The following is a 143,492-nucleotide window of genomic DNA, read 5'->3' as shown; positions in this document are numbered from 1 at the left end:
TTGTATTTACATATTTGAACTAACACTTAGAAACTATTAAGACAACAACAACAACAACCTCTGGCCCTTGTAATTTGAAACGAAACTGTGAAAGTTATGTTAAATTGCAGCTTTTCGACTTAATTTTCAGCTCATTTGTGAGTGTCAGCAAATTCCACATCAAATTACCAGAGTATGAACACCTTTTTATACACAGTGCCCAAATTTTAGCACAATGCAGCAGGACAGTCAGGAAACATGCAAACAAGATATTTATTTATAGGATCAAAGGTGGAATAGTGTCAACTGGACCTGATCTCCATCCAACCAATCCAGCAAAAAGGCACCAAAACAACAAGGAAGTGGAGATGGCTGCAGTGCAGGCCGAGCAGAGCATCATCATCCACAGTGTCTGTCGATGTCAGCTTTAATTAAAATTATGTTAACTTGTCTGATTACTTTTTGTCCTATCAAACTGGGGGTTATGTATGAAATGGCCAGGGCCTGTTCATCTGATGTGAGCTGAAAGTAGTGCTGAATTATAGCAATCAGTTGAGGAGCAGCATGCTAACGCCACAATCATTGCTTTATTTCAACATACCTGCAGCATCGGGCCAGAACATAAGAAAATGTAGTTACTAGTATCTGTTCTACATCAGTCGTGCAGTAATCCAGTCTTACAAAGTCTGTTAGATATTTGAGTTTGAGCTGGTAAATCAAACACCTGCTGATAGAGGCGTGACAGCAGCCACACGGTTTGAAACATCTGTGGGTCTCAGTGTGAGGTGGCAGCTAACCGGCGGCCGCTGCGGCTCTCTTCAACCCGGATGCGGACCATCAGCTGGTCCATTTACCCCGTTGAAACTCTGTGAGGCATGATGACCGTCGGGATGGTGAGGGTCTTTGGTCACACAGACCTCAGTAATGTGGTCTGACTGACTTTCCACACAGCAGACCCCCTCAGGTCTGAGTCCTGCAGCAGTCAAAGTCCTGCATCTCAAAGTCACATCCAGCCATTTGGAGCCGTTGGCCTGTGCTGGCTCTCAGTCCCAGTGTGGCCTGTAATTCATTCCATCGTTGCATTATGGGGGATCTAATAGACCCTAGGTGAGGTGACCTCTGTTCCACCAGGTCTTTAACTCCCCCCTTCTGCTTGTCAGTTCTCCAAACCATCACCCGTCTGTCCCTTTCAGCATCTCCTGCAGTCCATTTCCCCCTTTCTTCTTCTTCACGCCTCCTCTCTCCTCAGGTTTAGCCGCCATGTTGAGCTCAGAGCCGTTTCAGCTTAATGAGCGAGAAATGATGTTTATCCAGATCAGAGACGGAGGAGAACTTTCATGTTTTGTTTTTTTTCTGCAGCTATCAGCTGAGTGAACAAAGAGACATCAGGATTGCGATTGGCCTTTCACGCTGAACTCGTGACCAGGATGTGGGGTTAAGCCAGTCCACCAGAAACAACATGGAGGAGCAACAGCATTCAGAAACTTTGAAGAAGACCACTGAAGTCTGGAAATCTTGCTCTGAATCTTCAACTTTTCCATTCCCCTTCGTTCATCGCTGCATTGGGGTTTATCTCGGGGTACTTCTGTATTGTCTTAGCTGGAGAGTCTTCCTCGAGAACTCTTGTACAAAAGCCGAATGGAGCAGGCGGGGGGAAGGGTCACCTATTGCAGAGTGACCTCTGCTCCGCAGGGCCAAATGATAAGACACTTAAGGTCAAGGAGAGCACAAAGGCCCGAGAGAGTGTCCACTCCAAAGACAACAAGCCGCCGAGCAGGAATTTGAAACTTTCACTTGCCTTCAGAGAATCACTTGAGGTAAATCTTCGAGAAGAGACGTCATCCTTTCATTTGGAAAATATGAGCCGGGCTTAGGCTCAGCCTGCTCCTAAATGTTGCCTTCTGTTCAGGGAATATGGAGGATGCACAAACTTTGAGAGCGACCCATTGTTTGCTCTGCCACACACGTAGACAGAGCTTTTGGTTCCAGTTGTTTTACTTTCTAGTTGTCATGAGACGGTGCGATTCCAGCTATTATCCATGGCCACGGTTCCCCTTTAGCGTTTTCCCATCGTCCTGCCTTTGTGTCTACGGTTTGATGGATCTTTACAGTCTTTTCTCTGAAGCAGATACAGCGGGACAAGCGGAGACTAATTGATGAAGGGAGAGGCAAATCTCAGTGTCACAGTCTGGGAGTCCAACCCTATTAGCTTTACGACGTGTGTCCAACCAGTGCGGCCTGGCCAGATCTCCGACAATCTCCAAGATCCCAGCAGATGGATGGGAAATTGTAGCTACCATTTGTTGTCAGAGGCAGAGGCATATTTGTACTCATGCATTTTATTGAAGTAAATCAGCAGCCACCAGTCATGCAATTTGAGAAACGGAAGTTTCTGCACGTTTGCTGGAAAATATGACATTATTCGCAATTACTGATGCTTTCAGCTTGTGAGGAATGGTCCGTGAAAGGAGGCTGGGATGAGACGACAAACAGGCGATCACGTATAATGAAAGACTTACAGAATAATGACACATATGTTCCAATTTTACACCATTCATTGAACTGGGACAATATTTCGAGGATTAGAGATGACAGGCCATGATAGGCCGTCTCCTGAGTCCAGGGATCACGGTCGCATTCGCATGCAAAGAGACTACACACACAAGCACACGCACTTAAACAGACACAAACACTTTGAAGTTGATGTTTTCACTCCTCTTTCATATGAAAATTCATTTTTAATGACCGGCAAGCACAAAAATGTCAATCACCGTCAGTCCTCTCCCTCCAAAAATTCACAAGTTAGTGACAATAACGGCATTGACGGCGCGCAAGAAACTAATTAATAAAAGCACTATCAATTCATTCGCTATTGCAACATCTGACAAAGAGAGCAGAATGATGAGTGCATGAGAGCAAGGGACAGTTGGCGAGGGTTGCCAGTTGAGAAAGCTCTATTCAGTCCCCCCGAGGTCCTTCACACTCACAGAGGAGATGACAAAGAGCACCAGTTAATTAGCAAGAAGTAGCATCTCAAGGAGGACTGCGAAGAAAACCTCCATTCACTCCCTCTGCTCACCTCTCGCTTATGAGAAAGACTGAAGGGTTGGAAAGAAGAGGGGGGCTAGCAGAGAGCAGGCTAAGCTCAGACTGAGAGCCCGGCTGCCTGCATGGGGCTGCCTTGCTTGATTTAATTTGGACAGTCACTCCTTTAATTTGCCAGGTCATTGTATCTAACGGGGAGTTTCTATTGAGGCCGGCAAACAAGTGAAGGCCTTGGAGTGCAAGTCAACGATGTCTCCCTTCTGTCTGCTGGATGAGACGCGGCTGTGGAGGAGGAAAGAGGATGAGAAGAGACGGATAAAGAAAGAGGAGAGGGGGATTTGGACAGAGGATGAAGTTTTAATTAAGGCACTTCTCCGTTTCTAAGCAGACTAATTTAGCCATAGTTCCTCACGAGTGCATGAGACGATTGAAACAGAGGTGAGGGAGCGGGCTGGAGGGCAGCCTATATTAGATCTATTGTTGAAGAAGATTTTGAAGTGCCTGAATGTGTCATTAAGAAGAAAATAACAGTTGGAGAGAAAAAGACAAGCGATCAGTTGGCCTACTTTCCCTCAACGAAACAGAACTGAGCAAAACTTCACCTTCTATTTAGAAAATCCACCTGGACACCACACAGGGTTTGACAGAAAACCGCTGCAAAGCAGGTAAACTAGGAAATAATGTAAAGAGTAATTAGCATTTGCCATCGGACCAGGAGCAGAAGGCCAACAGCTTGCAAAGAAGTCTCCGATGGAGGGAACCTGGTTGGTTTAAATGCCGTTTTTGTTTCACTTGTTTAAATGGAGGCCTGATCAGAGCAAAGAAGTCCCCGAGGTCCACAGGCTGAGGTGCAGACAAAGGTGGGCCTGCCCGTGCTGAGGTCCCAGAGGACTGCGGAATATGCAAAGCCCTGCACCTCCGCACTGAAGCCGAATGTGAATGGCTTAAACCAGGCTGCACCATAAGGAGGCAACATTCAGCTCCTCTGGCCGCTTGCAGCTTTACATATAAAGGTTAGCAAATGTAAATGTATGACAGTGACTGGGAAGTCTGGGGTTTAACAATGGAAATGCATGTTTGTATAGTGGCACTGTTGGGAAAGAGGAACTCTAATTAACAGTCAAACACATAAAAAATGATGAATTACTGGAAAACTTTGTCGTAAATGTCCCTCACACTTCGCTCTTGAGCGACAGGAGGGTAAAACTGAAGAGGGAGAGTGGAGTTCATTGCCTGTGACAGACAGTGTCAATCAAGCTGCTGTGTGGAAAGCCTCACCGCCCAGGTCTTTGAGGGCGCATTGACTCTGTTCATCTTCACTGCACAGTTCTACACTGTTGAGAGACGACTACACGGGAGCTGAGCTGCATTCAGAGCATCCCTTTGGCTTTTTCCTCGGGTGTAGTCTGCAGAACACATCAGGCGACAGAATGAAAACTTTTGATTGTTCTTTGGTTCGTTTTCTTCATTTTCCCTGGAAGCTGTTTGGCTTTATTGGTCAGCTGCAGGGGCGAAAACTGTGCAGCCACTATGGAAATACACTACATTACAAGTTACTGAGCTGAATTTAAAAATATTGTGTAATAAAAATATATATGTATATATTTGGAATTTTCCCTCACGGGACTAATAAAGGAATATTGAATTGAATTGAATTGTGTATTCTGTGACGCTGTGTTTTATTTCTCATATCTTACTCATGTGCAGCTCAAATGTTCCTGTCATTCTTCACAATGCATTTTTTTGTTTTTTTTTTTTGGACATAATTTAGTTGGTTATATTTTGTATCCCTTTTATTGCCTATTTGTTCCTTTTCTACCTCTCTTTTTTATTCTTGCTGTCTGTAACAGGTAAATTTCCCCGGTGTGGGATCAATTACTTTGAGATTTACTCATTTTAAGAGCTAATCAGAATCAAAATCAGCTTCAGCTAACACGTGTACACATACAAGGAATATAACTCCAGTTTTTCACTGCTCTCAATGCACGAGCACAGCGAGAGACATCCAGCTAAGAAAAAGGACAACAAATAAATAATGCTAGAGAATAAAGATGCACACTAGAAAAAAATCACCAATGACAAAATAACATCAAGTCAAAGGTTGCAAATATAAAGACAATACAAACAGAGCAAAGACATACTGAATGAATATGCGTTCATGGAGGGGATGATTATGTACAGTACGGCTTAAACCATGCTGAGTGGAAAGTCTGAATCTGCAAAGTAACTTCCAACTGAAGCATCAAGTAAAGTAAAGGCTCAAAATGGAGGAAAAGGAGACGTCAAAAAACCTGTCCCTGCAGCACTTGGTAACTTAGTAAATGTATTGACTGGTTTCCCACCTCTGATCAGTCAGGATGAACTGGGCAGCTCATCCTGCTGCGTCAATAAGTATCAGAGGGATTCAGGAAACTGCTGACAGGAGCCACAACAGCGCTAACTAGCTCCTTTAGAGACGCAGGCTAATGGTTAGCTTACCGGGATAACGCTGCCATTTCAGCATCTGTCTCTTTCATGTGTCAACAGGAAGGAAGACGAGTGACAGAGGTCAGCACTTCTGTTTCCTGCTGCCGCTTAACCTGATCAGCTGTCCAGCGCTGAAGGGTTCCAGGAGCGCAGGTGGGATTATTTCGTGTTTTATGAGATTGTGTTTCAGCAGCTAGTAACACATACAGGAGGAATATGGACATCTAATACCTCACTGGAGACCTCCTGATCCTTCCTGTGAAGCTGAGGTAAATTAACGCTAATGGTGCTTCGATACATCATGAATAATCAGTGTTGCGCCTGAATTGATCAATATGGAAATGTTGACTGGCCATATTTGTGAGTCATGAACGTTTGTGAGCATGAAAAGGTGGAGAGAAAAGCCACTTTTTTTTCTGAGAAGTGTGGAGACTCCTGCGAGGGAGGAGGGTGTTGAGGGGTTGTGCTCAAATCCCCAGAAAATTCAAAGTGAGAGAGTGGAGGGGGTGGGTGGAGGGGGTGGATCTGCCAGAGGAGGAGGGTGGAGGGTGATGTATGGAAGCGTAAGAGTAAGAGTTTATTCACTGGTGTCTGAGGGAGCCTTTCAGAGCCGCTGAGTGAGTGTCTATAGCGGGGCAATCAACCATAGGACTAGGAGGCTTTATCTCTAAAATACAACCCCACCTCCACCACCCCGCTGCACCCTTCACACACACACACACACACACACACACACACACACACACACACACACACACACACACACACTCCCTCTGGTACCTGTGAGAGCCTCTCATGTGAGGCTAAGGGTGCCATTGAGGGAGACAGGAGGGAGAAAGGGCCGTGAGGGACAAACAATCATGAGGAGTCTATCATTCTGTGTGGTGTTGTCTTAGGCCCTGAATAGAGCCAGTGTGACCTGCCCACCACCACCACCACCAACACCTCCTCCTCCTCCTCTCTTCTCCATCTACCCCTCCTATCTGCTGCCAACCACTACCACCACCCAGCATCTCCAACCGTCCTGCCAGTAAGCGCCTCATCGTCAGCTTCATTCTTACAAACAAGCGTCTCTTCCAGCAGAGTTTCTCATTTTCGTGCAGCCAAATCATCCGATCTCTTTAATATTGAGTATCTGCTAATGCCAGTCCAATCCAACACTTAATGTTAAGATAAACTCATTGATTTAAAGGTGTAAGCTTCCAAATTTGGCACAGCTTGTTTTTCGTGACCGAAAATACGCTTCAGCATCACACTCTGACCTGCATCACCTGAAGCATCTGCATCTCAGATGGTCACTCAGACATTTGGGAGCTCACGGTCTATGTTGCCAAACTGCTTCAGAGACAGTATCTGCATTTAAAAGCTCACTAGAAACCCTTTTTTTTCCATTCATTCAACTTCTTTTTCCACTTCGAAGCTGCCAACATGGAAGGATAATAAGATTTTATGCTCCTAATATCCAGAAATTTCAATGTTAATGTCAATGTTAATCATTTGCTTCATAATTGAATGAAAATAGACAGAATATTCTGACTGATAAAGGACGCTTACATGTATGCAAATGACCATCTTGCCATGATAAATAGTCAGGGCCATCATTGAAACCTCATAAGGAACTCACATGAAAATTATTTCTGGAGTTCACACTTGTAGTTACATGAAAAGGGACTTTCAGATGGGTGCATTAAGTCTTCATTGCTTTTTCTATGCTGCACCAGCAAAAACTAAGAGGTCACAATTACAATCAACTAAGTTCAAATCAAACTGCATCAGAAACAGCAGAATCCTGATACTGGACGAGTCTGCAAAACCTCCACTTACAAGAAAAAATGAGCAGCGTTCAATGTGAAAGTTTAAGTTATTTTTTCGGCACAATGTGCACATGAAAACTCCAGTGTGCTTAAGCTTTGGAAGGACTGTGGTTATGGGTTAAATGCAGCTATTTACTTCACAGACTCGGTGTATCAAAAGTCCCGATTTCGTCGTGCAGAGACGTTTCCACTGAGCTCCGCTGTGTGGGAAAGGCAGGGGGACCATGTCTCATCCAAACATATGGTCCTGATTCCCTCTGCCTGATCTGTCTGCAGCATCTGTTGCCAAGTGCTGCACACAGACAGACACTGTGACCAACAGCATTGTGTAGATGTGTGTGTTAGTGTAGATGACACTAGGAGAGGAGGACAGTGGGGTGCCCGGGGTTGGCTGCAGGGGTACGGGGAGGGAACGGGGCTGGTGGCCGCTGGGGTAAGGTGGGGGGTACGAGGGCACCAGAAGGGCGTAAAGAGAAAGGCAGAGAATACAGTCATTACCCACCCAGGGCTATTCCTCTCTGGCCCATTAGCTGCTGGCGGCCGTGACCAATTGGGTTTTGTCGCTGCTAGCAGGGTCATCCAGTGGTGGTCTGGGCCTTTTTTATAATGGACGCTCACTCAGCCGTCCTCACACAAAACCTTTAAGAGGGAAAGAAATTCTCTCCCTGACTCTCTCTCCTCTCCCTCTCAGTTTAAAAAGACCCAGTCAGGCAAGAAAGAGAAAAGAGTGAAAAGTGATCATGAAAAGAGATTTGTTGCGATGTGAAGCGCGCAGGGAAGTGATCGTTTAGCCACACGTGGGGTGAAGGGACTCCATGGCGGTGGGTCTTGTTAACCCTCTTGACTCGTATGCCAGAAACCAAATCAAATTGTTCCGTGCCTCAAAGTCTGAGGACGTGGTTCCTTGTGGGAAAAGCTCACAACTTCACAACTGGCGGCGTGTGTAATTCTCAAAGTGGAAAGGAGGAATTTGAATAGGCCATGGCAGATTATCCAGTGTGTATGAACACTGATCCTTGAACTCAGATGGTTAAAACCGTGCCGCCGAAACGGCAAAGATGCTTCTCCGCATTTCGAGTTTGATTCCATGTGGTGGCTCAACGGAAACAGGTGTGAGAGAGGTGATGGAGGATGGAGCTTAATCTCTAAAGAAGCTCAAGTATTCGTTTCATTTATCAGATTCCCTGAATGAAATGAAGCTCTCTCGTCCATGTAGCTTTCCCTCAACCATTACATTTAATCATCTAAATCATATTCACTGGTGAAACCTCAGATATCTAGATCCATCTAATGATGCTCCTCTTCTGCCTCAAAACACCTACGAGAAGCTCAAAAACACTCTATCGTCAAAAACCTTGTTTCTCTCAGAAGATCAAATCTTGGAGATCTGAGGTTTCCATGCACAAATAACTGCATGCACATAAATGCATATTCCATCCAGTATGAGCTGCGCATGTCTGTCTGTGTGTGGGTGTGTTTTTGTCCAGTCCGAGGCTGAATAAAAGGCCAGTTAGCCACCTAGCGGGCTACTAATTCTCCATGTCAAATACAATGGCTGCAATTATATGGTAATCAGTGTTGGTGGCTCATACCTTTCTGCTGCTTTCTGTGAGTGTGTGTCTGGCCGAGCTGCTCCTCAGGGAGACGGTTAGTCACGGCTTATTATTGACCCATTAGACACCCGTCCCACTGCCAGAAAGAAACCAGTCGGCTCGCAGGCCGCGCTGCATTCACTGAACAACAATAACGAGAGGCAGACTGAAGATGAAGTTAATCATTTTGTTATCTATGGGCCAAATGAACTCATCTATGCCAAACTGTGATTCAGACTGTTATCTTTAAAGGACCATACCAGCCGTTTTGCACGTTTTACATCATAACTAATCACTTTACAAACCATCTTATTGTGTTTCAGACAATTGGGCGCATTTTTTAACCACTGCAGGCGTCCAAACTCATGAAAGTGAACATTACATATGCATTGATTTAAAATAAAAAATAACCTCACTGCCTCAAGCCTGTTTTAAGAGGCTGCTCATTTATTTCCACTCAAAACTAAATGCAAACCAATGGCTGCCTGGAAATGTAGAAAAAATACATCAGAAATATCAAAGTGCACATCCTCTCACTCTGTTGCTGCAGATCAGTTGGTGCCACATTTTATTTAACTGCCTTAAAGTACTTTTTTGTTTCCGCTCACGCTTGAGGATGAACTGCAAAGCATGTTCAGAAGCCGCGAGGACGCTCTTTGAAAACACGTCCTCTTTTTGTCGCTCCTTCTCGTCGTCATATAATCGACAAACGTGTTGTTTTGATATAATCCCCCAGATCTGTCAACTCTGAAGCTTGCCCTCTGCGCCCCCGTCCCTCCACCCCACAACACACCCACACAGACCCCTCTGCCACCTCCTCTCCAGTCCCCACCCCTGCAAAGCAAAGCTCTCTTTGTTAACCTAATGTGCTTTTACCAGTTGCTTTCTGCCAGCGAGACATCTGCTGTGTGCAACCAGTCAATATTGTGAGGACAGTTCAAAGCGGCCAGTTCATTATCTGTGTCAGCTTAACAACCCAAAGGTAGCGGTCTAAGGGACACAAGGAGGAGGAGGAGGAGGAGGAGGAGGAGGAGGAGGCGGGGGGGAGGAGAGGAGGGGGACACAATGTGTGAGGACACAATGGAGTCCTCATTAACCAGTGATTTATCATGATAGGATGCCCAGTTCAACCTTTGCCCCCCCACTGCACACTCACACACACACATTCACACACACACACACACACACACACACACACACCTCTAGAAAAGGATCCTATTGTTGGAAAAAGAAGGAGAGGACTGTGAAAGTGGAGCTGAAAGTCAAATGATACAGTTAAAAAGTCAAATGAAAAGTAAAAGTGAAAGAAAACCGGCCGCTGCCGGAGTGTGTCCTTTCCGAGAGTGTGTGAGAGCGAAGGCGGACGAGGGCCGACGCACTCAAACTTCTGGGCTTTTCAGCTTTCTAACAGTGAAACTAATAAAAAAGAAGCTGGTAGCTTCTCTTAAATGCTTACTTTGATTTCATTATGCTTCTCTAAGATTTGGATGCAGTCTTTGGCTCCTCAGGACGCTGAAGTTTCCAACTTGTGAGAAAAGCCCCAAAAGTCAACTTTATTAAACATTACGCACAATCTGATTCACACCGTAAAAATTAGCCTTGCAGCAGACACACCCTCCCTTTCCTGAGTCGGGCTTTATGAAAGTCAAATCTCTCGGTCATGATGATATCATACATGTCAGAAAGCCTCTAAAGATGCTCCATGCATGCATATGCAGGGAGATCATAGTCCGTCCTCGGCCGCCCTGCCCTCACAGAGGCGGCGCCTCCTCTCGCACATAAAGGCTGTATAATGAGCGTTTAATGTATGGCTTCTCAAAATGCAGAGAAAAGGGAATATTCAACGTGGCCCATGTGGTGGTTTTGTAAAGCTGCTGCACTGAGGAACACACCCCTTTTCGCTTTCTCCTTTTCCATCCTTTCCATGCAAGCCCCCCTCCTCTCCATCGCTCCCTCCCTTTCTGAATCCATTTGCTTAAATCAATCTCACAGGAGGCGGTCGTGGATAATGTACCAGCCAGGGTTTGTAAACCGTTTTGTTAACAATGCATTTTGAAAAGAAAAGAAAAGAGGAGGAGAGGAGGAGAGAGATAAAGCGAGACGGAGAGAGTGAGAGAAGGAGAGAGGGAGAAACGGGCAGAAGGGTGCTGAAAGAGGAACAGTTGGGTGGGTGTGGTGTGCGCCGCTGTTTCGGACAGGCCCTGTCGACTGGTGACACCCCTGTCCCATCTCCTCCTCCCTCGGCTAAAGCCTGCATCCGCCCAATTCGGTCCAGTCCTCGCTTTAGTCACACCACCTGCCTTCACCCATTCTTCACCACACACCCACCCGTCCGCTGACAGGACGAACAGACGGCATAAACCCCTGTAATTCAGCCTAAATGCCCCTCTGATACGCACACACACACAAGCATACACACTGACAGGGCCAGTGTTTCCTTTATGGGATTATTATGATCAATAATCAGCAATGAGAGGTGATCATGCTCACTTTCTCTATCATGTTCTGCTCTGTGGCAACAGGGCGACACATGGGACTACTCTGAAGGTTCACAGCGATCAAACGGACAATTTCTTTTTCTCCACTGAATGAATGAAGGCAGAACTTAATGAATGAACGAACAGGATAAACAATAGGATGAATACGCTTGCAAAGCCGCAGCCTTGGAATCAGTTTGTCTTTGTCGTTTGTTTTGCCTGTGCGACAAAATGCAACGTGAATGCAGTGCTGGCAGCAAGCGTGAGTCCCAGATGTTTGGATGAATTTCACATCAGTACCTAAATCAAACAAGCTGATGATTAGATTGTCTCGTAAACAAACTGGCAGAGAGGGAAAATGCTGCAGAGTTGAGTGCATCTCCAGCGTTGCACCAGTTATCTGCTGTTGGCGACTGAGTGGCAGCGTCACAGGCTGTGGTACCTCGGTGATGGGAACTGACTTAGCAGCTCGTCTGTTCAGGCTGTAAAAGCAAGGGAGTCAACTGCTCCTGTGCAAGTTAGTAGTGACACATCCCATCAGCAGGGACCTGTTCCTCCATGTTCTCTATGCCGGGCTACTTTGCCTATCAAAGCCCCTTTTAGCCTGAGGAAGCCTGGGCCGGTTTGACACCATATTCCCAAGGGGCCCTCTCAGATCTCCACCAAAGCACCCATTACTGGATCATAAGCTCCAGAATCAGGCTGCACTGGACAGGAATCCCCTGTAGAGTCCCGTGGATCGGGGCTGATTTGCAACATAAGCCCCCCTGTGATTGCCCATTAGCCCCTGTCCCCACTGACAGCGGCTAGCAGGGTAGCATGTGTAGCTCTAACTAGCAACTGTGCGTTGCCATTGAAGGTTTGCTACCATTACTTCCCCTAATTGGCAGTGAGGGGTATTAGGAGAGGTCGTGGCTTCAGGGAATTGATAGTGACATCTGATCTGATGTCCACTTAACATGAAGACGATGTTGAGCCATTGCGAGCTGACAGAAGAATATCCCCCTGGGACGCGGCTTAGGATCCGATGATTGATGGGTTATTATAATACGAGCCCCGTGAGTCAAACTGACTGAATTTCTTATGTTTGTTCTGACAGATTAAAACTGAGCCAGGGCCTGTAAACACATTTGGATGGATTCAGAGTTAACCTGTTTATTTGACAGCAGCTGATATCCTGTCACAACAGAGACATCGGAAAGACAAACATTAGTCCTGACAATAATGAAACCATGAGTTTTTGTTTATGCTCCGAATATTCTGAATACAAAACATCCACCCACACTGTGTGACATTTCATGCTGGCATGCCGTCTTGAAATGTTACAGCTTTTTGTACGTATAGAAATACAGGACATAAGCCGTGTTTCCATCCATGCATTTTATGCACATTGTGAGGTCAGAAAAGGTTGATGGAAATGACAAAAATGAAAAAACATCCTTAATTTTGCAGAAAACCTTTTAGGCTTACTTGAGGCAGTTTTTGCCTTTTTTTTGAAAAAGAGTTAATGAACTCAGTGGGAGATGGAAACAGCTTTGATGAATAAGTTCTTCCTGTGAGTGCGGAAGCAAACGTTTAACTCAAATCAGTGATCAGGAGAAGAAGGAGGAGGAAGAGAAGAAGGAAAGGAAGAAGAACGAGCAGAAGAAGACTAGCGACTGGCTTTGCGTAGCCTAGTTTATTTGCTCTTAATCAGTTAATGGAAACTTGCCTAATTCACGATCTTTTTTGTGCAATATTTCAAAAGTTCGCTCCAAATTCGCTCGACACTTAGATGGAAGGACGCCTATAGACTTTAGAGAGGGAAGCATTGCTGTGACAACTGTGTCAGGGATGAATGAAAGATGATTACATGTAGCATCCAGGGACTCAAAATCAGTTAGCTGAACTTGATTTATACACAGATTTTATAGTATTCAGGTTACCACTGACCTAAAATTGATTTCAGCTATCAAGTACGTTGCAGTTTTCTACAGCCTCTATGGGAAAGACTCCACGTGAGAAAAGCCGCACGTAAACTCATTATTACTATTACGTTATGACTGGCACTATTTGAGCAGCAAGAAACACCCGATTTATCCGTCCAGCATTTTATAGATCCACCGGAGACCACAACAGATTCACTCTGAGCCTCTTTACAATGAGTGCGAGCAGAGCGACGCATGAACCGAGCTGCATGTGGTCTGCAGATCAGAGCGCACAGACTCTGAGTGTGGTCCATCAACAGCTCTTCCTAATCAACCCCGGAGACCCCGGCCTTTTAGCCGCCAGCCCTCAACATGTCTCGCTGTGTTTACACACGCTGATTAGTTTGGTAAGTGTACAGAATGTCCCAAGGACGGTGATCTCTGAATCAATGTGCCCCTCAGTCTCATCCTTTATCTCCCCATCCCTCCGTCACAAAAGCCAGAGATCCTCTTGGAATCGGTGAGAGAAATTAGGGGATCAGAGTCGGCCAACTCCTGAGCAAACAGACTGAGCTAATGGACCGGCCGCTTTCTCCTCCCCTCAAATTATTAGCGGAGCGAGGGAATGTAGCCAGTCCAGTCATGATGTTAATGCTAAAGCTCGCTAATCCCTTACACACACACACTGGCCTCGCACTTGCCTTGATACACGCACGGCTGCTGGGTAATCACTCCACCACCCAGGCAGTGGGAGAGGATGGGAGAGCGCAAGAGCAAAGGAATGAGACTGAAAGTGAACACATACACATGGGGGGGTTCCCAGGGGCCTGGAAATGGATGTTTGAGAGATGTGAGAAGATCCAGGACGTGGTCCAGAGCTTGAACCGTGTTTGTCACAGATGTCTCGATTTGACATGACTGTCATCCTGTGAAATAGGTTTAAACTCTGAAGGGTGTGCAGCATTTCCTTTGTTGGTCCTATTTTATGGCTTCTTTTCCATCGCACCTGTTCTCTGAGCTTTTTCTGGAAGCGCGCTGTCATGATGTGTTACTTCCAAAAGCTTTGATCCCATGAATTTCACAAAACAAGAGCTTGGAAGCAGCTGAAAAACTCTTTGCCCTCTAAGTCGATGCACGTGGGAACGCACAGGTAACCCAACACAAACTCATGAAAGTCTTCCTCCTCCTCTCCATCAACACGTCACCGTGGAAGCCTGTCTGCACAGGGTTTAGGTTGACAACAGCTGGCTGAAGCAGAATATGCTAATGCCAGTTCTTGGGAGGAGTACTTTGGGCTTATGAGGGATTAGCACTTGTTGGCCAGCCCTGACTCCCTGCTGAGCGAGCACGCTAATACAGGTGTTAGTAAACTGGCATTAGGCTCCAGCTAATTAGCTTCCATTCACAGAGTGATTGTCCAGCCAGCTCTGCCATTTGTAGCGGTGTTTGCTCATCGGCAGGGAGGTCTCTGTGCTGTGGTGGGTCCGGTATGATCCGACATGATCTCAGTGGACAGCAGGGTCCTTCCAGGAGACAAACTCAACTGGTTTCATAAGAGCCACAAGCCAAGACAGAGGACAGCCAGCAGCGTCACACTGAGACAATGTTTTTCTCAGGCTGGCCTTCCAAACACAGCAAGCTAATATTTCCCACCATTCAAAACAATCTAGTATCTGCTTATCATGTGATAAACCTTTCAGAAGCCAACTTTCAGTCCCCCAGACTCCCTCCATGATGATCCCTTTTTTGTTGCATCTTAATTTCATGGTTTATTTGTACTCACATCACTACAACATCCAGCAGTGCAAGAACCAGAATCGCTAAGACAATCAGACAGGCTGTAAAGAAGCTAACAGTGGTGTCAGGTTATCATAGTAAATATATTTGGGGGTAAATGTGAAAGTGAGCACACCTGAAACGTCAGTATTCATCTCTCATTACGCAGGAAAACTGCGAATGTGGACAATTACAGTAAGTTAAACCAGGAGCCAGGAAGCTGGTCAGTGAACTGTGATGAGGTTTTCAGAACACAACGAAAAGTTTGCTTCATCATTTCACTGTTTGCTTTTCTTTTCTTTTCCAGATAAGTTTGGCCGCCACGTTTGCAGAGCTCAGCAGTTAACGCAGTGAGGACAAAGTTTTTACTTCTGACAGGGATGAGGACCAAAACTATGAAAATGAGAGCCAAGCTGGAATAAACATAATTAATTCGCATATGAGACTCGATGTAACAGCCAGGATTCATCGTTAGCTTTGGTTAGCTGGTAGCATTTATGGCTCTTGTGCAGAAGTCTCATTCTGTCAAACATCAATAACATTACTGAAACACAAAAAGTGACCAGAAAGAGAGTGTAACATGGCAGAGCTTTCCCCTGATGAGTAAGTAAAAACAAAGCATGTGATAAAGATAGATGGCAAAACATGGCAAAATGTATGAAATATTATCTACAATAACCTAAATTATGATTTAAAAAGCTGTCAAATTTGTGTTCAGTGCAGCTGTTTTCCATGTTTGAAATCAGACAAAACTCCAAACAAGAAATAAAAACCTGAAGAACTGATGACGGTAGGCTTGACGTTATTCATTTGAATGACAGAAATTTCTGTAATATTATTAATGAAACAATCATTATCGTGATGATTCCACCAAAACATACGATAATATTGAATTATTATCACCCTCCGTTTAACTTTACTAGACGGCATCTGAGACGAACACCTGAGGTTTTGATGTAGAACAAAGAGATTTGAGCCACTTTCCTTTATTCTTGGCAGTCGTAGAAGCTAATTTATCCAACGACAATTTAAGAAAATCTATTTTTTAGATTTTCTTGCAAATATAGTGCCTTAAATCCACAGCTGACTTCGGGTCTTTGACGCTCTCTCTCCCTAATTCACTAAGTCAGGTCTCCAAAATGTCACAACTCTGGGAAATAAGACAAAGAAACATGTTTAAAGTTTGATCATTGTGCATTTTAAGCCATTTCAAAAGGTGCGACGGGGTTCAAAAGCCTAGAAGGTCGTTAAATCGTACATATGAAAGCATCCTGTCTGCAGTTATTTTGAGGTTTTCTGTGTTTCTTCCAGAGAAACAAAGTTGTCGCTTTGGTTTGATCCCTGTAAAACTGTGGTCGGTGTGTGTTCTGCGGGTATTATACGATGCTCTTCATCACGATAATGGCCTCATGTTTGCGTGTGTGATGGACAACACGATGCACTGATTATGACGTCGTGGTGGACAGGAATTGAAAGATGGGTATTACATGCCCTTCACTGTCGCTGGATGTGGGAAAGAGACTAAAGGTTAGTTGGTTGACATTCCCGAAGCCATTCCGCCGGGGATGGCGGCAGTTCAAAGGAGTCATTAAGCTTCACCCGTCCTGCCACAAAGGGGAGATTTAAGAGAGCAAATAGATCTGATAGTGAAAACTCAAAGCCAAACATAAATATCCACTAAGAGGCTTTGGAGTATTATGCCATTATTATACCCCCATACGAGACCGCGCAGATTTAAGTGTTTCAAGTTTAATTTTGTCCTGGGAAAGTTTCATCATTCTGTCCTTTTCACGCACTGAGAGACACGATGAGAGAAAATGAAAACTGATAATCAGAAATATTGACATTTCATCGGCCCTTAAACTCAAGTCAAAGAGCATTTAGACCAGCGACACCTCTGAAATTTATCTGATATCGAAAAAGGGTTAGCAAACCTTGACGAATGTTCACAAAACCTCCAACAACAACAACAAAAAAATTAGTCAACTAGTCCACTGACTTAAACAAAGCCACACTGATGAAAAGGACTCGCAGGCCAATACACATCCATTCAGAACAGGGTTTGCAGCTCAGCAGCAGAACAAAAGCTGTGACACACTGTTGATCCAATTACACGATAGCATTCGGTGTGTGATAAGTTTCATCAGACGTTAACAGACACGAGGACGCATTTAGAAGAAAAGCAAGCAAAGGTTTTTGTCAGTGTTTTTTGAATGTTTGTATTTCTGCTCTCTTTAAGTTTAGGTTTCTCCTTTAATCTTCAGTATCAGTAAGTGGCGCTTTAAGTAAGACAGAGTTTGTTTCTAGTTTATTTCAGGTAACCTGCGCTTTGAGTCTGACTACAGATGTGTGCTGCTGCAGGAAGCCTCCCATTGGATAACTATTCTTTTTCTCTGCTTCCCTCGTCTCCTGCTTCCTATTTTTCATCTCCGTCACAATCACATCACTCATGCCACCATGTGTCTGCACACACTGACATTCGCTGAACATGTGCACATTTGTAAAGTCCACCTGATCTTAGTGCCATTACAGCACAGATATCCCCTAAAACGGACGTGGTGGGTGTTAATACTTCGCTGGGTGTCCACACACAGTCCAGCGTTCACATGTCTGCAGGCATTGAGAAACTTGTTTTTCACTTACCTCCAAATGAAGGTCACGTCTGTCAGACGTTTTCCAGTGTTGGCACAGTCGCTTCCACTCTTCACGTGCTCTAGTTGCAGATAATGCATCAAGGCATCAATTCATCCTATAAAAAAGAATAAAAAAACATTTGTTGTCATGCCTCATGAACAATGGCTTAATCACAGTAAACATAAAGCTTTTATTTGACTGGTCACCAGACGTCTCCACAAGAAAATAATCCATCAAATCTGTCACGTTCCCTTTCTTCTTATATAGCATTTTATTAATCTTATAAAGCAGTTTATTTAATACTGTGAAGTCTGTGTTTGCTGAATTAGGATAACATCGTATTTATGTGCACAAATGAGAGGAAAAAAAACTAAATGCAGACAAATTTAAAGCAGTAATTGACATGATTACAGGCTAAAACAGGCAGATAAATGGAGGAGCAGCAGTTAGCAGCAGGCAGGCCAGATGTGCAAGTGAAGTCTTATCTCTACCTGCTGGGAGCTGCCGGGTCCCCCAGACTCTTTTTAGGACCATCTATTGAAAAACAGTCATAATCTGTTTGCTCCTTTAATGAGCTCATTGTTCCTCAGAGGAGGAAAAGCAGGTCTCATCGCTGCTTAGCGGCGGCTCTTTGAGCAGGAAAGCTCCTCTCATCACCGCTGATACTCTGCTTCGCTTCAAACATATTGTGGAGGTCTGAGCCTCAGGTCTGAGCCCGTGACAAAGCCGAGGCCGAGGAAGACCCTGAGCTCCGTCCTACTGTGGACTCGCTTTATTGTGCCGCTTTTTTCACAGCTGATCGGAGGATCTGGCAGCTGGTGTGGCCTTTTTAACCCCTCAAACTTTTGATTTCCCCTTTAAATTTTATCTGAGGCTCCTTAAAAATTGAGAAAAATCTGTCACAATATATTACAACTTAAGCTAATTCTATATATGGGGCAATCATTTTTATTTAATATTTAGAAAATCACTGGGATTTGTTTTTGCTGTGTATAATTGCGTAACAAAAAGTACATTTTAACAAATAGAGTATTAAAAATGGATGAAATGTGGGTGAAAATCTACTGATAAAAATAGATTACAATTACAGGAGCACTCTAGTTTACACAATGATTACTTTTTTAATGCTTATTTATGTGAATTTATTTACTGTAAACTTCAGCAACCAGCATGTTTTTGCAGGTGTAAACAAAGATTTTTTTCTGTGCATACGAACGTGCTAAATTAGATTGAACTGATCTAAAACTCAGCTTTTACTGATAAAACATGTTGACTGGAAGCACACTGAAATATTCATGGATCTGTCATCATTGGGACGATAAAACTCATTGGAGATTAATTACCATTGAAACGTATGACAATAAATGGATATCTGAGCAGAGGGTCACGGGAAAGCAAAAGGCATCATCTTGACGATTGTTCTCACCAGCTGCATCAGCTGACGCAGCAACAAATAATGGCAACAGTCGGCTCTGATAATGCAGGCTTCTCTCACAGCGCACAGGCACCGTAGGTACCATCGAGGCCTGCATCTTGATCAGACAGTGCCTCTCTAATTGAGCTAATCCCCACTTCAGGATCAGCGCTGTCCCCTGAGATCCGGCCCTCCACCCTGCCTGTCTCCTGCCCTCACTGCCTCCGCTCTCGGCGTCCCCTCTGTGGCTCATGTGGACTGTAAAGCTGTTTATTGGGAGACAATGGGCAGCAGATTGTGCTGTCAGGCTCCATTAATTTCCATCATTAGCATCACACTCCAGAGTCTGTGGAAGCTTGGTCCTAAGCCTTAAGCTGTGTTTGTGTACAGCGTGTGTGTGTGGGTGTGTGTGTGTGTGTGTGTGTGGGTGTGAGAAATGTGTGTATATGTAGGCATGCACGTATGAGGTTTTTCATTTGGAAATGTGCTTAAAATTAAAGTGATAAGTGTCTTAAAGGGACAGTTCAACCCAAAATCTTTTTTCCCCTCTGACCTGCAGTGCTGCTGTTTCAGTGAGAGACATCAGCCATCTCTTGAATTTAATAGAAATAGATAGCACTCGGCTTGTGTTGCTCAAAGTGTAAAAAAACTACAAAAGACAATGTTTATTTCCAGAAATCATGATTCAGTTTACTTGCTGTGAGCGGTTTCACACAGGAACTATTTTAAGGACGCCTGCGAATGAAATCACTGCACAAAAAGAAGAGTATTTGTGATTTTGGGGTGAACTGTCCCTTTATTTTCACTTTTTTGATTCTTTTTTGTTATTCTGTTCTGTCATATCAATGATTTTTGTAGAAATTCCACATGTGCTTTAGTTCAATAAACAAATCAATATCATCATATAGCAAAACATCATAAGGTAAAATCTGTCCATACAGATCATGGAGCTGAAAAAAATAGGTAACCAAATCTAATTATATTTTATTGATATAGCACCAAATCTTGACTTTCCATATGGAGCAGGTGTAGAGCATGTTCTTTCGTTCAAAGACCCAACAGTTGGCCCATGACCAAGCACCTGGCGACAGCGGTGAGGAAAAACTTGTGTTGTGACTCTTGTGTGACTCTGGATGGACGTCCGCCTGCCTCTGCCTTGGGTCACAGTTGTAGTCCTGAATCTCTTTTTTGTTTAGAAAGTGGATTTAAATGTCATCATTTAACACTTTGGACTGCCAGAGGTCTCCAATGTTTCCTGAAAATGCTGACAAATCTAAAGTCAGTTTGTTTAAAGATGTTTAAAATTAGAGTTTGTGGCCAAATACAGAGTTTGGAAGCTCCATTGATGGCCAAGTCGTTTTAAGTAAAAGCTGCTTTAGCATCAGTGTTTTGCACTAAAAACACAAAGAACAGCGATCGAAAACAATTTAAAAAATGTGAAAATGTTGGAACTTTAAGCAGTTGTATCCACATTTAAGGATGAATAATTAAGTTTTGTGGAGTCATAATTTGTTCTATGACTCCAGTTTTGTTCTAAATATCGTGAATGTGTCAATCTCTAAATCCTGTATCGTATATTGAAGTGTGAGCTGAATATCGCTTCACAACTGTTTTTAGTCCCAGTCATCACAGTAAATCTTTGGTCATTTTCATGTGACTAAAAACAGGATTTTCGGATTAAACTCAACATCCGTCTGGTTCAGCTGTTACTTTCCAGGTTGGAGTTTTAGTTTTGTGGTGCAAAACAGCAGTTACAGAGCCATCAAACATTTTATGCAACGCTGAGGAAATGCAGGAGGGACTGTGACTGAGGTGTAAAGAATACGAACAAGCCAATGAAAACCAGCTCTTTATGATCCATATGTCCTTTAGTGCAACTTAATCAATGGACAAACGCAATTGACCACTGACCACCATTGGTATTTCCACCTCCAGCGGCGGAGCTCTAAAAGGAAATTGAACCACGTTTCTGCCACGCACCCACTGAGGCATAAGCCTTCTTACTCCAACTTCCTGTCTGATCAATGTGAGAGACAATGACTCAACAGGTGCGACAGACAGGAGCCCAGCGGCAGCTTTCCTCCCCACGGCTAGGCCCAATTAGCACCCGCGGCTAAGGAACAAAGAGGCGACATTTCATTTCAGCAGAGTGCCAGTTTAAGGCCTCTTCTCTCAACCTCAGCCTCTTTTCTTTCTGTCTTTTACTGCTGACATCTTTAAAGGATCATCCCTGGCTCCATCATATTCTATTAAATTGGGTCGATGCCTTGTGTTCGAAGTGGCAGGGGTGTTAAAAACATGGGGTGTTGATGAATTCATTGCATGTGACTGGACTTGCTTTCTTTGTGCGGAGCTTTTGCCTAATGAAACCCCCTGAAGGTCTGACAAAAGGCAAAGACATTTTTCAGGGTTTGCTTTGCACTCCGGGTTCAGGCTGAATTTCCTGACCAAACTGCGCACAAGTGCTGCCATCCCAGACAACTTTGCAACTTATTCGGACAGAAATGATCCATTGTGTCCTAAAGAGAGTCAAAAAGCTTTTCATGATGAGCGTTTTCTACGGTGCCTGTTGTGTAAATAGCTTTCATTAACGCAGAGAAAGGCTCCGTCAGCACCAGGACCAGCACGCCCCTGAACAGCTTTCTCCCTCTAAGGACAATTTCCATGTACTTGTACTTCCATCTCCTGCTAGGCAGATACTTTACTTTACTCCACTACGTTTATTTGATAACTTTAGTTACTTGCTTTGCACATTCAGATTAATAATACAAAGTACAACCAACAAATGAATTCATGTATCATTATACATGAGGATAAGACTTTATTAAGACATCTGGCATCATAAAAAGTAAGTGAAATTAAACTCCATCTTTACCAGCTGCAAAACTGTGGAAATGTGCAAAAGCAGTGGACACATTAATGCATCAACAATTACAATCCAGAACTATCATATACATTATTCTGCATTATAAGAACCTTTACTTTTGGTACTTTTGGTACATTTTGATGCCAGTACTTTACCTTAAATATAATTTGGAATGTAAGAGTATTTCTACACTGTAGTATTGTTACTATTACTTGACTACTTGTACCACTGGGTAACAGAAACAAGCGTATCCGTCTTAATGATTGTCTGTATGGAGATGTGTAGAGTTCATTTGGTCTGTGTAAGGAGGGGATTGGGCTTCAATTCTGTACTTTTCCAGTATAAAACAGATTGTCCTGAAAGTAAAAAAATGGTGTGAATCAGTCTTTTGTCCCCAGTGAAGACTGTGGTAACAGTTTAACACATACGACTACAAAATGTTTATGAATGCACAAAGTTTTTATGTCCTATCACATTACTGTTGGACTGTTAATGAAAGATTAAATGTGAATTATTAGTTGAATTTTGGGAGGTGGAAGTGGTGAACGGGATGAGGTGTACTTTGATTTTTAGGAACCAGAGTCGGTGAAAGGTGAGTATGGACAATAGCAGTGGTTCATATTTCAGTGCGCATGCGCAGTGTCTGCTGGTGAATGAGGATGAGAAGGGGGCTCGTTGAAGTTCAAAGTCTCTTCCCTACTCTTGGGTTTATTACCATGATACGAGATAAATAAATGATACAATTAACAGCCTTGCAGTCCAGTCACGGCGTCTATTAGACGACATAATGACGACATTTGTGATGTTTGGCTCAGCCTATCAGCGAAGCAGGAAGAGCGCGGAGATGGAACCAGGAAGTGTCTCAGCGCTTTCACCGTTGCAGTGGTTGATGGCTGTTATGAAACTGCTGGGCATTAATCTAGCAAAAGCGACCGGGATCTTGACTGTCGTGGTTGTTCTCATTGCAGCGGTTTTGAATTATTTCGACGACCCTGATCCGGTTCAATACAGCAGGTAACGAACATCGGAGGTGTGTGTTGGCTTATCTGCCGGCCGGACCTGACTTAACGTTACTCAGGTTAACTTAGCTGCTACACCAGATGCATGCAAGTGAGCAAAATGCGAATATAGTTAATGTTTAATGTCAGCTGTAAATGTCCCAGACCCGCGGACCACCAGTGTAAACGTCCTCCGTGCGTCCTCTTGCGTAAGTTAATGAAGGGCGAACAGTCCAACCAAACCCCTTTACGAAATCTGTCAATTTAACGATACGTTTTTTTTTATGGAAAACGTAACGTTACTCACCATTAATTATGCATGTGAAAACATGCCAAAAACCAGTGCTTGCGCCGCATGTTTGAACTCTTGCACACATTGCCTACCTGGAACACACCTTCGTTTGATTGTACGTTACCTGAACTGTTTGTGGCTCACAGCATGGCCGACTGCATGAAGGCTCTGGAGGAAAACTTCCGGCAACAGAATAAAAGCTGTTTCATCCTCGGTGCTTCCGGAGAAACGGGCAAGGTGCTGCTTCAAGAGCTGCTGGAGCGCAACATCTTCTCCAAGATCACTCTCATCGGACGGAGACAGCTCACCTTCGAGGACAAAGCATATGAAAACCTGGTTAGTGGGCCGGTTCTCTTGTCTGCTGACTCACCTGAGATCCGCCATGTGGAGACTGACATTTTGTTTGACTGTTTTCTGCGTGTCCAGGTACAAGAGGTGGTGGACTTTGAGAAGCTTGACGATCACGCTGCTGCCTTTCAGGGCCGTGATGTTGGCTACTGCTGCCTGGGAACGACCCGGGCCAAAGCAGGGACTGTAAGCTAAACTTAATAAATCCAATGTGGGTGAATTAATGAAGATTTTACATAATTTTCTTGATTGCTTTTCTAATGCTAATTGCTGTCATCCCTCTCTTTTATTTCAGGAAGGATTCATCCGTGTTGATCATGACTATGTCCTGAAATCAGCAGAGCTCGCCAAGTCAGGAGGCTGCACACAGTTCCACCTGGAGTCCTCCAGAGGAGCCGATAAAAACAGCAACTTCCTCTACCTGAAAGTCAAGGTGGTTTATTTCCTCTCTCTAATGCACATCACAAGCTGGAGTCTTCCCTGCATGTGTCATCAGTCACTGAAGGATCAACATGACACTGATTTTCTTCCAGGGACAAGTGGAAGCAGATGTTGAGGCGCTGGGTTTCGACAGATATGCCATTTACAGGCCGGGGTGAGTGATCTTATGTACTACAGTCATGAATGCATCATGCACAGAGGTATCGTGTAACAGCTGAGAATGACATCCTGTCAGCTGGGCCAACACCAAATGTGAACATTATCTCAACCCGCCACAGGAAATGCCCCAAAACACACTGGATTGTGGGAATGTGGAGATGGATTATGGCATCTGATAGCTGCTGTTAGTGTACACTGCAGAGGAAAGCCGAGCAGAACAAAACGTAATACTTCACTAATCATTCAGGGACTGTGATCGAGCTTGTGATGGACTCCTCTCCTGCTAATAATTTGCCAGTTTGACAGGTTACCAAAACTCCATCCGGTGTGACACCATGTACCTTTTTACAGGTTCGATATGAAGCATTCAGTGCCACTAGATGTTACACCAGCGGCAACATTTCAGACCAGAACAACCAGAAACAGCCGTTATATCTCCACCAGACTCCATTGACAGAAACGCTAATTTTACCTCACAGGTCATCATAAAACACACTTGATTCAAACTGGACAGAAACAAAGTAAAACTCCCCCAAACCATCTTGGTTTATCTTTCCACTGTTCCAACAATCACCAGCTCAAGTTTGGTCGAATTAAAAACTTGATTCACCAGTTAGACGTAGAAATATTCTGTGGCTTTGCTCAGTGTTATGCGAGGGCGACGAGGTGGAGCAGGGGGAGTCTTTGCTTGCCCACAGATGCCTGCTGAGCTCCGGGGAGCTCTGGAGGAGGGAGCTGGGATTGGAGCCACAGCTTCTGGAGGAGTAAAGCCCCAAGTAACACAAGATTCTGCTCCGATTCTGACCCGTTTACTGGCTGCAAGAGAGCTCAGATTGTGTTTTTAAACTTTTGGGATTAAAAAGTGGATTTATCTTCACGCTTTTCTGCAGCCGCGAGCCCCGCAGAGCAGACCTCCACCGTCGGCTGTTATAGTGTCCTGTAATTAGTCTCTCTTTGTCCATGTTTTGGACTGGAGGGGAAAGGAGAGCGAAGAAAAGAGGGAAATAACAGGAAGAGATCAGAGGCTGAACACAAACAACACTTGCTAGCTTGCAGCTAATGTTCAGTTTGTCTCTTTATAAACACAGGGAGGACCAACGACATCTTTACATCGCCATTAGCTGTTTCCTGCTACGTTAACGTAATGGAAAATGAAAAGTCATGGATGGATCATAAAGGTGTAATGAGAAATTTCAACATACCAAATAGAAAATTATGAAATTAAAGTCAGCTATGTCACTGCAGTGCAGACCAAAGAAAACATGATCCTTTCACATGATAGAAAACCTTGATTGCATTTAATCGTTGACCTACAGAAGTATTTCATATTGAGAATCGGTGGAGAAAGAGAAGTCATGTCCCGTCTCTTACAGGAAGCGGTTGTTCACTGAATAACCTGATCCAGCCTGGTACAGTCACTAAGCCATCAGCACCTTTGTGTTTTCCCCTGCAGGGTTTTGTTGGTCGATCGGCAGGAGAGTCGGACAGGCGAGTGGATTGCCAGGAAGTTCTTCAGGGCCTTGTCTGCTGTGACTTCTACGTCCATGGCCATCGAAATCCAAGCGGTGGGAAAAGCGATGGTGTTAAACACGCTGCTCCAACCCAAGCAGAAGACCGAGATCCTGGAGAACAAAGCCATCAACAGCCTGGGAAGCAGTGCAGGGAAGTGAGAGAGAGCAGGAAATACGCCGAGGTGAGAAAAATGTCTCATCTAGTTTCCATAACAAAGCTGTTCTTCAGATTGCAGGTTGGTCAGCGTTTTAAAATTCTTGCCATAAACTCAGATTAAAGTATGTTAAAATAACCACTTGTGATCCAGATTCATGTGTTCTCGTGACTGTGGCGAAGATCATGAATTTCACCGTGGCCTTCTGCGTGACCATTTCCTTTTCTCCCTTCAGGTGATTCTTGCAGCTACAGAGACGACGCCACTCTGCAAATACTCATCACGCCATCATCTTTCTTGCTTATGTGAGAGTCCTTCTGTTGAGGGTCTGCTGGATTATTCATGGAGAAAAATCACGTGACGCAATCAGAATGTTTCATCTCCAAGTTGTGTTTGGCTTTACTTTCTTTGGTCTTGAATCGTGTGTGTGTGTAATGAATGTAACGTCTTCATCAGGGAGCTCTCGCCAGCCTTTTTAATGTTCACCATTTGTGCCCTGAGGCGCTGCACTGAATAACTGCCTTAACGTCATTTTAAAGGTTATTCTACACAAAATGAAATATTGGATGTTTTCAACCTATTTTCATTAAATTATTATAAATATTTAAATGTGTGTGTTTGGTTTAGGGAAATGTTTCCATAATTACTACTGCATCAAAATTAATATCTGCTCTATATATCTGTGCCATATAGTACATCTGTGTCGTATATATTGCATGTACTGTATATATACATGATATCTATGCTCTGCTATATTACAGGTAACATTACAGGTAACATACATAATTTAATAAAGTTTCATCTTATTTGCTCATTTTTGATTTAACATCGTCTGTAACATGCAGATACAGTGCCATCGACTGATGATATGAATTTCTATTTTGACATTAATTCTAGCAATAGAACAATTTTGAATAATCTTTATTGATCTTTAATTTTGTCGACATGTTTCTGAAGCTCAATGGTAGTCGTACAAGTTACCAGTTGAAGGTCTTAAAATATGTGAAAAATATGTCCTCAGGTCATGATATGTAAAACTGTTATTTTGTGTTGTTACCACAAGAGGGCGCAAAGAGCCCAATCAATGTTCAAATGTGCGACTGTACAATGATATTATTTTTGGTACACCCCAGTTGCCATAGGCAGGTTTTTCGTATACACGATTTTTATATCGCTGTTGTGTTGTGCCGTGACAGTCCACCTGGCAAGCAGCCACATTATGTTATGTTGAATAAATATGCCAGATCAAAAATGGCTAAAGAAGAAACTCGTCTCCTCCTCTCATGAATGAATCGCAGGAAGCATTCTGCTGTTAAACCTGACAGGTTATGGGCCCAGGAGTCGTTCAGAGGAGAAAAGTCGACGGTTTCCAGAAAAGTTGCGACGGACCTGAGGAAGCTAACCTAGCAAGCTAACATGGCGGAGCAGCAACGGAGGACGAGTAGCAGCAGGCTACATCAACTGACCTTTGATGGAGACGAGACTAAGTATGAAATGTGGGAAACAAAACTGTTGGGACATTTTCATTTGTTGGGACTAAAGGACACTGTGTTAAAGGAACCGCGAACAGACGCTGAAATAGCGGCAGACCCAGAGAAAAATGAAGACGCGTATGCTGAGTTGATACTGCTGCTAGATGACAAATGTCTGTCTTTAGTAATGCGAGATGCTGAAAATGATGGAAGAAAAGCGTTAGAGATTTTGAGACAGTATTATGCAGGGACGGGAAAGCCCCGTATAATTAACTTGTACACCACACTGACATCACTTCAAAAGTCCAACGACGAAAGTGTGATGGACTACATCATAAGAGCAGAGACCGCCATAACTGCGCTGAGAAAGGCGGGAGAAACACTCGGTGACGGTCTGCTAGTGGCTATGGCACTGAAGGGATTGCCAGAGAGCTTTAAACCATTTGCAGTTCATGTGGCGCATTCGTGTGACAATATCACGTTTGCAGACTTTAAGACGAAATTACGGAGTTTCGAAGAGACTGAGAAAATACGAGCAACCGAGAGCGACGACAGCGTAATGAAGACACAAGGGAGCACCGGACGGCGACCTCCCAAGGCAAGCGCACGTGCACCAGCGGGCAAAGACGACAGCGAGATGGTGTGTTTCAAATGCGGCACCAAGGGGCACCGAGCGAGAGCGTGTCGACAAAGGACATGGTGCAGTGTTTGCAAAAATGACACGCACAAGGACGCTACATGCAGGCGAAAGGAGAGAGACAAAAGAGACGGTGTGAGCAAAGTTTCAGAGAATGCTGAGGTCGAGGACTACGCGTTCAAGATGGCGGCGAACGGAGGGGCCAATGTTCAGCGGCAGCCGGCGCGCAACGTGCGGGAGAGGGGCCTGATGGTGGACACCGGAGCCACATCCCACGTCATCAAAGACATCGCCGTGTTCACCAGCTTCGACAGCACCTTCAGGCCAGAGACCCACAGCGTCGAGTTGGCTGATGGCACCAGATGCAGCGGTGTCGCACAGCGGAGAGGCACTGCAGTGGTTACCCTCATCGGCAGCAGTGGACGGCGGTGCAACGCAAAACTGAGAGACGCTCTGTATGTACCGTCGTACCCGCAGAACATTTTCTCGGTGAAGACAGCAACCGGGACTGGGTCAACGGTCGACTTCAAAGAGGACAAAGACGTCCTGATAGCCAGAGATGGTACCAGGTTTGACATTCATGTGTATGGCAGGTTGTACTACCTGCACACTGAAATTGAGTGTAATGATGACAAATGTAATGCAACCCACGACATCCAAGCATGGCATGAGATTCTAGGCCACTGTAACTATGAAGATGTGCTTAGGTTACAGGATGTTGTTCATGGTATGCAGATCAAAGGCAAAATGAGTAGGCCTGAACAAGAGTGTGAGGTGTGTATTCAGGGGAAGTTTACACAAACCAGAAATAGGAACCCCGATGCCAGAGCAAAGGCTCCCTTACATATGGTGCACACAGACCTTGCAGGTCCAATAGCTACAGAGTCGCTAGATGGGTACAAATATGTGCAATCTTTCACTGATGACTACTCAAATGCAATGTTTGTGTACTTTCTAAAGAAAAAGAGTGACGCAGTGCAGGCAACTGAGAAGTTCCTCGCAGATGTATCCCCTTATGGGAAAGTGAGGTGCATCACATCTGATAATGGAACAGTGTTCAAATGTGATGGTTTCCAGGCGCTGCTGAGGAAAAACAAAATTGGGCATGAAACGACAGCTCCGTACTCCCCGCACCAAAATGGAACAGCGGAACGTGGGTGGCGTACTCTTTTTGAGATGGGCAGGTGCATGCTGGTTGAGAGTGAGTTACCAAAACACCTATGGCACTACGCAATACAAACAGCAGCAGTGGTACGCAACAGATGCTTCAATAAGCGCACAGGGCTGACTCCTTATGAGATGTTGACAAACAAAAAGCCCAATGTGTCCAGAATGCAACGATTCGGGTCTGTATGCTACACCTACAAACAGGAAAAGGGAAAACTTGACTCCAGATGCAAACAGGGGCGTTTTGTGGGGTACGACAAAAACAGTCCAGCTTATCTGGGGCCCGTTTCACAAAGCAGGTTTAGTGAAAACTCCGAGTTTGTTAAGCCTGAAATGAAGGAAACTCTGAGTTTTCCGTTTCACAAAGGGAGGTAACTCAAACCAGAGAAAGAGGGGTAACTCTAGCCTGTTTCACAGAGAGGGGTAACTTAAGCTCTCGTTCAGTTACCATAGTAACAGACTCTATGAACCTAACCTGGTCGGGACCAGGTTTTTCTCAATGAACCTCGAGTTTCTCTCTGTCTCCGCCCTCTCCGCACACGGTATTTGATTTCCTCATTCATTCGTCAGCAGGCGAGTTTTGGGATAACATAGTTCTGCCGTCTGTTATTTAAAAAAATCAGTCAGTAGGCACTTTTTTCACTAACATGGCATGTCCTTTTGACAACGATCCCGTGGATGAAGGTGCAGCATTACTGCGCAGGGAATTAAATATTCGTCGGGAGATGGTTATCAGACCGCGCATAGATGTTCTGGCATTTCCAGACAATTATCTTTTTGAACGGTACCGTTTCACGTCACAGTCCATCATCTACATACACAACCTAATCCGTCCTTACATTTGCAACATTGCCAGCCGGAGTCATGCTCTCACATCCCAGCAGATATTGTGTGTTGCGCTGCGTTTCTTTGCGCAGCATTATGTTGGTGATAAAACAACTGCACAGTCAAACAGCCACTTAATATTTACTTTATAATGTAACACATGATCAAAATGAGGTACCCCCATTAAATTATGCCGTGTCTTACCTGTTTGAACAATGTTTTTATGTTTCATCTTGAGCTGCTACCAAGTGCACTTCTCCCCCGCGGGATTGCACCTACATGAAATAAATTAATGAGCTACCATTCAAGCAGTTTTCCCCTGTAATATTACTGTGATTGCAAAGGACTGCGTTTAAACTTACGCACTGACCCGAGCAGCAATGTTCTCCCACGCCGCCTCCCTCTCTTTTGCAGCTGCAGCGGTGTTACACTTTTTTCTAAAAACATGCTCAAATTCGTCGTATGAGCGCATTAAGAGTTCGAGTTCCAGTGGGGTAAAAAACGCAGCCCTCCTCTTCCCCGTCGCCATGGTGACTCGTCGAATCGGGGCTCCATTGATGTTGGCTTTTTATAGTCGTGGTGCACGCGCTTAACCCTGAGTTAACCTACTCTGAGTTGACTGAACTAACTCAAATCACCTGTTCTGAAACCGGAAACTCGGAGTTTCCTATCTCAGGCTAGATCAACTCAAGGTTCAGGATTAGACTCGGAGTTTGTTGAACCTCCTTTGTGAAACGGGCCCCTGGTGTATCACCCAGATACAAACAAGGTGCAAAAACACAGGCTAGTGAAGTTTGTGAGCAAGACAGCTGCGGAAAAACAAACACAGACAGGTGAGCCAAATCTAAATGATGACAGTGTGGGGCTCAGAGTCAGGACTAGTGGGACGCAGGGGGTAAACAGGAGTGCAGAAAAGGCTCCAGAGCCAGATGAACCCAGTAGAAGTCCATGTCATGATAGTCCAAGGGCAGCAATTGAGTCTACTGAACAAAATGAAACGGAGAGTGTTACAAGTGTTGATCCTGAGAGTAAGCGGTATCCAGCTAGAGAAAGGAGGGCACCAAATTACCTAGCTGACTATGTAACCGAAAATGATGATAGTGATGGGATGCATGTCACAGTAGACTACTGCTGCAGAGCAGTCTGTGGCATTCCGCAAACTTATGAAGAAGCAATGCAGTCAGACGATTCAAAAGCGTGGAGAAAAGCGATGGATGAGGAAATACACTCCTTAAATGAAAACAAAACCTTTACCCCGACAACACTACCCGTGGGCAAGAAACCAGTGGGGGGTAGGTGGGTTTACGCAATCAAGTCTGGTGTGGATGGGAAAGACCAATACAAAGCTCGATTCGTCGCCAAGGGCTACAGCCAGAAAATGGGAATAGACTATGGGGAAACGTTTTCACCCACTGCAGATTTAAATAGCGTTAGAGTGGTGCTACAGAAGACAGTGCAGGAAAATTTACTAGTGCACCAAATGGATGTGAAAACCGCGTTCTTACACGCCCCCATTGACTATGAGATCTACATCAATCCACCAGAGGGTTATCAAGAAAAAGAGGGTGTAGTCTATAAGCTGGAGAAATCGCTTTATGGTCTTAAACAGTCTGGTCGAAATTGGAATAGGGTTTTGCATGATTGTTTAACTGAGAATGGATTCACACAAAACCAAGCTGACCACTGTGTATACTCCCAAGAGTCAAAAGAAGGGAAAGTGATCATTATCGTATGGGTCGATGACTTAATCATTGCTGCAAGCAATGAGGAAAAACTCAAAAGGGTAAAAGGGATGCTTGCAGAGCAATTCAAGATGAAGGATTTGGGGCAACTCAAACATTTTCTTGGTATTGACTTTGATTTTTCTGATGGATGTATTAAGATGTCACAAGAGAAGTACACTAACAAAATTCTACAGTGTTTCAACATGTCAGAATGTAGGGTTAGAGAAACTCCTTGTGAGCAGAAGCTTGAATACAATGATGATGCGGTTAAAATGACAGACATCAGGATGTACAGAGAGGCCATGGGCAGTCTGATATATCTGACAACCTGCACTAGGCCTGATCTGAGTTTTGTGGTGAGCAGGCTGTCACAGTACCTAGCTGAACCTACAGAGGAGCAATGGGTCACTGTGAAGCACGTCCTGCGATATCTGAAAGGTACAGCAGAAAAAGGGTTAACTTTCAGGAGAAACAACACTGAAAATCTTGGTATACAAGCCTACAGCGATGCTGACTGGGCGGCTGATACCAGTGATCGCCGCAGTACCACAGGATACTGTGTGACACTTTGTGAAAACAGTGCACTTGTTTCATGGAAAACTAGGAAGCAACCTACTGTTGCACTTTCCACATGCGAAGCAGAGTATATGACACTTGCTTCTACAATTCAAGAATGTCTTTACCTAGAACAATTACTAGGCAACATGGATAGTTACAAGTACGCACAAACGGTCATACATGAAGACAATCAGGGAACAATTGCTCTTGCCAGAAACCCTGTAAACAGAAAGCGTTGTAAACACATAGACATAAAGTAGCACTTTATTAGGTCTACTGTGAATGAGGGTAAGGTGAATTTGATGTATTGTCCCACTGATGAGATGGTCGCTGATGTGATGACGAAACCTGTAAATAAGTTTAAACTGAAGAAGTTTGCAGATCCTCTTTTTGGGGAATAATTTGTGTCAGCCAAGGGTACACATTGTTTTATTTTGTTTAATGTCTTTTTGTTTACCAACCTGAGTACAAGTGGGGGTGTTAAAATATGTGAAAAATATGTCCTCAGGTCATGATATGTAAAACTGTTATTTTGTGTTGTTACCACAAGGGGGCGCAAAGAGCCCAATCAATGTTCAAATGTGCGACTGTACAATGATATTATTTTTGGTACACCCGAGTTGCCATAGGCAGGTTTTTTGTATACGCGATTTTTATATCGCTGTTGTGTTGTGCCGTGACAGTCCACCTGGCAAGCAATATGCAATAAATATGCCAGATCAAAAATGGCTAAAGAAGAAACTCGTCTCCTCCTCTCATGAATGAATCGCAGGAAGCATTCTGCTGTTAAACCTGACAGAAGGTCTGTCAGACTGATTTATTTTGATGAACAGTGATGATGAATCTTATTGTATGTTGTTTTTTTTTCTGATTCATTTGTTTTCTTTTTAAAAGACAAAAATCATCTTGGAACCAAATAAAACTGCATGTGCTGGCGAAGTCAAATAGATGAAGGGAAGGTGCACGAACCAGAGCGTCACTACAGAATAACATACTATCAACTGGTACTAAATTATAAAAATTAAGGTTTTTGTCTGTTTCCATTCCTGCTTTTACTTCTGTGTCTTGATTGTCTTCTATTTGATTTTCATATTCTTGTGTTTGAAATATTCAAATAAACTTGCCTTTGCTCTCCTTGATGTAGCAGCGCCCCCCTGTGACTAAATGTGGTTACATTCATTTCACTCTGAAGGCCTGTGCGATGATCTGGACTTCAGAGAACCGTTTTAAGGTTTTATTTTACCCTCACAAAAACGAAATGCCTTTAACTGTCAGCAGGTCAGCTTCATGGTGACACTCTCTGTAGGATCTGCATCGGTGGCTCTGTGAAAACATGCTTTTTGTGGCGATATTTTGCATTTGAAACAGATGACGCTCATCTCTGATGGACCTCTTAGACGGCAGATATTTTGACATGTCACAGCAGGAAAAGTTCAGGCGTAATTAATGAATTAATGATGGCTGAATTCCATTTAGTGGTTTGCAGTTTCATGGTGCTGGTGTGGCGTTTGCCTCACTGCCACAGAGCTGTCGATGACATTAGGTAACGCCTTACTTATTTTTATGACAGAGCAAAATGCTGTGAAAAAGGCCTGACAGACAAAGATGTTCATACAGATTCTGCCAGAAGTCAGAGATTTCATTTGTTCCCTTAAAGGATGATGAGCTCAGGTACACACATGCAAATAAAGCCCTGTACTTTAGAAGTGAAGTCTAGTTTCATTGTCATTGTCCATTCAGTCACGTCGTCTATTAGACGACATAATGACGATATTTGTGATGTTTGGCTCAGCCTATCAGCGAAGCAGGAAGAGCGCGGAGATGGAACCAGGAAAAGTCTCAGTGCTTTAACCGTTGCTGTTTGTGATTATGACACTGCTGGGCATTAATCTAGCGAAAGCGACCGGGATCTTGACTGTCGTGGTTGTTCTCATTGCAGCGGTTTTGAATTATTTCGACGACCCTGATCCGGTTCAATACAGCAGGTAACGAACATCGGAGGTGTGTGTTGGCTTATCTGCCGGCCGGACCTGACTTAACGTTACTCAGGTTAACTTAGCTGCTACACCAGATGCATATAAGTGAGCAAAATGCGAATATAATTAATGTTTAATGTCAGCTGTAATGGTCCCAGACCCGCGGACCACCAGTGTAAACGTCCTCCGTGCGTCTTCTTGCGTAAGTTAATGAAGGGCGAACAGTCCAACCAAACCCCTTTACGAAATCTGTCAATTTAACGATACGTTTTTTTTTTGGTTTTTTTTTTTAATGGAAAACGTAACGTTATTCACCATTAATTATGCATGTGAAAACATGCCAAAAACCAGTGCTTGCGCCGCATGTTTGAACTCTTGCACATATTGCCTACCTGGAACACACCTTTGTTTGATTGTACGTTATCTGAACTGTTTGTGGCTCACAGCATGGCCGACAGCATGAAGGCTCTGGAGGAAAACTTCCGGCAGCAGAATAAAAGCTGTTTCATCCTCGGTGCTTCCGGAGAAACGGGCAAGGTGCTGCTTCAAGAGCTGCTGGAGCGCAACATCTTCTCCAAGATCACTCTCATCGGACGGAGACAGCTCACCTTCGAGGACAAAGCATATGAAAACCTGGTTAGTGGGCCGGTTCTCCTGTCTGCTGACTCACCTGAGATCCACCATGTGGAGACTGACATTTTGTTTGACTGTTTTCTGTGTGTCCAGGTACAAGAGGTGGTGGACTTTGAGAAGCTTGACGATCACGCCGCTGCCTTTCAGGGCCATGATGTTGGCTACTGCTGCCTGGGAACGACCCGGGCCAAAGCAGGGACTGTAAGCTAAACTTAATAAATCCAATGTGGGTGAATTAATGAAGATTTCACTGTTGCAAAACCACTAACATACAATATATCTAATGGGATTAGATAGTGTTGCTTGTTAGTAGCAATTTCTTCGCCGTGTGCCAACATTTCCAGTAAAGCCAAAGAGATAATAATCAATAATAAACATAATTTTCTTGATTGCCTTTCTAATGCTAATTGCTGTCATCCCTCTCTTTTATTTCAGCAAGGATTCATCCGTGTTGATCATGACTACGTCCTGAAATCAGCAGAGCTCGCCAAGTCAGGAGGCTGCACACAGTTCCACCTGGTCACCTCCAGAGGAGCCAATAAAAACAGCAACTTCCTCTACCTGAAAGTCAAGGTGGTTTATTTCCTCTCTCTAATGCACATCACAAGCTGAGTCTTCCCTGCGTGTGTCATCAGTCACTGAAGGATCAACATGACACTGATTTTCTTCCAGGGACAAGTGGAAGCAGATGTTGAGGCGCTGGGTTTCGACAGATATGCCATTTACAGGCCGGGGTGAGTGATCTTATGTACTACAGTCATGAATGCATCATGCACAGAGGTATCGTGTAACAGCTGAGAATGACATCCTGTCAGCTGGGCCAACACCAAATGTGAACATTATCTCAACCCGCCACAGGAAATGCCCCAAAACACACTGGATTGTGGGAATGTGGAGATGGATTATGGCATCTGATAGCTGCTGTTAGTGTACACTGCAGAGGAAAGCCGAGCAGAACAAAACGTAATACTTCACTAATCATTCAGGGACTGTGATCGAGCTTGTGATGGACTCCTCTCCTGCTAATAATTTGCCAGTTTGACAGGTTACCAAAACTCCATCCGGTGTGACACCATGTACCTTTTTACAGGTTCGATATGAAGCATTCAGTGCCACTAGATGTTACACCAGCGGCAACATTTCAGACCAGAACAACCAGAAACAGCCGTTATATCTCCACCAGACTCCATTGACAGAAAGGCTAATTTTACCTCGCAGGTCATCGTAAAACACACTTGATTCAAACTGGACAGAAACAAAGTAAAACTCCCCCAAACCATCTTGGTTTATCTTTCCACTGTTCCAACAATCACCAGCTCAAGTTTGGTGGAATTAAAAACTTGATTCACCAGTTAGACGTAGAAATATTCTGTGGCTTTGCTCAGTGTTATGCGAGGGCGACGAGGTGGAGCAGGGGGAGTCTTTGCTTGCCCACAGACGCCTGCTGAGCTCCGGGGAGCTCTGGAGGAGGGAGCTGGGATTGGAGCCACAGCTTCTGGAGGAGTAAAGCCCCAAGTAACACAAGATACTGCTCCGATTCTGACCTGTTTAGCGGCTGCAGGAGAGCTCAGAGTTTGTTTCTAAACTTTTGGGATTAAAAAGTGGATTTATCTTCACGCTTTTCTGCAGCCGCAAGCCCCGAAGAGCAGACCTCCACCGTCGGCTGTTATAGTGTCCTGTAATTAGTCTGTCTTTGTCCATGTTTTGGACTGGAGGGGAAAGGAGAGCGAAGAAAGGAGGGAAATAACAGGAAGAGATCAGAGGCTGAACACAAAGAACACTTGCTAGCTTGCAGCTAATGTTCAGTTTGTCTCTTTATAAACACAGGGAGGACCAACGACATCTTTACATCGCCATTAGCTGTTTCCTGCTACGTTAACGTAATGGAAAATGAAAAGTCATGGATGGGTCATAAAGGTGTAATGAGAAATTTCAACATACCAAATAGAAAATTATGACAAAGTCAGCTTTGTCACTGCAGTGCAGACCAAAGAAAACATGATCCTTTCACATGATACAGCAGGTAACGAACATCGGAGGTGTGTGTTGGCTTATCTGCCGGCCGGACCTGACTTAACGTTACTCAGGTTAACTTAGCTGCTACACCAGATGCATGTAAGTGAGCAAAATGCGAATATAATTAATATCAGCTGTAATGGTCCCAGACCCGCGGACCACCAGTGTAAATGTCTTCCGTGCGTCCTCTTGCGTAAGTTAATGAAAGGGTGAACAGTCCAACCAAACCCCTTTACGAAATCTGTCAATTTAACAATACGTTTTTTTTTTTTAATGGAAAACGTAACGTTACTCAGCATTAATTATGCATGTGAAAACGTGCCAAAAACCAGTGCTTGCGCCGCATGTTTGAACTCTTGCACACATTGCCTATCTGGAACACACCTTTGTTTGATTGTACGTTATCTGAACTGTTTGTGGCTCACAGCATGGCCGACAGCATGAAGGCTCTGGAGGAAAACTTCCGGCAGCAGAATAAAAGCTGTTTCATCCTCGGTGCTTCCGGAGAAACGGGCAAGGTGCTGCTTCAAGAGCTGCTGGAGCGCAACATCTTCTCTAAGATCACTCTCATCGGTGCAGTGCAGACCAAAGACAACATGATCCTTTCACATGATAGAAAACCTTGATTGCATTTAATTGTTCACCTACAGAAGTATTTCATATTGAGAATCGGTGGAGAAAGAGAAGTCATGTCCCGTCTCTTACAGGAAGCGGTTGTTCACTGAATAACCCGATCCAGCCCGGTACAGTCACTAAGCCATCAGCACCTTTGTGTTTTCCCCTGCAGGGCTTTGTTGGTCGAGCGGCAGGAGAGTCGGACAGGCGAGTGGATTGCCAGGAAGTTCTTCAGGGCCTTGTCTGCTGTGACTTCGTCCATGGCCATCGAAATCCAAGCAATGGGAAAAGCGATGGTGTCAAACACGCTGCTCCAACCCGAGCAGAAGACCGAGATCCTGGAGAACAAAGCCATCAACAGACTGGGAAGCAGTGCAGGGAAGTGAGAGAGAGCAGGAAATACGCCGAGGTGAGAAAAATGTCTCATCTAGTTTCCATAACAAAGCTGTTCTTCAGATTGCAGGTTGGTCAGCGTTTTAAAATTCTTGCCATAAACTCAGATTAAAGTTTGTTAAAATAACCACTCGTGATCCAGATTCATGTGTTCTCGTGACTGTGGCGAAGATCATGAATTTCACCGTGGCCTTCTGCGTGACCATTTCCTTTTCTCCCTTCAGGTGATTCCTGCAGCTACAGAGACGACGCCACTCTGCAAATACTCATCACGCCATCATCTTTCTTGCTTATGTGAGAGTCCTTCTGTTGAGGGTCTGCTGGATTATTCATGGAGAAAAATCACGTGACGCAATCAGAATGTTTCATCTCCAAGTTGTGTTTGGCTTTACTTTCTTTGGTCTTGAATCGTGTGTGTGTGTAATGAATGTAACGTCTTCATCAGGGAGCTCTCGCCAGCCTTTTTAATGTTCACCATTTGTGCCCTGAGGCGCTGCACTGAATAACTGCCTTAACGTCATTTTAAAGGTTATTCTACACAAAATGAAATATTGGATGTTTTCAACCTATTTTCATTAAATTATTATAAATATTTAAATGTGTGTGTTTGGTTTAGGGAAATGTTTCCATAATTACTACTGCATCAAAATTAATATCTGCTCTATATATCTGTGCCATATAGTACATGTGTGTCGTATATATTGCATGTACTGTATATACACATGATATCTATGCTCTGCTATATTACAGGTAACATTACAGGTAACATACATAATTTAATAAAGTTTCATCTTATTTGCTCATTTTTGATTTAACATCGTCTGTAACATGCAGATACAGTGCCATCGACTGATGATATGAATTTCTATTTTGACATTAATTCTAGCAATAGAACAATTTTGAATAATCTTTATTGATCTTTAATTTTGTCGACATGTTTCTGAAGCTCAATGGTAGTCGTACAAGTTACCAGTTGAAGGTCTTAAAATATGTGAAAAATATGTCCTCAGGTCATGATATGTAAAACTGTTATTTTGTGTTGTTACCACAAGAGGGCGCAAAGAGCCCAATCAATGTTCAAATGTGCGACTGTACAATGATATTATTTTTGGTACACCCCAGTTGCCGTAGGCAGGTTTTTCGTATACACGATTTTTATATCGCTGTTGTGTTGTGCCGTGACAGTCCACCTGGCAAGCAGCCACATTATGTTATGTTGAATAAATATGCCAGATCAAAAATGGCTAAAGAAGAAACTCGTCTCCTCCTCTCATGAATGAATCGCAGGAAGCATTCTGCTGTTAAACCTGACAGGTTATGGGCCCAGGAGTCGTTCAGAGGAGAAAAGTCGACGGTTTCCAGAAAAGTTGCGACGGACCTGAGGAAGCTAACCTAGCAAGCTAACATGGCGGAGCAGCAACGGAGGACGAGTAGCAGCAGGCTACATCAACTGACCTTTGATGGAGACGAGACTAAGTGTGAAATGTGGGAAACAAAACTGTTGGGACATTTTCATTTGTTGGGACTAAAGGACACTGTGTTAAAGGAACCGCGAACAGACGCTGAAATAGCGGCAGACCCAGAGAAAAATGAAGACGCGTATGCTGAGTTGATACTGCTGCTAGATGACTGAAAATGATGGAAGAAAAGCGTTAGAGATTTTGAGACAGTATTATGCAGGGACGGGAAAGCCCCGTATAATTAACTTGTACACCACACTGACATCACTTCAAAAGTCCAACGACGAAAGTGTGATGGACTACATCATAAGAGCAGAGACCGCCATAACTGCGCTGAGAAAGGCGGGAGAAACACTCGGTGACGGTCTGCTAGTGGCTATGGCACTGAAGGGATTGCCAGAGAGCTTTAAACCATTTGCAGTTCATGTGGCGCATTCGTGTGACAATATCACGTTTGCAGACTTTAAGACGAAATTACGGAGTTTCGAAGAGACTGAGAAAATACGAGCAACCGAGAGCGACGACAGCGTAATGAAGACACAAGGGAGCACCGGACGGCGACCTCCCAAGGCAAGCGCACGTGCACCAGCGGGCAAAGACGACAGCGAGATGGTGTGTTTCAAATGCGGCACCAAGGGGCACCGAGCGAGAGCGTGTCGACAAAGGACATGGTGCAGTGTTTGCAAAAATGACACGCACAAGGACGCTACATGCAGGCGAAAGGAGAGAGACAAAAGAGACGGTGTGAGCAAAGTTTCAGAGAATGCTGAGGTCAAGGACTACGCGTTCAAGATGGCGGCGAACGGAGGGGCCAATGTTCAGCGGCAGCCGGCGCGCAACGTGCGGGAGAGGGGCCTGATGGTGGACACCGGAGCCACATCCCACGTCATCAAAGACATCGCCGTGTTCACCACCTTCGACAGCACCTTCAGGCCAGAGACCCACAGCGTCGAGTTGGCTGATGGCACCAGATGCAGCGGTGTCGCACAGCGGAGAGGCACTGCAGTGGTTACCCTCATCGGCAGCAGTGGACGGCGGTGCAACGCAAAACTGAGAGACGCTCTGTATGTACCGTCGTACCCGCAGAACATTTTCTCGGTGAAGACAGCAACCGGGACTGGGTCAACGGTCGACTTCAAAGAGGACAAAGACGTCCTGATAGCCAGAGATGGTACCAGGTTTGACAGTCATGTGTATGGCAGGTTGTACTACCTGCACACTGAAATTGAGTGTAATGATGACAAATGTAATGCAACCCACGACATCCAAGCATGGCATGAGATTCTAGGCCACTGTAACTATGAAGATGTGCTTAGGTTACAGGATGTTGTTCATGGTATGCAGATCAAAGGCAAAATGAGTAGGCCTGAACAAGAGTGTGAGGTGTGTATTCAGGGGAAGTTTACACAAACCAGAAATAGGAACCCCGATGCCAGAGCAAAGGCTCCCTTACATATGGTGCACACAGACCTTGCAGGTCCAATAGCTACAGAGTCGCTAGATGGGTACAAATATGTGCAATCTTTCACTGATGACTACTCAAATGCAATGTTTGTGTACTTTCTAAAGAAAAAGAGTGACGCAGTGCAGGCAACTGAGAAGTTCCTCGCAGATGTATCCCCTTATGGGAAAGTGAGGTGCATCACATCTGATAATGGAACAGTGTTCAAATGTGATGGTTTCCAGGCGCTGCTGAGGAAAAACAAAATTGGGCATGAAACGACAGCTCCGTACTCCCCGCACCAAAATGGAACAGCGGAACGTGGGCAGGGTTCTAAATTAACACCCGCCAACCCGCCAAATGCGGGTTAAAATTCATATTGGCGGGTGTAAATAAAAACTTACTAGCCAATTTGGCCGGTAATGCATTAGGCAATCATGTCAGTCAGAGCCGCTCTACAGTTCTTGGTCATTTGTCCCCCTGACAGTCCGTCCTACATTTCCCATGAACACTGTCGTAATGCTACGTGATGACGTACAAGACGCCCATTGGCTGTGCGCAGGCACACTATAGTTTGTAGTGCAACCGGCGCGAGAAACCACGGAAACGCAAACGAAGAAGAAGAAGAATGAACGGCGGCGTATAAACTGTAAAAAAGGAGACTGAGCTAGCTAAAAGTAAAAAGTACAGTTAAACTACATGCGTGGTTGGGACAGACGTCTGGGGGCGAGAAGAGGAAGGAGGCAGGGGATGAGAATGTCGACAAAGCGTGCGAAACGAAGAAAAGAAAGTTTAACGCTAAATGGCTGACAGGTCATGAATGGCTTGTGTTTGATCACGAAAATGCCGTCATGTTTTGTAAGGATTGCCGCATGTACACGAAAGAAAAAAACAAGACGAATAATTTTGTGGTGGGGACTAATAATTTTAAAGTCGAGGCAGTAAAGGACCATGAGAGTGCCCGAAGTCATCAGGAGAGCCGAAGGAGTCTGCAGTACTGACTGCTGCACTATTTGTGTTTTCTAGTTGTACATACATAATTCAATTTATTACCAATGCAATTTTTTGCAAGTGTTTAAGTCATGGCTGTTACTTATATATATTTCTTATTAAAGAAGGAAAGCAGAAACACTTTAAGTTGAAAGGAAAAATACATTTTATTAGGAATGTAATGATACTAAATACTGGAAAAATGTCTTTTAGAAAATAATAAATCTGACAGCATTTTTTTGTTTGTATAAATTAAATGTTTGCACTTTCTGTGTATATTTTGTTTCATGTGTTGTACTTTCTGTGCATTTTTCATGCCAACAATGTAAATAAAATGATCAAATGCATTCAGTGGCACTCATAATCTCTTATTTTCAAGGGAAAAAATTTGGCTAGTGGAAATTCTGATTGGCTGGTAACTTTAGAAGGTCACCAGCCACATTGGCTGGTGATCAAAAAAGTTAATTTAGAACCCTGAACGTGGGTGGCGTACTCTTTTTGAGATGGGCAGGTGCATGCTGGTTGAGAGTGAGTTACCAAAACACCTATGGCACTACGCAATACAAACAGCAGCAGTGGTACGCAACAGATGCTTCAATAAGCGCACAGGGCTGACTCCTTATGAGATGTTGACAAACAAAAAGCCCAATGTGTCCAGAATGCAACGATTCGGGTCTGTATGCTACACCTACAAACAGGAAAAGGGAAAACTTGACTCCAGATGCAAACAGGGGCGTTTTGTGGGGTACGACAAAAACAGTCCAGCTTATCTGGTGTATCACCCAGATACAAACAAGGTGCAAAAACACAGGCTAGTGAAGTTTGTGAGCAAGACAGCTGCGGAAAAACAAACACAGACAGGTGAGCCAAATCTAAATGATGACAGTGTGGGGCTCAGAGTCAGGACTAGTGGGACGCAGGGGGTAAACAGGAGTGCAGAAAAGGCTCCAGAGCCAGATGAACCCAGTAGAAGTCCATGTCATGATAGTCCAAGGGCAGCAATTGAGTCTACTGAACAAAATGAAACGGAGAGTGTTACAAGTGTTGATCCTGAGAGTAAGCGGTATCCAGCTAGAGAAAGGAGGGCACCAAATTACCTAGCTGACTATGTAACCGAAAATGATGATAGTGATGGGATGCATGTCACAGTAGACTACTGCTGCAGAGCAGTCTGTGGCAGCAATGCAGCAGTAGAAGAAGCAATGCAGTCAGACGATTCAAAAGCGTGGAGAAAAGCGATGGATGAGGAAATACACTCCTTAAATGAAAACAAAACCTTTACCCCGACAACACTACCCGTGGGCAAGAAACCAGTGGGGGGTAGGTGGGTTTACGCAATCAAGTCTGGTGTGGATGGGAAAGACCAATACAAAGCTCGATTCGTCGCCAAGGGCTACAGCCAGAAAATGGGAGTAGACTATGGGGAAACGTTTTCACCCACTGCAGATTTAAATAGCGTTAGAGTGGTGCTACAGAAGACAGTGCAGGAAAATTTACTAGTGCACCAAATGGATGTGAAAACCGCGTTCTTACACGCCCCCATTGACTATGAGATCTACATCAATCCACCAGAGGGTTATCAAGAAAAAGAGGGTGTAGTCTATAAGCTGGAGAAATCGCTTTATGGTCTTAAACAGTCTGGTCGAAATTGGAATAGGGTTTTGCATGATTGTTTAACTGAGAATGGATTCACACAAAACCAAGCTGACCACTGTGTATACTCCCAAGAGTCAAAAGAAGGGAAAGTGATCATTATCGTATGGGTCGATGACTTAATCATTGCTGCAAGCAATGAGGAAAAACTCAAAAGGGTAAAAGGGATGCTTGCAGAGCAATTCAAGATGAAGGATTTGGGGCAACTCAAACATTTTCTTGGTATTGACTTTGATTTTTCTGATGGATGTATTAAGATGTCACAAGAGAAGTACACTAACAAAATTCTACAGCGTTTCAGCATGTCAGAATGTAGGGTTAGAGAAACTCCTTGTGAGCAGAAGCTCGAATACAATGATGATGCGGTTAAAATGACAGACATCAGGATGTACAGAGAGGCCATGGGCAGTCTGATATACCTGACAACCTGCACTAGGCCTGATCTGAGTTTTGTGGTGAGCAGGCTGTCACAGTACCTAGCTGAACCTACAGAGGAGCAATGGGTCACTGTGAAGCACGTCCTGCGATATCTGAAAGGTACAGCAGAAAAAGGGTTAACTTTCAGGAGAAACAACACTGAAAATCTTGGTATACAAGCCTACAGCGATGCTGACTGGACGGCTGATACCAGTGATCGCCGCAGTACCACAGGATACTGTGTGACACTTTGTGAAAACAGTGCACTTGTTTCATGGAAAACTAGGAAGCAACCTACTGTTGCACTTTCCACATGCGAAGCAGAGTATATGACACTTGCTTCTACAATTCAAGAATGTCTTTACCTAGAACAATTACTAGGCAACATGGATAGTTACAAGTACGCACAAACGGTCATACATGAAGACAATCAGGGAACAATTGCTCTTGCCAGAAACCCTGTAAACAGAAAGCGTTGTAAACACATAGACATAAAGTAGCACTTTATTAGGTCTACTGTGAATGAGGGTAAGGTGAATTTGATGTATTGTCCCACTGATGAGATGGTCGCTGATGTGATGACGAAACCTGTAAATAAGTTTAAACTGAAGAAGTTTGCAGATCCTCTTTTTGGGGAATAATTTGTGTCAGCCAAGGGTACACATTGTTTTATTTTGTTTAATGTCTTTTTGTTTACCAACCTGAGTACAAGTGGGGGTGTTAAAATATGTGAAAAATATGTCCTCAGGTCATGATATGTAAAACTGTTATTTTGTGTTGTTACCACAAGAGGGCGCAAAGAGCCCAATCAATGTTCAAATGTGCGACTGTACAATGATATTATTTTTGGTACACCCGAGTTGCCATAGGCAGGTTTTTTGTATACGCGATTTTTATATCGCTGTTGTGTTGTGCCGTGACAGTCCACCTGGCAAGCAATATGCAATAAATATGCCAGATCAAAAATGGCTAAAGAAGAAACTCGTCTCCTCCTCTCATGAATGAATCGCAGGAAGCATTCTGCTGTTAAACCTGACAGAAGGTCTGTCAGACTGATTTATTTTGATGAACAGTGATGATGAATCTTATTGTATGTTGTTTTTTTTCTGATTCATTTGTTTTCTTTTTAAAAGACAAAAATCATCTTGGAACCAAATAAAACTGCATGTGCTGGCGAAGTCAAATAGATGAAGGGAAGGTGCACGAACCAGAGCGTCACTACAGAATAACATACTATCAACTGGTACTAAATTATAAAAATTAAGGTTTTTGTCTGTTTCCATTCCTGCTTTTACTTCTGTGTCTTGATTGTCTTCTATTTGATTTTCATATTCTTGTGTTTGAAATATTCAAATAAACTTGCCTTTGCTCTCCTTGATGTAGCAGCGCCCCCCTGTGACTAAATGTGGTTACATTCATTTCACTCTGAAGGCCTGTGCGATGATCTGGACTTCAGAGAACCGTTTTAAGGTTTTATTTTACCCTCACAAAAACGAAATGCCTTTAACTGTCAGCAGGTCAGCTTCATGGTGACACTTTCTGTAGGATCTGCATCGGTGGCTCTGTGAAAACATGCTTTTTGTGGCGATATTTTGCATTTGAAACAGATGACGCTCATCTCTGATGGACCTCTTAGACGGCAGATATTTTGACATGTCACAGCAGGAAAAGTTCAGGCGTAATTAATGAATTAATGATGGCTGAATTCCATTTAGTGGTTTGCAGTTTCATGGTGCTGGTGTGGCGTTTGCCTCACTGCCACAGAGCTGTCGATGATATTAGGTAACGCCTTACTTATTTTTATGACAGAGCAAAATGCTGTGAAAAAGGCCTGACAGACAAAGATGTTCATGCAGATTCTGCCAGAAGTCAGAGATTTCATTTGTTCCCTTAAAGGATGATGAGCTCAGGTACACACATGCAAATAAAGCCCTGTACTTTAGAAGTGAAGTCTAGTTTCATTGTCATTGTCCATTCAGTCACGTCGTCTATTAGACGACATAATGACGATATTTGTGATGTTTGGCTCAGCCTATCAGCGAAGCAGGAAGAGCGCGGAGATGGAACCAGGAAAAGTCTCAGTGCTTTAACCGTTGCTGTTGGTGATTATGACACTGCTGGGCATTAATCTAGCGAAAGCGACCGGGATCTTGACTGTCGTGGTTGTTCTCATTGCAGCGGTTTTGAATTATTTCGAAGACCCTGATCCGGTTCAATACAGCAGGTAACGAGCATCGGAGGTGTGTGTTGGCTTATCTGCCGGCCGGACCTGACTTAACGTTACTCAGGTTAACTTAGCTGCTACACCAGATGCATATAAGTGAGCAAAATGCGAATATAATTAATGTTTAATGTCAGCTGTAATGGTCCCAGACCCGCGGACCACCAGTGTAAATGTCTTCCGTGCGTCTTCTTGCGTAAGTTAATGAAGGGCGAACAGTCCAACCAAACCCCTTTAAGAAATCTGTCAATTTAACGATACGTTTTTTTTTTGGTTTTTTTTTTTAATGGAAAACGTAACGTTATTCACCATTAATTATGCATGTGAAAACATGCCAAAAACCAGTGCTTGCGCCGCATGTTTGAACTCTTGCACATATTGCCTACCTGGAACACACCTTTGTTTGATTGTACGTTATCTGAACTGTTTGTGGCTCACAGCATGGCCGACAGCATGAAGGCTCTGGAGGAAAACTTCCGGCAGCAGAATAAAAGCTGTTTCATCCTCGGTGCTTCCGGAGAAACGGGCAAGGTGCTGCTTCAAGAGCTGCTGGAGCGCAACATCTTCTCCAAGATCACTCTCATCGGACGGAGACAGCTCACCTTCGAGGACAAAGCATATGAAAACCTGGTTAGTGGGCCGGTTCTCTTGTCTGCTGACTCACCTGAGATCCACCATGTGGAGACTGACATTTTGTTTGACTGTTTTCTGCGTGTCCAGGTACAAGAGGTGGTGGACTTTGAGAAGCTTGACGATCACGCCGCTGCCTTTCAGGGCCATGATGTTGGCTACTGCTGCCTGGGAACGACCCGGGCCAAAGCAGGGACTGTAAGCTAACCTTAATAAATCCAATGTGGGTGAATTAATCAAGATTTTACTGTTGCAAAACCACTAACATACAATATATCTAATGGGATTAGATAGTGTTGCTTGTTAGTAGCAATTTCTTCGCCGTGTGCCAACATTTCCAGTAAAGCCAAAGAGATAATAATCAATAATAAACATAATTTTCTTGATTGCTTTTCTAATGCTAATTGCTGTCATCCCTCTCTTTTATTTCAGGAAGGATTCATCCGTGTTGATCATGACTACGTCCTGAAATCAGCAGAGCTCGCCAAGTCAGGAGGCTGCACACAGTTCCACCTGGTCACCTCCAGAGGAGCCAATAAAAACAGCAACTTCCTCTACCTGAAAGTCAAGGTGGTTTATTTCCTCTCTCTAATGCACATCACAAGCTGAGTCTTCCCTGCGTGTGTCATCAGTCACTGAAGGATCAACATGACACTGATTTTCTTCCAGGGACAAGTGGAAGCAGATGTTGAGGCGCTGGGTTTCGACAGATATGCCATTTACAGGCCGGGGTGAGTGATCTTATGTACTACAGTCATGAATGCATCATGCACAGAGGTATCGTGTAACAGCTGAGAATGACATCCTGTCAGCTGGGCCAACACCAAATGTGAACATTATCTCAACCCGCCACAGGAAATGCCCCAAAACACACTGGATTGTGGGAATGTGGAGATGGATTATGGCATCTGATAGCTGCTGTTAGTGTACACTGCAGAGGAAAGCCGAGCAGAACAAAACGTAATACTTCACTAATCATTCAGGGACTGTGATCGAGCTTGTGATGGACTCCTCTCCTGCTAATAATTTGCCAGTTTGACAGGTTACCAAAACTCCATCCGGTGTGACACCATGTACCTTTTTACAGGTTCGATATGAAGCATTCAGTGCCACTAGATGTTAGACCAGCGGCAACATTTCAGACCAGAACAACCAGAAACAGCCGTTATATCTCCACCAGACTCCATTGACAGAAACGCTAATTTTACCTCGCAGGTCATCGTAAAACACACTTGATTCAAACTGGACAGAAACAAAGTAAAACTCCCCCAAACCATCTTGGTTTATCTTTCCACTGTTCCAACAATCACCAGCTCAAGTTTGGTCGAATTAAAAACTTGATTCACCAGTTAGACGTAGAAATATTCTGTGGCTTTGCTCAGTGTTATGCGAGGGCGACGAGGTGGAGCAGGGGGAGTCTTTGCTTGCCCACAGATGCCTGCTGAGCTCCGGGGAGCTCTGGAGGAGGGAGCTGGGATTGGAGCCACAGCTTCTGGAGGAGTAAAGCCCCAAGTAACACAAGATTCTGCTCCAATTCTGACCTGTTTACTGGCTGCAGGAGAGCTCAGAGTTTGTTTCTAAACTTTTGGGATTAAAAAGTGGATTTATCTTCACGCTTTTCTGCAGCCGCGAGCCCCGAAGAGCAGACCTCCACCGTCGGCTGTTATAGTGTCCTGTAATTAGTCTGTCTTTGTCCATGTTTTGGACTGGAGGGGAAAGGAGAGCGAAGAAAGGAGGGAAATAACAGGAAGAGATCAGAGGCTGAACACAAACAACACTTGCTAGCTTGCAGCTAATGTTCAGTTTGTCTCTTTATAAACACAGGGAGGACCAACGACATCTTTACATCGCCATTAGCTGTTTCCTGCTACGTTAACGTAATGGAAAATGAAAAGTCATGGATGGGTCATAAAGGTGTAATGAGAAATTTCAACATACCAAATAGAAAATTATGACAAAGTCAGCTTTGTCACTGCAGTGCAGACCAAAGAAAACATGATCCTTTCACATGATACAGCAGCTAACGAACATCGGAGGTGTGTGTTGGCTTATCTGCCGGCCGGACCTGACTTAACGTTACTCAGGTTAACTTAGCTGCTACACCAGATGCATGTAAGTGAGCAAAATGCGAATATAATTAATATCAGCTGTAATGGTCCCAGACCCGCGGACCACCAGTGTAAATGTCTTCCGTGCGTCCTCTTGCGTAAGTTAATGAAAGGGCGAACAGTCCAACCAAACCCCTTTACGAAATCTGTCAATTTAACAATACGTTTTTTTTAAAATGGAAAACGTAACGTTACTCAGCATTAATTATGCATGTGAAAACATGCCAAAAACCAGTGCTTGCGCCGCATGTTTGAACTCTTGCACACATTGCCTATCTGGAACACACCTTTGTTTGATTGTACGTTATCTGAACTGTTTGTGGCTCACAGCATGGCCGACAGCATGAAGGCTCTGGAGGAAAACTTCCGGCAGCAGAATAAAAGCTGTTTCATCCTCGGTGCTTCCGGAGAAACGGGCAAGGTGCTGCTTCAAGAGCTGCTGGAGCGCAACATCTTCTCCAAGATCACTCTCATCGGTGCAGTGCAGACCAAAGAAAACATGATCCGTTCACATGATAGAAAACCTTGATTGCATTTAATCGTTCACCTACAGAAGTATTTCGTATTGAGAATCGGTGGAGAAAGAGAAGTCATGTCCCGTCTCTTACAGGAAGCGGTTGTTCACTGAATAACCCGATCCAGCCCGGTACAGTCACTAAGCCATCAGCACCTTTGTGTTTTCCCCTGCAGGGCTTTGTTGGTCGAGCGGCAGGAGAGTCGGACAGGCGAGTGGATTGCCAGGAAGTTCTTCAGGGCCTTGTCTGCTGTGACTTCGTCCATGGCCATCGAAATCCAAGCAATGGGAAAAGCGATGGTGTCAAACACGCTGCTCCAACCCGAGCAGAAGACCGAGATCCTGGAGAACAAAGCCATCAACAGCCTGGGAAGCAGTGCAGGGAAGTGAGAGAGAGCAGGAAATACGCCGAGGTGAGAAAAATGTCTCATCTAGTTTCCATAACAAAGCTGTTCTTCAGATTGCAGGTTGGTCAGCGTTTTAAAATTCTTGCCATAAACTCAGATTAAAGTTTGTTAAAATAACCACTCGTGATCCAGATTCATGTGTTCTCGTGACTGTGGCGAAGATCATGAATTTCACCGTGGCCTTCTGCGTGACCATTTCCTTTTCTCCCTTCAGGTGATTCCTGCAGCTACAGAGACGACGCCACTCTGCAAATACTCATCACGCCATCATCTTTCTTGCTTATGTGAGAGTCCTTCTGTTGAGGGTCTGCTGGATTATTCATGGAGAAAAATCACGTGACGCAATCAGAATGTTTCATCTCCAAGTTGTGTTTGGCTTTACTTTCTTTGGTCTTGAATCGTGTGTATGTGTAATGAATGTAATATCTTCATCAGGGAGCTCTCGCCAGCCTTTTTAATGTTCACCATTTGTGCCCTGAGGCGCTGCACTGAATAACTGCCTTAACGTCATTTTAAAGGTTATTCTACACAAAATGAAATATTGGATGTTTTCAACCTATTTTCATTAAATTATTATAAATATTTAAATGTGTGTGTTTGGTTTAGGGAAATGTTTCCATAATTACTACTGCATCAAAATTAATATCTGCTCTATATATCTGTGCCATATAGTACATCTGTGTCGTATATATTGCATGTACTGTATATATACATGATATCTATGCTCTGCTATATTACAGGTAACATACAGGAGGGTATTTATTTAATTTAATAAAGTTTCATCTTATTTGCTCATTTTTGATTTAACATCATCTGTAACATGCAGATACAGTGCCATCGACTGAGGATATGAATTTCTATTTTGACAGTAATTCCAATAATAGAACAATTTTGAATAATCTTTATTGATCTTTAATTTTGTCGACATGTTTCTGAAGCTCTGGTAGTCGTACAAGTTACCAGTTGAAGGTCTGTCAGACTGATTTATTTTGATGAACAGTGATGATGAATCTTATTGTATGTTGTTTTTTTTTCTGAGTCATTTGTTTTCTTTTTAAAAGACAAAAATCATCTTGGAACCAAATAAAACTGCATGTGCTGGCGAAGTCAAATAGATGAAGGGAAGGTGCACGAACCAGAGCGTCACTACAGAATAACATACTATCAACTGGTACTAAATTATAAAAATTAAGGTTTTTGTCTGTTTCCATTCCTGCTTTTACTTCTGTGTCTTGATTGTCTCCTATTTGATTTTCAGAATCTTGTGTTTGAAATATTCAAATAAACTTGCCTTTGCTCTACTTGATGTAGCAGCGCCCCCCTGTGACTAAATGTGGTTCCATTCATTTCACTCTGAAGGCCTGTGCGATGATCTGGACTTCAGAGAACCGTTTTAAGGTTTTATTTTACCCTCACAAAAACGAAATGCCTTTAACTGTCAGCAGGTCAGCTTCATGGTGACACTTTCTGTAGGATCTGCATCGGTGGCTCTGTGAAAACATGCTTTTTGTGGCAATATTTTGCATTTGCAAAGGACGACGCTCATCTCTGATGGACCTCTTAGACGGCAGATATTTTGACATGTCACAGCAGGAAAAGTTCAGGCGTAATTAATGAATTAATGATGGCTGAATCCCATTTAGTGGTTTGTAGTTTCATGGTGCTGGTGTGGCGTTTGCCTCACTGCCACAGAGCTGTCGATGATATTAGGTAACGCCTTACTTATTTTTATGACACAGCAAAATGCTGTGAAAAAGGCCTGACAGACAAAGATGTTCATGCAGATTCTGCCAGAAGTCAGAGATTTCATTTGTTCCCTTAAAGGATGATGAGCTCAGGTACACACATGCAAATAAAGCCCTGTACTTTAGAAGTGAAGTCTAGTTTTATTGTCAGATGCTAAATATAAAAACATTTGTCCTGACGTGTCGGCAGCTTCCTTCAGCTTTTCATCAAAACACAGAAACAAACATAATCTAACTCCCAAGAGGAGACGCTGAGCAGGAGAGTTGAGCTCAAGCTCACATTATTTGGGGAAAAACACACAGCGTCCTCTTCCTCCTGCAGCTCTGGGTGCTGCCATCTTGGCCATGAAGCAATTAGTCTAAAATGAGGAGCAGCCGAGTCCATCTGCTCGTCATTGCTGAGAGTTTTTAAATACTGGTCTGTTCCCACAGGACGGCTGTAGCCTGGTTCACTGGGTGTGTGGTTTTGGGTATGGTGCTGCGGAAAAAAGCCTAACAATGCATCCCATGGATTATTTTAGGTAAACTGTCCTGGTCAACAGGCTGCAGGTGTCACTTGATTCGAATGGTCGTCTAAACATACTTTGGAAACCTGTGATCTTTCCTCTGCAGGCTGTTTGTGTTTTGTCTTTGGCTGCTGGACCGTGGCGTAAATTGCGAGAATGTGCAGAAAGGTATTGAAAAGTGCAAAAGTTTATGCACTTCATTGTTTGCTTGTTGTTTAGAAAATCCTGTACAGTATCTGTCAATGTGTTTTGTCTCAATAGATTATGTCCTACGAGTCCAGGCAGGACAGGTCCCAGCTGGAGTCCTCAGTGACAACAGGGATTATAAAAGATGGAGTGAACCACCAATTTTCAGAGTCCCTGCAGCTGGTTACAAGACGAGTGGCAGAATTAACCCGGCTCGAGAAGATCAGACCACCGACTCTAAACCATCACATGTTCAAAGCCGTTATCCTGTTAGTCCCAGTACACAAAATAAAAATGTTCCAGTCAACCCTTTAAAACCTGGTTTCGGCTCAGTCGCACGACGACGAAGCTCTGTGGTGTACAACCTCTCTGGAAACAAAGCCTTCCCTTTCCCTGAAGACAAGAAAATCCATCAAAGAAACTCTAATTCTGCATTCTCCACAGGTGCAGTTCAGGTTCCACCCAGCTTCTATCGTACAAGAATGACGCTGACGGGAGGTGTTTCACCTGTTCAGGTGCACAAAGCCTCAGTGGGCTTTGCACCAAACAGAAAGCCTCATGTAGGTGAGTATCAGCCCGCTCACGCTTTCCCCAAGAGCTTTAATCCTGACAGAGCAAACATGCTGCAAAAAGTTTTAAAACCCACAGACAAGAAGACAGACACCATCGTGAGGGGACGGTCTCCTGCCAGCAGCTCAGCAGGACAAGCCGACACACACATGTCTTATCCACTATGGAGTCCCAGGGTGTACAACGGTGATGTGATGTCTGAAGCAAGAGGATACGCCCACACCCGCCGCATCAAGCCTGCTTTGGAAAAGCCACAACACCAAGGTGGTTCTGCTGCAGGTAGGAAGTTCTTGGAATCTGGTTTTCCATCTGTAATCCAGAATCAGGGCGCTGATTCAACAAAAGCAGGGTTTGGTCTTCATCATAACTCCAGAGGAAGCCAGCCCGGCAGCTGGCATCCCCCATCGCCGGATAGAGCACACGTGCCTGTGCAGGGTAAATTCAAGCCTTTTGACAGACTTCCTGCTCATGATGGTCTCCCTGATCACAACCGCTCAGACCATGAAACGGCTCCGACTCAGACATCTGCAGGGACGACCCCTCCTCCTAGTCTGAACTCCACAGGTATCACTTCATCAGCTGCTCCTTCAGGTACTGGAGAGTTGAGCACCGAGTTGGCTTCACCCGTGCAGACAGAGGGCCGAGATGTGGAGCTTGAACCTCAACCATCAGACCGTGAGGGCCAGTCTGAAACGTCAGCAGTTGGACCTTTTCTGGAACAAAACAAGCCAGTCACAGCTTCTCCTCCAACGCTAGAACCAGCAGAGGAGGACGGAAACAGTGAAAAGGTGTTTCAAGTCCTCGAAGAGGATCAGGCTGAAGTTTAACTGGACCTGAGAGATGCTGCGTTGGGAAACATCAGTATTGGTGGCAACACCAGCAGGAGGCACACCTGGGTGGTTAAACAGGTGCATTAACAACTCATCTGTATTACTTTAAGATGTGATACCACCCAGATTTTTAAAAAGAAAGGGTCTGAATATGAATAAATAACACTAATAACTTACTTTATTTTCTCTTTTGTCTTTATAGACTGACTTTTGCATAAATCATTCAACATTTACTGTGAATATACACTAAGTTCTCATATCTCAACATTGTGATAAAGCTGATAAAAGTAGTCCTGGTTTTGTGTTTTTCAGTGTTGGAAGAAGTATTGACATTTTATTTAAATAAGAGTAACAAAGTAACAATACCACACTGTGAAAATATACTGCAAGTAAAAGTTCTGCATTCAAAACCTTAAGTAAAACTGAGGACAATGTACTTAAAGTATCAAAAGTAAAAGTCCTCGATAAGCAGGAAAATGGTCTTTTTCAGTGTTTTAGTTTTATACAAGTTTATTTATTTAGAAACTCGTGAAAAATGTGTGCGTTGCATTTCAAAGCTGTGGATCATCAGTGCATTGCATCATACTCTATAAGATCATATTTTAGGAGCCCTGCTGTCCTGTGAAAACCACCTTTGAAAAAACATTTGAGATGCGTAGTTTTCTTTGTATGACAAGTTGTATTCTGACAAGGAACTAACATGAAAGCTGTCAGACGAATGTAGTAAAAAGAGATTTGCCATAACTCTGACGTATCAGCACCATTTTTTCAATGCTATAACATGTGAGCAAACCGTTACCTATTCAACATGCATGTCCAGTTCACACTGAGCAACATTAGCAGTCACTCAGAGTAGTTTTTCTTGTCTCATGATGAATGTTAGTCCATTCACTCTCCCTCGACCTTTATGACAGATTGTGACTCACAACAGTTTATGTAGATCTGCAACCAACTGTGAATAATTTTATATGCATTTCCCCAAAAATCAGACTGATTCAAGCATTACCATTTATTAGGAGGCTGATCAAAAGCATCAAAAACAACTAGCAACAAGTATTTGAGTGCCTTGAAAACAAGAAAAATGCATTTCAATTCACACTGAATTTTATTTTTACTTCCTGTTTACAAGCAGCCATCTCAGATTATAATGTGCTGCATTGTGTCTTTATCAAAGTGTTCCTGTGCCAGCAGCAATGAGCAGTATGATAGCACCTGTGTGGCCTACTTCTGCCTCCCTTTGTCTCAGGTTTTACCTGATTTCGGGCCCCTCCCCCCTCACTTAAAAAAAAAACAGTGAGAACAGTAGAAGATAACTGTAGACAGAAACTGCCATGAAATAACACATAATAAATACTGAATCACAATTGTACTGCTTGGACAGCAAGATGTGTGAAATCAGCAGTGTTCGTGTGGCAGTACACGAGCGTTTCATAAATTTAACTTTGGCGACATCTTGTGGTTTAAGCTGGAAGTGCCTCTTCTGGTTCGGCCCTTCTTACGTCACTAAACGTCACCAGGAAGTACACGGAAACCAAGGCGACATCATGGCAGAATACAGAGACCCACGTGAGTGTAGTAAATAGTAAATTAAAACCCAAAAACTAAAGTTATTGAGAAAGCAGGCGCTTGATTTAGCTAACGATGGTTTGTACTGCGTGAATAACTGATGAACTGCGTCTTTATTTGCGTTGCACGACGCGTTAGCAGCCTGTCGCTCAGCTGTAACGGTTGAACCGCTAAAGCTAATTCAAAGTAATTAGCTCACTTATGCTAACAGCGTCTTACCTGCAGCCGTAATGACCTTCTGTTTTGACAGACTGTGATGGAGCTGCTGAGGAGATGCCCGAGCTCTCTGACGGTGATGATGACGGAGACGAAGAGCAGTGGCAGTGGATGGAGGAGGACGGTCAGCAAGCCAGCGTTACCTGTCTGTTCTGCGACAGGTGAGATGACTTTTTATACGACAGTAGATTAAAAACTATTTCTAATGCTGTTGTTAACGTCCCTGGAGGTTAGAGGATGCTTGCTTGCAGCCAAAATGTGTGCATGTTATCTAAAATAAGTGTTTTGTGCAGAATTAATAGTGGATAATTAAATGCAATAGTGAGCATTCCCACTAAAATCTTGACTCAAAATGGTCAAAATGGTCACAGTATGATTTGTTTTCATGTCGTTTCTGCGCAGCCAAAACCAGGTCAAACCAGGTGTGTCCTTACTGCAGAGGACTGTGACACACAGTGATTGGAAATCCAAATTTACGAACCACAATCACTGTAGATCTGTGCAAGGAACCAGTAAATCTGTTATGTCTGTAATGTTTTCGACCTTTTAATGAACCAGATTTGCCTGCCTGTGTGTTTCTGTGCTGCAGGTTGCTGAGCTCTGTGCCTGCCACCCTGCAGCACTGCACAGCTGAGCACCAGATCAACCTGGTGGACCTGATAAGACGACACAGTGAGTAGACGCTGACGCTGTCTGAGGCACTGAAGAACCAGAGGATTGTTCAGTGCAGTGCTTAACCTTCTTTTCCTCCTCTTCAGATTTAGATGACTACGGTTACATAAAGATGATCAACTTCATACGGTCAACGGTAAGTGCTGCCTGCGATGAGATCTGATTTAAGGTGTTCGTACTCTTTACATGCTCTGTGTTGTTGAATGTTTTCTTTGTACTTTGTGTTCAAGGAGCGTTGTTAATCCAAGGAAGCATCTGCTGAAAGAATAGATGGATTTTCTTTCTAAACAAATCTGTGTTGACAGAAATGCGATGCGTCCAGTCTGACGGGGCTGCCAGACGCTCCCTCGCCCTGGGAGAGCGAAGACTTCCTGCGACCAGTCCTGCAGGACGACCCCCTGCTGCAGACAGGTGCAGCAGCAACACCTTTCAGTTCCATTACATGGATCTTAGTTCTGAGGAGTTTCAGTCTCATCAGATGTGTCTGTTTCTAGATGTTGAAAACAGAAATTCACACGCTCACGTTTAGCATGCTGGTGCTCGTTATCAGTCTGTCCTGGATCTCAGCTCTGGTCCGGTTAGATTTTGAGTTGCAGATAAGGATGCACACGTTTTGACTGGCTCTCCTGGATTCATTCACGGTGTTGCACTCAATTTTACATTTAAGAAGTAACAAAGGTCGTTCGGATTGTCGGTTGTAGGAAGTAGAGTGTGTGTCAAGGAAGGGGTTTCAGATGCGGTTTAATGATCCAACAAGCTCTTTGTTTGAAGTGTACTGATGCCTTCCAGCTCCATGTGCTCCTGATGACATTTATCAGAGGACGTGTCACGTTAGCTGATTGTCCTTAAGCTGCAGTTTTTTACTCTCAGACATGATTAGTGGACCCTCACATAATGTTTAATCCAACCTCGTTCCAAAGAAGTTGAGATGTGCAGCGCATTTAAAATACAACAGAGAACATGTCGTGCATACATACAAAAAAAACCCAAAAACAAATAAACACAAACCAAAAAATCAGCAAACATTAGAACAAATAGTTCAGATTCAGGAGACAAAGTCTGTGTCAACCTGTTTTGAGTCGTCACACTCAGCCTACATGTTTCACTCCTCTGTTTGTCGTCCCCTCTGTGCTTCTGGCAGACCCCGAGGAGCTCTGTGGCAGCGAGGGGTCGAGCCTGTCGACATGCCGGTCATCTGGGACCGAGTCCCATGATGCACTGCTGCACAGGGCACAGGCAGCTGAGGACAGAGCCCGTCGCTCAGAGGAGGCGCTGGCCAGAGCCATGGATGACCTGCACAAACTCAAGTCAGTGATGTTTCTGCATTGCCACATGTTTTTAGAACCACGAGGTGTGATAAGGTTGTCCTGTTAGATTATTTCTTGTCAATCTTCGGTAGATTTTTTCTTTTCTTGTATTTGAGAGCTTGCAGTGTACTCAGTGTGCTGCTGTGCTTCTGCACTACCCTCCTGACACCAGCAGGGGGACACAGTGAACCCAGTATTGCAGAAACAAGTTGAGTACCTTGTGGAAGAAGTTTGGAGGAAAGGGAAAGATAAAAAAGGGAAAGGAAAATTCCACTGCAGCATGGAGGTTAAAGTGAGGAGGGGGGCAGGAAGGGGGGCAATAAGGGAAAATTACAGAAAGAGGGAGGTTGGGGGCTTGGAAGAGAGTTAGAAAGATGAATGCCTCCCGCTTCGTCCATTTACTGCTACGTCCTGCATGAAGGTTGTGTGTGCTTTCTGTTCTCTGGCCGCCGTCTTTGTCCCATGTCCTGATTTGAGAAGTTAAACGCAGAACAATCCGGTCTTCTTTCAGGCTTCTGGCTCAGGGTTTGGTACTGAACACAGAAACCGGCAAATCCGGTAACCTGGGCACGGTGGCCGAGCTCCGAGAGGACGAGGACGAGGCCTACTTCAGCTCCTACGGCCATTACGGCATCCACGAGGAGATGCTGAAGGTCTGAGTTGTGCAAACACACTCATGCGCACACACAGCACGACACACACACACTGACCAGGCCTGCAGGTCTCGTTACACTCTTGAGAGTCAATCCCGCGGGGGCGCAGCAGCCTCTGCGGAGCGAAAATGGGTTCATCAGCGTACGTCTTGGCTGAAGGATTCTGATGTAGCATGTAAGTGAAAACGATCGTCTTTATGTACACATTGATACTGAGGACAAGACATTTTCTCAAAAGTGACAAATCAGCAATAAGTGCTGAGCCCTCATGTGAGACGCCAGCGTGCACGGCGGAAGCTCGAAACGTGGAAATTAATTTTTACACCGCTCAAGTGCTGAAAGCTCAAAGTGTCAGCAGGCTGGGGGGGTGCTGGGGGGGCGCTGGTGGGGCGGGGGGTGTCAGCTCTGTCTCCTCCCTTCCTGTTCTACTCACCGCAGTGCTTTGACATATTCCTGTCGGCTGTCCTGATTGGTGCTGAGCGCTGTTAAGTTTTGCGTCATGTGTTTGTGCGTCAGGCTGTAAACTCCATCAGAGCCTCGGGGGGGGGGGGACACGTGATCCGGGGGGGCTTTGCAGTAGAATGTGGTCAACTGTTTCACAGGTCGACGTGAAGTGCATCACCTATGACGCACTGAGTGTGTGTGTGTGTGAGTGTGTGTGTCACGTTTGCTGAGTTTCCTCGGTTTGATTGATGTCACTTCCGTTTAGAATGAATCAACCTTTAATTTGTCACTGACGACATCATCCTGATGACTAAAGTAAACCGGCCTCACTTGGCCTCGCTGGACGAACCCACGCAGGGGTTCAATCAGCCTGAGTTTCAGTGGAGACCTTTAGTGTCTGAACTGAGTGTGAAGAGAACAATTTTTCAGACTGCAAGTTTTAATTCTGACCTTCATCTTCAATGGCTGCATTTATCCAAAGCACTTCACACAGTTTTTGCTGCTCGTTCACCCTTTCATGCACACTCTGTCACACCACTGGCAGCGAACTACCACGCAGGGTGCTGGCCTGACAGGAGGAGGCGGGCATCAAACTGCCCACCCTGATGGACCTGCTCTACCTCCTGAGCCACAACCGTCCCATTTCCCACCACGCTGTCTTACCGGACAGATTTTTTCATGTGTTTCTTTAAGACACGACCCCCATGACAACATGAAACCATGATTCTAATGGAGTCTATCTGAAGCTAATGTGAAGCACCAGCAGTGTGAGTTCAGCTCAACATTTCGGTCAGTGTTACGAGGTAAAATTCAACCCAAACGTGTGAACTGTCTGCAGACAAGTTTGACAAATCACACCACCACAAACCCGGAGCAGCACGTGATTTTCAGCTGCTTTGTTGGTCATAAAAATAGCATAAAAATAGCAATTAAGCATTTTCCCCAAATCTTTCAACCCTGAGTCTAAATGCTGTTTGACATTTTGTGCAATATGAAACTCTGGAGTAATTAGAGCTGAAAGATTTATTGATTACAGTAACAGTATTTTGTTATGATGCTCCGTCAGCACGGACTTCTTGCAGCCTTGTGATGTAGCATTAATTTGTGCTTTTCTGGCCTTTAAAGCTGCATCACGGTTAACTGACACCAGTATCGGAGCTTATTTGACTGCTTTAGCTGAGTGCAGTGAACAGTGAGTGACTCTTTGGTCATAACGTTCACAGAACAAATGATTTTCTGATCCAAACCTTTCCTTTGTGTAAATATCTTCCAGGATTTCCAGATTCTGTTCAAACCAAGTATCAAATAAGACTTCCTCAGTCCCGCTGTGCCTCGCACAAATGCATGTTACTGTCCTTTCAATAGATTCTGTAGCTTTTCCTCCAGAGAGGAGGTGCTGGGGTTTGCGGGCAGATTTGATTGGCAGGTTAATTAGCGAGTCCTGACCTGACCCTCCACTAGAAAAATACCAGGGTCCCTCCCAGTTGTGTTAATCCTGTAGGTTTGCTCTGAAATTTCCACGAATCCCCCACAGCTTGTTTTGATCTGCTGTTATCTCACCTGTGTTGAAAAGGTTTTACGTGTCGTGCTCTTGAGATTGTTTTCCCAAGGTGGGTGATAAGGCCGGCGTGGAATTCAGCTTACAGCATAAGGATCCCAATACAGGATGCAAATGATTCATAAACCGTCCCTTAACTCCCAGAAAGCCTGCATTATATTTTAATTTTCACTGCACACGTACACATGTTGTTCTCTTTTCTCTCTTTTTACTCTGTTACTTCAGAAAAGTTGTGTATTCTTTCTCATTTTTGAATATTCTCTCCTCAGGACAAAGTGCGCACAGAGAGCTACCGCGACTTCATGTACCGCAACCCTGAAGTGTTCAGAGACAAGGTGAGCCGGCTGAACAGATGCAGATCCGCGTGCATGCATTAATGTGTGTGTACAGTATGTGCAAGGCAGCTGCTTTAACTGGACTGTTAGCAGAAAAAGATGACTGCATTTTGCAGGAAAGACATTAATAATGTGAAGGCGTCTGATTTAAAACACTGTGGTTTTATTAGCACCTCGAATGTCGACTGCAGAGTGCTGATAACAGACACACGCAATCTACCACCAAACCCATAACAACACCCCCCTCCCCACCAAAAAACCCTCCCAACTTCCCCCCACCCCTCTCTTTTCCATTGCCTTTAGTTGCAGGAAGCAGTGGCCTGTATCATGACCATCCATTATATGGGCGGCTGCTGGTTAGTGCTGGGATGAGGCTGTAGAGGAGGGGGGCAGGCGGCGTTGATGGGAACGTACATTATCCCTGTCAGAGCGACACATTCTGCAGAGAGGGAAGTGTCACCTTCTACAGGAAGTGGTAGATAGAGAACAAAACAGGATATTCTCGTTTCGGTACCGTTAAGATGGAGGGGTGCAGAAAGATGGAGAAAGGAGCGAGGAGTTGTGTCGAGTCAGCAGCGTGTTGGCGACCCTCTGTGAACCCATAAAGCAGCGGGATGCTTACAGGGAAGTTGCTTAAATAGGGACACATAAACACAGTGTTACATATAGATGCGTGTACAGCCGTTGCAGCTGTGCTTCGGTCATTTAACACCAGTCGGAGGCGAAGATGAACAAATTAACTGTAACCTACGGGAACCTGAAATAGAGATGATGAAAAACTCCGTCGACAATAGCAATAGAGTGAAAAAGTTACTCGAGGAACCAGAGGAGTTGGAACAAAGCTCTTCACGCCGATCATGCACACTCCATGAAAGCAGCTAAACGTCACTTTGTAAAAGAAGCTCAGGCAATCCTTAAAAAAACGCATCAATGCAGCGTTACAGTTTGGTCAGAAGCTGTTTTCCGTGATTCTTTAGCTCAAGCTGCTTGTAATCTGCTAACTAACAAACTGGTGCTGACAAAACTTCCCTCCAACGGTAAAACATCAACTGTGGACGCTGTGTGGAGACTCTGATCAGCGACCTTGTTCGCGCTGCGCCACCTAAAGCGGCTTCATTTTGTCCTGATGTAGCTGCCTGAATTCATTTTCAAAGCCATTCACCTTCTCCCCCCCACACCCCTCTCTCTCCCGTCCGGCAGGTGGTGCTCGATGTAGGCTGTGGGACCGGCATACTGTCCATGTTCGCTGCAAGATCTGGGGCCAAGAAGGTCATAGCGGTCGACCAATCAGAAATCATCTACCAGGCCATGGACATAGTCAGGTGAGACACACACACACACAAAACACAAGACACAAAAAAACCAAAACATGTTCTTCAGATACGTAGATGACTCGCAGCGATGAAACGTTCCATTTTCAGCTCAGCAGCCGCTCGTCTTTCAGTCAGCAGCAGATTAGCTCAGTAGCGGTTATGCTAGCTTGGCTAACCCCGTCAATCATGTGACCCTCGCCTTGCACGTCGTGGCAGTCCTTGGAGAGCCGCGAGAGTACATGGGTCCTCTTCCCTCACTGTGCAGCAGAGGATTGTGGGAGTAGAGGTCTGTGTGACCTCCAGGCACCTTTTATTTGTTGCAGCTGGTTGACTTCAATAGAGCTGCTGTCAGCTGCGTGGCCATATTGCACATAATTTACACCTGCGGTCTGACTCATTCACCCCTCGCCTCTTCTCCCCTGCAGCGGCTTCAGTCCGAGGCCTGCAGCCGCGTGCGCTCAGACATGTAGATGACCTCCTGTTGGTACCTTTAAACGCAGTCCTCGGTCCAATTTCAGGTGCTGTGTGTTTCCAGTTTTCCAGCAGCTTGTTCTCCACAGTGTAGTCATTTACCACCAGAGCCTCCACCGTCCCTACGTCTACCTGCAGCCACGTCTTCTATCACACCCCTGCCTCTAAAATGCATTTTTGAGTTAGGGGCCATTATGACTGCTATTATTACCGTTATGTAAGAGAGTGTCGTATAAGCAAAACAACGGGGTTTGCTGAAGGAAAAGGACGTTTTAATTTTACAGCCCACTGACTCGCTGTTGGAGTGTGTGTTGGCATGCAAGCTGCGTCGCAGGTTCGCCAGCGGTGAAGATTCAGCTGAAGAAAGATGTGTAACCTCCCCTATACGCTCACACATGTACGCACACGAACACACACGTACATACTGAAACACACACAGCCTTCAGGGTCTCTTTAAATCTTCTCTTTGCTTCGGTTTTTGATTTTAAAGCTCTTGTTTTTGCATGTGTGTGCATGCGCATGTGGCTGGCCTTTGTGTGTCCGTGACTTCCTCTTGATGTTAATATCAGGATTGTAATTAAAGTGGCTCCTGTTGGTTAGGCAGGAGCATCCATCTCCTGTCTCCACTCTGTCGCCAAAGTTAAAATGAAAAGCTGGATGTGACTTCTTTCCTTCACAGTCACTTCCTTAATGGATAATGTCTAAATACATTTTTAAATGGCTGGAATTGATGGATTATCCAATAGAATGCTTTGAATTGTGACAACAAAGTGGAAAAAACAAAAAAGGTTTTGTAGATGAGTGCAGTTCAACTTTTAGTGGTGATATGAGCTAAAGGTGGACAGATTATCAGACTGTGGGTGTTAATCTCTAATGATTTGACTTGAATGCTTTATCAGCCTGTAACACACACTTTATGAATACATGTTATTCCAGATAACCTGCCAAAAGTTTGAGCTGAAGTTTTTGTCTTTCATCACCCCAAAAACATGATTAAAATAAAAACTTTTTAGCTGTAATTTATTTTATTTTTTCTTTATTTTCATTTTCGTATCAGTTCCTGTTGAAGACATTTACCACTGGTAAATCTTAAAGTTATGGATATAACCCCGGTTCTCTGATTAGAATGAGTGTCTCATTATGGGAACGCCTCCTATGAGACATCATCAGAAACTCAGATGACATTACACCTGCCCTAATTGGCTATTTCCCCGCTAGCTTAGTAGTGCTACTTTTTCCTGCGGTATTGCCACCTGCTGTGAGGTAGCTAACACTGCCTGTTCAGGTAAATATTGCTACTTTCCAAAGTAAAAGTACTGCTACCTTTCACCAAAATTAGCCATAGTGAGAAGAGGAGGAGGAGGACCCTATCCCCGTCTGATGTAGGTGTCACGAGTGCCAGCCAATGAGGGCTGGTGTAATGTCATTTGAGCTTCTGATTGGGTCACGCAGGAGGCGTTCCCATATTGATTCATAAAACGAATGCTGTGAAAGAAAATTACTGCCTTTATTGCTGTTTTGTCCTTACTGTGTAAGTCCTGAAAGAAACAACAACAAAAAGCAAACAAAAAAACAAAACTCCGTTCATGTGTCTCAAAGTGTGTAAGAACACAAACATAAATTATGAGCAAAAAACTCATTTGTATGACCGAGGCGACGATTCACCATCAGAAGACAGCACTTATTTTCAAACACTGGTTTCCTGTGATGAAATGTACAACCTCTCTCCCTTTTCTCTGTCTCTCTCTCTCTCTCTCACACACACACACACACACACACACACACACACACACACACACACACACTCACACAAAGCAGCACAGATACTGACTCTCTCCCCAGAGTCCTGACATTGTCCTCTAAATTACCCCAATAATGAGATTACAGTGTTTCCCTCTTGTGGAAGGTGGAGGGGGTGGGTGGGTGGGGGGGTTATGGGTGAGAGGTGTGGGGGGTGCTGGATTCTGGGAGGAGGTGATAGCAGCAGCAGCAGCAGAGCAGCAGAGAGGGGAGAGACAGTTCAAGATAAGGATCGCTGCCACAGAAATGCACTCTGGGCCGCTGTGAGTAATTGTTCTGTCCTCGGTAACATTAGCTGTCATGATAATGGAATATTCACAGAGATTGATACCCAGACTGGCCGGTCTGAAAGGAAGGATCATTTAAACAGCAGCGCTGATCTTACAGTCCCTACCTGAGCCTGACACCTCTGCAGGTCCACGGTTACAGTTTCTCCCCCTTCCACGCTGAGTACGCAGCTCAGGACAGACTGGAAATACACTGCACTTTGAAAAGAACGTGGGGATTTACTGGTTTTGACAAGTTTCAATAAATGCCCTGAAATGTATGGAAGTCAAATGTCAAATCATGTCACACATCATCAAATAAGTGTGTAATGTGAGAGGCATCACTCCAGTGATGAACCCACAGAGAATCATCGCCCAGCTGCAGCTCTTTTTTAATGTCTTTGAGCTCTTTGTTTTGGTTTTACGGCCCACAGCTCATCATCAAGCTCATTTCTGCTCACATTAGGAAGCTGTTGTCGGCACATATTTGCTTCAGGAGTCGGTGGAGACCAAAGCAGAGCTAAAGCCAATCTCTCGAACCACTGGTTTGTTGGAGGTAGTCATGTTTTAAAGACTCCTGCGTTTCTCACAGGTCCAACCAGCTGGAGGACAAGATCACTCTAATCAAAGGCCGCATAGAAGACATCAGCCTCCCTGTGGAGAAGGTGGACGTCATCATCTCAGAATGGATGGTCAGTGCATGTTCACATAAGCATACTGCAGCCGTTTGATTGTGGGGATGCAGGAGTGCCAGTCAGGTCCAAGCCTTCTCTTCTTAAAGCCTCCTACAATCAGTAAATGAATGAAGTGATTCAGTTCCAGCTCAAACATCTGTTCATTCATATTGATGGCTGAGGATGTGACTCAGTAAGTGTCAGCTGACTAACAAAAGAAGGAAAACGTGGAGGTAACGGAAAAGGGAAACAAATCAGAAGATGTCATCCACTCGTAATCTTCTGTTGTTTTGAGTGAGTATATTGGATCGTGTACATGCACGTGAGGGTTCAGCCGGTCCATGTTTGGCCTCCCAGACCTCATGTGGTTGCTTGATTTAAGGCATTTCTGGCATCACTGGTGAGACTCCAACGACCTCCCCGTCGTTTGCTTTCTGTGACATTGTTGGAGTATGTTGAATTTTCCTGATGCAGTAAGTCAACAATAGCGTCATTCCTCGAATTTGGTCTCAGTAGGCCTCTACAAATACGGCTCAATGAAAACTCATAGCATTGTATGCGTTTAATACACTGAAGATCGTCACTATACAGTAACAGCCGGCTCCTTCATGCTTTGAGAGGCGCTTTCCTTTGCTCACATGTGTGCTGTAAAAATATCTTGAGAGCTTATCGTGGGCTGGCTGTGGCTCAGGGGGTAGAGCGGTCATCTGCTTATCAGAAGGTAGGTGGTTCGATCCCTGGCCTCGGGCAAGATACTGAACCCCAAACTGCCCCGATGCTGTGCCTTTGTGTGAGTGTGTGTGAGTGGTTAAAAGCCTTGTAGTGGACAGGCGGCCTAGCCAAGGGTGAATGCAGACTTGTGTTGTAGAAGCGCTGTATAAGTACAGTTCATTTTCCATTTATCTTCCATCTGATGGTCCTCAAACACATACATGCAAATACCAAAATGTAAATGCTCAACTTTGACTCGGATTGGCCAGCTACCAGCCAATGAGCGTGCAGAGTCCAAGGTGCCAGTAGCAAAGATGCATGTTTTAAACATGGCTTAAACGGGGCTAAACTTGACCATGAGCTCCTCTGAATACCTAACCAGGAACAGCAGTCCTCCTTCGCCTTGACGCCCATTTATCAGGGAGATTCTCCGTGGCGATACAGGCGGGACGGCCAAAGTTGAACGCACCGCTGAAGTCATCCCTAATTCATGAGCATCCCGTATCTGTTCCCCCTCCACCTCCCCCATCCATCGTCGAAACCCCAGGGTCACGAGCAGGGGTCGCCAGCCAGAGCCTTCCCATCCTCTCGCCGGGGAAATTGAAATTCGGTGGTTGACGTGCCGGCGGAGCAGTGAAGGATAGGGCACGTAATCTTTGATGACACCAGCTCAGAGAGCGCTAATAAATCTAAGAATTCTCCAGTCACTTCTCATCACGGCAGCGATGGCAGACATTTCTCAGAGTGGCCAGAACTTCAAAAGCTGCCCTCCAATCTGCCTGTGTAAAATGGAAAAATGACAGTTGTCAGTGAAGTAGACTTTCTGGTCATTGTAAATGGCTTTAGACTGTATTAAACTTTAATGGCCTTGTCTTATAGCCAGGTAGTGTCTTATTACCTGAGAGAGGTTCTGGAGATGTCATGACTCTGCTTTAGCACGTCATATAAATCACAGGTGCTGTGTTTTAAGGTTTTGTTCAAGTCACATATTTTACCTTTTACTGACCTAAGTCTCCTAAATATTTTAGAAAAGGTTAATTTCCTCAAAATACAGTGAGTGTAGGAGGAGGAAACCATGTGGTGATGCAAGATTGATCTATCATGAGTCCACTGAATCTCTAAAATCACCAAACCTTTAATCAGAATGCCTTCATCTAATTTCAAATATGTCATTTAACCCCATATGTTGGTGCTCAGAGGGAATCATGTTTCCCTCTTGTCCACAGAGGTTTTCAGCAGTAGCCGTTCAGTGTAATTACCTTTCGATATAGTCGTCTTCATTGGCAGTGGCACCATTCCCGCGCTGGCTTCACAGGGAACGATGCTTAAATATGATCTGGCATCACTGTTTGTAATTTGCTCTCACTGATATCGGCCTCTGTTGACCCGCTGGTACAGTCGAGTCGTAGCTGTATTAATTTACTGCTAATGCAAACCAAACATTTCCAACTGCTGCTCGCTCACATAAAAAACGCTCAGCTGGCTTTTATTGTGAAGCAGTCGCAGGAAACGCAACGCATTTGTCAGAGAGGCTGGCGCTGACAGCGGCTGTTCATCTAAAATGTGTCAGCAGCGGCCATTTTCAGCATTTTTTGACAGTGGATCAGTTTTAAATATTACAGGAAGTAATGGAACGAGGAGGAGCTGCTGCAGTGAGCTGTAACAACCCCGATCGCAAACAAGCTGAGACGCCACGTGAAACTTAAAAAACCCAAAATCAAGATCATGAGCAGACGAACTGTTTACCGACAAGTCAATACCAATCATGATGCTCTCACCTGTTACCAATGAGCCTGTTTACCTGTGGAACGTTCCAAACAGGTGTTTTTGGAGCGTTCCACATCTTTCCCAGTCTGTGAAACGTGTCGCTTCATCAGATTCAGAATAAGCAGATATTTACAAAAACCAATAAGATATAAAAATGTAAAAAAAAAAAGCTCTTCCAAACAAAATAACCAAACGTCTGAGTCTGGTGTTAGTTTTGAGCTCTCCACTGTGTTTGCGTCTGTCATCTGAAGTCTCTCTCTGGTCTGTTTGTCATGATTCTTGCGTCTTGGTCACAGTTTTCTGTTCTGTGTCAGACTTTCTGCACCTAAACCACGACCATGCTGCAGAAGTGGCCCCTCCTTTAGCTCCTCATCTGGTCTTGGCTGGTCGGAGTCCTCCTCCTGTTCTGTGTCGCGTTCAAGCTCCATGTTTGTTTGTGTTGCCTTCATGCTACAAACCACTTTTCCCAGCATGCCTTGTGCAGGACTGAGTAGCTCAAGTTTCCTGTTTTATGTTCCAAAATGTTACTTTTTGTTAGTATTTGGGATGTTTCTGTTCAGAACGTGATGGTGTATGTCGTCATTTTTGTGCTGGTTTACGGTTTCAGCCATTCTGAGGTGGTGGTTGCATGTCTCGCCTCGGCTGCATTTCACTGCTGCGTCTTTGACTTGAATGTCAGTGAAGGGTTGATGTCGCCGATTGCTCCCTCTTGCCCATTCCACGCTGCCTGCCAATATTGCGGTGAGGAGTGTGATTTGCAACACAATGAAATAAACGATAGAGCACAACATTAAAGATAGGTTTTCCAGTTGTGAAACAGTATATATTGCCACGTCAGACAGTCGTATTCTCAGCGAGATAACCTCCTCCGGTGAGGCCCTGCTGTTTATGGCACTGCTTGTACAGGTGCAACGTGAAATCAGATCACGGTTGCTCACGGCATGATGGAAAAGGACGATTACTGAGTAACTTTTTTATTAAAAGAATGTACGTTTTTTGCATTTCTGACAAGATTCTTCTTCTTCTTCTTCTTAAAAAAATAACCGCTCAGTGAGCGTTTGCTGACCCCTGATTTCTGGGACCTAACTGTGGATGTCACAAAATCAGCCATGAAATGAAATTTCAAGGATTATAACATTAATTAATTTTGATTATTCATGTCTAAGTCTGTTTGTACAGTTCCTCCCTGCATGATGTACAAACCTGTACTGTAACGTGTCGAATCCTGGAGGCAAAACAACACCAAACTCCTGTGTCTTTGTGACTTTGATCAGGGTGTAATTCCTTGGCCTGACCTGGCTTTAATGCACGCCTCTGGTGTCACCTGACCTTGCGAAAATGCGCACGCAGGCACGCACGCACACACACACAAATTAGAGGCTTGCTAAGGCCTCCAACAGAGAATGGCTAAAGTGGGTCAAAGCAATGGCAAAGAAGCACAGGAGGGAATTCTGTGACTAAGAATAGGTTAATATTCAGCGTTTCAGCTGTGCAGATAAGCCACATGCTTTGTTTCTCGTCCTCTGGTTTGACAAAATAAAATGGAAAGAGAAGAAACTCCATTTGAAGACCAGAACTAGAAACTGAGTACCTTTCACACAGCGACACTGCAGCTTGTCGAGGTGGAGAGAGCAGAAACAGTCAGTGACTCTGTTGTCACTGAGCAGCGTAATTAATCTGAAATTTGTCAAATTAATAGGTCCACAGATCGGTGCTCTGTGGATCAGACAGCCGTGGGCTTACTGTGGCAAAGAAAAGCATCACTCCTTTAAAGCAAAGAACTACATTCATCTGTCATCACGTGTGCTGTGATTGAAAATGCGGCTCTCCGGCCTGGAAAGTCGTCTTTATTGAGTGGAAGGCATTTAGTGAAAAATGTTTGGGACTTTGAAAAGATATTAATTCGACAGAGACTGCAAACTAACGCAGTGCAGAAAATCAGAGAGGAGAATCACAGTTTGCAGTGAAAGACGACACATCCCATCCCCGCTGTCAACATTTCAGCTAGCTAAGAGAGACAACGTGTAGACAAGGCGGTGCTGGAGTTGTTGGAAGGCATCTTAGTTTGTAACTTTAAAATTAGGCTAATAATTTCATCACTCTCTCTGGTCTTTGTGCTAAGCTAGGCTAACATCTCTCAGAGCTAGCAGTACCTCTGGGTTGGATGCATAGAGATGTCAATTCTCAAACAGGATCTTGATCTCAGTGACAGCCTAAATTCAGAAAAAGCTTCCCAATCCAACAAATTAACTGAATTGATTGATCTTCTCATCCATCTTTCTATAATCCAGGAAATAATTCATCTAAATTTTGCAGCCATTTTAACAGGATCCAGTATTTGCCATTGTTATGTAGCGATGTAGTGACATGTTTAGTACTTACATATTTATTGGTGCTTCGTCATTGACTGTCAGTTATTATTATTATTTGTATGCAAACTGTCATCATAACCAAAAGAAGTGGTGCCTTAAACAACAGATGTCAGAGATGATGATAAAAAAGACCTGGGCTTAAAATATAAGTTAGAGGCAGAGATAAGATTGCAAGTTTTGTCTTGAAGTAATAAGTTACCTGATAATTACGGAAGACAAAGAGTTATATCTCTGAGTCGCTGGAGCGAGCAGACGGACAGTGGTCACTGGCTAATAGACAGAGATGGGTGATGAATGTGGTGTATCTGTGGCGGTGGTGAAGGGGGCAAATGAGAGTCTGTCTGCTGTGGCAGTGTTTGAGAGACTGCCTTCAGCGGCACCGCTGTCATTTCATAACTCACGACATTGATCGGTCCTCTTTCTCAGCACACGGAAAACAAACAGTCCAGAGCTGATAAGAGACCGGGGGGGGGGGGGGGGGGGGGGGGGGGCTGACGGGGAGGAGGGGAGCCCAGTTCCCAAAAGGCTAAATAAAGATTGTCACTCCAAGATCAATCACAGGTGATGGGACTGCTAGCTTGATGGTGTTTAATGGCACGGACACACAAACATGAAAGTAGACTGTTGGCTTTAACAAACTTTTGTTACATAATAGAGTCAGTATAAAGACCCATGTTTGTGCTTCCAAGTGACTAATGGAATTTTTGAGTATTGAACGAGATTGCTGCAGCTGGCAGCTGCAGAACAGGCTGCAGTGTGGTCCCTCCAGGCGTTTGAGCGCCGTCAGTGTCTGTCCACTAAAAGTGTTTTTGCCACGGACATGGTCAGATTGTTATAAAAAGTGTCTGACAACATTATGGAAGAGGTCCCTGCAGAGATACCTTTTTGTTGAAGAGTAAGATTTGTACTGTTCAACCAGAAACAGCTGTTTTATCTCTCTCACCAGACTCCATTCACAAAACCAGTAATTTAATCATCGTGAAACACACTTCATTCAAACTCAACAAAAACAAAACAAAACTCAAACAAAACTTAGTCTTTTCACCGTTCCAGCAATCACAACTAACTCTGGTTTGGCCAAAATAAAGAAGGCGAACATCAGTGAAGAAGCGAAAACAGAGCCGGAACATTTTCACATCTACCTTAAGAATAACGTTACGACAGCAGATTTTCAGCCCCATCACACACTACACAAAGTATCTTAAATCATCTAACTACCACATACATAAAGCTCTCTGAGTCTTTCCTTCTGACCTTCATTACAAAATAAATAAGTGTTGACTTTTCCTTGAAGAAATATGTACTCTTGTACTGTGGATGCTGAGCCTGTATTATATATTATCTCCTAGATAACAGTTTGTATACGAGGCGAAGGCCAGTGTCCCTGAACAGTGAGCTTTTTGAGGTATGTGGTAACTCACCTTGAAGAAACTCTCCCAGAATGTCAAAGTGGTCTTCAACAACAGTGAGTGTTCGGTCTGTATCATTGAAATGTGAAAGGAACAAGAAGTGTCAAAGAGCTCTGTGGAACTTCTCCGCTGTGGAGGATTTCTTTGTGTCCCCAGCGCTGATATTTTCCCTTGAGGTTGACATAGTTTGGCTCGAAAGCAAGGCTCTCTGGCACACACACATAAACACAAACACACAAAGTCCGAACCATTGTGTGCGGTAGAGGTGTGAAGTCAAATTAATGGCAGCTCTTCCTCTTTAGCCTCATTATCAGTGCTGGGAGACTCACCTGCCCGAGAAGAGGGCGGTAGTCATCAGTCATCCTGTCCTTCAGTCCGACTGACTGTCAGTCACAGCTACACACTCACACACACACAGACACAAGCACACAAACACACGCACAGAGAAACGACACTCAGATGCAATATAGTAGATGCACAAATCTACACACACACACACACACACACACACACACACACACACACACACACACACGGTGACAGCGCCACAGGTGTGTCCATGTTCTAATGAGGATTTATTAGCTGTACTTACTTCCACAAGACCTTCAGGAAGTGGTTTTCAGCCAGCTGCCAGTGTAGCAGAAGTCCAATCCCACTAATACGTCCAATTTGTAGCTATTTGGCAGGTTTTTGGTGCTGCGGTGTAAACCAGGTAGTTTAATATGTACAGTGTAAGGATAATCATTTTCATTTTTGACAGACTTCCACCAAAAACACCCAGATTCACACCTAAAAGGGATCGTTTCCTGCTGCAAAAATAAACCAAAGACTGTTTTTTACAGTAAATTACGTCCTCGTGCAAAGAAAACAGAACATATTCTGGTTAACTGGAACAGATAACTGTGTAAATTTAGGGGGAAAAAGCAAATTAGCTGCTGGTTATATGTTTTTTTCTTAATGAAAACCCAAGAAATAGTTAAAGCAGAGTCCTTGTTTTGCACCTGTCATTGCTAAAATCCAAATTTAACCCGAGTGATGTGTTATCAAGTTTAAACCTGCACAGGCTCATCATTTTCAATATTTAGTGATTTTAATTTAAAGATGTTTGGATTTTTTTTTAAAAGACGCAGGTTTAATCAAACTTATTTTCACCCAATTTTTATACTTTCACACATCAAAACATGCTTCCTCCTGCTGGCGAAGGATTTCTAAAGCGTTCTGTCCATTGGTCAGTCATCCACCTGAGATCAAAGGCTTATACTTTCATAAATGTGTCCATGCACAGGGCACACACACCTGTCTGTGTTTCATGTAACTCTTGGTTTTTATGCAGCTGTTTTCCCCCTTCCCCTCATGATAAGTGAAGCATAGGCTTATGTATGCAGCCGTTTACTGTGAGCATGGCGATATATAAAGGCCCACAATGCAATTCAGTACAATAGTGCATGCTGGGTGTATCTGAAATGCAGTGCTGCACCTCTGTCATCAGGTCAAAACATCCGAGGGAAAGGTGTAACTGCTCTCTTGTTTGATTAATGCTGCGACATGCAGAACATGAACCGGACGACCTGATGTATCCCTCAAACAGACATCCTCATAAACCCAAAACCATAATCCTGCATCACTCAGCTGACATTGTTTCCGTGGAGAGAAATGGCCTCCGTGTTCCCTCAAAATGATGAATTTAATAACGGTCTGTGGATGCTTGGACAAGTACGCTGCCAAATACAAGTATATTAGGATTTTTATAGTGTGTGTGTGACTTCGCAGCCATAACTTTTTATTTCTCAAAGGCACAAAAAGGCAAACATTGCTTTACTTTAATGCTGCTGACTTTGACTTTGACCTTAAAACCAAATGAGCCTCCATGTAAGGCTGCCGTTCCCAAAGTCCAAACAGTAGATTCACGTGTTTGTTAATGACTTGTTTTAAATATGATTATGTGATCATGACATCTACTGTGGACATGATGGAGGTTCTCCCCTAAATACAGCTCACAACAACCTGTAACAACAAGACATTTAATTATGTTGTACCCTTTTAATTCGTTTATTTGTTGAAAAGTATTTAGGCAACGACTGCATTGAACAGAGAATAGCTGAGGAGCTGCTGAAGAGCTGCCCTCTCTGGTTCAAAGTTTCAAGAGTCATAAGCTGTTTTTGTCTTTCCATGGAGAGTTTTAGTTTCCCACAATGATCTAAATGCTGTTAAAGTTGCACCCAGACCAAAATTTCCATTAGGTTTCCAAAAAAAATGGTGCCTTTCCACATGTTCTGGAAGATTTCAGCGTCCCAAACAAATGGGAGACATTCCAGTCAAATGTTATCTGTGCTCATGGATCCTGTTTCCCATGTTGTTGCAACTGTTGGTCCAGTATTGAGCGAGAGCGCTGGAGCTGCCAAACAGGCTGCAGTGTCCGGCAAAATTGCTTATAGGCTCAGATTGATATTCTAAGTGTGTGTTTAACCAGAAACAGCCACCATATCGCTGTCACCAAAGCCACCAGACTCCATTCACAGAAACAGCCATTTTATCATTGAAAGTCTCTCAAGACTTGAAAGAAGAGAGACTAGAGGAAATTAATAGAAGAGCTTGAGATCCTGGTCAGTTGTACAAACAGTCAGAGGCTGAATTAACTCTCAGAAATGTAATCTACACGCAGGGTTGCTTCATATATCGTTAGCTAGTTTACAGCTAACGTCTGTACCCTCCGAACAAAGAAGGAATATAAAATACTGGTCAAAATTCACTCAGCGTTCAGTCTGAACGCAACTTAAAAGGCTTCTCCACCCTGACAGATCAAATTCAGGAAATAAAAATTTGGTAGCATGAAATTGGACGAAGATAATGGCTACGTCGTATCTCACACCGCGTAATAACACTTCGGCTAACGTGAAAATGTGCCATTTTCTTTCAAATTGTTTGCATACGTAATTGAAACGTTTTACTGGCCATGTAAATTATCGTAACATCTCCTGAAAACAGATGATTCCGGAAGAGCCGCCGCTTCTAATAACCTTGTAGCTATACTGCAAATTACTTTGCTGCTACACCATCGTTCGCTTCTATCTCTCATTTACATGCCTTTAAATGGAAATTAGGCTAATACTGGAACCTGCACAATGTACACTCACCAAGCGTTAACGCACTAAAATCTATTACACGGATGTGTGTGATATGTTTATGCTAATTCGGTGTCATCTGATCGTAGAGTAGTGCAGGAGAGGCTTGTTGATGTAGAGGTGCTGCCTTCAGTATTCAGTGAAGCATGGAAGCACTCTCACACACACACACACACACACACACACACACACACACACACACACACACACATTCATGCATGCACACCATCTCCTTTATTTTGCTGTGGCCCTCCTGGGACTGGAAGTGATGATGATCTGCAGTAATTGAGGAAGACGTATGTTGAATGCAGAAGGAGAGAGGAGGTACTGGAGGGCGGAGGAAAGTGTAAACTGCTGATGCAGATTTTGTACCAAAACGCCTCTTGGTACCTGTAATTGACAGCCACTCGGTCTCCTCAGGGTTGATGCACACGGAAATCTGTGAATTGTAGCACGCAAAGCCTTTTTTTTTGGTATTAAAACAGCACTGCAGAAAAAAACACAAAAATAAGTGACAACTCAATGAAAAGGCTAAAATTCTTGACATTACTAACACAGCTGTAAAAGTGTATTTGCCATTTTATTTTGGTGTGTGTGTGTGTGTGTGTTGGTGCGTAAGTAGATGTGTATGTGAGTGTGTGTGTGATGGCCCACTCAGGGGAATGTGTTTTATATGCTAATTTTGCTAATGTGTATAAGCTGCTCCAGCCCATTCTCATTAGGTTTTCATTAGTCTCTTTTATGGAAATGCACAGTGACTATACCGCAGAGCACGGCCTGCACCAGCCTGGCTGCCTGACAGCAAACAGAGCTGCTTCCTCCCGCTAACACCTCGGCCCGTCTGTGTCACCGAGCCCATTGACCGATAAGTCGATTGGTGGAAACAAAAAAGTTAGTACATCTGTGTGGTTAAATAAGATGAAGAAAGTCAAGTGAATCACAGCAGAGACATTGAGATCCTTTTGTGATGAAGAGCTGTAAAATGGCGTAGGCCTTGACCCTTAAAGGAATACTTCAGTATTTGAATGCCTATTTGAAGATCAACATCAGCGTTATCTCTGTGCGCGATCTGTTTAGCCTAGCTTGGAAAATGAGCTGGAAGCCAAAGGAAACAGCTAGCGTAGCTCGCCTTCCAACAAATACAGAAGTCCTATGTGTGTTGTATCGTTGAAATATGTTAACCTTGCTAGTTATACCTGCCTCCACTCTTCGTGCTAAGCTAGGCTAAACATGTTGCCATCTCTGTTTTGGACAGTTTCTAGAATGTCACTGTGTGTGGGACTGAGTGCAGCATGAGATGGTGTGGGTGTCATTTGTGGTGTGACAGGCCCAGTTGTGGAGTCACGGTAGCATTTTTATTAGACGTTAATGCTTTAAAATCATTCCTGAGTCACAGTTTGAAGAAACGGTGAGGGATATTACATTTTACCACTGTGTTCTCATGAGTGAAGCATCAGCACTGAGAGGCCTGAAGGATACCTTTGTTCCATTAAAAGTCCAACCTACGTACAGCAGGTGTGACAGAAACAGCATGTCGATGTCTAAGGTAGCTGTTCGTGCTTGATCCTCTTAAAACTGAAAGAGCTCAAAACTGCAACATCATCCAGTTTTGATTAAACTTTCAGCGATGACACGTTGCTCAGGATTCCCTGCATCATTCAGGAGTGACGACATGCTCGCTGATGGATTGTTACCGCTGATTTTTCATGTAGAGGTTGAACCTGGTAATTAACACTGCGGATGTATAAATTAGGGGGGCGAGTACATGCTGCTGGGAGGACATGGAAGGCAGAGGGGGGTGGGCTTGGGGAGCAGTAATCCTGGAGCATTGTTGACGATAAAAGTAAGGTGTGACTCTGCTTTCAGGCGTCTCTCCCTCTCATATCCTCTTTCCTTCAAGTGAAGCAGTGTCCCGTGAAATTGGGATCTAAATTACGAGGCCGGTGTACTCTGTGCGAGGGTTTTAAAAACGACCCGCTCCGCCGCTAAGGACGTCGGACGGACCACAGCAGTCAGCGGCGGACGATCCGCCGGCCTGATTTTGGTTCGAGACCGGCCCGCTATCGATAAACAGAGAGATTGTTTCCCTTTATCGCCTCGCAGAGGATGAGCCGGTTATATCTGCTTCATCGCTGTCATCATTATCAGCTCAGGCCTGTGACAGAGATGGTGACGATTTTGGAGTCGCAGTTATAAATCAGGGCTGTTTCCCCCGTTTGTCTGCCGCTTGCTCTCCTCTCCTCTCTCCAGTAAAAGGTTGTCTTTATTTGAATAATAAGGCTCTTATCTCACTGAATTGCTATTCCACTGGCCACTGCATTCTCTCTATATCACTCTCTCCTCCTCCTCCTCCTCCTCCTCCTCCTCTCCACTTTCTCTCCATCATACTCCTTCTTTATCTTCTCACCTCTCCTTGTCCCTTTTTCCCTCCTCTGAAGGGAAAGTGTAGATGTTGGACAGAACTCAAGAGACGGTTTTATTTTCTTATTTTCTCAGTCATACTCACTGTATGATTGAGAAATGAGCTGCTTGTAGAGATCGTGTTTAGATGGGTCCAGCTCTCCAGTGAAGTGGAGGCAAGCCATTTCCCAGATATTCACAAACGGCACTAATAAAGCATTTTGTTATTACATTGATTTCCTGAACTGTGGTGAGACTTTTTAATTAAAAAGTTGTTGATGAAAAAGAAGAGACAGGCCAACATTCTCGCTTCTATTATTATGAACAAACCAGTAAATAAATGCTTTTTAAATTCTTTTTAATCAGGCTGAATGCCTTACATATTAGTCTTAGTTTTATTTTTGCTCGTTACTTTGGTCCGTTATAACTTGGGGTTTACTTTTGTAGCGTAGGCCATCGGTCGTATTGGTTAAAATGACTTTGGGCCCACAAAAGTAATGCATAGATCTTGAAATGTGGCCGCATCACCAGAGACAGATCGAACATGGCTGTAAACACTAGCCATCAGAAGGTCTGGCTGGATGTAACAAGGTGACAGGTGAATCAGTAGAAGGAAAAGATTTTAAAATGATTCCCCAAACCGTCCCCGATCTTTGACCTGCTGGACTTGGTGGAGTTGTGTGTTTTTTCTGTGCACTGGGGGATTATTGGTAACATTATGGTTACACTCACTGTTTGTCGCCCCGTTGGACCTAATGTTTACCATCGTCGCCATGTTCGGAGATGTTTGGTGAGTCGGTTGTCACACCTGATAGAACTTACCTTGAGCACTTCCTCTTTTCTCTATGCAAAGTACAGAATAACAGACGTTGTTTGGCTAAAGGTAAACTGAAGAGTAAATCATTTATGTGATTTATTCCTGATGGAATGTCTGTATGGTTAACAAAAATCACCCCAAAAGCACCAAGACATGTTTTGAGTATCACTTCATGAGAACTGCACCTTAAATCCAAGCACGGCCTGTATGCCCCCATTGGATAAAAGATGATGGGAACCGAATATCCAGACTGAAACCTGAAGGTCTTATGCTTTCGATATTCTTGCTTTGATCCTGAAACACAGATCTGAAAGCATCAGGGGTTGTTTTTGGTCCTGGAGGAGCGAGTCAGCCTCGTCACAGCTTTGAGAGGACCGATGTGGGTCATCAGTCACAGTAAAATACGCCTGTACTGGTTTTGCGCCGCCTCCTTGTCCCAGATGGAGATATGCCCTCCCATATGTTGGAACCCGTCCAAATGCCGTGCACACAAACACCATATTGAAAGGGCCAGCGTCGTAGCTCGGCCTTGTATGATTGGTCGATCTGCCGGTTGGAGGGGTAGCTTGCAGAGAAAGCCATTTGTCAGCAGTATCTGCCACTCAGGTCGAAGCCAACAAGATGTGGACAAAACTCAATTTCAGCATTAATGGAATAATACCACGGTTAATGTGCCGTCTACTGGAGCAGAACACGAGGTCAAACCAGGGTCAAACCTCCGGATGCCAGGCAGCAGACCACGTGGGCACATCAGGAGTCACAGTCACGGTTAATTCAGATTTCCACCGTTGATGACGTTGAATTAAAAAATAATTGAATTGTCTAGCGCTTCTGTAGTCTTGCATTTATTACCTGCCTTAAGCTGTCAAGACACCAGCTGATGCTGTACGGACTGCTGCGTTTGCCCTTCGCTCAGTAAACTTGTTCCAGGAGATACCAGGATGATGATGATGATGATGTGTATTTCTTCTGTTTCCAGGGTTACTTCTTGCTGTTTGAGTCCATGTTGGACTCTGTCCTGTACGCCAGAGACCTGTACCTGGCTGACACGGGCTCAGGTAGGTCACATCATCTCCTCAGCACGCAATTCAAGGTAGCACAGAGGATTCTTACACTGAAAGGTGTTGGCAAGTGTCAGAGTTGTCAAACTAAGCACTCATGCAGTTGATAAAATTCTCCACAAACACTGGACGTGAACTGTGTTTTCATACCCTGTGAAAGCTGCTTCTCCTGCCGTTAAACAGTCACAGTGTGCTGTGTGATACTGAGGTCAGATTTATCCAGATTTCATCTGTTCACATGGAGAAAGTGTTGCTGTCAGCCCCCTGCGGTTATTATAAGTAACACATGTGGGAACGATTGGAGTGTCTTCCCGTGTGTCCCACTGGGTGTGTCAAATTGTACACGTCAATACAAGCATCAAACACAGCAGTACTCAATATATACAATCCAATCTTATACAACCAGATATACACATGCGAAGCCAGATGTTCACGAGGGAGAACAGAGGATTTTACTCCCACATAAAAACCTCTTTTTTACTTGAGTGTAAAAAACGAGTTGCGCGTTCAGCCTCCTAATCAGAGCGAGGCTCAGAGGTGGAGTAACAAACTGAGCGGGGGAGGGCCAGGTCAATCAGCGGGGAGGCTCAGCAGCTCACCTCAACTCGACACGCAGCTGTTTTAAAGACCACACGTCTCCTGTGCAGCCGGCCTGAGGGACGGCGGTGAGGGGAGCTCGCAGTGGTTGAGTTTGGGTTCTGGGTTCATGTTCTTCCTCACTAGCTGCTCGGCTTAAGCGTGGTGACACCGTGTGACCTGATATGCTGCTGGAAATTTTGTTGTGAAGCTGCTTGACAATGGAAATTCCATTTTAAGGTGAACACTGACAAGAATTTAATCAGTTTTAAGAATTGTGAGTAATAAATGATGCTCGTGAGCCATCTGAAGCGACATATTTCCAATTTCTATAAATACTCCATTTCAACAAATCCACCATCTGATGTTTGCCAGAGATGACAGTTCTATACTTTCAAGTTTTATTTACTCTTCTTTTTGAATTATTTTCTCTGTTTATTTCAGTTATTTCAAATGGCGTAAAACAATCCATTAAAGAAAAGCAAAAGATGTGACATGGATGACAGGAGTCAAAATGACGAGATCCTGGATAGATGATAGTTTAACACATGCACAAAGACCATCTTCTTATGGATTGGCCTGTGTGTGTGTGTGTGTGTGTGTGTGTGTGTGTGTGTGTGTGTGTGTGTGTGTGTGTGTGTGTGTGTGTGTGTGTGTCAGTCTCCTGGGTCGCCCCATCCCTGCCACTGACCAGATTTAATGGCTTGTGTCAAATGTGACCCAACTAAGGGACGGTTCCACCACACTGCCTTTAGTTGCTCCTTGGGGCAGGAGGGAGAGGTCACACACACACACACACACACACACACACACACACACACACACACCCCTACAGAGACAGATCTGTTAGTGAGGGAGATTGGACAGGCCAGAGCGAGGCAGAAAGTGACAGGTCATAGGAGACCGTATGGCTTGTCACGAGCCTTTAACCCCAACGCTTCCAGCACGGGCTGCTCTCACTGCATCTCCTGCCGGCCAGCTCTGCAGGACGCGAAATGAAAACACTCAAAAACAAAAATAAAGCCTCTGATGCTGCTGTGATATGGGAACATGAAATCAGAATGGGAAGATTGTTTTTAAAGCTCTACAGCCTAAAACTCTCAGTGCGAATGATGTGTCCCTCCAGGGTGGCTTCTCTTTGTTTCTGCTCTGTTGTATCACATCTAAAGAGAATATTGAACTCTATTTGGACAACCTTCATTTGCATTACTTTCATATGAAAACCCATCATCCTTAAGTTTGATGACCAACAGACTTTCTGTTTTGATAGATTTAGATTATTAAATTGTGCTATTTGATATCCACATTATGCTTTTTCTTTGATTACCTGCATGGCTGGATTTCTGGTTTAGTGTCATTGGTTCTTGCATCTAATCTCTGTGAAATCATATGAAAATGAGATAATTCTTTCATTGGAAATCATCAGTTTGCATCAGTAAGGGATAGCGTTCGGTATGTTTTCCAAACCGGCCACCATCAGCCCAACAACCCACAGTAATTTAAAGATGGGCGACGTGTGCGAGCAGCGAGTTCGCTAAGCCTTCGCTTAAGCTTATCTTGATTACACAAGCTTGATTACCTTGTTACCTTTTTGTAAAAAACACTTCACTCAGACTTGACAGAACAAAATAAAAGTCAGTAAACCGTCCTGTTTGATCTTTCCGCCTTTCCAGAAACCAAAATAAACCCTTGATTCTTCAAATTGGATGTGAAAATATTCTGCCTCTACACGCCGGTTCCCCTTCGGCTCAGTGGGTGTGTAATGTGACTGTGGTGCTGGGTTAGCTCGTTTTAGAGTCTGTCGCTGACTCGTTCTTCGGAGGCAGACCATTAAATTAGCAGCATAAAATGATGGAAATCAACCGGCGTTGGACTCTGCCAAATGCCGATATATTCGTCAAATCGCTCAACCCTGCTAAGAGATTCATAATGTCGCCAATTTGAAAAGTTCACTTTGTTGCTGGTGTCCAGGTCAGCACGCATGGAGCCAGGCGCTGAAAACAGGGTAGTGGTCTGTGTTCATGCTGTGAGTGGAGGCTCCTCCATGTTTGTTCAGAGGTAAACACGCCCCAGGCAGCGTTTATGTGCAAATCTGCAAAGCAAATATTCCTGCTTTTCAGTACGAACACACTGCACCGTGATGCAATAACCAAAGCAAAGACACATCCCACAACTTCATTTTTGATCCTAATGCATTCGTCGAATCACGTTAGATTTAGCAGCGTCTCTTCCTGAGTTTATTTTCAGGTTTTGCGTGTGCGTGCACACAGCTGTGCTGAGTTATTAGTCCGGCCCTGCAGCACTGCTGCTGTATGTGTGTTTAAGCTACATTAGTGGAGAGTTACAGCGGCTCCCTCATTCTCCCCACTACATTAACCTCCCCTTCATCCTTAAATGTGTCCCCGCACGCCTGGCACAGCACAGCGTCCAGGGAAAAGGGATCTGTTTTGTCCCGTGCCCCCTCCCACACCGTCTTTCCCTCTTCTGCAGCCGACCAATGGGGGAGATGGAAAAAGGAAGAGAAGAAGGTGGGTGGGTGGGTGGGTGGAGGGGGGCTTGACAAACGGGCTGTGAGCAGCGAGTCGAGAAGGACGCAGATGTCAAAGCCATGAATCTGGGGAGGCCTGTGTACCCCCACCCTTCTTCCTCTTCATCTTTTTCTCTCTCCATCCACACCACAGCACCCCCCCCCGTCCTTCGCCTCCTCGTCTCTCTGTCTCCATTTCTTCATCAGCGCGTCTCTCAGACGGGCCTGTCCCGATTCTGCCCAATCAGCAGCCCTCCCTCTCCTCTCACCTGGCCCTCATAATTACTCACTTGGTTCAGTAATCAGAGTAAAATGAAGTGACAAATCTGCTGTTTGTGTGTGTGTGTGTGTGTGTGTGTGTGTGTGTGTGTGTACACAGTCATTAGGTATGGTGACACTCACAGGGTCACCACCGGGCTGCAGCTAATAACGAGAGGCCGTGCGTTGCCCATCGCTGAGCCGTCACCATCCATTCACACATTTTATGGTCCGATGTGTCGAAGGTTACGTGACTCTGAGCACTAACACACATTCCAGGCAAAACAAATAAAGCGGGCTCTCTGGAAGGCTTTTATTTTGAAAATTAGAAAACGTGGCTGTGAAAGTTTATGGAGAACCAAAACTGGAGCCGGTTTGGTTTCACTGTACTTACAGTGGATTCACATCCTCTATCCTTAAGATATTTTTCAGTTCATTTCGTCATTTCGCCAAAATATGGATCAGTTTAACTAAAATCTAGATGCACTGACACTGTTTCAGTGCTCACCCAATGACAGGAGCAAGCTCACGTTAATGTTGTGCTGCATTGGAGACTGATCAGCTTGTTAGCTTTACATGCATACTGCTCAAAAGACAGCAACAGTATTGATTGATTAATGTTCTTACTGTTACTGACTACTACTCTTACTTTATCATACATTTTAAACAGTGTTGGCCCCAAAAGAAGAATCATTAAATGACTAAACTTCCATTCAGTCAGTGACTCCACAGTGGCTCCTCTGCAGTCTGCTCAGTGGTTAGATAAAATATTTTTAAACTGTGATTTGTGAGTTATAGTGTGTTCAGCTGATGCCTCAGTCTCATTCCATCAGTGCTAACCTTCTGCTGCTATTTTAAAGTTTTAAGAATAGCTTCGCTAAAGCAGCAGGCCTGTTGCCTCTAGCTCGTTACAGGCATTATTGTGCAGTAGACACTGCACATCTGCACAGGGGGCTGGCACTTAACACTAACCCTGATCCTGATTAACACCTGGAAAATTCATAAATTAAATAAATAACCATGCATACACTACCTGAACATGAAAAATTAAAGTGTGGTGTGAGATCTGTGCCAGTAGCGTGAGTCTGTGTGAGAGTTGGCAGCCCTGTATGTTGTCATGCGTGTGGATAACCCCTTAAGTTATATTTCTTTATTAATTCCTCCCAGGAAGTTATCATGATGCCATGGTCAGGTCATACCAGTAAACTATGGTCAAGTCTCTGCTGTCATGAACCTCTCAGATTCTTACTTTACTAGTGGCAGCAAGTTGTATGTTCAAATGTTAAGTTTGATATATCCTTCATGGGTGCATTCTGAACTCTGGTTTAGGCCCTAGGCCTCTGTTTTAGCTAATGTTACTTCACAGTAGGGATACCGATGGCTGCAAGCATCTCAGCTCTGACTTAATCACCAAGCATATTAACCGTACAAAGGAGTCTATTCAGATGTGAAAAGGCAAAGAAAAGACATTAAGGCTCATGTTTAATGCTCATTTTAAGACGTGGATAATGTTCATTCAGTCGGCAGCGTTATGTAATATGACGAGTGACAGTAATCGCTGCTGAAGTTCAGTCTTCAAAGAAAGATTGAAAAATGAAGCTAGAAACGCAGGTTTCCCTGTGACTGACCGACGTCTTCCATCTGCTGAGAAAAATGGATTTTTCGAGGCTGCAGGTGTGGAAACTTGTTTGACTAAAATACAGCCGGGGTGATTTTCAGCAGCAGCCGTTTCTCTGAAGTGACGGAGACGCTGTCAGCTGTGAAAGCACGTGTTTAACTCTTCTGGCATGATTTCCAAAATGATTCCAAATCACGCGGCACCCCAACAATTCAGCGTCTCCCCCACCTCAAGCAATGAATCAGCGTTAGGCCGGGATCATGTTCTTGCTTCAGTGTGTACCACGAGGGGTAGTCATCAGCGTCGCTGGGAAATAAGCGAGAGAGCTCAAGCAAGTGCAGGCAGAGTAACGTTATTATCGATGCTGTGCGACTTTCATTAGCACGCCTACCTGAGCTAATAAAGGGGATAATGGAAAAGGGATGAGGCTTTTGTGTCCGCTTAAAGAAGAAGATGAGGCGGCCATTTTTTGTGCAGCAGAGAAATTTGATTCAGTCAACTTGGAGTGCCAGTGAAGGGGCTCCAAATGTCAGTTATTTAATGCTCACAGTGCACACCTGCCTGCCATGTCCATCCCATCGCAGCCTCAGGAGGCAGAGGAGGAACTGGTGTGTAGATCTGTTTGTCAAATATCACAATAACCTTATGTGAATGCATCCAGTCATTCCTGTGACTCGACCTGTTTTTTTGCTCTGTGTTATACACTGTGAGATCATCCGGTGCCTCCAACTTTGTGACAACAGTGTGTGGAGTTCAGGTGTCCACGTGCTTTGTCCACATTTCAGCCATCTAATGTCCACAGTGTAAAGTATTAAAACTTGAAGTATGAAAACAGGACGAAATGGTCGTCAGGCCACGTTTTGTGCGCGTGATGGACGCAGTCATTACAGCAGCTTCATGAAATTGATGCAAAGCTCCACACCCACAAGATGTTGAGGCGTTCTCTGATTAAATTTGCTGGATGGTTTTCAAGCCATTAAATTTGTTGATATTAAGCATGTCTCGGCACTGACAGTAGAAGTTTATGGAACCAGAGTTTGCCCACCCTTTCCTTTAGTTATGATTAATGATCTTTTGTTTAGAGCCAAATGAATCCCTGAAGGGATTCACTCGCCGCTCACCAGGCGGCCTCGCTCACCCTCAGACTGCACTTTCTGCTCCAAAAATATGGACTGTGATACGTTTGCTTGGTGTCCTTGTTTCTTGTAGATGTGTAGTGCTTTGTTGGGAGGTTTAAGAAACACTCAATTTAAGTGCATTGTCAGTAGACCTTGGTTATAAAATAGTTCACACAGCATGTTACTGTACTTATTATCTCCGTGTGCTATGAATACTCCTGGACTCTCGCTGCTCCTCTCCTTCCTCCACAGTCTATCCAGACCTTTGTAACATCAGCCTGGCAGCAGTTGGAGACGCACAGAAGCACCAGGACCGCATTGCATTCTGGGATGACGTTTATGGCTTCAGCATGGCGTGCATGAAGAAGGCTGTGGTGCCTGAGGCGGTGGTGGAAGTGGTGAAGGCAGACACACTCATCTCTGAACCTACAGTCATACAGGTAAACATGCTTATAGGTTGTGTTCTGCAGCGTTCAGCCTCCAGTGTCGTGACTTGGAAATCCAGTAAGTGATACTAGAAAGGAAATGACATGTTTGACCAAACCCTGTAATCTAATAAAAGCACCAGATGTGAATGGAAGACGTGAATTAAATTGGTGGTTTCAATTTGTTTTTCCTCTCTAATTTTTGATTCTTTCTTATGAAGTCCTGTTTCGTGTTCACCGTCGGGCCTCTAAAGATTACTGAAATCAAACAAGCAGATGAGACTAAATCTCTCTTTTGTCCTGCTTGACATGCAGCCTGTGCTGAGGGGTCATTCCTCCTTTAAAGGGTGATTTTGATGGTCTATGCTGAGCCTGGGTTTGCGCTCAAAGATGACTTATAGTTGACCATTATGATAAAATATTTTTAAAGTGTCAGAAGTTTCTGCCAGAGGCTGAACCTGTAGTGCGGACTCTGATGACACTAACCACCAACATTTCATATTTAAAGCCTGCATCGGCAAACCAGTATGTCAGTCTGATTCTAATGTACAAGCATCTTGGAAGCTACAAATAGTAGAGATTGAGTTTGTGGGGCCCGAGCTGTTAGGCTATAGACAGAGAACGAGTGCAGGAGTTAGCTGTGGAGAGAGAGATAGGGCCCTGAAGGTGTGTGTGTGTGTGTGTGTGTGTGTGTGTGCGTGTGTGTGTGTGCGTGCATGCGTGTGCGTGCGTGCTGATGCTGTAGCGCTGGGTGATTGATCTGTCTAATCCTTGTTTAAGTTCCTCTTAAGGAAACTTCATTACTCTCAGCCCCCTGTGGATAGAGCGGTTTTCACTGGGCTGATGGGAGAGCACACACACACTGCAGAGATAAAACAAACACACACGGTCCAACATCCAGGAGCACAGATACCTCTGCTGAGTCTCTGTGTATGAACGCTCTCCCCTCTCGTCTCTCAAACCGTCGCGTGTTTCTCCACCGGTCGGTCGGCCTGCTTGCTAAGTAGCATGTCCTCCACCCATCTGTGGGTGTGATGAATGAGGGGAGAACTTGATATAATGGAATTTGAATCCTCTAATCGATAGTTTCTCCCCTCCAGTGACAAATAGACAGCCCCTCTGCCCAAATTACATGGACTCTCATCTATTGCCTCCCGTTGATACGATCCAATAACGTTCCATTAAGGCTGGCTGCTATTCCGTAAAATTGAGAGCCCTTTGATGGAATTATAAATTCCTGCAAAACAAATGAGTTTTCTCGGCGATAACAGATGGGAATGTTCAACTCGAGAAATGCTGAACTTAAAGCCATTTGAAGGTGCTTTAAAAATGCCTCATGTGATGTGTTTCGTGTTCAGAGTCGTAAGTTTTCCAGTTTAGAAAGAGCGTGTTGCTCTCAATGCTCTCCAAAAGGCTCAATCTGTGATCGACACGTGAACCCGCCAGTGATTATACGTACATTTGAATGGGCAGTGTGACCTAATATGACCTATTTATGTGGTTTTGGAAGCAGTAACCTGCCCCATAATGTAGGTTAGTTAGTGTGATTCATTAGACCAGGGTAGGATTTGGCATCTCAGCATTTTTGGCACATTTGGCAGCATTTATTTGGCAGCCAACAACACAGAACTGTTGTGCGTTGCATGTAATGTTACCTTCCACATCTTTGTGTGTTATAGTGAGAGGAGAAGTAGTTACTGGCTGTAACTCCAGTTCCATGAGCACATGCATAGCCCTCTACCTGCACGTTCTTGCAGCCACAGCTAAGCACACTATTTTTGATATGTTAAAACTTTTATGACAGGAATGACAGTATTGCGAAATCCACGTTGTGGCTGAACGTGACACCATGACGGTGATGAAGCAGGTATACTCTCCACCCCTGTGCTGTTTGGACTCTGCCACCAGGTGAAGGTTTCAGTTGTATGATCCTCTGGTCAGTCTTATTTCCCTGTGAGACCTATTATGGGAAATGTTATCATGACTGACGTTAGAAGCAGCGGCCAGGATGCAGGACATAAAATCAAAGTTGTAATAATAAAGTTTCCTGTCACAGAGAAAACATCACAGCTGTGAAGCAGCCTGAGGGGAAATGTAATGTTAAGCTGTGAAACATTTCAGCCAACATGATTCAGCTCAAACAGCATAAATTGGTATGTTTTCTGTTATTCTGTTGAAAATCTGAGGACAAATTGTCACTTGCACAGAAAAATTCGACATACTGCGGATTCTGTCCTGCAGTACATTTCTTTATTTTGTCGTGTTGCTTCATCACACTTCTTGCCGTTCTCTTGTTTTAAACTGTGCATCCTGTGTGTGTTTTTGACTTTCAACAGACGATTGACTGTAACAGAGTGTGTCTGTCCGAGCTGGAGTTTGCATCAGATTTCTGCTTGAAGATAACGAACACTACAGACTGCACAGTGAGTACACACACACAAACACTACACACTCACACGCTGAGTCATCCATAATACTACTGCTGTGCGGAAGTTTGTGAAAATGTTAAAGTTTTAACCTCAAAATGAAGTACTTCCTTTGTGATATTAGGCCTTAACTGATGAGAGTGAGAAGTATTAGATCAGCACGTCATACGTCATGCTGCTGAGATCTCAAATGCAAACGTATTTTGAAGAAAAAGTCGTTTTATTCATTTATTTTTTTGTATCAAATTTAGTCCAACGTTAAACAGTAAAGGCTAAAAAAAATGAGCTGAAACAAAAGTTTGCACATCCACTGCGTCCGCCTGTCATTTGTCAGAGATATTGTGTGGAAAAAAACGAGGCAGCACAAACAGCAGAGACATCCGTCAGCGCCTGCTGATGGATTACGTGTCTGTATGTACGAGGATGTCTGTCAGTTGGATGTTTAATAGAGTTTCAGATCGAATCAGAGCAGTGAGGCTAATGTGACTTTGGATTTCGTGTCATCCAACATAGTGAATGTTCACAGCCTGCTTGCCATGTCATTCTCACACACACACACACACACACACACACACACACACACACAACCCACCTCTTGCCCTGCAGCCTTAAAGAGGTGCGTTGCCTTCACGTAGTTTCTGTATGTTTCTCACTTGTACATCAAGTCTTCCATCTGTAATGTCGCTCTGCTGGAGGAACTGAAAAACCACATCGGGCCTGCGGGGCTTTGTGGAGCCAACACGAAGCCTCAACGTTCACCTTGGCCTACTTGATGTTCATCCTACAGGACTGCAGCACTGCTAGTATTTGCTGATTGTGAAGGCAACATGTGCAAGATGAAAACTCATTTATCTGTAATGCTACATAAATTATTTTCTTGCAATGAGTCATTTTCAGTGCAAATCTTCCACTCAGTGCGACTCGTTATCACAAAGTGACTTTAAAAGAAACATATGATGAATGAATCGTATGAGCTGATGATGCACAATGTATCCATCTAGTGTTCTGGTGGTGCTACAACAATGAACTCCAAAAAAAAAATTGCATCACTTAATAATTTGTGGGCACAAATTTTCAGAACATGGCATTAAAACAGTGTTTAATAAAACGTGTTCTAAGGATTTCAAAGATCATTTATCCCTGTGCACCGACAACTCCTCCACCATCTTCATGCGTCTCTGTCCAAAATCCCAATCATTTGTTCTCATCACTTAAAATGAACACTGTTAATTAGCCCATTCTTAATGAAAGGTAAGAGTAATGAGTCCTGTGTAAAACATTACATGACTCATCTGAAACTGGGCTGAAGCTTTGAGTTGTGGCGTTCAGGTCAGCTTGACCGGCGGCCACGATGCAAAATTGAACTGTGTGTCCTCAGTGAGGGTCAGCCACAGGCACCAAAGCATGGAGAATGGTTTATGAGTCTATTTGGTGAGATGCTGGCAGCCACCATCAACCCCCCCCAGACATTTCCACCCCCTTCCCCTGAACTTCCTCCTGTGTCTGAGCTGCGTTCTCTCTGTGGAACCAGCAGCGACCCGCCGACTACAGAACAGCCTCACTACCGCAGCCTGTGAGAAGCGATCTGTCCGTAAAAAAGCTCTTTGTGTTGGAGCAGCTTTGTGTTGTTCTGCGGTGTTACTGCACTGTTTGGTGTATTGGTTTAATGGATAATCAATAGGTGGTTATTATCTGGCCTGTGCTCCCTGGGTGAGGCCACTGAATTTAATGGGATTTGTAAACATCCTCTCATTTTTCCTGTCTTTTCTGCTCTGTAATTGAAAACGTCCGGTTTCTATTTCGAGGATATAAGTCCAGTCATGTTAGCGGTCGGCTGCAGCAAAGCAGACGGGCTGAGCAGAGGGATCATATATTACAGAGGTGTAATGTTCCTTTTTTCTGTTTTTATTTTATTAGGTTCTTAGGCACACAACCACTTTTCCCTGCTCTCTCCCTGCTATTTCACGCCTCCGATCGTCCTCAGCCGGTGTGCTGACGTGCAGGAGTGTACTTATGTGTCTCAGTATCTCATGTATAGGATTTATCACTCAGTCGTGCTATCAGGCTCGATTTGTCCAGGTGTTTCTGGCTTTTATAATGCAGATATTCTGCGTAGAGGTATCACTTGTGCACATTGTAGATACTCGCCTCCTTCATCCAGCCTGCTTGTCCCAGGATTTACAGATGGATTATCGACCTGCAGGAGTAGGCTGATGTTACCATACAGATACTGATCTGTAGTCAGCCCTGGTCGCAGCTCCTCTGTAGTAGTTAAGGTTAGGATGTGTGAAGGGTAAACCGCTCCTGGACCAGTGCTCGGGGATCGGTGAGGGAGAGCTGCTGCGCCTCCTGTCCTGTGATGGAGCGCCTGCTTTTGTTCTCCTGTCGACAGTCCATTCATCAGCTCAGCCTGCCTAACCTTGCATTAAATGAACAGCACAACCCCTGCGTCTGCGCCATTCACGCACAAGACAAATCCTCTTACTCTTGCTTTTTTTTATCGCTCCTTTCCTTGCCTCCCTTTTACATCTCACATGCTCTGCGCCGTGTTTACATTGCGTCTGCCTTTGAACACCGTGAAGCCACATACAGGATATATGTGTGCTCAAACTTGCATTAAAACTTGCATCAGGAATTCTCTCAGGGCGTCTATTTCCCTGCTTTTTTTTAGCTTTAGCCCCCACATCTCAATGGTCCATTTACCTGAGCTGTAGAACAGGTAGCAAAAATGCCTCATTCCCTCCTAAAGGCTGAAAATGATGTATGCTGCTGGTGTGGCAGGAGAGAACAAGTTTCTGTGTGTAATTAATTTTAACGCCGCTGTCTCACTGCTGCTGATGTAGCTACTGTAGCACTATAGAGAAAATGTCTCTGCAATCTATCTCTAACCTGCTTTCCATCAAATTTAAATTGTGTGGGGGGAAATGGCCTTCTGGACTGACAGGGCAGGCGCTCGTCATCTTCAAGGACGATTTTCAGCACATTAAGGAGGAAATTATTGATGGAAAAATCCACTCTTTAACTCTCAGCGGTGTATCAGTACACATAGCGTTCAGATTCGGGGTGTCAGCTGATGGCGGACTGTTTCCAGTTGACTGTAAACAAAGTGAATGATGTCAAAAGCCCACAAGTTAAAGGGGAAGTCCGCTGATTTTACACATCAAAGTCTGTTTGCAGGCCTTAAGGAGTGCTGCTGTAGGTCTGCTGTTTGTGGGATTATATTTAATGGTGGTGCAGATTTGTTTTAAAGAAGAAGGCATGAAGAGTTGAATCAGGCTGGAAGCTTATGCTAAGAGTTGTGCTGTGTTGTGTTGTGTGGCACACTGTTTTTGTTGCTGTCCACCACATCGGGGACAGTTCACCTTGGAATGCACAATCCAGGTACCAGTACCAGCTTTTGAAACCAGAGACCTGGACTCCCACAGTCAGAAAAATCCCATGAATGTGGAGGATTTGAAGCCTCTGAGGATTTTTTCAGTTATGTTGTGGGAGTTTTTAAGATCCAGTGTCTGTTGGCAACTAGATGAACTGCAGCTTAAGAGATTTCAGCATGTGTGCCAGTTTTTAAAGTCCTCAACAGAGAGATCTGTGCAGGAGACATAGACCACAGTGTTTACAAAGACAGCAGCAGCAAAAACAGCCCAGATGCCACACGGCCACAAGATGGGTTTCTTTTGAACAAGGGAAGAAATTTTTCTCAACCAAAAAAAACTTCCACTCTTTTGTTATCACCCTGTTATCCAACATGAGCCAGATGCATCAACTTCAGGCACGCTTAGCGTTGTCTGAAGGCCATGTGAAGAATGTGGGTCGTGGTTACACGAAATTAATTTCCATAAGTTCATCAGAGGAACCTTCTGAAATGCACTGAACATCCCAGATGATTGATGCAGTAGAACAGTGTAAGCACATATGAGGACTGACTTCCTCTCCTCTACTGGTTTATCAGCAGTGAATTCTGGGTATTGATCATTAGAACATTTAATATTCATGTGCATTCATACATGAGAGCACCTCTACCTGTAATGAAGTTAGCCTTGGAAAAAAGCAATGATTAGATATCAAAGCAGATAAGAAGCCAAAGAAACAAATACTTGCATATAAACTAAATACAGCTTTAATTAAACTAAACTGGATCTTAAATGACATCATACCAAATTTCACACTAAACTCATGACAGAAGAGCTTCTCACCTGATTGGTGATGGAGCGAGTGAAGCTGCCTCATGCTCCATTGAAGAGATTTTGACCTCACTTCTTGACAGAGACTTTGTTTAGAGGGGCATCGCCTGCAACCAACAACTTTCAAAAAACTTACATGCAACATGAATCTCACACGCTTGGCTTTGAGTCCAGGTGAAAGGGCCGTTTTCCCTTCGTATTGGTCAGTGACCGTCAATGAAGAGCGCACAGGGGCATTTTAGGTTTGCACATCTTCCTGTGTGTGCTCCTGTTTGTTTTATGATGCGCCTTGATGCCAGAGTTCCCAAATCAGACAAACCAGAAGCTGTAAAATGAGAATCAATGAGGACAACACATCAAGGTTGACAAAGCTGAAGTTCCCTCTAAGTTGTGTGTGTAGATGATCTCCACATGTGTTCACGTGTGTTGTGCAAACGCTGCCTCTCTCCCGCCTTGAACTCAGCTGTGTTCGTTGGAGATTACCTGAGCAGAAGTCAGTGATGCAGCAAACCACCGTCAGTTTTGCACAGTGCGACTCTGGACCCTCTCCAACTGCTACAGCACGGTCGTCTGCGTGTTTGTCCGAGAGGCGTCACAAGCGAGGGGCACGGAGCCGGGTGGAGGGGCTGAGGGGAGAGACGGGGGAGGCGGAGGGGAGGAATTCACACCAAGCCGCCCGTGAGGTGGTCGTGCTCGAAGCCTCCACGCCTGGATAAACCCCATCAAAAGCGCATTAGCCCTCTCTTCTCCACCCCCTCCCTGCCTCCCCCTCAGCGCCCCTCCCCTCCCTCCGTTCAGCCCCCCCCCCGACGTCCCCCCACCGCTGTATAATAGTATCTGGCCGGGCCACGCGGCTCGCTGACACGCAGCCGGGCGAAAGGGGAGCGATGATGAATTGCTCCCTGTTGGTGTTATCCATGATGATAATTATTAATTTTCCCCCCGCTCTTCCTGGAGAAAGGGGGCCGGAGAGCTGCAGTGTTGCGGAGCCTCCTCCGTGGGCCGTCAGGGAGCCCACTATCATCACTTATCACAGACAGAGCCGGGGCCCAAGGCTAAACGCTGATGAAAATGGAAAGCGCTCATTCTGATTTGTCCTGTTTTTGGTGTGTGGGTGTGCGTGTGCGCCTCGCTTTTTTAAGTTCAGCCTCTCTTTTCCTCGTCCTTTCTTCCCTCCGTCTGCCTCTCTTCCATCCTTAACCCGCCTTCCCTTATTTCAACATGTGCTGGGATACATGCATACATTCATATTTTTGATAATGACATTAAATTCAAGCAGAAGTGAGAAAAGTATCACCAACCCTTTTTTAGCCTCTTTTGGATCATTGTTTTGGTTAAACAGCTGGTTTACTGTTTCCAGCCTGGTTTCCTGCAAACAAACAACCTCCAATAAGCCACCGTACACAAGCTGAAGTTAAAGAAAATGACATTAGTTTCTAATGTCGCTCTCTGTCTGATGGATGCTAATATTTTTTGGAATATTTTTCTGCTCCCTGGTGGCCCAAAATCAATTAATGCTTCTTTAAGGATATTTAGCATCTGGCCCCGCAGTAATTATCACTTTCCACGATTCAGTGCTTGAGTCAGGAACAAAACACAGCAGTGCATCCTTTTTTTTTTTTTTTTTTTTAAAGGTGGACATAGCTTCAGATGAACGTGAGCAGAGACTCCTTTTTCAGTCCCCATCTGGAAGTTCGAATCTTGCTCTGCTGTTTTATTGGATGTCATAAAAGCTGTCATCAAATCCATTCAAACGGCCCCAAAAACTTTGATAAAGTCTCTTTCTCAGCCCGGTTTAATCGCAGCTCGTTACAGTCCACCTCAGTGTGAGTCACCCAGGTCTTCACCGCGCATCTTAACACTTTCACACCTTTAGTGTTTTGTGCACGAGGCAGTCACATTCCTTTCTTTTCTGTCAGATGTGATTTTAATGGCGCCGAGCTCCTCCACCGCTCCTGCAAGTTTCACTCTGTGGCCTAAATTTTAATTGCCCGTCTCGCTGCAGTGTGAAAGTTGCACAACGCAGAAGTGACAATCAATCTCGCTTACGAGGCGTTGTCATCAGCGAGGCGCGATGAGGATGATCTCTGCCTCTCCGGCTGAGAGAGGTGAATCCGCTCCGCCTGACGAGTAATTACGCCTAATTTCCTAATTACCTCAGCACCGAGCGTCTCTGTAGCGTTCATTAAAAGCCATAATTGCATTGGGTTGACATGCTCTTTTATCCACTTTGGGTTCTTTTCTGGCGGTTTAGCTGTGAGCTAGTGGCGCCGCCCCTGCCTGTCTGAGTCGATAAAGGTTGATTGAAGCCTCTGACGGCATCGTGATTATCAAGTCTGCATGTGTGTATCTGTATGTGTGCACTCTGCTGTATGTAGATTGGGTGTGAGTTCAGGATTAGCCAGTTTTACTTGCAGAAGATATTTAAATACAATTTGGGAGACGTTTGCAGAAGCTGTGAACAGATGGTGTTGTATTCTGCTTCTCTGAGTGATGCAAACCAATAAAAACCCCTAAAAAAAACCCCTCCTCCCCAGCTTTTACATTATTTTACAGCCACTCCTCCGAACCCGGCCCTGCTCCTTCCCTCCCTTTCATCTCCCCCATGTCTTCCTTCTGTCCGTCTCCCTGTCTTTAGCTCTCTCTTCTGCCCTTCTCTTTTCCTCTTCCCCTCTCTTGCATCGATTCGGCTCTTCTTTGTCTCACAGAGCTGGCCTCCAAGTTGTCAGCTGCGTCAGGATTAAAAGCTATTAGTTCTGCATCATTGCCACTACAAGTGCGGGCCTGAGATTGATAGAGTGCCTCTCTTCCTCCAGTGGGGGGAGAAATGGGAGTAAAACAAGCCTGGGGGGTGGTTTTTACCTCACATATCTAACAGTCACCGAGAGGCACTCCGGCCCTGGACTTTCCCCCAGTTTGTTTTCGGTGTGTGAATTGGTTTTCACTCAGTTGTATTTATCGCTCTGTGTATCCTTCCCAGGCTAACGGCATATTTTATAGAAGTTTGTCATTTCTGGTCACATCGAAGGCCTAATGAAGCTTCGGACCGCCTGGTTTATTCTTCTTTTAGTCTTATCAGCATAATAATGGACTCCCTGAGAGCAAAGATTTGTCAGTTGTCTAATTTCCTTTCCCTTGGCGGTGGGCATTATTCAGATGAACACACACTCATATCCAGTTGGACCAAAACCACATTAGTGCTTATTTTCCTGAACCGATTCCTGCTCTGAGCTGAGCGTTTGCACAATGCTGCAACACCAAAATAGCCACCTTTGCTAATTTCATGTACCGAGATTTTTTTTTTTATCGTCAGCAAAATTGCCTCAGTGTTGTCGGCCTCATAATTTATTTCGTTTGTCCGGTGACAAGTGTCCCAGGTGAGGCGAGGGGGGGGCACATGGGAGCTGCTGTCGACTCAGCCTGAACGAGAAGCTGGTTCTGAGAGGAAGGAGGGTTGAGGGTCGCGTGAGCCACATCGATACCCACTGAATCTGTAACAGGGCGGCCAATACAGATCTCCAGACCACACACACACACACACACACACACACACATGAATGACACGGTGAGCATGGCAAGCACTATAATCCGAACTCTTGCGCCTCCTTTAAGGTGCTGCTGTAAAGAAGAGTCACTGTGAAGATAACTGTAAATATTTGAACAGCACATTTTGCTCGCAGTCTGTTTTTACGGCCTTATTCCCGAACACAGCAGCTCATTTGGCTTATTTCGCTCATTAAAACCCTGAGACGTGTTGTGCCTCCTGCCTCTGCCTCAGCTCTGCCTGTCAGAGTCGCAGCGTAGTCAAACAAATCCAGGGGTTTATTGTACTGTCACATTCTAACACGCCCCTCATATTTCATTGCAGGCAATTGTCGGCTACTTTGACATTTTCTTTGACAAAGGCTGCAGCAACAAGGTAAGCAGCAGCAGCAGCAACAGCCAAGCCATTTAACGGAAACTCAATTATGTTCACGCTTTAGCGTGTTCCTCCTCCCTGAGGCGTTCACTGGCAATCGACGGGCGTCCTAGCCGACTGCTGATATAAGCACTTACCAAGCAGAGCCGGCCAGTTGGAACAGCCGATGCCAAGCTCTGTGAGCAGCACAGACGTGCCTTTTGATTGCACTTCCTATTGTACCTGAGACTCAAGCTGCATATGGATGGTCCAGTAAGTTTCCATCTCTGGGAGCCAAAGCTGGAACAATGTAACATGGGATTATCTGTTTGCTCCATAAATACAGTCAGTTAGGTTTCCTTTATAATACAGACACAGAACTGTGAGAGTGGATTGACTGGGACAGAAAGCATGAAATACAGGACTAGTTCCAGGCTTTTGTGTAGCTTTAGTTTAATCTTTGTTTTAATTTTAATTAACCAGACTCCTTCAGGACCTCCGGTACATTTTCCTTGTGTTTTTTTTTGGGAATGTAACATTAATACTCGAGTTTCTGGGTTCTCTGAATTGGCTTTTTTCCATCACTGTTGCATGTAAACTGTCATTAAACGACATGAATTTAAATACAGGTTTTCCCATAGGCTCACATTTTTATAGATTTTCACTAAAACAGATTTTGTAATGTCATCATAAACACATTTTTTTGTCCTTAAGCATCCAGTTTTTTGTTTTTGCAAAATGCTGCAAAGTCTTCTGAGCTCTTAGAGAGATTTAACAGCACTGGTCTGTGATGTGTTTGCTCTTTTTTTTTCTTTTCATGCATAACCGCTCCAGGTGATGTTCTCCACGGGTCCTCAGGTCACAAAGACACACTGGAAGCAGACTGTGTTCCTGCTGGAGAGGCCCATCTCTGTGCAAGCAGGTCAGTGAGCCACACAAGCCTCCACACGACAAGGCGACACTGGTTTTTATTTACACGTAGAGCAGGCCGAGAAGAGCTCACACGTGTGTTCAGTTCAGTTTTGATGTTTGCTTTGTGTACGTTTGCTTTCTTTCTTGATTTTGGTTGTCCCCTTGTGGACCTCGGCGGTGCGTCAGCGAGCTGCGGCAGGTAATCTGTCTGTGGTGGAGATGTAGTCGGGCTGGTTGACACCCGTTATCTGTCACCCACACAGACAGCGAGGGATCAAAACAAATCACATTCAGCCATCTGAGACAGCATGTAAAACTTCATCTGATAGCCGGTTGCAGGCCTCTGAGTCATGACAAGTTACAAGAGGAGCGCTTTGTAACTGACCGGCAAATATTTATAGAATCACTGTATCAGCAGATTAAAGCTTTATTGGCTGTGAGGCGTAGCTGTTGGGATGTTCTCCGAAATAACTTTCTGCAGGGTCAAACTCCAGCAAACGTGGCATGATGAGTGTCTCCCGTCACTTTTTGCAAACATTATCTAACTGTTGTTGGTCCATGCTAACGGGCTAATGCTAATGCATGAACACGAATATATTTTTTACTGTAGTGATTGAATCAAACAAGCCAACTGGACAGATCCAACAAATCCAAAGAACGAATCCAACCGAAACATGTTCAGGACATTCACGCATGACAGTTGATATAATAACTACTTATCAACTTAGTGTTCAGCGTACTGGCGAGTCACCCAAAATGTATGACTGTGCACGGCTTCAGGTGCATCATCTGATCACAGGCACCAAAGACTGTGTGTGCAGACCCACATGTGCATCCATGTTTAGGTCCATTCTGTTGAACATCAGGACTCTGACACTTTACAGAACCCGCTGTAGACTTTACGACACGCTGTCTCGAGGCTGCAAACAGCTACCAAACTATCACAATAACCAGACAACCTTGTTCTGATAGCAATAAAAACACTCCTGCTCACTTTAATTAACCTAAACATTTTTCTGGTATGACCGTGTGGCTAATGTTAGCTCATGTTAGCAAACTTTAGATTGATTTGACTGTGTAACCGACAGCCTTCTCAACTTGTGCCGCTCTTATGCTGATTTAGCGTTTCTCTTCTGTTTATTCCAAAGAAACTGGAAACAGAAATCTGTGTGGTTGTGATCAGTGAACTTTAAAGCTTTATTTAACTAAATACAAGACAAATCTTGATTGTTTTCGTACTGGTACCATTAATCTTTGACCATAGCACAAATATATAATAATTACCTTTCAGTGTTCACTACATGCCCAGTTATTGTAAATGCTGTGTGAATGATCCTGTGTTTGTTGCTGCTGGAAGCTCTGGCCCTCTGCATGCGCTATCATCACGGTTATCGCGGAGGTGTCTGCTGATGCGAGGATGGATGAGCCATGCGGCCGGCTGTCCACTCGCTGACCAGATACTAGATGGAGCCTACTGTAATAAATGACCCGCAGAGAGGAGGAGACGCGAGATATCAGGCAGCCCTTAGCCAAGCTCAGCCCGCGCCAGTGGCAGCCAGGACGATAAGAACGTCAAAACCTCTGACGCTGCGCAAACGCTATCGCGGGCATTGCGCTGTGCTGGGTCAGATAAACAGCTGAATCTGAGCGCTGAGGACGACAGTGTGCTAACACGGTGCAGAAGAGGGAGGCGGCAAACAGAGACGGATTTCATTTGACCATCTGCCGCATTAAGTCGACCTGTGCTCCACGTTTCACCTGTGTGTTTGTGTACGTGCATGCAAACACATGCACACAGACAAGGGACAAAATAATTGAAAAGCCTGGAAGCTGTTCTGGCAGCTTGTGGTGGATGAACACCTTACTGAGACACTCGTCACCAGTATGAATACGCACACACACACGTCACAGAGATAAACCTGGAAACCCTTATTTGCCCCCTTCATCTGTTTTTATTTGTATTTTGGCTCTTTTTAGGGGCAGATTTTTCAAGATAAACTAAATTAATACCTTTAAGAACTTACGGTAATTTAACATTTTTACCACCAGGCTGAAAATTTTGCCCTTTTGCTGTCATGATCCCGACTGGATGAATCATCCTGTTTTCGTGGTCCTGCTGAACCTTTTCTTTGCCAACATCAGGCCAAAATTTCCAAAGAAAATATTTAAACAGAAATATTAAGATTTCATGTGCAGATTGCAATAACATAACAGACGAACACTTTGCATTTTGGACCCTCCATTAACGCCACCTTAAGGCCAAAACGTCAAAGACTGAAATGCGACCGGCTGGCGTGGTTTGCATTTTTTGATTTTTAATGGCCTCATGAGACGTCCTCAAGTGATTGTTTAGAACAGATTTTGGTCCTCGTTACTATGAAGGGACTAGCGGTAGCCAGACGGTTTGCTGTTCGTGCACTGTGATAAACGTGGCTGCCTGTAGGGGGCACTAAACTTTAGTTTAATTCAAAGCAGCTTTTATCCTTTACACTCTCTCTTGTTCTATCTGTCTTTTTTTTATCCTTATGCCTGATTTACAGTCGGCAGAGCATCTGGGCTCTTGGGGTTACCTTAGGGCACAGTGACATGTTCCAGTATTAGCCAAGACACACAAACACACACACACACACACACACACACCTGTAATCACACACACATGCTCACAGCTTGAGCTCAGAAGCAGCCAGTTTTGATGCAGCTGATTCCAGCTCAACCTGACGTCCAGGCTGTGGGTGTTATACTGTATGTAAACCAAGCAGAGTGAGGACAAAAGTTTAAAGGAAGAACAAAGTGAAGGCGGGAGTGTGTGAGTGTGTGAGCGAGCGAGTGAGCGAGTGAGCGGCAGGTTATTGATGTGCTCGCTCCACCCCGGCACCCTGACAGTCTGCAGCCTCCTCCAGGGGCCGTAAACCAGAAATTGAGTTTTTAACAGCATTCACCAGCTTCCTGCTAGTCTCCTTTAGTGTACTTTACAACACACACACACACACACACACACACACACACACATACCACACACTGCCCCTTAACACACTCAAATTCACAAGAGTACTCGCATACTTCTCTACTAAACTCCCGCCTGGCTGTAAGAGAAAACTTCCTAAAGTCACCTTGAAGATGACAGAACTCTCTCTCTTACACACACACACACACACACACACACACACACACACACACACACACAGTGGCCTCTCCTCCTGGGTGTTGACTGAGAAGCACCTTCAGCTGTAGTGAGGGCCGGGCATAAACATCCAGTGGTTTGTTTTAATACCGACTCTGTCTGTGGTGATTTATCGTGGCGGCGAGCGAATCCTATTTGATGTGTTTGTATGAGTGCAGCAGTAATTAACTCTGAGGCTGCGCTTCTGTGGGAGGTGCCGGCGGAAGAGAGAGAAGGCACGCAGCAGGCTGGAACAAAACATCCCTGCAAATCCTCCCGGCTGGCAGCGTAATAAATTAAACAGCGAATCATTTGTCATGCTCTGCTGTGTTTGTGTAGCTCGCGTATTGAAGAGGAGGGTCCTTTTTCACAGCACCTACTCGATTTCTACCAGAGAAACGAGGTCACGCTTTTTTTTTTTTTTTTTTTTTTTTTTTTTGCAAGAAAGTCCCATGATCCTCGAGGTGAGGCAGTGGCCTGGTTACCTGTGCCGAGGGCCCTTCTTGTGCTTTCATTGGACAGTCAGGTGGTGGCTGCTCCCACCCTCTTTCGTGACTCACCTCCTCTGTCCCGAGCGGCGCTGTAAGTCTTCCAAATCTCCTCTTTCCCCCGCCCTCACCCGTCCGGGCCGAGTTTAAACAACTCTCCCCCCCCCCTGCGCCCCCCTCTCTTCTGAGCACCAAAGGTCCTTGAGCTGTCACACAGCAGCGGCCGAGCCAAGCTTTAAGTTCTTCAGGGCTGTAATTCAACACACGGGCTGCTTTCGTGTCCACGGACTGGTGCTGGGGATGTACAACCCATCAGCCCTGCTTCTTAGCTCTGCCCCCAACAGGAAAAGGCCTGACAAGAAAAAAATAGATCAAATGAAGGTAGACTGGAGCAAGAGGGAGGATGTCAAAGACATACGGCTGAAATGTGGCCATGAGCATCACTGCAGTGTCGGAGACAGGCTGAAGTGAAGTCAGCTTTCCTGTGCTTCATCCACATGCTTTTGGTATTTAGATGACAGATTGGATCCACACCTCAACTTTGTGTCTGAGTGAACCTGTTAACATCAGGCTAAGGGACAGGCAGAGTAGTGCAACCCATGTCTAGTAAATGTACTCCCTCTCACCTCTCATGGGGACATAAAGTCCAGGTAAAAATCAGTTTAAACCAGTCTGCTCTGTTGAAGAAACTCACGCCAAAGGAGTAAATGATGAGCCCTGGTGTTGAGGCTCTGCAGCCCAGTCCACCCCCGCGCTCACAGTGTGGAGCTGCAGATACTGTAAGAGCGTGAGCTAAATGGTTAAAATGTAAATGACAACAGTTTAAATGAATCACTAATGCGAGCCGTGTGTTTCCAGTGTAATTTCATGGAGAAAGACTGCGTTGGGCTGAGAGAGGAGCTTTCTGCAGGCCTGGCTGTGCTTAATGACACTGGCATGTTGATGTACGACATGGCGGCTCGCTTCCCGACTCATTTCCACACATGGTTAACTCGTTCTCCCAGCATCTGAGTGGCCGGTTTACTGAAGGCACTGAGGTCCTCTTCCACGGGGAGTTTGCTCGACTGATTGCTGCAGAGCTGCTGTAGTCGCACCACGACTGCTCCGCTGGTATGTTTCAGTACTTTCATGTGAACACGAGGATCAGTCTGACACTTTTCTGCAAAGTTATTTGAAGTCTTTGGTCCCTCTCCTCTTTTTTTTCTTTCAGTAATGCTTTAAGAGAAGGTCACCAAGGGTCGAGCAATTATTCTTTTGACCTTTTATCGGCCTTTAGCCAACTTGAGTTTGACTGCAGCCGTCTGCCGCCTCCCGTGAGCGTCAGGCCTTGTTGCTCTCTCCAGAAATGGAGGCTCCTGATGTAATTCTCTTTAAAATAAGTGAAAGCAAAGATAGTTTACTTTTTTTGGCGAGTTTTTGGGAGTCTTTATAACCTTTGAAGAGAAGAGTGCATCCAGAATTGGTACAGACATGGAAACAGATGCCCAGCAGTCAGACGGATGTACTGAAGCTGAGCTGAAACCAGCTGATTGTGGTGGATTGTTCTTTTTGCTTTAGATTGTGGAAATGTTTCTTTTTTCCATCAGGATCCTTTAAGTCAGATCACACATCACCAGTGTTTAGACACACAGAAATGCACCCAGGCATGTGTGCTGGTGCTGGCTTGTCTTCATAGTGTCGAGCACTGACCCGGTACATTAAGTGTGTGATGGAGTGAGGGTCAGACGGCCTCTTTCAGGTTGTGATCACGAGCTGCATCTTTTCCATGTGTTGGCTGCTGGTCAAGGCTCTAACCATGCTGTCTGATCAGGACCTTAACTTCCTCCAGTTATGTCTGTCATCTGATCAGCATTCATGAAGTACAGCCAATAAAGTTAGTTAATGCTGCAGGAAAGCTACTTACACAAGAGAGCACACATCACCTCCATTTTAGAACATTGTGTTTTAAGATCGATTTTAAAGTTTTTCTAATTACCCTCACGGCATGCTGTGGCTTGCTCAGTTATATTTCAGTAATGGAGGCAGATCACAGCCTGTGATCTTTGGCCATCTGAACAGTTCCAGCGAGCACTAAATGGGATCATATTGAGGCTTTGGAGCAACTTTGCCTGAACAGTCTTACAGGTCAAATGTGGAAGTGTGCATAGGTTGTGCAAGCCAGGGCATAAGAAAAAGAGGATTACGTAGATAATTACCCAACATAGTAACTAGACAGCAGCCGGATTGCCGGAGTTAACTCTATTCCACACAAGAGGCGTCACTTGGGCTTATTTTCATTGGCCAACTGTTGTGTTGAGTCTCAAACTGAGTGTTTCTGTTTGCTTCCTGCACCCTGAAGAGGTTTTGGTTGAGATAAGGTCTCATTCATTGGTAGTTGAACTGTGGGTTTGTATTGAACACTGACTGGTGGGGGTCTGAGTTCAGTATCTGGTTATCATCATGGATTTTCACATTGATAATTAATAACATTAATTGTGCTGTTGAGGACGCCCTGTGGGGTTGGAGAGCAGTGTGCTGCTTAGTGCTGCAGTGCTGTTTGTGTGTGTTTGTAGCTGAGTGTTGGCTTTAAATGCAGTGCAGCACTGACATTGTGACATTGTTGTGAAGTGTGTTGTTAATAAAGGTTTAATGTACTTTCCTCATCTGCTCTTCTAGCAGCTTAACAAACCAAAGCTCCAGAATCTGAAATGTGCTGATGTTGTTTCAGAATGGCAGAGTTTCTCTCGTTCGTCACACTCTGGTTCCTGCTTTCGGAGAAGCGGCCACAGTGCGAACGCTGCGTCCGTCTGCCGTCTCTGCAGTGGGCCGACAGACCCAGAGCGCGGCGCCAGCAGCGTGGTAACGAGTGAGACGTGACAGCAGCGATGGCGGACGGTTCACTGGAGAAATCGCCTCAGTCAGCATTTTCTCCCCTCGTCCTCCTCTAACCTCCGGCGATGAAGAGCACGTAGCACAGAGAGGAGGTGCGGGCTGGAGGGTGGAGGGTGGCGGTGAGAGGATGCTTGTTTGCCGTGTGGATAAACATTCATTTACCTCCAGCAGTCAAACGTGAAGTTAATCAGAGTGATTATGCGTCATAATCATCGGCCTCCCGATCGCGTGAGTCTTACTGTAAGCGCTCGCTCCTTCTCGCTGCCATCTGGAGCTTTCGGCAGCTCTGCGCTCACACACGCTCACAAACAGTCTCGCTTATTAACATACATTAAACCACATTGCTTTTCCACACATCATGATTTCTGCAAGCGGCAGCGTGTCCCCGCTCACGCTGCAGAGGCCTGAGCTCAGCAGCGCTGCTCTGCTGCAGGGCGTCGGGAAGATTCCTTCCTCTCTGCTTCACTGTGAACAAACGGATCCACGTCTGACGGAGTGAAGGTGTTTTCTGCCTTTTGGTATTTGGTTTTTTAAGTCTGATGCAAAGACGCACAAGTTGTGGTCATATGCTGAGAGTGAACTTTACATATGTGTAAACACTTGCAATTCAAAAAACAAACCAAACAAACCAACACACACACGCTGTGGTTTGATAGGAGTCGATCGCACACACACCTTCCTGCTGCCCAAAAAAAATGCTCATTAGAACACCAGATGCAGCTGAAATGTTCTGCTTAGTCCTGTTTGAGTAACATTTGCTAAAACCTGCAGCTGTTTTTGGAAATCACTGAGCCTCTTTAAAAAAAAGAAAGGATGTATTTTAATCATGTCAGTAGGCACAAACGGGTTTGCAGCCCCAGACAGGTGAGGACAGCCGGAAAGTATTGAGAGATGAACTGAAGCATCGTTGGTTTTGGTCTTTTCATGCATTTTGTTGACAGTGAAGAAAATGGAATAACTCCACTCAGTATCTGTTGCAGCAGAGAGAATATGTGCTGCACACGCACAGTGTAGTCTGCAGATAGCACGTTAGAAAAGAAGTGTCTTCTGTGAACCGTTTGCAGCACAATACAGTCATATCGTATGAGCCTGACAACAAACAGCTGCATTATGTCTTTATCTGCACAGTATTTTACATTTTTCAGTCATTTCTTCTCATACTGCAAACATGGACCGCCTCAATGAAGATCAGTCAGTTTAGACTCTGCAGTTCCCACCTGAGCGGAACCCGTCAAGGTAAAGACTTGGGGTAAAAACCAAGTTCAGGTTTGTCTCAGTCTTATTTGCCAGCAGCTGTTTTGTGTTTATCTTGGTTGATTCTCACTGATCGATTGTTAGATTTTCTCTCCGTTCTTCACATTTTTGTCCTGTTTGAACATTCAGAAAGCTTAATGTGAGAATGAGCTTTAAATAATCTTTAGCGGCCTTCATAAGCTCTTGTGTGTGAAGTTTCTCTCTAGCTGAGAACAAGTCAAAGTGAACTTTTAATCAGGCAGCACAGATGGCGACCGTGTGCCGAAACTGAGCCAAAACCAGCAGCTGGTTTCAGTGATTATCACAGCGTCACTCAGAGGAGGACGAGGGACCCTCCGGTGACGCGGCTGCTTCAGCATCTCCGGTGTGAAACAAATCCAGTGTTGAGGTTTCTCTTCCTCTTTTCTTCAGGGGAGGAGCTCCAGGGAAAAGTCACCGTGCGGAAAAACAAGAAGGACCCCCGCTCGCTGTTGGTCACCTTTGACCTCCGAGACAGGAAGCTGACTTACAGCCTGCAGTGATGTCAGCGTCACGTGGTGCAACATCGCGGCAGTACGGCCGAGTTTGTGTGGACCGTTGGTGTTGTGACAGCATTTGGGAGCAGGATAGATTTGATGTTTCACGTTAGGATTGTTTCTGTGCCTTTTAATAAAAAACTGTTGGATGAGGATTTTCTCCCTGTGGGTGTTTTTTATTAAACATATGGTGACATGATTAAACTCATTGGTTTGATGATTTGCAGGTCAAATGGCTAAATATGGATGAAAATGAAGGTTACATTATTTCAACATGAGGCAAGTCCCAGCTACTCTTTGAAATGCAGTCGTATCAATGCTGTTGAAACAACGGTTAAATGTAACCTAAACGTTTCTTTTAAGCCCACTTTTAACCGTAAATGTCTTTGGACCTGCGAATAACCAAACCACACTTTCTGGAATGGTTCAGACCGCCTGGCTGATCAAAATATCCGACAAAAGAAAAAAACACATAGAGGAAGTTGTGCCATCTCTTTCTTAAAAGCACATTTTTCTCTTAATTTCCCTCCATATTCTCCTCCTTATTGTCCTACTTTGAGCTGTGCGAGATCTCACCGAGGGCGTCATCCATCTTCCGTGAGTTTACTGGGACAATGCGAAATGAATTTAAGCTTTAAAAGGGCTGACTGAAGCCTCTTTACATACTTCACTGAGCAGCTCTGCTTACAATTAAAGATTTTTCCTTCCCTCTGTGCCTGAGATGATGAATCCTGAACTCTGAGAAAGTGTAGTCATCTGTGAGGAGGAGGAGGAGGAGGAGGAGGAGGAGGAGGAGCAGACTGTGGGGCTGGCTGCCTGTCTTGTTGGTGATTTGACAGTCACCTCTTCTGATGTATTTCTACTGCTCCTGTGTCCTCTCTGCCTTTATGTTCATACAGTCTGGTCTGCGTGCTGACGCCAAGTCGGGCGTACGCTCACAACATCAGGCTTTTCTGTGCAGGCAGAGGTTTGTGCCGGTTTTTCATCGTTGGCTTGAAAAGAGGAAAGGAGCTGCATCTTAAATCTGCCAGCCCTTCAGTCTCATGTTCTACCTGATGCTGCACCTGCATGAGCGACATGCATCTACACACACGAACAAGCGTGTGGACACGTCCTTTGATATAACTGACCAGAATTCAGTTCAGAAAGCTGAAACATGACTTTTGTTGTGTTTGAGATCTTAAAAGTGCTCATAATAAGCCTGACCGTTTTCATCCATCATTCATAAAGTTATTTATTATAGAAATCTGAATATTAGCAGATTCAGATACTCTTTCTTTGGTGTGGCCTACTCCCTGAACACCTCCTGAAAACCTAGTTGTCAACTGATGTGAGAAACAGCCCTGGAGGTCACAGTCAGCTGCTTCCTAACTTGTTTCAAAGGAAACAGCTGCATGAATGCAAGAGGCGCCATTCAGTAAGTCATTATCAGCCCCGACACGTTTTCACTGCTTTTACTGACGCAGTTGCACAAATCGCCCCAACTTGAATTGTAAAGTGAGAAGGTGCTGTCAGCCAGGACTGATGATGATGATGATGATGATGATGATGATGATGGGAGCCGTGGGCCTCCGGATGACCTCCTCCTCCGCTGAATCACTGCTTTCCAGGCGCTTCAGATGGCTGCGGTTTCTTATCACTCAGGCGACAGTGGGAGTGATCAATTAATTACACGGGCTCGTGTAATTAACGAGCACGAGGAGACACCCAGAAACCCCAGCGCGAGGCGGTTTGTTCAGCTCCTCCATCAGGACTTAGTCTGGTCCAAATAAAAAAAAAAAAAAAACGAAAAAGAAAAAGAAAAATCATAAAGTCCAGCCAAAATTTAACACAGACAAACGATGCTTTTCAGTTCTTTTCCAAAAAGGATAAAAAGTGGAAACTAAAATCAAGAAACTAAAACCTCTTTAAGGATAATTAGCAGCGGTTGTGCCTTTTGTCTCTAAAGGAGGTTGTTCTTATGTTGCTGCACGTGTGTAACGCTCTGCAAACCGTGTTCTGTTACTTCTTTGAGTCAAACACTCTCAAGAGATCAAAACTAGATGTGTGTGTGTGCGTGCGTGCGTGCGTGCGTTGCACAGGCAGTCAGAAGACGAGCAGAAATCAATTACAATTATTCTCTGTTGACAATGTAATTAAAGTCAAGGCGGCGGCTAATGCACCGCCTCAGCCTCTTATCTGGAACGGACGGAGATTTACAAGCGGAGGAGCGCCGCGCGCGTAGCAAGTGAAGGGGCCCGGCTGGGACTGCGCGTGTCCCGGTGTGTCCACAGCGATCCCAGCTGGGACACTGCCCCCCCATCCCCACAGCTGTCGTGAAATCAGCGCAGGTTAAAAACAGGAAATCCAGTACAAACCCGCAGTGAACACGTGATTTTAATGAGCCTGTGGATAAGAATCACACTCAGATTTATTTTTAGTTTATTCAGTCTCAGGCCTGTTATTGGGCTTATTTTGGGTGAATGCATTAAAATACAACAACATGATAAACATTTTTTTACACTGATAGTTATTTGATGTTAGCCTATGGCTGAAGAGTTACGTTTTATTATCCTAACGATTCGTTAAAATGAAAACGTCCATTAAATAGGCTAATGGTTGTGACATTTTAGACATTCCGCCAGACAACGGCTCATTATTATTATTATTATTATTATTATTATTATTATTAGCATTTTTAGCATTATTTGTATTATTATTACATGCCTATGTTCCGTCTTTCTTCATCTTCTGTTCTGAAGCCGTAGCCTGGCTACCTAAACAACGTGGTTCCTAAGCAACGACGCACACGCCTACCTGGTTATTTTCGTTAACGCGTTTCTAATTGGACTGTCAGCTCTGACGAAGGCGTCCAATGCACGAGCTGTCCGACTGAATCAGTCAGGGGAGAAGGCCGGAGCTATTTCGCTTTATTTAACAAAAAATATGTTCATGTGGCTGCGATGCGTCGAGATTAAGCGTTTAATGCCAAATTAAATCCCCCCCCCCCCCCCCCCCCCCCCTTTCTGTGTGTGTGTGTGTTTTGTGTATAGCCCAGTGTGTGTTTTGTCTTCAGCTCCTCCTCCGCTCACTGTGTCTGTACGGAGGCCTCATGATACAACTGTTTCTAATTGATCAGGTCTCATTAACTGCTGACTCAGCGGAGGTCCCCTGTGTGATTCAGATTTTGGATAAATCACCACACACAGGACTTCCACGTGCATTATCCGTGCGAAGGGAGCCTTGGACAATGCGCAATGCAGTGTTTTAAAATCTCCAGTATGGCACCTTCCTCTCCCCTCCGCTGTCACCGCTTCCACAGCCCAGGCTCCAGTGGTTGGCTCCGGTTCCTCCTGACGCACGTGATTTCAGAAAAAAAAGAGGCCTCCTTCTTGCGTAAGACTTTAACAAATGAGTAGCTTTATAAAGACCTCGCCCACTTTTTTTTTTTTTTTTTTAAACTTGATCAATGCTTCTATCGGTGACGCACGAAGGAACGTGTAGAGCCTGGAGCGCGCCGTGCGTAAAACCCGTCAAGTGGAAAAACTATTTATAGTTCAGACCATTTTTAGCACTTAGTCTTTAACAGTCTTTAAGAGTACAACTTGTCAAAATTACATTTGTGGTATATCTGTGTATAATAAAGAAGTCCAGCCCTCCTCAACAGCTTAAATAAACACTTCGACAACTAATTCGCATTCACAGGCCTAAATGTTGATGACAGAAAAGATTTTTTTTAATATATAAAACCAACAATCTTTTGGACTGCAGGTGCCTCTTTCCCATCAGGGGCTACTGTAATTGTAACTGTACCAAAGAAACCAGACTCAGCAGACTGCAAACAGTATTTAGACCCGCACGCACTCGGATGTATTAAATCTTTCCTAATAAAAGCCCAAACTTAAAAATCTTCGTCCCAAACGAGCTGTGTGTGCTCGTGTGGGATGCGTCCATGTACTCTGTGTTTGTGTGGAAGCATCCTGCACATCCCTGGAGACAAGTGTATTAATCAGCTTTGAAAGGGTACGTCCAGAGCTCACGCATGCACCTTGCGTAACCAGAGCGCACACAATTCACGCACGCACACACGCGCCCCCGTCGTCTTGGCACCGGTTGTCCCTTTAAAAATCCGAATCCAAGGCCAATGATTTATCAAACTCCTATTATCAAGAAAATGTCACGCGAAGGGCACCTTGCTCTGCACTGACGCAAACTCCGGTCTTTCCCACGGAGCTGTAGAAAAGCTTTGCACTTGGTGCTTTGCGCGGCTGCAGCCAGTCCGCTTCCAGTCCTCTCTACGTCTTTTTACAGCTCTTTCCATCCTGCCAGCAGGGACCTGCAAAAAATGGTAAGTGTCTAAAAACACCTTTTTTTACCTTTCCACCTACAGTTTCTGCTCTGTTATGAAGTATTTCTGAGCTGTTTTCGTGTAAATTCGACACTTTATTTAAAGCACTTTGGCGCGTTGAGCTGCTGCGCTGTCCACGGTGCTGAACTGCAGCTGCGGCTCCTCATGAAAAACTTTTTTTGTTTTTTTACTTCATTCGGTCGCCGATCCGCCTGTTTTTGCATCTTGTGGAAGACTGTGCTCAACTTTTTAAAAGTTAAAATTGACTAAAAGTTAAATGCCAATCCATCTTACCTTTTTTTTTTTTTTTTTTTTTTTTACATTTTTTTTTTTTAATCTTTTCGTTTTCTGTTAAAACGGAATCGATCGCAGCCAGGTGCAGTTATTTTTTCTCATTAATTAACAACACAACTAAGCATTAATCAATCCGCTTTTTTTTGTTTATAACAAACCTCCACCCTTTCTTTTGCTGGAGGTTTTTCCGGTTGCTTTCCCGCCCCCCTCGAAGCTAAATTTCAGGGAGTCATTTGCAATTCCGCCGCCCCGGGTCCGCTCACTGCTGTAACGCCGGTGATCTTGCATGCCTGCCGGGGAAAGCGGAGCTACCGAGAGACCCGCAGCAGCTTGTCTATTGCCCATAAAAATCAGTGGATGTGTGTGGCTGAATGACATGAGGGGGAAATGGGCCGTAAAATTAAAGAATCTTGCAGAAAGCGAGAACTGGAGAAGCAAAGCAACCCCCTCCCTCCAACACACACACTCACACACACACACAGACACCAACACACCCGGTAGACTGTGAGCTGAAAATACAGAGCAGCCAGAACATGCTGCAGAAAACCGGTGCAGAAAGACAAGTGAGCATTTTTAGTCCCAAAGCAGAGATGGGCTGCAGCAGCCTCACAGCCTCACGCTTTCTGCCGTCCTGCTGCCTTTTGTCTTGCTGATCTGTCACTCATGTTCCAGGATTTCTCTGACCAGAGAGAAATGGCCAAACAGCCGGCCAGCGCTCCTACCGGCTACATCCCGGCGCAGCAGCCCGACGGAGCTGCGGGACTTACAACAAACAAACCGGACAACACGGCTTCGTGCCCGCCGGCCGCCCCTCACCATCACCCGGCGCCTCAGCCGCCAGCTCCGTGCAATGAGAGCAAAACTTTTTGTCCCACGGAAAATAAACCGGGAGAACTGGACAGCAATAAAGCGTATGGGACGTTTAAAAGCACTCCACCGGCGGTCCCCGGATCCGTGGCCGCCAACTCGGCCTTCAGGAAGGATTCCGCTGGTTCGGCCCGCGCGGGGTCCGTCCAGTACGGCGACCCGCTCCGGGCCACCGCGGAGCAGAACAACACCGCGGCCAACTGGACGGCTATGAGTCAGACCACCATCATACTGGGAACAGATGGGAACACGTCTGTTCAGCCCGGCACCGTGACGGGGGTAAGTCAGCTAAATGAACCGTTTCCTTAACGGAGCGCGGCTGGTCTGAGAGCAGAGCGGCAGGCTGCAGGTGCGGTGTGGATGTTTCCGTGTGGCGCTGATAAGAAAGCTGACTGGATTAACCTGCTGCCTTCAAACAGGGAAGGTGCAAACCTCTGGATGCTCTTACCGCCATGCAGAGCTTTAGTAGATCTGCTGATGTGTGATGGAGAGTCTGTGATGCTGAGCTGAAGCGTTGATCCCTTAAAACTGTGATTCTGTAGAAGCTGGTTTGTGCGTAAAAAGTGTTCGATTGCAGCCCGACAACTTCGGGCTGAATCAGTGGATGCTTGTGGCTTGTCAGTCAGATAAGAGTCGAATCATTATGAGGCCATAACATAGACCAATAGTTCATTATCCAAATGCTTTGAGAATATTTTTTTATTTTAAAAGACAGCGGACTGAGTGATTTGATGTTTTTCTTCCCTGTTGTCTTATCTGTTATATTAATACTGCCATAAAGCCACGTGACAGTGGTTCATTTACCTTAAGCTTGGACAGAAAATGTGGCTATAAATTGTGAATTCTTGCATGTGAAGAACCAGCCCACTCATTAACATGGATATTAGCACTGTGCACGGACACGTTCCATTACAGGACCAGTTTTCTGGGTGGATCCTGGTCTGTTGGGCGTCCCCGCTCTGCGCAGCGTCCTGTCCTGATCCCTCTGCACCAATCTGAGGTGCCATCAAAACTTTCAAACCGCTTATGTCAGCTAAACGTCCCTGAAACAAAACGGGAGCATCATTTAGGAATGATGATGAATTATCAGCTGAGCGCTCAGCAGAGGGAACATCAGTCCTGAACCAAACTGTTCGTCTTTTACAGAGAAACCCATTTCTGCTCCCAGCCTCCAACGTTAACTCGATTAACGATAACGAGGATTAAATCATACTCTCGCGGTACTTTCGGTGCTCCCTGCTCCCAGCAGACGCACTTGGTACGGCCCAGAAGCCCAGGTGTTGTCCGGCTGATAGGCAGCACTGTATCACATGAGACTGCGGACTGTCTCCAATCCCCGCGAGGGAACCCCCACCCCTCACACACACACACACACACACACGCGCGCGCGCACACACACATTCCCATGCATGTTCACGCAGCTCCCTTTATGAATTTGCTCAGATCCTGCGGTGCAGCTGTAATTACGCATTTTTGTCAGCTTTCTGTTTGCTCTCGTTTTATCAGTTTGGCCATCAGGAAGGTTTCATTTCTACCTTTGTGTCTGAGATTTAGGATCATTTCAAGCGGTTTTGTGGTAATAAAGGGCCAGTGAGTGTGAAGATGAGTTTAAAATACAGACTGTCACTGGAGAGCTGAACTCTGATTATTAACCTCATCTGTAATCGTGAATGAAATTGAAGAAGTCCTGTAATCGGGTATTTATTCAGCAAATGGTATTTTTGTTTTGTTTTGTTCTGTTTTTTTATTTTAAAATGAGTATATCAGGATCTCTTTGTGTCAGTAAAATGTGTGTGTGCTTTCCTAAAGAGAGTGATGGATCTTGTTGGTGGTTGTTGACTGATTATTAAACCAGGCCCAGAATCAGAGCTGTATTATTATTTTTCTGGTGGTTTAACTTGGAGTCTGGTGGGACTAAGCTGGAGTTTTTATCTTAGAGGATGAATTTGTGTTATTTTTTCCCTCTTAGACTGAAGATGATGACGAAGAGGGAGATGAGAATAAGGCCAGAGGAAACTGGTCCAATAAACTGGATTTTATTCTGTCCATGGTTGGCTATGCGGTGGGACTGGGGAACGTGTGGAGGTTCCCTTATCTTGCCTTCCAAAATGGTGGAGGTAAGAGTTCTGGGTCAACGCTTTTAACACAGAGACGAACGAAAAATGCGCTCAGAAAATCGAATTTCGCCTCGTTTTTCAAGTCAGCTTTGAATTTTTTTCTTATTTTCTTATATGATCTTATTGCTTGATATGTGTATTCCAGTGTGTCTTCTAGTTATCCCTGTAGACCTTTAACCAGACGACAAACACGGTGATTTAAAAAAAAAAGATGATGATTTTCAGTGATTAATCTCATAGAAAAAAGCGAAAAAAAAGCATAAAGATAAGTGAAAGAAAAAAACTGAAAGTAATGTTTATATATCATTTCGATAGATGTGGAAACTGCCACATAATAATAACAATAATAATAATAATAATAATAATAATAATAATAATAATAATAATAATAATAATAATAAGACATCTACCCTTGATATGAATAATAACAATAATCACGTATATTATTATTATTATTATTGTTACTATTTCACTATATAACTACTGCTGCTAATAATAATAATAACAATAAAAAGAATTTGCTCAGCTATAGAAGCCATTGACAGGTAATTGATGATTTTAATTCATTAATCACTGTAATCCATACTGTGTGTTGTTTACATATAAGCAGGTGACATGCAGACACGTGCAGGCTACATGTATCTTAATTTCCATTTATTATCATTATTATCATCGTTTTAAAAGGTTAGTTTCAGGCTGTGCTGCCTCCTCAGCTGCGCTCTGTAGCCTGCTGTCTCATTTCCCTGCAGGAGCTTTTTTGATCCCCTACCTGACAATGCTGGGCATTGCCGGGATCCCGATCTTTTTACTGGAGGTGTCCCTGGGCCAGTTTGCCAGCCAGGGGCCCGTGTCAGTGTGGAAGTGCATCCCAGCTCTGCAAGGTAACCTGCCACAGCTGATCCACTAGAACAATTCAAAAATAATTCTTATCATTACCACTTCTCTACTTTTCTTAAGAGTAATTTATATATTTCGTCTCATTTATTTATTTTAGGTTGCGGGATTGCCATGTTGATAATATCTGTCTTGATAGCCATATACTATAATATTATAATGTGCTGGACACTGTACTACCTGTTCGCTTCGTTGAAGGGCTCACTGCCATGGGCTAACTGTAGGAATGAGTGGAACACGGTGGAATGTAAGGACAAAGACATGCTGCTGTTAGGTAAGACACACACACACACACGGACACACACACGCACACACACACGCACTAAAAGCACCTCTCTCCTCAATGCGCAATGCGTCATGACTCCCTCAGCCGAGGTGTCCTGCAGTATAATGAATCCTGACCTGTGATCTCTGCAGTGTTCTCACTCTCAGAAACACTTGAAATTCAGAGCACTTCACTCCATCTGTTTGCTCCATCTTCAATGAGACGGGCCAGTAATATGAAAGGAGGGCCTGTGTGCGCACAAACACACGTTTTCCCTTTGTTCGACTCGTCTTCTCTGTGATAACGTCAGATGATTGCGTTTTTAATCCGGCGAAGCTGCAGTATTCAGGTGAAGCAGTCTGTCTCAGTCTGATTTTTAATGAAACTGCAGATGAAATCAGGTTTTGACTGTGAGAAAATGAGCGTGCAGAGTCACGGAGGTGTTTGATGTCGATCTGCGTCGAATAAATATCGAAATTCCCTTCGTTTGGTGAAATATTTGCCTTTAGCGATTCTGTGAATTCAGCACAAAAACTGCTTGCTTGACAAATTTACTGTACTGGCTGAGCTGCTGCAGTGCTGCAGTGAGCCCGAGACTGACCCCTGCCGGCTGCTGCGTGAACTACAGGCCCATTCAACACCGTGGTCTCTCGACCACTCTCTCATCCCATGAAAAAGGAAAGATACAGTGGATAAGAAAAGCATTAGAAGGTACCTCAAAATTATAATCAAATGATCCATAATGTAATTAATATTTGATGAATTATGTAACCTGTAATATATTAATATGGTCACATCATATGTGTTCATGGAGCAGGTGGACGAAATAGTACAAATGTTTTTATAATTGCACACAAAAGCCCTGCAAAACTTATATTTATAAACTATAGTTTTCAAATTTTTACATTAAAAAAAAAGCACTTTTTCAGGCCATGTTTTGTGGTGCTATCACATTAGGATCAATGGTTTATTTCTTTTTTCCCACAATGCTGTTTATTTACAGAAAACTGCCTCTGATTGGTTGAGTAATTGTTTTGTCAAAGATGTATGGAGAGAGTTTTTCTCAGTTTTAGTCAGTATTTTGTCTTGAATTTGGAATAAGAAATTCTACATACATTCTCTGGCTGCATTTATTACGCAGGATTTATAAAAAAATGTAAAAAGTCCTATTCTAAAAAAAGCTAATTTATCTGCACATTTTGTTTGATGTGTCTGCACTAAAAACTGTGCCAAAAACAAAGGAAGTTTTCTTATCATTCATTTCCCAACATATCTGAAATGAGACATAGATTATAAGATTATTCATGTGTGCCTATGCATCAAAAAGAACAAAATCTGGATCTAGCACAGCTGGACCCGGTTCTCACTGAGGATCCACGCTGCAGTCTCCAGATCAGCCTCCTGTCAGTCCTCCTCTCTCTGAATCAGATCCATCCCACTTCGCTTTCAGTGCGGAAGCCTGAGCGGACAGTAAGCTCTGTCCCACAGCAGCACTCTGCCAGTCTCTCCCAGTTGACGTGTGTTGGTTTCTGATTGGAACAGACACGTGCATCCTGCGGGACAGAAATATCACCTCCATCAAGAACTCCACTTTCTGTCTGTCCGCAAACGCTGTGGGAAACCTGACCAAACTGATAAACATGACTGTGGACGGCAACAAGACCTACGTCAGCCCCAGTGAGGAGTATTTCAAGTGAGTGCGTCATGAAAAACAGCTGAAGAAGAATTTAAATTTAACAGAAACCAAAATTAGACCTGATATGAGTCTCAGCCTCCTCGTGGAGATGCTTGGCTTTTTACTGCAGAAAACATTATGCTTAAAAATCACCTTTTCTTAAAACAAGTGCAAAATCTGCTACTGCAGTGAAACTATTACCAGTAGGTGCTACAACTACAACTCTCGTACAAACTACAAAACAAATGCAACTTGTTTCAGTTACATTCAATAAATTCTTGAGACAGAATAAAGCAATCTCTTGAATTAAGAGGATTTATGCTGAGACGGGTTGAAATCATCAAGATAATCTCAGTGAGAAAATGAAGACGTGCAGGATTCAATAATAAACAAAGTGCTTGATAAAATGAAGAATTTGCAGTTTGCAGATGATTTGGTCTACATTACATCACTGTTAGTTGACTGTTTTCAGGCTGAGTTTTGCTGTTTGAATCACACCTGCAGGTACAATGTGTTGCACATCTCTAAAGGGATTGAATATCCAGGAGACATCCGCTGGCCTCTGGCAGGCTGTCTGCTCCTGGCCTGGCTCATCGTTTATGCCTCTTTAGCCAAAGGAATCAAGTCATCAGGAAAGGTAAGAGAGCACAGACTCCTCCTCTGATCGCTTCTACAGTTTGCACCTTTAGCCAGTTGTAGAAGAAAAACTGTGGGTGCCATTCAGCTTATCGTAGTGCATTGCCTTCCCTTCAGTGATGAAAGTGCCCCCTGATGATGAAATGCAGGACATATAAGAAGTGAGCTCTGCTGGTCCTCAGCAAGGGAGCAACTCCTGTTTACACTGAACAACCTTTGTTGTTTCCTGGGTCGGGTCTAACGATCTGTTCCATTCTGCATCCACCGCTAAGTTAGTCAAATGAGCAGATTCACTCATCTCTGAATTAGATTTTTTTTAATCTGTAAATTGACATGTGTTTATATCAAGTCGTATTTCATTGAATGTCAGCTTTTGTTTTTTACCCTTGAACATTGTTATTTATCACTTCACAACAGCCTGAATGATGTGATAATGGAAGAAGGAAAACCTTTTTTACTACAAGCTGTCCACAGTGCAGCTGTGCAAATGACCAAGCACTGAAGGCAGATAATTAACAGACTTTGTGGACAGGAGTTCTCACCTTAGCTCACAGCATCTAACCACAGTGATTTGCAGTGCACTGCAGTGGATTGTGGGATAGACTTCATGCTGGATGCAGTAACTTTATGCTGTATAGACCTGCTTCATCTGTGCTTGATGGAGGCTTCATCACACTTATTACACCGAGGACTGAGAGCTCATTCAGAGTGAATCCTTGTGTAATGTCGCCCTCTTGTGGACGTAGGTGTGATGTACACCGGTAACATTTAGAGACCTCCTTTGGCCTAAAACTGTTTAGATTACACCAATATTTGTCTATATTTGTCGCATCATTTGTCTCATGTTTACTTTATTTCATAATGCTGCTGCTGAAATGCTTTGGCTCCTCTTATTCTGGAACCTCACACTTGCTTTGTAATCATGATCTAAATGTGGGAAAGTCAAAGCTGGATTAAATATAGGTTTAATGCTGTAACGACTGGGAAATGTCCAAAAGTCCAGTGAATATGTCATACATACACTTCTTTCCTCTCTGCTCAGGTGGTTTATTTCACCGCCACATTTCCCTACGTGGTGCTGGTCATCCTGTTGATCAGAGGAGTGACCCTCCCCGGCGCCTTCGACGGCATCCTCTACTTTATCACACCAAAGTGGGAGAAGCTGAATGATGCAAAGGTACCTGACGGCCCCTCGTTTAATTCAGCCGTGATGCGTTTTTTGCGCTGTTTGTCCTTTCCCGCTCTTTACCCTGCAGCTCTTCCTCTCTTCCTCCGTCAGGTGTGGAAAGATGCAGCCACTCAGATCTTCTTCTCTCTGTCGGCTGCTTGGGGAGGCCTCATCACTCTCTCTTCTTACAATAAGTTCCACAATAACTGCTACAGGTAAACACACAAAAGGTAAACCATGCTTCTGGCACCGTAGACCCATGACACTGTATCTGTATGTCTGGTAGAAATGTCAGTAATAAATGGCACTCTTTGCAGCCAGCAGTTCAGTGTTTCTTTCTTTTTCTCTCACCTAAAGTATTCCCCCTCTCTGTTTAAAATCATGGAAACATATTTTATTTATCACACTCTCACTAAGTTCAAAGCATATAAAAGTATTTGTATTGGAAACTCCTGCAAAACACAGAATATTTGGGCTTGTGTGGTGAAATTTGTTCGAATATGTGGTATATAAAATCCCCTATTTGCAGAGTATATATTCCGGCCACCAGAGGGCGCCATTGCATCTCTTATCTGTGTGTACACAAGACTGATGACCTGTCTCAAATAAAAGAGCTTTATCATTTTATATATCACTTGTTACATGTAGCATGTTTTTACTATTGCTGCATTGTTTCAGTAACTAAAGCAAATATTTGCTCATTCAGCGTCTGTTTCTCTCTTTCCTCTTTTCCCCTGCAGGGATACTGTTATAGTGACATGTACAAACAGTGCCACCAGTATATTTGCTGGTTTTGTCATCTTCTCGGTCATTGGTTTCATGGCACATGAGTTGAAAGTGCCGATAGAGAAGGTGGCAGACGAAGGTAAGATACCGAACCAGCAGGCAGCAGCATCGGGCCGGCGCTGCTCCCTGAAACACACCTGAGCAAGTTAAAAGGTTTTATCTGCCGTGGAGATGCTGTGTGTGCATCCTCATTTGTGTGTGTGTGTGTGTGTGTGTGTGTGTGTGTGTGTGTGTGTGTGTGTGTCAGGTCCAGGCATAGCGTTCGTGGTGTATCCAGAAGCTCTGACCAGACTCCCTCTGTCGCCTTTCTGGGCGATTATCTTCTTCCTCATGCTCCTGACTCTTGGCCTGGATACCATGGTAACCACTGCTCCTTCAATGTGTGTGTTTGTGTGTGTGTGTGTGTGTGTGTGTGTGTGTGTGTGTGTGTGTGTGTGTGTGCGTTGCTGTATATCTATATCTATCATATGTCCCAATAATAAAAACGAGGAAATCTTAAGTAAGGATTTTTTACAGTTCTTTGCTTCTGTATCACATGACTCCAGGATGTGATTAGCTTAGCTTAGCACAAAGACTGGAAGCAGAGGGAGCTGTTAGCTTAGCTTCAACAACTCTAGTTTTTCTAAGTGACATGTTATGTAGCTTGCGAGCTAACCATAATCCATCGAAGAATCCGCAGGGTTTGTCAAGAAATAGCTTCTGTGCTAACGCTAACTGTTCCTAAATCCACAATATCACCTTCCAGCACATGTTAAAAGAACGATGAACAACATGTACGACAGTGCTGGGGTTGTTGATCTTGTTTACCTCCTGCTTGTCATATCTGAGCTAAGCTAACCACACATTTGATCACTCTTTAATGGACATAAGGATGAAAGTGATGTGAATTCTGTCATCTAAATCTGGGCAACAAAACAAACCTGGTTCTTATAATAGTGATTTTTCTGGCCACTTGGGGGCAGAAGACTTCCAAACCTACCCACCTTTGCACATTCGGCAGACAGAGCAAACAACAACAAAACAAAACAACGAGCTAACAGAGGCTAAAAGGCTCAGTGGAGCTGCAGAGCTGCAGGTAATTCTCTGTGGGTCTGCCCCTGCAAACAACCTGCTTTCACATGGTGCATACTCATCTGATTCAGTGCTGAAGTCAAGAAACATTCAGAAGCAGAGCTCTACGGAGAGAGTTTTTAAGGGCTGGATTAGTGTTAGATCAACATGAGGGGGTGAATACAGACAGTGAATTCATACACGAGTGTCACTGCTCAGTTTGTATTTCTACCTGCCACTTTTTAGATAATGGTTTGTAGGAAAATAACGTTTCTGTTGAAGATCTCTGTGTTTCACAACAGTCTGTGTGTCAGTATCTAGAGTCTCTTGACTTTTGTTTGCTCCAAAGTAAACACTGAACTTTAGTAGCACCATCCAGCGATGTATAAACGCTGCGCACATTGACCCAATTAACATAATTACCCGTACACGCCACCCACTGCGACTGATTTCACTGAAGTGCTCGGGCTCTCCGGGTACTTGAGCGGAGGGGGATCTGTGATTGGAGTGAGGGAGATTAAGTTGACCTTAAAGTTTTGGAACAACAAGACTGAAGTAAATCTAAGTTTAAGTGTGATTAAAGCAGGCCTACATTACATTTATGTAAGGCTGTTCCAGCTTTCAAGCTCCAAATGAGTGTTTGAAGGCGTCACCAGACTGTGGGTGAGGACGTTTCTGGCTGTTTTCTAACATCTTATGGTCTAAATATGTTGCTTTAGCCACAGTTTTTGGTTTCTGTGAAGCAGGTACGGATTAAAATTTGATTTAAATGATCCATTCATAAACTCAAAGTGACTTTATGCTTTAACATTTACATTTTCAAATTGTTTTAATCACTCAATTTATGAATCTGTTGTATTTAAACATTGTTAAATCAATAATGGTTCCAGTGGCACGCTTTCGAATCCACAGCTCTTCTGCAGATCGTCTCATTTTTGGAGCAGTTGTTCATCTTGTTAATCTTAATTCCTAATAAACCAAAAGGAAAAGACCAAAGACCCTTCAGAATAAAATACAGTGACCATCGCAGTCTGTCCTGACTGTGACGTTACACCATCTGTCACCTGACAATAAGTTGCTCAAATTATGCTATTTCATCCACTAGGAGTACCATTACGAAGCTTTTACAGGCGATAAATGTGATCTCTGACGGCTAAATCCAAACACACCAGACTCCTTTTAAAAACAAAAGCATTTATTTGAGTCTTGTTTACACTCTAAATTCTATTGATTAAGAGAAATATATTGCAAACCGTCATTTTACACACTTTTAAAGCTGCACCAATCAATGTTTTTATACTAACATTGAATCAAATGAGCGTAATGTGAGAGGTTTCCCTCACAGAGACAAACCCACAGTGAATTATCAGAAAAGTTAGTCGCTCTCGTAAACCTGGTTTTAGGCGGCATGCGGGCTGCGTTCAGGAAAGACGCTTTTATAAACAACCACACAGCAAACAGGCGAAGTTAGCAATTAGCTAATGAATAAGAAGGAGCATTTAGCAGCTAAAGAGATTTCCCTCAGGAGCTGGTGGACACCAGAGCTAATTAGAGAGAGAATATTGAGCTGCCATTGATCAGGTCGCCACAAACACGAAATGAGTGATAATGTGTCTGCTGGGTGTGTAAATAAGCTGTTTGTGCTAATATCACCATACTCACTTCCCAGCATGTCAGCATTGTGCCTTTGCTTTGCTTTGCCATCCCCAAGATGCCAAAAGAATCGATGAAAGCAGCTTTAGCGTGAGCCCTTTTCAGTAGAACCCACTTTACAGAAGTCTAATTCTGTCAGTTGCTGCACTGATTCATTCCTCCTGTAACTTGGGCGAACAAACACTTCAGTCTCCGGGACGTTCTCGGGGTCCCGAGCGCCTCCAGGTACAATCCTGGGCAAACAGTTCCAGCTAAAACACCAACTCCTTCAAGTGCACCGTGATGCTTCTGAGCCGAGCGGAGGAGCAGAGGGCACAGTGGCACATTAAGACACAAGTCAACAGTAACAGTAAATGATGATGTTGCTTTGCCTTGGCAGCGGCGGCTCAGAGGAGAGGGCTGGTGGCTTTGTTGTAGAAGGCAGCGCGGCGGTAATGGGCTTGGGATGTTGACGGGAAATTAGTTTTGGGAGCTCAGGAGGAAGGCGAGGAGCGGGGAAGTGGCAGATAGCTCAGTGCCAATGTGTCTCCACAGCACACACACGCACACACACACACACACACACAGTTTACCAACCTCCCTCACTTTGCCTGTTTGTGTATTCATCCACGCCGTCCTCTGGGCTCTCAACCCCTTTTACCACCATGCTACATTTTCTAATCTCCAGACAGACTCCACCTGTCAGCTCGCTCCATTGTAACCGAAATTCTTCACGCTGATTTGTTTACAAATCTTCTCCTGCTCGGGATTAGGATAATGTTGTTTATTTGTTTTGGACATAAATGAAGTAACAGTGAAAACGTGTTGGTTGGGTGAATTGAAGACGAGCAGTGGATGGTGGATTCTGACAGCAGCTGCTGCTCTGATGCAAACGAGGCGAACCTGCTGACTGGAGGCTTTTCAGCTGCTGCAAACTGGCCTGATTGAACAATTTTCAGACAGTCAGTCACAATCTGCTGGGATGTGTCTCCAGTTAGCCTGAAGCCTTACATGCAGAGGTTTTTTATTATAATCTAACAGAATCTAATATGACTCCTGATCTTTTCGCAGGCAAAATCAGATTTGAACAGGGTCTTGATTCAATATCTTTCGTCATACATGCGGTTAAACATGGCTTTTCCCTCCTCACAGTTTTTGCTTTCCTCTGTCTCATTCCTCTTCCTCCCACTCACCTCTTTTCCAGTTTGCCACCATTGAGACCATCGTAACCTCTGTGTCCGACGAGTTCCCCAAATACCTGAGGAAACACAAACCGCTCTTCACCCTCGTCTGCTGCGTCTCCTTCTTCATCCTGGGATTTCCCATGATCACAGAGGTAAAAACACACATCTGTGCACACGCTGGTGCCGCACGGGGGGGACGCTTGGCTTTCTCGCCGCGCCGTGGGACTCTTTCTTTGAATAAGCCGACAGATTTCTGCATGTTGCGGCCTTCAGACGACAGGCCCAGCGAGTGGAACAAGAGGCTGAGGCTTATTAAAATCCCACCAGGGAGCTTCATTCAGGATTCATTTCATTTCTTATGATCCGGTGTAAGTCAGTGCGAAAGTTAAAGAGCGTGGACAAGTCGGAGGTGTTGGAACGTGCGGGAGGAGGGGTGTCACTGCAGGACAAAGCCTTGAACTGTGTAATGTTTTGTTCGTGTGTGTGTTTGTGACAGAGTGGGATGTTCATGCTGCAGCTGGTGGACACATTCGCAGCCTCCTACTCTTTGGTCATCATTGCCATCTTCGAGCTGGTGGGGATTTCCTACCTCTACGGTGAGATCCTCCTCCATGTCTTGACCTTTAAACAATTAGGCTGAAAGCCTGAAACGCTGCTAGTGGCCACTAGAGGTCACCAGAGTACTTTATTATTGGTCCAAGGGGAAATTGTAGCGTCGCAGCAGCAATTCACACATCATAAAATAAAATAATTTACACAAAGCTGAGTAAGCTGACATACGTAAGAAAAAATGTGCGTAGAAGTTGTATTAGATAAAAAATAGGTAAAACTGGATGAAAAATAGATTACAATTAAGATGCAGATTAAAGTTGAATGTGCAAAGTTACTCCGGAGAATAAAGTTCAGTAGTCAGTAAGCTCAACATGCTGGTGGTTTTGTTCTTGTAGGAGACAATAGAGGGATCACGAGGTAAACAAACATCTTGAAACAGGCTGAAAAGGAACATTTCATTGCCTTCTCAGGTTGTCAGTCTTTGCTTTCTTGTATCAATAACATCTCTCAGTAGTGATGTTACATTGTGCTGGAGACTAAATAACAAATCCTACTAGGCAAAAGGTCGACCTGCTGTACAGTGAATCTGATTGGATAGTGCTAATTGCCTTCATTGGGTGGACTGGTTAGATTTAGACATGAGGAAAGATGATTAGTTAGAATTAGTTTAAGAATATCAGGATAAGCCAATCAGCAGCAGAGTATTGTAGGATTCATAAATGCACGTCCTGGAGTCCACCTGTCCGTCGCTGCAGCAGGTGAAAAGTTAAACCACTGGAGGTCAGCAAAGACGAGACTGTGAGGAAGTCGCTCTTCATGTCTCTGAGCAGCATGAACAAACTGCTCAGAGAGCTTCTGATAGTCTACTTCTCTCAGGCATCAACTTCAGCGTTACTGTTATCCCAAAATAAAAGAAATCTGGTTTGCAGCTGAGCTAAAACACACACAGTTAACGACAGAGGTGGTAGTGAAAAACATAGAAGTAAAAAATCTAGAACATAGACAAACATTAAAAACTTAAACAAAAAAGAATTTCCAGTTCAAGGTCATCCTGCAGGAAGCACGGACGTCTTTCTTTATTTTAAACGTTGGCGTGATGGCGGCACGAGAGGAAAAGTCAGAGATCCATAATAATAATAATAATAATAATAATAATAATAATAATAATAATAAGTTACAAAAATGCTCCTCAAGAAAACAGATATAAAACAAGAAAAATAAATAAAACACATCAGGATTTAAAATTTTGATACAATATAAAATGTATACTAGTATAAAAACTGTGACTCGATTCCTCTTTTGACACCACGGCAGACAGAATAAAATCACAGGCGCACAAAACAGGATTCTTTTCTTTTCTTAACCTGCAAACAGTGCAATGTTGAGTCTCTTCCCAGCTGTTTCATCTGTGCAGCGATGGGTTAAAAATCTGATTGTAGAATTTTTTTAATAGTACTTTGAATATTAACAAGTGTATAATTAATAATTTCAACAAAGTGCACAAAACACTGAATTCTTGTCTTTTGGAGAGTAAAAAGTCCTTCATTCCTCTGCTGTGTGTTATTCCAGATGTGGTCACTAGGTGTCTCTGTTGTAATGTACAGGCCCCCCCACACACACACACACGCACACACACAGGCAGAGAGCTCAGGTGTGTCAGGAGGCTGTTAGCAAGGAGCAGAGCACACTGCTCTCCTCCGGTTTGTCGGAGCATCAGTACAGGTGACATATTGAAATGATTGTGTGACTCTGCCTCTTCATGTCACTCACTGTTATCCGTCAATAACGGCAGAGGAATGAAGCCATCTGCTCCCTCGCTTTTCCCGGGGAAGACAGAAACTGATACTCTCTCACCCTCTCCACACACACACACACACACACACACACACACACACACACACACACACGTAAGGATGGATTGAATCTGCCGGCCCTTTCTTTTTTTTTTTTTTTTTTTTTTTTTTTTTAACGGACCTTATTAAACCCCGGTCACTCTCTGCGTCTCCTCTTTCTGACTTCCTCCCTCTTCTCCTCCTTATTTCTCTTCTCTTGTCTTCCTCCTCTCGGCAGGTCTGCAGAGGTTTTGCGAGGACATTGAAATGATGATTGGTTTCCAGCCAAACCGATTCTGGAGACTCTGCTGGGCCTTTGTGACTCCAACCATTCTGACGGTATATTTGTTTTTGCTCATCTCATTTTCTCTCTCTCGCACACACACACACACACACACACACACACACACACTGACATGTGCAGCTCAAAATGTTTCCATTTCCGCCGCCGCCTTTCAAGTTCATTGATTTGCAGTTGGGAAGGAACAGGGAAGAAATTGCTCCTGTTACACTGAAATCGAAAATCATTTCTTCCTCCTAATTCCCGTCATGTCACCGAGTCTCAAGTTGTTTGTGTTTTTCAAAACAGTAACAACCAAACGGTTAGTGTGACATCAGCTCGGCCGCTGCAGGCGCACATATGCATTTATTTCCAGAGCACACTTCCTGTATTACAGCCACTTATTTGTCACATGTTGCGCAGCAGAAGCTGTTGCTGCTGCTCCTCTCTGCAGTGTTTACCTGCGTGTCACTGTTGGACACTGGCCGGCATTAATGTTAGTAATTGTAATGGAAGCCACTGTAGCTCCAAAACAGAGGTGACGATGACAAATGGAGGCGCGGTCGGGCCGGCTGGTCATCCTGCTGCTCTCCAGGGAGATCACATTTCCTGTGGGAGCTCATTGATGCACAACCTCAGGCTAATCTATTTCTGTCTGCCTTCTTTTTCTTCTGCTTGTTTCCCTTCGCTGTAGAACGGAGCGAGAATTTTTTCACCTCTGTCCCTTTTTTGTACTCTCTGCTCATGTGGTGAAAGGGAAGCTCTCATTTTCGCTGTCATCCGCCGCCTTCTTTGTATGGAGCGGGGGCTTCGGCTACGTGAGCCGAGTTCAGTGCAGCTAATTGGGAAGAAATCTCCTGTCCGGTCCCTGTTTAGTGCATAAAAGCATTACACAGCTGAGCAACATCAGGCCACAGCAGTCCAAAACCACAAATTTGGGCCATGATTTTAAGAATTGCTGTTGTTTTTATCCCTACCAGTAAGGATTTGCACCTGAAGTTAACACTGAATGCATTTCTTTAACGTACCTTTCCTTGATTCACTGGTCTGCGCAGGGCATCCTGGGGCTGAGTCTGTACCAGTGGAAGGTGATGACGTACGAGGACTACACCTACCCCACCTGGTCCATGGTTCTGGGCTGGCTCATGGTCATCTGCTCCGTCATCTGGATCCCCATCATGTTCGTCATTAAGATGCACCTCGCCCCCGGCACCCTAATCGAGGTAGTCATTGAGACAAAGTCGTGATGAGACATTGTCACGTGTGTTTAGGTTTTCTCTGCTTCACACACACACACACACACACACACACACACACACACACGCACGCACGCACGCACAGTCGGAAATCAGTCGTGCCATCCTTTGCTCATTAGCAGGGAAGGCGGACTGCTGGCTGAGTATTAATTTGGACATTTTTCTCGGAGTCCAGCAGCTCCCTTTTAAATACTCAGATTAATGGATGATGATGATCGTGGCTTTCTCTCCGTAACGTCTCAGTTCCTTCAGCAGGTCTGACAGCAGCCTCCATCATAGCTCGTCCTCCAACTTTACATTTTCATTTCTTTTCTTTGCCCGGCTGTAATAAATGCATAATCATCACAGTTTTCCCTCACATTAGGGCGTTATTGTGTGGCGCTCCCGCAAAACAGCCCACATTTTTTGATGATGTTTTACAAGCAAAAGCCCAATAACTCTTTGCATTTAGTAAAATTTGACATTTTTTCATTTCTGACTCTCATGAGGAACAAAGTTAGAAAACTGGAGGACCCAGTTGGCAATGCAAGGAAAAAAAAAAGAACCACAAACAGGTGGAAACAGGAGGATTGTGAAGAGCACTCAGCAGTAAATTGAATATAAGCAGGCATATCAGCGAGCTGCCTTAAGATTTATAGTTTTACATTATTTTTAAGTCAGGTACATTTACAGTATATAGTGCTTTGGTATAAAGAGACTAAACTGTGCCTATCAATCACACGCTCTTTTTCTCACATCAATGCCTTCAAGCCAGCCGGGGCTGTCAGAAAGGAGTTCGGTTTTTTTGTCCTTGGGGTGGACACGTGGACTGAAGGTGATGGGGATCCGTATATTAGATATTTGAGGCTGGTTTTGCTACTAAACACAAGAACAAACTACACAGAAGTCACTTAAAGCAAAGCATCCACAGGAGGTCATCGTATGATTTTTGTGGTCCATCGCGTGTCCACGTGTCTTTGAGCAAACACCAGCTGATCCTGATGGTTAGGCCTCTGCTTTGCATCATAGCTGCTCTCTGCTATCGGTGGTTGAGTATGTGTGTGTTTGGGGAAATGAGACGCATATTGCGAAGCTCTTGGGATAGAATTGCTCTATAAATGCAGTCCAAGTCCAAATGCATGTTGCTGTTTTCATCCACTTGCACATTCACTTCTGTCCACACATATCTTGTATTGTTTACACTTCCCTCTTGCTTCCTCTTCCTTCAGTTCAGATGACTCCTGGCGGTGATATTAAAAAAAAGATACTGTGGCAGACAGAAATGCACTCTGCTAAAAATCCTACACATAGGAGCAGTAACAGGCCAGATACTGTGAGAGAGAACAGTCCTGCATCACAGATGTGACCGCATGTATGGTCTCGGCCTGGATAAACCCAGTGTTTATAGTGTTGCTTGTCCTCTTGCAGCGCCTGAAGCTGGTCTGCTCCCCTCAGCCCGACTGGGGTCCTTTCCTGATGAAGCACCGTGGAGAACGCTACAAGAACATGATCGACCCTCTGGGAACCAACTCCCTGGGCCTCAAACTGCCCCCCAAGGACTTCCAGCTCGGCTCCTACCAGTAGCAGCCTCTCGGGCAGCACCTCGCCCGCCATCTCCAACCCCCTGCAGGGGGCACCTGGAGGGGGGCGACCTCCACCTCTCCCTCCTCCTCCTCTTTCCCTTTTTCTCCTGTCTGTACGCCACCCTCTCTGCTTCCCGTCTTCCTCCCTGTTTCGTGAGGAAGCGGGCTCCCTCTCCTCTTCCTCGGTTTCCTCCGCACCACTCCTTCTCCTCTGTCAGGGAGGAGTGGCTGCCCAGGTGGAGTATCCTCCTCCGCCGCTGCTGCTTTGTACTCGGTAAACGGCCTATCATTGCCTCCTACACATGACCACTGATTACTCCAGAACCCTTCCCAGGGATCTTTATTCCAAGAGAAAAATTGTGTCATAAAATGACACAGCTCAGACTGCACTCGCAATATTAGACTCACTGTAGCTGCTCCCTATGGAGTCCTGTGTGTACGTGCGTTTGTGCGTTTGTGTGTGCGCGTGCCACCATATTTGTGTGTAGAGATAATGAATCATCTTGGTGCAAGCAGACGCAAGAAAACAAAAAGAAAATTGAGCGACAGAGAAACAACGGTTCGATGAGCTCGACGGGGATCTGTGTTTTGTTCCATCTGTGTACAAAATTCCATCTGCAATACAAATAATATCAACTGCCTCTGGAAGAAAAAAAGAAAAATAAACACAGTATGCACCGGTATCACATTTTGTTCCTATCCAGCAGTCTATATGTATATTCACCCTCGCTCTTGCTTTGTCAAAAATAGATTACAAGATCAACAATTTGTGCCTCCCACGTCCCTGTAGAGTAGCAAATGCATCCTGATTACCACTTGCAGTAGATTCACTTTGGCCTGGATGACCCTGCGGTCTGATAGGAGCTCGGTCAACTCTGCTCTGAATCTGAGGGACCATCTGTATTGCCCTCTCTCTTTGTCTATTTATTGAGCCGTATTCCTGCTCTCCTCTATTGTATTATCCTAGAATGTAGCACATTCCTTAACGTAGGAAGCCACTAGAGTAGTCTCTCCTTCCTTTAGTAGGTGATAATGTCGCCATTTAACCCTTTTAAGTCCTGAAAACCTGCCCTGATAGTCACTCTGTGCATATAGTTTAGATGGTGCATTTATCGCTGTATGTGTTGTGAACTTGTCAAGCCATCTGTGAAAACCACCTTTACAATGTACATCATCACATCAGTAGAGTAACAGTATAAAATATATAAATATATATATACATATACCGTAATATATGTATAGCCTCCAGCAGAGGAGAGAGTTAGCAAGACAGAGATTGAGAGTGTGTGCGAGTGTTTTCATGTTTCTCTTGCTAGTTGTGTAAGATCTTTTACAAAGTGTACACTTCTTTAAAAAAAAAAAAAAAAACCTACCCTCAAGTCGTGTGTGTGTGTGTGTGTGTTGTCGCATCCACACAATGTTAGGAGCTGCTGCTACGTGTGAGTAGATGAAGATTAGAGTTAAAAAAAAAAATGGCCTCCTCCTTTCCAGGAAGTGTACTTTGTCTCTTGATGTTTGTGGTAGAGCTCCGGAGACCTCTTTGCCATTTCAGGCTTATGCCTCTTGCTTCTCTGTGTGTCCTCATGAAAACAGGGTCTCAGGTATACTCGATTCCATCAGACTACTCCGGTAGTTGTAGGAATAACAGCATTCAGTGCATAGGAAACAGAGAGTAGAGCCATCCTAACACTATTGGAAGCAGTCTGGAAGTGTGGCGCAAAGGATCAGAATCAGATACTACTTCCTGGTGACCTCGACGCAGCTTCACTTTGCTTTTTGCCTGCTGTTGCTTAAATGCGCCTCGTGATGATTATACAGGACGATTCACTGGTTTAACCTCGTTTGACCGACTGTGCGCAGTGCGAAATCAAGTATCTTGCTTTTCATTAAAAAATAGATGAGAACAATTAGTCAAGGTTGAAAGAATCTAATACTGAATGGCTTTTAATCAACGTGAAATTTAGTTATTTTAATTAGGTTTGCCACCGTTGATGCGTCGATCAGTTTTATTTGCACATGCAGAAGATTCCCTCTGGTCACCGCGCTCTCACTGTGGCGCATTTGAATCAGTCAAATTACTGTGACTTAGAACGTATTTCCTTTAAGGTGTGCTGTTAAGACATCATCAGTGCAAACGAACCGCAGTGAGCGTGTTTCTGGGGCCGTAAAAGTCATCGGCAGATGTTACGCTGCAGCAAGAGTCCAGTGCAGCTCAGCAGGCGTCCGACTGGCTTTGCAGCCTCTTTAAATGTGACATGACAGGCAGCCAACCTTTACTTCGTGGGCTGCCAACCAATTACCTACAAAGTGACACCATGTATCTGCTCAAAAGCAATTATCCCTGTCCACACTTTGACCAGTTGGATATGCATTTTCATGTTGACGCCTCTCCTGATTGGCTTTATTATGCTTTTAACACCGCATGCATTGACTTGGTGAGTGTTTTAAATGGAGGCTGCAGGTATGGATGCAATAACAGTTGCTCAGAGGTTTAAGGGTCTCCCTTACTTCTTCTCTAAGCCATGTACTTTCATAATCTTGACATGAAGATAGCACAGATGTGATTTCAGAGGTTTGAAAACAAAACATAATCAATTAATGAGCACAAAAACCCTGCTGTTAACTAGTTTGCTTGCTCCACAGTGTTGCTTTCGTTGAGACTTAGTGTATTTAGCTCTCTTTGTTCAAATGTGATGATAACGTATGTCTGTGTGTGCCTGTGTGTGTGTTTGTCTCTGTATTCGTTTCACTCCACTTAACTGTCAATCAGACGTTTGCATGGCCCGTCTCAGCGTAGGTCGCTGGAAGAAGCAGAGGAGATTTACAGGACTTTTTTTCCTAGGATGCCTCGGCCTGATGGTCCTCTTTCTCTTTTCTGACAGACGTGAGGATATCAGACCACCAGTTGTGAACTTGAGCTGGGTAAAACAAACTTGACCCTGATACGCTCCAAAAAAATTTCAATCCAGTGCCAACCGCTCAGTTGAGAGCAGGGGTGGCTGAAGGAGCAGGTTGGCGTTTTGAATCACGTGTTGGAGGCGGCGCACGGTGCGCTTTGTGGTCAGACTTAAACGATGAAGGCCTTTTATTCCCTGAGATTTTAATGATTTCCTTTAAGGCTACAGATGAATAGCATTTCGTGTCCCTGTGTTTCCATTTCTACTGCGCTTCTCTGCTTTTGTTTTGATGAAAAAAGATAGCTTAGGGTTTAGTTAAAACCACGCTGCTTCATAAATATAACACTGAAGAGCTTGCATGTGCAGTTTGTGTTGCTGTAACTCAGTGTCCATGTATAGTAATCCTTGTCTTTTCTCTCTCAATAATATAAGTCCGTGCATGTTTACTTTAGGGAGCTTTTCGTTCTACATATTGTTAAGAAACAGTGGGTTGCTGTTGTCCTTCTTACAGAGGAGGAAGAAGAAAAAAAAAACAGAAAAAGTAACTGTCAATTCGCTTTGCCTGCAAGTCAACTTTGGGCAGTATAGGTAACCAAAGAAAGAGTACTTACACTAAGGCTGGAGTGAAAACAGAAAACAAGCGTGAGAGGAAAAATGGAGCGTGTCATCTGCGTATAGGAGGTTGAGATACTGCCATTCATATCCCATGTAGTGCTCCTTGATGTTTGCCAATACGTTACAAAACATCTTCAGGTAACCATTGGCCTTATAGATGTCCTCTAATGGTAGAATATTGTATGTATTTCAAAAATAACATCACAGAGTAGCTTATCGTCTGTCTCATATGGTAACAGTATTCCTATTGTTATGTCTGTTGTGTCTTTTGGGCACTTTATCGTCCGACCTATGAATGCATAGGTTAAATTTCTAATTACTTGAGTAATGTCATATATTTCTGTGTGTTCCATGTGAGGTACTGCTGCCTATGGATATAGATATGTGCCTCCAACAGCCCACGACATCCTTTGATTTGAAAGTAGAGACTAGATATATAACAAATATGTTTTAAAATCGGTGTGAGATGTAAAAAAAAAGAAAAAGAAAATATATATATATACAGTATATCATATATGTGAAATGCATTTATTTATTTTCACTGTCATCAATCTTTGAGGCCCTACCTCAGATTTTGTATTTATGTATAGAAATGCAATTGGATTATAGTATCTTTGCCAATAATAATATATCGCTATTATATCATGAAATGTATAACCTATGAATCAATAAATAAATGTTATTGTTTTCTTTGGTGTCGCTGGTTTCTTTGAGAGAGGTCCCCCGCTGTAAGAGGAGCTATAAACAATAACGACAAGGAAATTAGGTTAAGACAATCAGTCCCCTCTGTGGCCTGTCAATCAGCTTTTATATTCAGCTGCAAAGTAACTGACGGCATCACGGCTCTGTGAAAACGATACATACTGTTTGTTGTTTGCTGGAAAATCACGATCAAAGAGGAAGCGATTGGAAAAAAAACAGACAATTTGAATGCTCCTGCAGGCGTGTTGTTTGTTGGTACAAAGCACGTGCTGCTGAACACCACCAACTGTGGCAGACGAGCCTGCATATTTCATGTCAAACTAATTTGCAATTTAAATTCATTTGCATGCAGCACGCCGGTTAGTACAGTGTATCATACACTACAGTGAGAAGTCCCTTAACAATACTGGGAAGCAGAAAGACGAGATTTATTGAATTCAATGCCTCAACGGCGTCAAGGCTTATTGATTTGTTAGGAAAAGGAAGGAAAATAATAAATGAGTTTAACTGATGTGCTAAATACCTTAATTCTGTATTATTGCAGAATATAATTCAATACTGTCAATACAAGCTAACACTGGGTGTTCAGCAACAAAACGTTTTTGAATGGGAATAATTTGAAAAAAGACATTTGATTGTGCACCATTGAGTCATGTGAGCAGCTTTCGGAGGGTGCACTAGATAAATGCTAACATGCTAATGCTTATATTTGCCAGGTCCATCGTCTAAATTTAGCCTGTTAGCATTGCTAATTAGTACTAAACACAACAGCTGATGATCATGTCACTGTCACTGAAGTCTCCTTGTTGAGCCTTTGGTTGACATTAAAGCCTTCAGACTGATGTGGAACATCTGGCCGTGTAAAGGAATGATTCATAGCAAAAAGAGGATCAGCACAGCTCACATCCATGTCTGTCAACACTCTGAACACACCAGGAGTTAATAGTTCCACGTCTCCCTTCTTCCAAACTGCTGCGGTAATCACAATGACTCTCTTTTTACTGCACATCCATACGAAGCAAAAAGAATCAGATTTGCTTTTTTGTACTGGAGTTTTGATGCAGCAGTCCAGCATCAGGCAGAAAAAACCCCAACATTTAGCTCATTATCTCTCCTCTCTGACCATCCTCAGTTTCAGAAATCCCCAACAGGAGCAGAGAGACTCTTCCTCAGAGCGTGAGGAGAGCCTCTGAATTAAAGAGGTAAATGTGGGACTTGTGCACCCTCAGCGGAGTTGCTTTACAACAGAACACTCTGACTATGCTGTATTATCCCTCTCATTATCTGTTGATATTTTCCGCCTAGCTCTAGCTACTGTAGACTATTCACCAAAGAGGTATTCAGGTTCAGCTCTCGACAACAGGGGGCCCCGAGCGAGGTCTTCTTTGGGGGCCCAGCTTGCTTTGCCTGGAGCCAAGAACTATGAAGAACTACAAATTGTATCTATATACTGTTCCTAACTGTGGACAACATGGCAACACTTTGTACCACAATGTAGTAAGACCATTCTCGCAATCAATAAGGTTTATGTCAGGACTGTGTGAAGGCAAACACAACAGTTTTAAACGCCATGCATGAAGTTACTATGGGTTAGATGATTGCACTGACTTCTTTTTTTCACATGCAGAATTACACCATGACGATGACTGAGCTTTGACTAAACTGTTCATGTTGTCAGGCACCATGTCCGCTACGAACCCCACGCATTGCACACTCAGTGTCACACTCACACACAGAGAAAGAGAGAGAGCTGGTTAACAGAGCACAGCAGGTGGGTCCAAGTGCAGCAGATACAGAAGGTGATGAGGCCGATATACGATCACAGTGAGCAAAGGCAAACTTGAAACATGGAACACGGAGAGCACCGCACCTTTTCCTGACTTCCTGATTAACTCACCCTTGACGTTTTCAGTCTGCCTGTTGGTGAAAAGCTGTTATTCAACATCTCTGACATTTCCAACAAATCCATTTCCCAACTTACTTAACTAACCAATTCTGCTCACTAACTTTAGACTGGAAAAAGTAGCAGCGACTGCTAGCTGCTAGCATTCTTGCAGCATGTGCTCACATGAGTGACCCCACTCATTGACATTGGGCCCCCTGGGTCAGAGAGGTGTTGACTGGCTTGACTGCTGAGGAGGGCCCCCCGGACTGGGCCAGAGCTGTTGATTGGCTTTACGGCTCCCAGCAACATCCTTTATTTAAAAAAAAAAAAGAGTCATGGGGGTCTATGCAATTGTGCATTCAGAGGATACCACTTGCCGGCCCTGGGGGTGTTCATTCTGAGTAGCTAGATGAGCCTCTTGAATTTACACACAAAGTACCTCCAGCTCTTTCCTCTTTGGCTGCAATTAGTATTGACTGTTTGACAGTCCACCCAGAGGCTGAACAAACACAAAGTATGGAGGAATTTTTTGCTAAAAGATAAAAAGCTACAGATCTAAATTACACAAACTTCCATTATTTACCAAAGTGATGCAATTCACCTTAATCTAAACACATTAACGTGGGACTGAAATTATCAGGTGGTAATTTGCAGAGGAATTGGTGCTTTGCTTTCCAGGGGGATATTCTCACAAGCATCAGAAAACAGAAGAACTGCACAATTATTACAAACCAGAGGGGAAAGTCTCTTTGTTTGAAGCTACAGCATCATTTACCGTCTGTTGAAAGCACTTAGACCTGGAAGTTTGGTTGAGGAAAAGTGCTGCCATCTGTACTGTCAGCTCTGTCCTTCTCTCCTCAACCTGCCAATGTAAGATCAAAGATCTCTGCGGGGAGGAAAAATAAAGTTTGATGCATTCAAGAACACTTTGTCTCCTTTTTGCAGGTGGTGACATTCAGACATTTATCATTCTGACCGCGGCAGTCTCTCCGCCCGGCGGACTGTTTGTTTACTTCACCATCAGTTAAAAGTTGCCTGGCCCTCGGCTCGAAGACACAAGAGCCGGCACATGTTTTCCTGCCTGTATTCAGCTGACAAGAAAATCTTTCATGATTTATCTCATCAGCTGACGAAAGCTGATGAGATACGGCAGGAAGTGAGCTGACCTTGACGAGCACAGAACTCACAAGCTGCCCAAGCAAAATATGATGATACGCTTTTAAATTTCCCATTCTGTGTTATAATGACAAATAGGAACGCTGTTGACAGCAACATAATGATTAAATTATACCTGTTTCTCCTGCCTCTCACTGTGAACTCTGCTTTCATTACTGCCGAAATTTAAAGCGTCAAATTTTGGCTGATTGTCAAAACATGACAAATGACAAAAAAAAAAAGGAAATTTTAACATTAAAGCTCTATTATCCACCCCCTTCCACTGTTGCAGATAATAGAGTGCTGCTAATCTATGTGCTTTTTTATTCATTTGTGTATTCATTTGACTCCTATTCTGCTCCTAAAACATGAGCTCAGTAATTAAATAGCAATGAGTTAGAGAAAGCTGCCCCGTCTAAACACATTTTAAAGCCAGTGTCGTGTTAAGTGTTTCTCCTTGACTTGAGGGCATCGTTTACGAGAGACACTCTGGAAACATTGCTTTAATTTGCACTACTGTCAGATTCATTGACAGGCAGGCAGGCAAAAATTTCCTTCCCTTTCTGCCTTTTGTTTGGCTGTTTGAGCTGCAAGCCTTTAAGCCATAGTGCCACACAGCATGGTTTACTTCTGAAGGACACTGTGGATTGCATTATGGCACTTGTGGTCTAAAATCATCAGCCATTTGTATGTATGAGGTGTCCTGTCCTGTAATGTTATAGAATATACAATTTTAAGAGTCATCATAAGAGTACGCTATAGCACATGAACTGTTTTTGGCCACTTGAGGGCAGGTCAACAAACACAACACTGACATATCATCGTATGTAAAGTCGATATGCCTTGCTAACAGAGATGAAGCATCATTAAGAATCATTTGAGGCTGTGTTTCTTTCCATCTGATGAATCAAAGTGCAATACTTAATCTCCTTGTAGTTCTGGTTTGGTCTTCACCATCTCCTGAGAAAAATACCTCTCATTTTAGCAGCTAATGCTCCATTGTGTTCAGCAGCTGGTTGTCAACATGAGCTCAGAGAGGCTAAAGCTCAGCAGAGCTGCTGTTAGCTTGTCGCTGCAACTGCATTCACTTCACACATAGTTATCGTTTGATTTCTTAATAATCAAGGTCTGGAAAAGATATTTTACATTTTACTGCAGAAGCTTAAAAAATAATGCAACCTACTCATCGAAAGGACATCACAGTCTCTGATCTCTGCTTCTTGCTTTGAAAGAAATGTGCTCCCAGTAACAATTAGTCATTGGACACCCCAAGGCTAATTCACAAAACAAAACAGTACAAAACAAAAAAAACTCACTTCTGTGCTTTCCGTAACTGCCTTGTCAACAGTGATTCCACATCATCATGAGCCACTTATTCACTTCTTTTACTCAGAAAAATGTGTGGTATTTTTCCAAGGTCACCTACTTCTCATGGCAGCCTCCAGCCTCCATTTAATCTACCGTATGATCACATTATCTAATGTAGTCCTGCACGTATGATAACACAAGCTGGGTCTATCCTGCTAAGGGGTTAAAGGCTTTCCTGATATTTGGAAACAATGGAAAAGGGGTGGTTCTCACTTTTGAAGCTAAAGGAAAAACCAAAGCAAAGGGCTTACCAATATTAAGAGGCAGCTGCGTTCCCTCCTGTCTCCATCACCACGTAAATATCAGATGGACATCAAAACATTGCACCCCAAAGCTGTGGGCTTTGCAGCCTCCACTCTTCTGTGTACGCTTTTATACAAGATTTTGGATTCTAGCTGCAGAGACTTTGGTCACAAGTCCCGAAATTGGGCACTGGCGCTGGGTGATAAGACCCGGCTTGCAGTTCCAGTTCCTTAAAGTGTTGGATGGGGCTGAGTTTTGGGTTCTGTGCAGAGTAGTCACGCTATTCCACATTAAAACATGTCTAAAGGAAAGGACAAAGCAATTTCCACAAAGTCTGAAGCACACTATGTTCTTTCTTGAGTCAACATGTAGGAAATGATCACCTGAAGTAAAAGTTGACAGGGCAGATTGAGGAAAAGTGGGTTTAAGTGTAGCAAAAAAAGACTCACAAAATAACTCAAGTGAACATCAGAAACTGAACAGTGAACATCTGACAGGTGATTTTTCTTCTTACATAAAATAATCCTTTATTAATCCCATAGCAGGGAAATCTGCAGTGTTAGAGCAGCAGAGGGGATAGTGCAATATTAAGAAGCATCAATATAAACAAACAAACATATCTGTGAATTGACAGAGTGGGTGTTCAAGATCAAATACAAGAGGAGGGGATCCTATTGTGTAGAAGCTGCAGTGTAATGCAAACAACAAACTGTTTGTATTATGTGCATTGGAAATCAATGAGTGACATTTACTTAGCGGAAGATGAGCATCATGTTGCAACATCATACTGCATATTAAATACATTTTGTATCCTCACAGTGTTGGGAAACATTGTGAAATGTATGTTTAACGGCTAAATTGGATCAATAGTATCGGTAGAGGCTCTTAAATTAAAGTTACAAATAAATTGAGCAAGCAGCATGGTTGAAAAAGTAGCCTTCTTATTTGACCATGTCCAATTAAGACCTTCTCTCAGGGAGCTTTTATTTGTTTCTACACAGCTGCAGAATTTAATTGTATTCAATATTTATGTTTTCTTTACTTAGATTTTGGGTGTTTTCCTTGTTTTTGTGAGAAAATTCTGTGACTGGCTGCATTTATGCTGAAAACATGTTGTTCTGAACTTTATTTTGAAAACTCTTTGATGGAGGTGGAGCATTCCAGGTGAGGTAGGTCAGGTGGGAGGTGCTTAACCCCCATTGGATGACTGATAAAGAGTCAGCCATCTTGTGGTGTATATATAGGTGCTGATTTCACCTAATGGAGACCTTCTTCCATGTTTGGTTTCCTTGTCACTTCCTTGTCTTCTTGTGTCCCCCTCCTCATTGTTTTCACCTGTCTGAGGTAATATAAACCTTAAATTGTTACTATTAAAGTTTCTGTGAGGTGAACTAATGTACAAGAATGGGTTAAACCTGTCAGTAACATCAGCTAAAGCACATGGAAATGAAGCAGCAGCTGCAGTAGCCCTGAGGCTATCAAGCTAACTTCACCAAGTGAAGGTTTAATGCTAGCATAGCATGCTAACACCGCATGAGGTGGAAGCTACAGTTCATAGCAACTTCATATTCAACCTCTCCTGGTTCAGCTGTCTCTTAATCAAGATATAATGACCTCTGCTGCACTTTGAAGCCAAAAACTAGTTTGGCAAGTTTGGCAAACAAGTTTTAAAATGATTAGATTTATGTTTATGCAACTTGAAAGACAAGATGGCTACCAAGACACCAGTGTTTTGTGTTGAAGTGGTAATGCTATGTTTGGGTTAGCTGCTAATCTGCTAGCTCCTGTACCTCAACACAGTCTCTCATTGGGATTTTTTTCTCATTGGTCTTCCTGAAAAAGTGAAGCATGTTTTGGGGATTTAAGATAAATGAGAATCTGCAGCATCAGGGTTTGAACCCATCAATCATTTCACACAATGATTCATGCGTTAGCTTTGAGAAAAATTACAGCTACCGTGAAGTTTTAGCATGTGTAATACATCATTGTGTTTTCTCCCTTATCCCTTCAGGTCTCTGCTGTTCGCCCTCGTCTTGCTGTTGTTAAAGTCGTGTCTGAGCCAGCCACAGCCACTCGACGGGCCTAAACTGCGGGTGTTTCACCTTCAAAGGTAATGCACTTGTGGGAGATGGTGTTTGTTAAAAGAAGTTTAACACAAACAATGACAAATTGTCTTTCAAATATTTACCGCCTCTGTCTAGACGAATGGTATGAATGGTATGATGTGCGCTGACTACAAGAATATGTTGTATGTCTGGATTTTTAGTGCATTACTGCAGATATTGGTGTGATTTCTGAATGAGGTTTTCATGCTTCCCCGTTGCAATTCTTAGGCCAGTGCTGTTGTGTTGTCTTGGTGGGATCCTCCTCCATGCTTTGTCTTTGTTTATCTCCTAAGATAGCTTTACATATTTTCACACATTTGGTATTTATATATTCATGTATTTGTTATTCTGCATTACTGCATAGATCATCTCGCCATAAACTCAACAGTATGGAAGCCTGAAAGTTTTTAGAATCAACAGACTTACAAGCAACCTCTGACCAGAAATACAGCAGTGAAGGCCATGACACCTGAGGGATAGATGCAATTTAAACAATATACCATAATTTAATTACGTTGGTTGGTCCCCAGAAAGATTATCCTGGAAATAGAAATGCTCATTAAAATGATAAGGCTGAAAGGAAAAATAGTAGATAAATAGCTAAATTAAAACTAAAAACTATTATGGGATGGTTCAAACAACGTAATTCACTCGAAGTTACAGACTATAACTAATCAGGTCTGCACACAGTTTGTAAAATCTTCGCTTTCGCTATGCTGCTGTGGATGCTTTGTAATTTGGTTGAACTGATACTTCAACTAACCGTAGATAATGCATTTTCTGTGGAGATTCACTGCGTTATTCAGATCTTATTTCTTCTTTATCTTTCAAATTATTTAAGGTGTACACATTTGTAGTACCTCTTTCTAATACTTCTGTAGTACGCTCGACACTGCGACCCGACTGCTGCAGGATTAACCTTCCTGTTACCACTGAAACACGAGCTGGTAATTCATTCGATGATTGACAGGACGTGACAGTCATGGAAGTGGAGAATTGTGCAGACGGTGAGCTGCAAAGGCTGAAACGAGCATTAAAGCTGCAATGGTTGTGTTCTTTTTGCATTGGAAATAGCGTGATGACTAATGCAGGCAACCAGTTCAGCATTTCAAAATACCCTTAGGGCTGACTTCCATCATCCATATTTTGTTACACCTGTGAGCTGCTTAAAGAGACCTAAAGAAAGCAGAGCACCTCAGATATCTAAAAATATGTTTGCTACTCATCCAACTATAGAGAGACAGACATCTGAGGTCTGTCTCTGTGTGTAATACAGCCCTTCAACAGACTGCACCTGCTCTGCTGACAAGAGGATATTAAATCCCAAATAGAGTCTCCTTTAGTAATAAGAACAGAGTGTGCAGATGTGCCCATCTCGGCATGCCGTGTTCGAAGCGGTCGTGGAGGTCAGCGCTGCCTTCATGCCGCTGTTGTTTTCTGAACTGTGTGCAGAGATAAAAAAAAGTCTAGTGTGTCTTAATCCGAGGCAGCTACAGAAACGTCAGACCAGACCACATAGGCTACTTGGTAGCTAATGCATTAGCATTTTCCTGCAATATCTTGAAAATTGAAGAAGGTGTCCTTAATCCAAATGCAAATTAAAAGATTGCTCCACCAAGCAAAACCAAATTATGTGATCTGAGGCGTCCTTCCAACCTGAAATTGACTGGCAGAGCTCCAATCATCGGCAGTGAGGGTGAAAAATTTTCTCTGCTTTGAAGCATTTAGGTTTCATAAAGTTTACAATAATTACTTGCGAAATAGTCCAGGTTTGTCTCTGAGAGGCTTTCGACAAGCATCATGACAAGAATAACGTCTAGTGGGCAGATGGGGAATATTGGGAAGGTTTTGTAAATCCTTTGGTGTTAAAATGCTTAAAATGATGTGCAGTGTTACCACAAAGGGCTTCCTGCCTCCGTCTCTGCAAAATCAGTAACACTTGCATAACGTTGCAACACCATGTCTGAAATACTGCACATGTGAAAACATGTTATATGTGCAGCAGAATGAGCTAATTGTATCAAAGTGACATATGTAAGATGAAGTCCAACTGGGAGTTAAATATCCCCGAGCAGCAGAATACAGCCTGATAGGAGCAGCTGATGTTTATTCATGTGTTTATTCATGGTGTTCCCATTCTTAATCCTGCCTACAAAGTTCTGATTTGAATCGCTGAAAAATCTCATGTGGGCAGCGATTGAGACATCTGAAACCAGGCTAGAATGTGCAGCGTGATGCTGTAATTTGGACCGTAGCGCTGTATCATATTAAGATGAAACTCAAACGACAAACAGTGTGCTTACATGTTATATAGGTATGTTTTATATGGATGTATTCATGCAGGTACAGATCGAGAACAGGTAGCTGTATATCGTCCTCACGTTTAAAGGATGAGTCCACTGAAATATGACTCTATCTAAATGTTTCCAGTGCCATTTTGTCTGAGAGGAAGCGTTTGAACTTTTCCCATGGCTGCTGACAGCAGGGGACATTTAATCTCAGCTGTGCTAATCATAAAGTGATTTTGTCAGTAGAATGGCACGAGCTGCTGAAAATAGAAGAAGTGCCACCTAAGGCTTTCTGCTTTGCTGCAAACTGTAGTAATTACAATAACAGTCTGAGTGCTTGACATAAGGACTTGCAGCACATTGTTGCTAACAATGAGCTCTGCTTATACGGAGTATTTCTACAAATTTGTTTTTCCACATGACTGTTTTCATATTGTGAACAAATCAATGAATCATTTTTCATATTTCCAAAAGCCGTTATTCCACCTGCGCATAAAGAACACAACATAACGTTGGCTGCTTGAAGCTCTGCTGGTCAGTTTAACTACAAGTGGAAATTCACGTGCTTGTTCCAAAGCCAAGGCAGGAGTGTTTGCTGAAGAAAAAAAAAAAAAAATGCCCGAGAAAATAACAACGTTATCCTTTTTTAATGAGCCTTTCAAAATAAATTGCTTTGGCAAAACAAGAGCATTCCCTCTCTGGAACAGGAACTGGCAATTTAGTGACTACTTGAAAAGCCTTGGCAGCGTGCTCATGAGTACGTGTGTTTGAAAGTAAACAACAGTTAATTAATACACAATGGTCTGAATGGTTGGTAGGAAATGACTTGACGATGACAGCGCCTCCACTATTTTTAACCTGCACGAGGAATTAAAGCAAACAATGTAGTATTCTGTACTGGTTAGCGTTGCACCCATTCCTCCCACAGCCAGAGGACATACTGAGAAATAACCATGATAGTAGAAATAATAATCTGACTGAAAATCACTTCAATCAGTTTTTCCATCTACAAAATGGCCTCAGCAGGATGATTATTTGATGCTGTGTTCAAGAGCAGCCTTTAGTTTTATGGTGCCACCATCTGCAATCTAGACAGCTCAATAAGCAGGCACACTATAGGCTTTCAAATGTTTGTTTACTGCATGCGATGTTTGGACTGTTTGTTTTCAATGCAAAGCAGCATTGATCGAAAGCAAACGGAGTGATTCCTTACTCCGATCAGCGATGCAAAATGTCTGCTGTGACTAAAGAATCCATTCTTAAGGCGGGGACACACATGAGGGCTGTTGAGCCGATTATGAATAAGATTCTGGCATCGCCATGACTGATGGGACCGAGCTGGACTGGGTCTGTTCCAGTCTGGGTCCGCTGGTTTAACTAGTATGTGAGATTTTTTAGTATGTCCAAAGCTGCAGTTTGAAATCAATAGTATGTGAGGTGCATAGTATTTCCGGTGAATACTTCAGCATGCAAACTACTACTGGCACAAATATCCCACAGTGCAGTGCACAGGCATTGATGACAACAGCGATGTCTAGACGCTACACATTAAATCGCTGGAGTAACATTAATTGTTAACCTTTTCCAGTAATTTAAGGATTATTTGGCGATGAAGATGCCCACGAGATCCATGGGTTTGTCTGCGGCTCATGTCTCGTCTTCACAAAGATTATTTATTTGATATTTTCGACTGACATCAGCGACAGGAAGATGTACCGGTAAATAAACGACAGAAGAATGCTGAGCAAAAAGGTTTTGTGGTGGAAGATTGCTAATCCATTTTTATTTTTTTTTAATGGAGCTTAAACTGGTTTGCTTCATTCAAAGTTGTATTTTCAGTGCTGGTTCATCTGCAGCTGTCAGATGGGTCAGCTGGACGTTTTGAGTGGTGGTGATGGTGGGATTGCTGTTGGTGGATTGTCAGTGGTCTGAGCAGAACTGTAAGTGAGGGATCATGTTCTTGTTGTTGCACTTGTGACTGCTGGTTGTTCGGGGCAGTCAGGGAAGATAAAAAGAAGCAATGCTGCGTATCAGTTGCACCTGTTTGACTGCAATCCTCCACAGGAAAAACACAGAGATATCGATGGCAATGCAGAGGGAAGGCGATATTACAAATTACGAAGGAAGAAATAGTCGTTATAGTTGAAGTAGTGATGGAGATATAAGAAAGGTCTTTGTGATCACACCTTTAATAACAGATTTGCTGTTGTGACGACGATTACATTTACATGCACAAAATATTCAGGTTTTGGCCCTTACTCCTAAAGAGACAATATTCTTACAACGCTGATTACACGGCTAACGAAAATGAATGTTCTGCTAATATTCCTGCTGACATGCAGCCGTGCATCTGATTAACAAACACAGCCTCCCCCTTTCATTTGCTCCACTGCCCTTTTGAAAAGGTCGACGCTGAGATATTTGCACATTTCCAAAAACCTGTTGATATCAAGTGTTAAGGTTTAAAGTAAGTCTGTTTCTCCTTCTGAAAGGTGGGCTTCTTTGTGCATGTGTCTTTACCCCGGCCTTGCAGACTGCTGGACAGGCACCGCACAGAGCGGCCTGTAAACCAACAAGAAGCCATGTGTCGCAAACTGTGGTAAAAAAAACCCCAAACTGAGATTAATACGTCCATAATCTCATGTCAGGAAAATGCTCCATTTGGAATAAGGCTTAATTGGGAATATCCGAATGGAGAATGCTGTTATCCTTATCAATTTCAGAATATTCTTATATTCTGAATAATGGCGGAACGTCAGTGTACATGTAAGCTTAGAGGGAATCAACACTATGCTAACGTGTAAGCGACAGTTTAATAATAATCTGGAGGTGAGAAGAGTAAGCACATGTACACGTCAACACACGCCCATCTGTGTTTGCACTGAGTATCTCACGGCAGTCAATAAGAGGATTCAGTGACAGATGAGCTGAATAACTGTTAGGAAGGCGTGCAGGAAACTAATTAACCAAGACCAAGTCATTACTTCACTTTGTGCTATACGCCATTAACCTCACCGTAGAAAATCACTTGAAAACAAAGTTGTTTTCTGTTTGTGTCAGCTTTTCTTTTGTTATTCGACTTCTTCATCAATTTCCCTGCAACCTCACATGTACCAGCATGAAAAACC

The 143,492-nt window shown here is 44.0% G+C and overlaps 5 protein-coding genes across 12 annotated transcripts; all 5 read left to right on the top strand.

Annotated features, from left to right (window-relative positions):
- Nucleotides 1-22,598: 22,598 nt before the first annotated feature.
- Nucleotides 22,599-45,224, top strand: LOC143322548 (protein HTATIP2-like). Of its 8 annotated transcripts, none has more exons than XR_013077309.1 (8): nucleotides 22,652-22,984; nucleotides 34,680-34,869; nucleotides 34,960-35,067; nucleotides 35,302-35,439; nucleotides 35,539-35,600; nucleotides 37,670-37,906; nucleotides 38,115-38,869; nucleotides 44,894-45,224. XR_013077309.1 is itself a non-coding variant. In XM_076733809.1 (7 exons), the coding sequence occupies exons 1-6, from the start codon at nucleotides 22,758-22,760 to the stop codon at nucleotides 25,876-25,878; spliced, it is 942 nt and encodes a 313-aa protein (XP_076589924.1). In that variant the 5' UTR covers nucleotides 22,599-22,757; the 3' UTR covers nucleotides 25,879-25,901; nucleotides 26,110-27,136. The 8 variants fall into 8 exon arrangements, 5 of the variants coding, with proteins under 5 accessions (XP_076589924.1, XP_076589943.1, XP_076589962.1 ...); XR_013077306.1 differs by lacking the exons at nucleotides 34,680-34,869; nucleotides 34,960-35,067; nucleotides 35,302-35,439; ... (2 more) ...; nucleotides 38,115-38,869; nucleotides 44,894-45,224 and adding exons at nucleotides 23,407-23,596; nucleotides 23,687-23,794; nucleotides 23,904-24,041; ... (2 more) ...; nucleotides 26,110-26,864; nucleotides 33,060-33,383 and having other exon boundaries at nucleotides 22,667-22,984; XR_013077305.1 differs by lacking the exons at nucleotides 34,680-34,869; nucleotides 34,960-35,067; nucleotides 35,302-35,439; ... (2 more) ...; nucleotides 38,115-38,869; nucleotides 44,894-45,224 and adding exons at nucleotides 23,407-23,596; nucleotides 23,687-23,794; nucleotides 23,904-24,041; ... (2 more) ...; nucleotides 26,110-26,876; nucleotides 33,069-33,383 and having other exon boundaries at nucleotides 22,667-22,984.
- Nucleotides 45,225-45,827: 603 nt separating this feature from the next.
- LOC143322541 (protein HTATIP2-like) lies at nucleotides 45,828-51,056 on the top strand. The gene is made up of 7 exons (XM_076733797.1): nucleotides 45,828-46,075; nucleotides 46,513-46,702; nucleotides 46,793-46,900; nucleotides 47,135-47,272; nucleotides 47,372-47,433; nucleotides 49,501-49,737; nucleotides 49,946-51,056. The coding sequence occupies exons 1-6, from the start codon at nucleotides 45,960-45,962 to the stop codon at nucleotides 49,712-49,714; spliced, it is 828 nt and encodes a 275-aa protein (XP_076589912.1). The 5' UTR covers nucleotides 45,828-45,959; the 3' UTR covers nucleotides 49,715-49,737; nucleotides 49,946-51,056.
- A 465-nt stretch (nucleotides 51,057-51,521) lies between these two features.
- LOC143318333 (uncharacterized) lies at nucleotides 51,522-53,565 on the top strand. The gene is made up of 3 exons (XM_076726980.1): nucleotides 51,522-51,997; nucleotides 52,089-52,150; nucleotides 52,244-53,565. Exons 1-3 carry the CDS (start codon nucleotides 51,975-51,977, stop codon nucleotides 53,563-53,565), a joined length of 1,407 nt encoding a protein of 468 aa, XP_076583095.1. The 5' UTR covers nucleotides 51,522-51,974.
- Nucleotides 53,566-55,079: 1,514 nt separating this feature from the next.
- On the top strand, nucleotides 55,080-104,884 carry prmt3 (protein arginine methyltransferase 3). Its single transcript, XM_076733784.1, has 16 exons — nucleotides 55,080-55,134; nucleotides 55,385-55,511; nucleotides 55,940-56,022; nucleotides 56,109-56,158; nucleotides 56,328-56,433; nucleotides 57,164-57,329; nucleotides 57,841-57,982; nucleotides 60,254-60,319; nucleotides 61,520-61,641; nucleotides 64,762-64,861; nucleotides 78,421-78,499; nucleotides 84,852-85,039; nucleotides 87,361-87,447; nucleotides 95,500-95,550; nucleotides 96,364-96,451; nucleotides 104,626-104,884. Exons 1-16 carry the CDS (start codon nucleotides 55,113-55,115, stop codon nucleotides 104,733-104,735), a joined length of 1,587 nt encoding a protein of 528 aa, XP_076589899.1. The 5' UTR covers nucleotides 55,080-55,112; the 3' UTR covers nucleotides 104,736-104,884.
- A 5,483-nt stretch (nucleotides 104,885-110,367) lies between these two features.
- On the top strand, nucleotides 110,368-127,393 carry slc6a5 (solute carrier family 6 member 5). The gene is made up of 15 exons (XM_076738601.1): nucleotides 110,368-110,496; nucleotides 112,187-112,334; nucleotides 113,084-113,215; nucleotides 113,329-113,502; nucleotides 115,036-115,186; nucleotides 115,673-115,805; nucleotides 116,847-116,981; nucleotides 117,084-117,187; nucleotides 117,713-117,837; nucleotides 118,006-118,118; nucleotides 121,645-121,776; nucleotides 122,121-122,220; nucleotides 124,247-124,347; nucleotides 125,344-125,511; nucleotides 126,952-127,393. The coding sequence occupies exons 1-15, from the start codon at nucleotides 110,428-110,430 to the stop codon at nucleotides 127,105-127,107; spliced, it is 1,941 nt and encodes a 646-aa protein (XP_076594716.1). The 5' UTR covers nucleotides 110,368-110,427; the 3' UTR covers nucleotides 127,108-127,393.
- Nucleotides 127,394-143,492: the final 16,099 nt, after the last annotated feature.

Source organism: Chaetodon auriga, chromosome 1 (genome assembly GCF_051107435.1).
Source record: "Chaetodon auriga isolate fChaAug3 chromosome 1, fChaAug3.hap1, whole genome shotgun sequence".
In the NCBI taxonomy this organism is placed as follows: domain Eukaryota; kingdom Metazoa; phylum Chordata; class Actinopteri; order Chaetodontiformes; family Chaetodontidae; genus Chaetodon; species Chaetodon auriga.
Note: the sequence above shows the minus strand (reverse complement) of the source record. Positions and strands in the feature narration are given on the sequence as shown.

Coding starts and splice junctions, on each gene's coding strand:
- slc6a5 (XM_076738601.1), top strand. CDS start 110,428: ATGAGTCAGACCACCATCATACTGGGAACAGATGGGAACACGTCTGTT. Junction 117,838..118,005: donor AGAGAAGGTGGCAGACGAAG/GTAAGATACCGA, acceptor TGTGTGTGTCAG/GTCCAGGCATAGCGTTCGTG. Junction 122,221..124,246: donor GGGGATTTCCTACCTCTACG/GTGAGATCCTCC, acceptor TCCTCTCGGCAG/GTCTGCAGAGGTTTTGCGAG.
- LOC143322548 (XM_076733809.1), top strand. CDS start 22,758: ATGACGACATTTGTGATGTTTGGCTCAGCCTATCAGCGAAGCAGGAAG. Junction 22,985..23,406: donor GATCCGGTTCAATACAGCAG/GTAACGAACATC, acceptor TGTGGCTCACAG/CATGGCCGACTGCATGAAGG. Junction 23,795..23,903: donor CCCGGGCCAAAGCAGGGACT/GTAAGCTAAACT, acceptor CTTTTATTTCAG/GAAGGATTCATCCGTGTTGA.
- prmt3 (XM_076733784.1), top strand. CDS start 55,113: ATGGCAGAATACAGAGACCCAC. Junction 57,330..57,840: donor GATGACCTGCACAAACTCAA/GTCAGTGATGTT, acceptor GTCTTCTTTCAG/GCTTCTGGCTCAGGGTTTGG. Junction 87,448..95,499: donor CGAACACTACAGACTGCACA/GTGAGTACACAC, acceptor ATTTCATTGCAG/GCAATTGTCGGCTACTTTGA.
- LOC143322541 (XM_076733797.1), top strand. CDS start 45,960: ATGACACTGCTGGGCATTAATCTAGCGAAAGCGACCGGGATCTTGACT. Junction 46,076..46,512: donor GATCCGGTTCAATACAGCAG/GTAACGAGCATC, acceptor TGTGGCTCACAG/CATGGCCGACAGCATGAAGG. Junction 47,273..47,371: donor TCCTCTACCTGAAAGTCAAG/GTGGTTTATTTC, acceptor ATTTTCTTCCAG/GGACAAGTGGAAGCAGATGT.
- LOC143318333 (XM_076726980.1), top strand. CDS start 51,975: ATGCATCCCATGGATTATTTTAG. Junction 51,998..52,088: donor CATCCCATGGATTATTTTAG/GTAAACTGTCCT, acceptor TTTCCTCTGCAG/GCTGTTTGTGTTTTGTCTTT. Junction 52,151..52,243: donor TTGCGAGAATGTGCAGAAAG/GTATTGAAAAGT, acceptor TTGTCTCAATAG/ATTATGTCCTACGAGTCCAG.